Source organism: Bos taurus, chromosome X (genome assembly GCF_002263795.3).
Source record: "Bos taurus isolate L1 Dominette 01449 registration number 42190680 breed Hereford chromosome X, ARS-UCD2.0, whole genome shotgun sequence".
Classification (NCBI taxonomy): Eukaryota; Metazoa; Chordata; class Mammalia; order Artiodactyla; family Bovidae; genus Bos; species Bos taurus.
In genome coordinates, this window is record NC_037357.1 from 18,859,681 (window position 1) to 19,003,316 (window position 143,636).

The 143,636-nt window shown below is 44.5% G+C and overlaps 4 protein-coding genes, 1 long non-coding RNA gene and 1 other non-coding gene across 13 annotated transcripts; 5 read left to right on the forward strand and 1 right to left on the reverse strand.

The window, feature by feature from the left end:
- Positions 1 to 6,094: 6,094 nt before the first annotated feature.
- CT55 (cancer/testis antigen 55) lies at positions 6,095 to 18,832 on the reverse strand. The gene is made up of 5 exons (XM_002699569.5): positions 18,503 to 18,832; positions 15,344 to 15,528; positions 12,734 to 12,878; positions 7,966 to 8,078; positions 6,095 to 6,502 (listed from the first exon to the last, which is right to left on the reverse strand). The coding sequence occupies exons 1-5, from the start codon at positions 18,591 to 18,593 to the stop codon at positions 6,311 to 6,313; spliced, it is 726 nt and encodes a 241-aa protein (XP_002699615.1). The 5' UTR covers positions 18,594 to 18,832; the 3' UTR covers positions 6,095 to 6,310.
- An 11,002-nt stretch (positions 18,833 to 29,834) lies between these two features.
- On the forward strand, positions 29,835 to 33,553 carry LOC100335990 (small integral membrane protein 10-like protein 2A). The gene is made up of 2 exons (XR_003033459.2): positions 29,835 to 30,412; positions 31,968 to 33,553. It is a non-coding gene; the product is annotated as a small integral membrane protein 10-like protein 2A (transcript).
- On the forward strand, positions 30,325 to 89,216 carry ZNF75D (zinc finger protein 75D). 8 transcript variants are annotated; one of them, XM_024987711.2, is made up of 7 exons: positions 77,355 to 77,611; positions 79,069 to 79,307; positions 79,593 to 80,116; positions 81,289 to 81,478; positions 82,185 to 82,276; positions 82,606 to 82,732; positions 88,281 to 89,208. In XM_024987711.2, exons 3-7 carry the CDS (start codon positions 79,670 to 79,672, stop codon positions 88,988 to 88,990), a joined length of 1,566 nt encoding a protein of 521 aa, XP_024843479.1. In that variant the 5' UTR covers positions 77,355 to 77,611; positions 79,069 to 79,307; positions 79,593 to 79,669; the 3' UTR covers positions 88,991 to 89,208.
- Positions 54,904 to 61,064, forward strand: LOC132342124 (zinc finger protein 75D). Its single transcript, XM_059883611.1, has 5 exons — positions 54,904 to 55,419; positions 57,413 to 57,936; positions 59,113 to 59,302; positions 60,004 to 60,095; positions 60,425 to 61,064. The coding sequence occupies exons 2-5, from the start codon at positions 57,490 to 57,492 to the stop codon at positions 60,584 to 60,586; spliced, it is 891 nt and encodes a 296-aa protein (XP_059739594.1). The 5' UTR covers positions 54,904 to 55,419; positions 57,413 to 57,489; the 3' UTR covers positions 60,587 to 61,064.
- Positions 89,217 to 100,639: 11,423 nt separating the features above from the next.
- LOC101907515 (uncharacterized) lies at positions 100,640 to 106,107 on the forward strand. The gene is made up of 3 exons (XR_001495522.3): positions 100,640 to 101,757; positions 102,223 to 102,299; positions 104,734 to 106,107. It is a non-coding gene; the product is annotated as an uncharacterized lncRNA (long non-coding RNA).
- Positions 106,108 to 113,546: 7,439 nt separating this feature from the next.
- LOC132342077 (zinc finger protein 449) lies at positions 113,547 to 130,148 on the forward strand. The gene is made up of 5 exons (XM_059883610.1): positions 113,547 to 113,675; positions 115,283 to 115,487; positions 120,042 to 120,155; positions 120,348 to 120,968; positions 129,909 to 130,148. Exons 2-5 carry the CDS (start codon positions 115,298 to 115,300, stop codon positions 129,956 to 129,958), a joined length of 975 nt encoding a protein of 324 aa, XP_059739593.1. The 5' UTR covers positions 113,547 to 113,675; positions 115,283 to 115,297; the 3' UTR covers positions 129,959 to 130,148.
- Positions 130,149 to 143,636: the final 13,488 nt, after the last annotated feature.

The window sequence follows — 143,636 nt, forward strand, 5'->3', positions numbered from 1 at the left end:
AAAGTGAAACTTGTGGAAAACAGTAAAACTGTGGATATGAGGGAATGGAAGGGGATTAAGAGTGATGGTGTTTAAGTGTACAAACTTATAACAGGTAGTAAATAAGCCATATAGATCTAATGCACAGTATAATGAATACAGACAATAATATTGTACTATAGTTGTATAATGTGATAAAATAGTCACATACATTATAAGTTATAAATGTATATAATCTTAAACTTGAATGATGATACATGTCATATTTATTTAATTAAAATTTTTAAATTGATTTTCAAAAAAGAAAAAAAGGAAAAAAAAATCAAGGGAGGGATAAATGAAACAAGGTGGTCAAATGTTGACAATTATTGAATCTGGGGAACAGATCCAGGAAGCTCGTTAAACTTAACTTTTAAAAATTATGAATGTTTGAATTTTTATAGTGAAAAATTAAAAATTAATTGAAAGCAAGTTAATGAATTAAACAGTAATCATGCAATCACCCAGGCTCTCATTTTATTTTTGGCTGCCACTAGGCCCATAGGACACTGGAGCATTAACTAGACAAGGACAGGGAAAACTGATTCTCCTTTTCTGAGAATCATTTTGAGACTCATAAGGTGTCCATAGACATGTTTCAGGAGAGTCTGAACTCTATGTAATTATACACTAAATTTTATTTGAAATTGTTTCTAGGGAGGTGGTTTATAGGTTTCACTGCATTCTCAAAGTCATTAATGATTCACAAAAGTTTAAGATATACTACATTAGAGAGTTTACAAAGCCTTTTCCAGGTTTAAAATTCTACAAACCTGAAGGGGATGAGAACATGCCACTCTAAATATGCCACTTTGGCATAAGAATTATTGTGTGTGTGTGTGTGTGTGTGTGTGTGTGTGTGCGCGCGCGTGCGCGCGCTCAGGTGTGCCCAATTCTTTGCAACTCCATGAACTGCAGCCCACCAGACTCCTCTGTCCATGGGATTTCCCAGGCAAGAATACTGAAGTGGGTTGCCATTTCCTCCTCCAGGGGATCTTCCCAAAACCTGCATCTCCTGCATTGGCAGGTGGATTCTTTACCACTGAGCCACTTGGGGACCCCAAGAATTATTTTGAGTTTCAGGCAATTGAGAAAAAGCAAATACAGGAAGAGCTCTTTGCCTTTCTCCTATGTGCCTAAAGCAGGACATACTTTTTCCTTTCGAAGGTGTCCCTTCTCCTCTAGTACTAGGAGGGGGAAAACAACCCTTATCACTGGACATGAAACATGGCATTGAGATGAGTCTGCGCACACAGAAAAGAACTCCTTACTGAAATACCCATATAATTTCCCACATATTTACCTTCCTCCAATTTACTGCCCCTAGAAGCCCAACACCGCCCTCCAACTTTCCTTTGTCTAGCCACTTCTTCATAATTTATCTCCTTTTGTTTCCATGGTATATAAACTGTCAAGTCTAACAGCTTCCTGGATTTTTCACTTTCTTTCTGTCAAACCTTTGTGCACATATAATTAAAATAAGTTTGCATGCATTTTCTCCTGTTAATTTTGCTTTTATCAGTTTAATTTCTATATCCCAGTTACAGAACATAAGAGAGTAAAGTTTTTTTCCTCTACCAACCCATATAAGAACAAGAAATGTAATTGTCCTATAAGAAAGACTCCCCGCACAGTGGAAAGGACTCTAGATTTCATGAACAACTCATTTAGAATGCATTTATGTTCTTATCTTTCAATAATGCTTAAGTGCCATCAGATATATTTTAATGAAATCGCAGATACTAGACCAGTTCAATCACTAACAAATGGCAGTATATCAATGTAATTTTCTCTTTTGTAGATGCTTATCAATGTCACCCAAAAGTCTGTATGGTAAAATCTCACCTTTAAAAGTTTTGTTTCCCAAAAGCTCTTAAGAAGTGGGAAGCATTACAGCAATAAAAATCCCCTGGCTAAATAGGAGAGGGAACTATAATGTGTTTAAGTGCCATTATCTTATTGACTGTGAAGAAAAAACATATTCTAGATAAGACCTGAGGTTTCTCTAAGCCAGAAATTGGATCATGAAGGCGGTAGCTTGTCAATGCAGTTCTATTTGCTACTGTATTGTGCTCTTATCCTACCTTTTTTAAAAAGTAAAATACTTTTGCAGGATAACTGAAATATGTTGTATAATGGCTTTATTAAAAAGCCTGGAGCAGTGCAGCCAATAGTAGCAGCCTGGTTTAAATTCAAAGACAAAATTACTATCCAACTGCTCATCATCTAGTGTTATAGTTAATAATCATGCTTTACACCCTGCATAGATTCCTAGTCATCATTTTCCTGTTCTTGTTTTAGTCAAGCCTGATGATGAACCAGTGCAGAGCAGATAGTGTGTGCATGTGTCTGGGTGTATTAGTGAGGGTCACTTATTTCTGTTAAAAGTCTGTATTAGCTATTGCAACAATAATGTCCCAAACTCAGTGGTCTCTATGATAATAAGCATTTATTTGTACATTTACAATTCTGCACATTGCTCATGAGCTAGGGTTTGTCAGTTCTTGCCTAGGGAGCCATGTTGCAGATATGAGTTGTCTGGGTTTGGCTCCAGCTGCAGGCTGGATTCAGATCAGCTGTGTGCTGTCATTCTGGGCCTAGGATGAACTGGGTATGCATTTTGCATGGTGGATCACCAGAACATCAGAGGCACTTACTCACATCACATACTTTCACATCCCATTGACTGTATCAAGTCATTTGGCCAATCCCAAGGCTTTTTAAGTCTTTAAAATGCACCAAAGGACTTCCCTGGTGGTCCAGCGGCTAAAACTCTGCGCTTCTGATGCAGGGGGCCCGTGTTCAATCCCTGGTCAGGGAACTAGATCCCAAGTGCCACAGCTAAGACATGGTGTAGCCAAATATTTTTTTTAAATGCACCAAGCTTTTTTCTGCTTCAAAATCTTTGCATATATCATCCCCTCTACTCAATATGGTCTTCCCTGACACCTAACCTAACATGGTCCCCATCACCACTATTATATCACTTTCAGAGCAGCCTATTTCTTCCTTCCCAGTCCATCATAATTTTTACTTTCATGATTACCTAAGTGATCATATTTACCTTTCACATTAGATCAACAGTGTCATTGACCAAAAAAAGGCTAAGCCACAACCTCTTTTTTTCCCTCAGCTTTGCACTGGGTGTATTGTATCCAGCCTGTTATTTTTAAAAGGCTGGTTGAATGAATTAAGTGAAAACCATTAGACCCCTGCAGGGAGAATTTCCACTTTTCAAATGTACTGAGTTTGCAAGGTTGGTGACAGACAAGCATGATTGATTCCCAGTACTATATATTTGTTAAAAGGCCTCTGTCCTTTTCAAAATCACTTGACTTTTCTGTGCCTATGTTTACTAACGCTGTACTCCCTATCTCTGACTGTGCTTTTGAGGATTAAATGAGATTGTGGATTTAAGCTCCTAGCCCGATGCTGTGAGGATGTATCTGTCAAAATTCATGACCATTTTGCTCTCTTCACCCCACTCCCTGACAGCAGAGCCCCAGTCCCATTCTTATACCAAATGGCCACCATTTTAGAGCATTTGTCATACATTCTGGTTAATGTAGTAGAAATAGTGCTCTTAGATACTATAAGAAAGTAATATGATGTGTGGAACTTGAAACTAATGAACAGTGTCCTAACTGATATTCTGTTTACATGTCTATTTCACATATGTTTCCCTTGAGTCTGAAATAGATGTAATTTTTACAGGCAAAAAAAGGAATTGTAAAGATTATAGAGATGAAATTCTAAGGGTGAATAGCATCAGCAAGAATAATGCAAAAGGAAGCCATGAAGCATGTTTTAAGAGTAATGCATGTCACCTGTGAATGAAGAATTTGCTGGTCCTAGTCACTAGGCATAGAATATAGTGAGTCCAAGGTGTTGCTCCAGAGATGGCAGGTGAAAAGTTGTTTATGACAGTTGAGTTTGAGCTCCAGATAGACTGCAGCAGGTGACTGGTTACACATTTAAGGAATGTAGGCCGCACACCTGGGTGAGAGTAGACATTTGAAATTCAGATTTTAAGTGGCATCTGATACCATCTATAAGTGTGACCACTTGAACATTTGCACTTGGGTCTCAATGCTTATAGGGCTTCAGAACCACTTGAAGAGCTACCTTTATTTTTTTAATATTTATTTATTTACTTATTTTTGGCTGTGCTGGGCTCATTGTTTTCATTGTTGCATGCAGGCTGTCTCTGGTTGTGCCAAGTGAGGGCTACTCTGTAGTTGTGGCACATGGGCTTCTCATTGCAATGGTTTCTCTTGTTGTGGAGCACAGGCTCAAGGGCATGCAGGCCTCAGCAGTTGTGGCACATGGGTTCTAGAGCACAGGCTCGATAGTTGGGGTACATGGGCTTAGTTGTCTCGTGGCACATGGGATATTTCTGAACCAGGGATCAAACCTATGTCCCCTGCATTGGCAGGTGGATTCTTAACCACTGGACTACCAGGGAAGTCCAGAGCTAACTTTAAGATGTAGTGAATGGAGTGAATGTGTCTATGACTGTATCAAAAAGGTGAAATATACAATCTGATTTTTATTTCTGATATGGGGTGTTTTTAAGTGGGGGTGAAAATGTCCTAAAATTAAGATTGTGGCAATGGTTGAATACCACTGCACATATACTACAAACCACTGAATTGTACACTTGAATTGGGTGAATTGTATATTATGTGAATTTCATCTCAGTGAAAGTCGCTCAGTCGTGTCCGACTCTTTGCGACCCCATGAACTATACAGTCCATGCAATTTTCCAGGCCAGAATACTGGAATGGGTGGCCTTTCCCTTCTCCAGGGCATCTTCCTGACCCAGGAATCGAACCGGGGTCTCCTGCATTGCAGGCAGATTCTTTACCAGCTGAGCTACCAAGGAAGCCCTCCATCTCAATAAAACTGATTAAAATAAAAAAGGCACAGTTCAGATTTGGCCCAAGGACTGTAGTTGGCAGCTCAAGATGATTGTCTTATTTTTTTTCCTGTTGCGTGTATCCCCTGAATGAGCTGAAGGGAATCCGCATATCAGCACTTCAGGCTGGGAAGCTCTACCACACAACACTGGAGTGCCAGAAGTGTGTGGTGACAGGTCCCTGTGTTTGCATGGAACTTATTAAAACCCCGTTTCTAATACAAGCCAGACTCATACTTTCTGCTCCCCAGTCCCAGCACCATGATGTTGTTCAGTTAGGGAGACCAGGTGCTGCACTGACGAGGATCAGATGATCAAGGACCCTGTATCCTTGAGGTGGCAAAGACCTCAGAGTTGATATAGCCCTGAAGCAAAATGTCCAACGTAAAGCTCTGCTGGGCCAGCCCTGTGAAAGCGGACAGATTCTGGAATTTGCCAAAAGGATGAAGGAAAAGTATTCTGCTCTCTCCCCTACTCCCACCACTGCACACCAGGTGCTGACACGATTCGCTCACTCCATTGAGGAAATTTGTGAACTGGCAACTAGGATCGAATCACCAACAACCAGATTTACAACAATCCACTGTCACTCTCCAAGAACAGTCTTCTATGCCAACCAAACAGGAGAATTCAGTGGGGAGCTGGCAGAATCCACGGCCCATGCATCTTTCAAGTCCAGTGGTGGACTTTTCTGTAATTCCCACAAAGTATGGTGCTGCTTTGGAATAACCACTTTCCTAGGGATCTGGAGCCGCAGCAGCACCCACTGGCCCCTTTCTATCTGCAGACTTCATAGGTCAGGAAGCCAGGTGGGCATTCACAGGACACAAGTTCCATCAGGGCACAGAATTTTGGCCATTGTGTTCAAGGTTATAACCCTAGCACCTAGGAGTCAATCACTATTGCTGAAGTGGACCAATGGGTGACTATCTAAAATCTAGAAAATATTGACTCCAACTACCCAACCATAAAGTGGGGAATCAACCACTAGATGGTAGTCCCACTGAACCTATAACACAAGCACATGAGTTCTAAAGAAACATTTCTTGGATTAGAAACTCTGAAAGGTGAAAAAAAATCACAGAATGTAGATTAATTTTTAAAAATAAACACATCTACTAAAAATAGGAAATCATGAACATAAATTATTACAAAGGATAAAGATGAAAATGTCTTTAATCAATAATGAAAAATGCTAAACACCCTTCAGAAGATGCATTCCATTTAGCTAGACCACAGAGGATTTTAAAGGTTGTCTTTGAATTAACTGTTGAGGTTTACTAAGCTATTTTTTTTTCCAGAATACATTTAAACCAAGCCGTATATTGCCAAGAGAAGAAAAGATGCACAGGGAATAAAAATGTTGCTTTCTTATTACCCCTTTTTCACTAGAGTCATAGAAATTGCTCTCCAAACATAGCAGGACTGAACACTCTCCACCACAACTGCATCGACCATGTCAGATACTTGAGGTTCGTAGCCATCAGGAACTTTCAGAGATTCCAGGGTGAAAAAGATAGTATCATCTAGCACCCCATTTCTTCCCTGCAGGCTAGTAATGCAGACCTGTAATTACAAATAATGCAAATGTTTATGTAAAAGGCTCGTGTACTTTCACAAGGTCTGTACCTCCTCACTCAGGATATAATCTGTTGTTTAGTTGCTAAGTCCTGTCTGACTCTGCAACTCCATGGACTGCAGCACTCCAGGCTCCTCTGTCCATAGGATTCTCCAGGCAAGAATACTGGAGTGGGTTGCCATTTCCTTCTCCAGGGGAATCTTCCTGACCCAGGGATCAAACCAGTGTCTCCTACATTGGCAGGTGGATTCTTTACCACTGAGTCACCTGGGAAGCCTGGATTTAATCTGTTGCTGCTACTGCTGCTAAGTCGCTTCAGTCGTGTCTGACTCTGTGCGACCCCATAGATGGCAGCCCACCAGGCTCCCCCTGTCCCTGGGATTCTCCAGGCAAGAATACTGGAGTGGGTTGCCATTTCCTTCTCCAATGCATGAAAGTGAAAAGTGAAAGTGAAGTCGCTCAGTCGTATCTGACTCTTAGCGACCCCATGGACTTCAGCCTACCAGGCTTCTCCATCCATGGATTTTCCAGGCAAGAGTACTGGAGTGAGGTGCCATTGCCTTCTCTGGGATTTAATCTGTAGGTCACTCCAAATCAGTGATTCCCACCATGGCTGGCACATTTGAGACACCAGAGTGGAGGGCTTTGTAAAACTACTCATGCTGAGACCCCATCTCACATCAATTCAGTCAGAATCTCTGTGGATTCAAGTCTAGTATTAGAAACCCTGCTCTAAATATAACATACTCTGTCCATTAACCTCCACAGTTATAGCAGTGAGAGTGAAAAGGATTGAGGAAGAAAGGAATGTGGTGGTAAATAGAACATCATTTCCCCCACTTCCTCTGTCACATTTCAAGCTTCATCTGTGAAAAGTGAAAGTGAATGCCGCTTAGTCATGTTCGACTCTTTGCAAACCCATGGACTATATAGTCCATGGAATTCTCCAGGCCAGAGTACTGGAGTGGGTAGCCTTTCCCTTCTCCAGCGGATCTTCCCGACCCAAGGATCGAACCCAGGTCTCCCGCATTGCAGGAGGATTCTTTACCAGCTGAGCCACCAGGGAAACCCTGCAAACTGAATTTCTATTAGTCTCCATGACCCAAACCACACCCAGTGTTTACTGTAAGATCTAGTCCCTTCACCCTTGCCATTCATTCTTCCCCAGCAATTCCCTGAACATGATTTGTTTTCTGTTCTGTTGCTCTCAACATTTTAATATCTCTCATATAAACTGTATAATTTAGATCTTAATTATATATGTCTTCAATATTATTCTTTAATTATTTCCTTTCAGAAGCACCACCTTTTCAATAAAAAAAATAAACTCTTTGGCAAAGAATGTATTTTCTTTTAGGTTTCCCAAGCCAACCAATAGAATCCCAAGCAGCAAATTATCACCACAAACAGGCTAAGTCAAAACAAACAAGGGCAACATCAGATGAATTACCTTGTGCACGTGCTTGTGTCTCAGAGGCTTCACTGAGAGGGCCTTTCTGCTTTGTGTGTCTGGCTGGATGGAAAATACAACTTCTACTCGGTCACCCTGGTAAGGCTCAAAATCTAAAACCACCAGGGAGAGAAATCAAGTTGGAATTATCTCACAATGTTGTCATGTGAAATTTCACAAGTTACTTTGATGCTGGAATACCCTAAAGTAGATTCTATGACAATGAAGTTCCATTTTAAACATTTAAAAACAGGTAACCTGTCTTCCTGTCAGAAAGGACGTTTATAATCTTTTAGGCATTGATTCTCTCTCCTGACTTCAAGTTGTGAGTTGGTGATGGACAGGGAAGCCTGGCGTGCTGCAGTCCACAGGGTCACAAAGAGTCAGACACAACTGAGTGACTGAACTGAACTGATAGCAGAAGAACATATTGCTACAGGAAGAAACAATTTTCTCAAGTGTTTTGGACCAACAATGAACTCTATATAATTTAAATTTTTCAACTGTCAACAAATCTTTACAGATTTTACACAAGTTAAAAGTGAGTCACAGTGCCCAAATGTACCATGGAGCATCTAAAGCCATTATAATTATCGAATGCTGCTACTGAAAGTGAAACTTGATACAACCACTTCAGAAAGCTGGCAATATCTATTAAAGTTAAACATTTCTGTACCCTATGATCCAGCATTTTCTAGTTCCATCATAGCCCTTTCTTCTCCTTGGTTCCATCACAGCTAAATTTTAGAAGGACCAAAGACCACACAAGGGACCTCTTGTCTTCTTTCTCTCCACATTTCCTTTGTGTGGCTTTCTATAATATCCATAGGCTGATAATTCCAGTAACTGGAGCTCTAACCAATTTTGGATTCATATATCCAAATGTTTACTCAAATTATTATGTCTAAAGCTGAGCTCTTGCTAGTCTTCTCATGCACCCAGTTTTGCTCCTTGGTCTTTCCATATCTGAAAAATGGAAACTCTACCCTTACCATTGTTCCAGCAAAACACTTAGGAGTAACTCCTGACTCCACTTTCCTTCACACCAAATGTCCGGTCCATCAGCCAATACTTTCATTTCTAACTTCAAAGTATTTCCAAAATCAAAACAATCCTTACAGCCTTCCTTTCTACCAATCTTAGCCAAGTTTCCATCATCTCTCACCAGGACTATTGCAATAGATTCGTAACTTGTGTTCCCAATTCCATCCCTGTCCCATGTAACCTGTTCTCAGCAGGACAGCCAGAGCGAACACCTTAAAACATAACTCACTTCATATCACATCATTGTTCAAAGTTCATCCCCCCTAAAAAGGCAAAATCCTTAATATGATCTATAAATCCCTGTGTAGCTTACCTCCTTACTCTTCTCTTTAAGGTCTTTATTGAAACTTTACTTTTTCAGTAAAACCATCCCTAATTTTTCAACCCATAGCTCCCTAGATTTATCATTATCCTGAAACTATGATTCAGCAGTTTCAAGCCTAGTCCTAAGAATCTAGCCCTGACAAAGAAAATCACAGGTTCACAAAAAAGACTTGTATAAGAATGTTTTTTAGCAGCTTTATTCATAATAGCCAAAAGCTGACAGAATCCAACATGACCTTCAATAGGAAAATGGAGAAACTGATATATAGAATGTGCTACAGACACATGCCAACAACATAGATGAATCTAAAAATACCCTTCTTAAAAAATAAATAAAAATACCCTTCTGAGTAAAAAAGTATTAAACAAAGAAGTATATATGTCTGATTTCATTATATCTGTAAAATTCTAGACTGGCAAATTAAATATATGGTGGGGAAAAAAAACTCAAAACTGTATTTTGCCTTGGAGATGGGGGTGGGGGGTTGACTGAGGAGAGGCATGAGGGTAATGTTTAAGCACTTGGATTTGTAAAAACCCAAAGACACTCTGAAAAAAAAACTAAAAACAAACGATGAACTTAAGCTGCTGACACAGATATGATGCCTACTCACGATGCTCCAGCCATCCTGCCCACCCTTCTTTTCCGAGGAAATGCCAGCATTTTTCCACATCAGGAATTTTCTCATATTTCTTCCCTGTGAAATATTTTTCCCAGGTGGTTCCTTCGTCTCCCTCAGGTCTCGGCTCATGTGTCACCTCCTCAGAGAGGCCTTCGGTAACCTGCTGTCTATAGTAAAGCTCACCTCACTCTACTCCCAGTTTTACTATCACAATGCCTTCCTCAAGTCCTGGAGAGCAGAAAACAATCTGTATCTCTTTTGGGGGGGAGCTGGGGGAGGTTTACTTGCGTATTGTCTGAGTTCTACCTCTTTCTACCTCATTAGAATTTAAGCATTATGAAAACTGTACCTGGAACAGAGTGAGTTACTCAAGTATCTGTTGAATGAACATAAACAAGGAAAGAACATACATGGACTCAGCATGATGTGGAACAAAACAAAAAAAATCAACACAATTTTTCCTTCTTTTAGATTCCTATTGGAGAAGGCAATGGCGCCCCACTCCAGTACTCTTGCCTAGAGAATCCCATGGACGGAGGAGCCTGGTGGGCTACAGTCCATGGGGTCGCTAAGAGTCAGACACGACTGAGCGACTTCATTTTCACTTTTCACTTTCATGCATTGGAGGAGGAAATGGCAACCCACTCTGGTGTTCTTGCCTGGAGAATCCCAGGGACGGGGGAGCCTAGTGGGCTGCCGTCTATGGGGTCGCACAGAGTCGGACACGACTGAAGCGACTTAGCAGCAGCAGCAGCAGATTCCTATTATGTTTTAAGTTGTAACAAGTTTTTACCATGTTCATTGGGTTTTATAATTAGATTAAAAACAGCTATTCTGACATTTCTAAATAGGACTGGTTAGGTGCTCAAGTCTTCTTTTTCATCTACTCTCTTTCACCCTAGGAAGTCTATTACTTCAATTCACTCGATTTATTTTGCAGCAGTAAATCCCTCCACCTATGCTTTGAGTCCCATCCTCTCTTTACAACCAGGGACTGTGTTTTATCAGTCCTTCCTGCTCTCTTCTTCACTTTCAATTAATCCCTTTGGCATTACCAACATGTTCAAGTGTTTCCCATCTTGAGAAGAGTTCTCCTAGTAAGGGCTGCCATTGGTGGTGACTTCCTATTGACATGGTTTATAGGGACCAAGAGATTGCCTTTGGAACTTAGCAATCCAAGGGGCATCTTATCTTAGCATTAGGTATTTCTGACTAAATGGCTCTTAAGATCCTAGCTGCCACCAGACAATCATTTTTGGGGACTTCTCTTTGGACTTAGGTGCAATATTTTTACTTATATTCATCTTTCAAAATCCAGCCTGGCAAGGGTTGCAGGGGTACAGAGACCAGCTGGGAAAGCACCTCACCCAGGCAGCCTTTCCCAGTTCTCTCCATAGCAGTCAATCATTCTCTCTCCTCTATGCAGTAATGTGTTTTTTTGTTTTTTTTTTTTTTTTTGTAAAAAAAACACATTCTTTTAATGTCAGTCTCTCCCAATTGAACTATCAGCTCTTTGCAGGCGGGGTTTAGTAAAGTCTTAGTTATCTTGGTCTTGCCAATATCTAGCACTCTATCTTGAGTTGAATTAATACATTGAAATAGCATCAACAAACCAACAATTGCTTTAGGCATAAAATAACAAAATGTTATACCTGATAATTAATGGACACACACATACACACACGCTTGGAATGTGTTGGAGATTACTGAGAAGACATAACCACGGTTGACCCACAAACTGGACCTGGGCACTTGGAGGCTCCTCATCTCTTCCATGGTCCTTGGAATGTACGTTCCACCTACCGTTCCCACGTTTCAAGGACACAGCCTTGACAGAGTAAGGTATCACTGAGACCATTTGGGTGGTATTTGTGACTGAACTCTCTCAAACCCTCTGTATAAAGTGTTGACATTCTGGCAGGGGAGGGTATAGATCTACTTGTGCACTCAAAATAAGGCTCATACATTAAACTCCCTTGCTTATTAAACTTGCTCCCTACCCATCTAGAGTGGCCTGCCTCTTTATAGGTCTCTCCTTGTTTTCCATGTACAGGGCCAGTTTGTGAGCCAACAGAAAAGTACAAGGCTACTTCCAAACCTTATTTTAAAGCTTTTGAAGAATAAAAAAAACATTATCCCTGTATACTTGTATTAATAGTATTTTTCAGTTAGATTAGAAATTCAATGCCTATAGGAATGGAAAAATTACACAAATACTAGTGATTACATCTAATAAATGAGAATGCAACAAATGACAGGATGAACTTTTAAAAATATAACGCATCTGTCCCTTGCTGTACATAATTTTCAACTCCAAAAATACACCTCAAGTATTAAAGAGCTTCCACTTGGAGTGAAGGACAATGGAGAAGTAATTAAATCCTCTTACCAATTAGTGTTAACCATGTCACAAATTTGACCCTGGAAATGATGCCTATAACCATCTTCAAATGCAATCTATAAAATTAAAAAATAGGTAAAACCTAAATTTTAAATTTTTAACTTTTTTGGCTGAGCCCCTTTACTGTCCACTTGAAACTATCACAACATTGTTAATCAGCTATACCCCAATATAAAATAAAAAGTTTAATTAATAAAAAAGACAAAGTTGGAGCATTTAAGAAGAGATGATTTACAATGTTTGAAATGTCTTTGTGAAAAGTATCTTGTGTATACATCTGGCATTTCCAAAAATCTCTTTTGCATTGCTTATTAAAGGAACATTTCAGCAATCTAGTAAAAAAAAAAATATATATATATATATATATAAATTGTACCTTTACAAACAACATCTAGAGAGAAGTAAGCTGTGTGATGAATGAACTCAACACCTTCCATCAGAGAGTTCATACAGCCAAGTGAGATTCTAGTACAGGAGTCTGGCAGTTCATCACCATGGCTATTATCACAGAAAGCATCTACCTACGAGAAGAAGAAACATTTACTTCACACATAACAAAAGTTTAAAAATCAGAAACATATGCTTAAATCATTGTTGTTTAAGAAATAGTTTAAATAACTGTAACAAACAGTGGTGAATGTATTTTACGTAGCAAACATCATAGACATGAGATGATAAAATAATGCCTGAGCTTCATATATTTTTAATTTTATGTTTTAGAGCAGTTTAGGAAAATTAAGCATCAGTTCAATTCAGTTCAGTCACTCAGTCGTGAGCTTCTCATATATTCCTTTTCTGCACTCGCAGTTTCCCCTGTTACTAGTATCTTGCATTTGTTCAATCAGTACATTTGTTCGATTGATGAACCAATATTAGTTATATTTAATTAAAGTCCATAGTTTAAATGAGGGTTCACACTTTGTTATACTGTCGTATATCTCTAAAAATGTGTCTGAAAACATTATTTGCACACCAACAAATTAAATGCACTGACCATATTAGATGCAAAAATAAAAGATACTATTCCTGGCTGTACGAATTCATAACCAAAGAGGAGTAAAATGCAAAAATAATGAATTCAAAGCAAGTTATGACAAATAGTAAGAATATGTGCAAAAACTGGCTTTTGGGAATTCCCAGTAAGGAAAGAATTTACGATTCAGAGAATACAGGACAATTTCTTGGAGAAAGTAGGACTTGATCTAGGCTGTGAAAGAAGAGAAAGATTTTACTAGCAAATGAGAACAGGGCTGAGGACAAGGGAGATAGCAAAGGAGGAGAGAAAACACATGGCAAAGTAGTGAATAAGGAGGAAAATCAAGATTTCAGATCATGGCACTTGGTGGGAGAGGGTTATAAAACATGACAAAAAGTTGGGAAAATAAAGGTGGCGGGGGGCATAGCTCTAAAAGACAAGTCAAATTAGGACTTAATTTATCTACAACAGAGAGGCATTCAAAAGTTTTATTATTGAAAATGAAAAGGTCTTTATATTTTTCTTTGCTAATTACACTAATAATACATGTTCATTGTACAAAAAATACAAGGCAGAGAAAAGAAAAAAGCAAAAACCAATTATACATAATCTGTAAACCCAATACCTTTCTAAAGATAAGCATTGACCATATTATACTCTGGTACTCACCCTGTTCCAGATGTTTTTACTATGCATAAATATCTATGCACCATTTGAAGGAAAATTTAATAATGTATATATTACTAATGCACCCTCAAATAATCACAAGTATGTCAACAATTCATAAAAGCACCATGACTAAGGAATAAAAGTTGCCCAGGAGGGCATGAAAGGGGATTTTTGCTTTTTCATCCTAGAGTTAGAATTATTTCTGTATTATTTTATGTGTATATAAAACTTTCCAAATTTAGAGAAAGTTTATATTAAGCATTCAGTTGAGAGCTGCTATCTAAATAATAGAGATACTACTACTACTAATAACAACATATATCTTAACCATTTAAGAAAGAAAGGCACAAAGGAAATTTCAATGTTTTCCATCAACCAAGTTATATAACAAAAATCCATACTTTATAGTGAAACCAAGCGGGACCCTGTGGGCCTTTCCTGGAAACAGACCCTCTGTCCCCCCCTCCCTGCACCCTGCCTCTTGTTTATAGAAAAGCTTTAGCTTCCTAAGCCTTCTCCAACTTCCAAAGAGCAAATTTAATCAGAGAAGTAAGAAAACGCAGAAAGGAAAACCGTCAAGTAAGACAAAATAATTGTTTAGCCATAAAACAAGGCCCTTCAGTTCCTCCACAAGGACTATAGATAATATTCTGAGCCATATCCTTTGAGCTTTTCAGCAGATACTGAAACCCCCAGCAGCCGGCAGAAGTTAATTGCATGCTGACCACCAGCACATAGACCTCAGACCAGTTGGAACCATAAGGTTAACAATGTTGACTTCTGAAATACCACCCAGTTCCTCATCACCAACCAATCAGAAGGATGTCCACGAGCTGATTAGGCACACTGCTCCCCCTCTTCCCTAGCATGAAAGAAACTTGAATTCTACTCTGAATTACAATCGTTCCTTAGGGCATTAGTCTGCCATCTTCTCGGTTTGCTTGCCTTTCAAATAAAGTCAATTTTCCTTGCCCCAACACCTTTTTTCTAGACTTACTGGCCTGTCATGGGATGAGTAGAATGAGCTTGGACTCAGTTACAGTAGGAGACAAAACTGGTTGGAACACATTATATATAAATATATAAATACGTTGACAATGGTTTAAATTATCCTAAAAGCAAAAATATAAATATTTATTTTTAGAGTTTATTTATTTTTTAGAGTTTATTTATTTGTCCACACTGAGTGGCTTTTGGGATCTTAGTTCCCCAACCAGGGATTGAAACTGGACCCCTTGCTGTGGAAGCGCCAAGTCCTAACCACTGCTCAGACAGGTTGACTAAATAGAAACAAGGTTGGAATCCCCCCAGGAAAAGAGACAGTTCCCAAACTTATCTTACTTTGATTGCTTTCAATCCATGAGATGTTTTATTTTCCTCCACAACTGCAGTAACCTTTTGCCCAACTTTCAGAAGCACATTGCCAGTCACAACATCACCGCTGAAGTAGATCAACTCATCGATCAAGCCATAGTTACTACAGAACTTTGTCACGACTCCTTGTACAGTTTTTAACTTGGTGTGACCTAAGAAATGAGTAAAGGTTTCATTATTCTCCAAAGCAAAGACACATTATAATGAAGCCCTACCAGAGGAAGATGGGCTTCCCAGGTGGCTCAGTAGTAAAGAAACTGCCTGCCAATGCAAGAGACGCAGGACGTGCCTGTTCAATCCCTGGGTCGAGATCATCTGGAGAAGGAAAATACAACCTACTCCAGTAGGCTGAAAAATCCCATGGACAGAGGAGACTGGCAGGCTACAGTCCATGGGGTTGCAAAAAGTCAGACATGCCTGAGCATGCATGCATAGGTGATACCAAAAGAAGATATAGCAGAAAATGAATTAAATCTAAAAATAAATTGGGTTAGATTTAAGATACAGATGACAATGAGAGTAGAACATAGTGGTAAAGTGTACAGGATTTGGGAGGCAGATTACTTAAATTGAAATGCTGGTTCCACCATTTATTTCTGTTTGGCACACTGGCTCCATGCTCAAGGCAGTGGGGCTCTGAGGTGAAGAAAGCTGAGTCTGGAGCCTGACCTGATTTCAAATCACACAGCTCTTCCTGCTTACCTAAATCTGTGTAATCTGGGGTTCATTTCTTACCCTCTCTGAATTTGTTTTCATCTGTAAAACCAGGGCAATGACAATGTGAATTCACAAAGGTGAATCTTAAATGGTCTCACCTTACTGGCCAGGGATCTTGGCCTCCCCAATCAATAGAAATTGACTAGACGCCAGACAAAAAATTCAGGCAAGGCTTTATTGGGGCCCTTGATGCAGCGGAGGTGGGTGTGGGGGGGTGGGTAGCTAAGGAAACAAACAGGCGTCTTTACTTCCTCCCTCCCAGAGCCTAGTGGCAAGCAGGCTCCTTATGTGGAGTGAGGGCAGGGGATGTGTCCAGGGGTCAGGCCTAAGAGGTGGCTTAGGTAGTTTGCCCACCCTTCTGGTGATGAGTGCAGAGGGCAAGCACAGTATCCTGCTTTTGCTCCCAACCCCCTGCTTGTGCTCCAGGCTCTTCAAAAACGGCAGTTGGGTGTTATTGGTCTCTTTGTATCTTTTGGGTCTGGAATTTGCCCCAACAGCACATGCATGCAGTTATTTTTAGTCCCAGTTTCTTTGCATTTTGTTGCTCAAGGAGAGGTGTGTACAGGTGCAAACATTGCAGCACTGCAGCAACTTGGGTCCCAGGTTTCAGCCTGTCTCATCACCACAAAAAATGAGATAATTCTATCAGGTGATAGAGGCATTAACTAGCCTTATTGTGTAAACATTTCACAATATATACATACATCAAATCATCACATTTTACACCTTAAACTTACAATTTTATATGCCAATTATATCTCAATAAAGCTGGTGGGAAAAGGTTGTTATAAATATTAATTCACACATACATATCAACTGCTTAGAACTGTGAGTGCCTCCCACCCACCGGTTAGAGCTTATATGTTAATTGCTATCGTGGTATCTACATCTAGACAGTCTAATGTATCAATTATTATTATATAATTTTACTGTAATCAACAACAGCATGAGGAGCAGATCTGGAAATTCTTGAGCAACTCACCAGACAAAGCACATAAAGAGATCTGGGGATTTAAATCTAGCCCAAATGTGCATCTGAATCACTCGGGTTTATTTTATTTTATTTTATTTTTGTGAACAAACACAGCTAGTAAGCCATAATTTGGGATCTGAACCTAGAGGTCAGCCTGCAGAACCCATGCTATGAACCACAATGCCTTAGGTGCTTGACCAAAGACTTGGGTGAACTGACTGGGGAAGGCTAGGGAATACTTTGATTATAATAGGTTATAGAATCACAACCCAAGAAAATCCTGAAAATTTGAAAAAAGAAAAGAAAAGAAAAAAGAAACGGGAGGAGTCACATTTATTATTTTAAATCATAGCACTGAAAAAAGATGAATACAAGAGACAGCTTCCACTCAGGCACATGATAACTTGTCAAAGACTCCTGTGTTGTTCCTTGGGTAAAAAGGAGGGGAATTAATGGATGATGCAGTGTCAGCTAAAAGCTAAGCAGCAGCCTCCCATCGCAAACTTAGCTAAGACTCAGCCACCTCAATGGGGCTCAAACTCCTGCAGAAGCTGCAGGGAGATTCGGGCACCTGGAAGCCGGGGCCCTGCTGAAGGAATAATGCTGCTCAAGAGCCGTCTCTGGCAAACTGCCATGGATTCACTCCCATGGCATGAAGCGCCTGCTGCGGGAGCGCAGAGGTCGGGAAGCGTTTGCAGGGCCTGAAGTCTGGGTGACACTGGCTGGTGTCCGCTCCTCCCTGCCTGTGTCTCTCTGACCCCGCTGTCCAACGGATCGACAACCCTGCGACTTCTCTCGGGGAGATTTTTGAAGATTAAAGCACGTGGATGCCCCTCAGCCCCTGAGCCCAGTGCTTGGCCACAGACAAGCACTCAGTACACAAGAGAATTAATGCAACCAGAGCAGGGCCGCCACTCTCTCAGCAAATCTTTTCATTTTACCGGATTCCCACCAACAAAATGACGCCTTCTCAATGCTCCCCGAGTCACCCCTCAGTGCCAGACTCTGGGGCAAGTTTTTAGGGCACAAAGGTGAGCAAGTTAAACGCGGCCCCTGCCCTCCGACCGGGGACAGATGTATGATTTGTCCACTTGCCTCTAAATACGCGCTTTTGTGAAACCATAGCAGATTCACCCTCAATTCAGGGTGATGCCCTGAATGGAAAGGCAGTCGCAACACATTCGCATAACACAGGCTCAAATTCCAAAGGCGTGTGGGGAAATGCAAGGGTGGGGCACGGCTCCCCAGGGAGCTTCTCAATCAACATATTAACTATAGACTGGGGGCTCCGGGTTGTGTTCAGGGACTCGGACGCCCCTCCCCACATGGAGGCGCTGCCTGGGACACACAGAGCCCCTCTGGGCTCATGCGGCCTAGAACTAGGAGTGGGACGCACCGCTAAGTACTCAAGGGGAAGGAAGGGATGAGGTGAGTACCTTCCAGGAGCCTCTGATGCTGCGCCCTCTCTGCTTCCGACGAGTCCACCTTCCTCCAAAAGGCAAGAGCCCTGGAAATAAACCGGAGCATAGTCCTGTAGTCAGGGCGGCCTGGGCTCCGCGTGACACTGGGCACGAGGCTTGCTTCTGTCTAATCCTCTGCCTCCAAGCCGCACTCTGATCACAGCAGCTGCCCAGAGGCCGCGCCTGCCTCTCTGCACCGCCCAACTTCTAGTAAGGCCCTCACACAGGACTTGGCTGAGGCTGCTCTACCAAGAACTTCACAGTTGCCATCCTCCAGCCAATCTGGGCGTAGCCTGGGAGGAGGGCCCTGAGATGTAGAGAGCTGGTGGGCGGGACTTCGTGGCTCCTCCCATCACAGATGAAGGTGGAAACCTGCAGGCCATGCCGGAAGTCGCTTCCAGTCTAATCCTTTTTTGCATCTCTTAGGGTAGACGAATTCGCCCAAGGGCTTCTGCAGGGAGGGCCTGGTGCCTGTTTTGGAAGATGGCACCGAAACTTGCCCTGAGGATGAAGGCGGGCTTCCAGGTGTGGAGCCCCATCCCTCAGGGCCTGAGTTCTTTTCCTTTGCCTCTAGAACTCCTCTACCCACCCACATCCCAACAGCACCACCTCCTCACCCCTACACACGCTCCACAGAGGGTTCCGTCATCCACTCTAAGCAACAGTTTTCTGTTCAACGTTAAACCAATATCATCGATATTGCGGAAAAGTCAAACTTTTGCATCAGCTTGGGCCTCAAAACACAGAGGAGGGCATGGCAACCCACTCCAGTGTTCTTTGCCTGGGAAAACCCATGGACAGAGGAGCCTGGCAGGCTAGAGTTGATAGGGTCTCAAAGAGTCGGACACGACTGAGCAAAGCTACAAAGCTGCTTGGAAGCTGGAGCCAACAGCTGCTTTATAGCGAAGCACTCATGGTCCTGAGAGACACTTTTAAAGTGTGAGCTGGAGATGACGGTGGCTAAGTGAGGAGAATCAAATGATGTAGCACCATGCAGGGAGTTTGGATTGCATCCCTACTAGTATTTGGCTGAGCAAAGGTTGGGGTGGGGGGGGAAAGGACCATGCAGACATGGTCACATTAAGAATATTAAATGAGGATTTGGGTTGTCTTCGGTAAACCACCAGAGAAGGCAATGGCAATCCACTCTAGTAGTCTTGCCTGGAAAATCTCATGGGCGGAGGAGCCTGGTAGGCTGCAGTCCATGGGGTCTCGAAGAGTCGGACACGACTGAAGCAACTTAGCAGCAGCAGCAGCAGTAAACCACTCACCAAAAAAAAAAAAAAAAAAATCTGTAAAACATCGTGTAGTGTTGCTCAGTCACTCAGTCGTGCCTGACTCTTTGCAACCCTGTGGTTTGTAGCCCACCTCAGAGAAGGCAATGGCACCCCACTCCAGTACTCTTGCCTGGAAAATCCCATGGATGGAGGGGCCTGGTGGGCTACAGTCCATGGGGTCACTAAGAGTCAGACATGACTTAGCGACTTCACTCTCACTTTTCACTTTCATGCATTGGAGAAGGAAATTGCAACCCACTCCGGTGTTCTTGCCTGGAGAATCCCAGGGACGGGGAGCCTGGTGGGCTGCCGTCTATGGGGTCGCACAGTCGGACACGACTGAAGTGACTTAGCAAGAGCAGCAGCAGCAGCAGCAGCATTTAGGGCAAATTCTGAACAGAAGATACAAAGAAACAAAACAAACAAACAAAAAAAACTAAACCCAACTGCCACTTTTGAAGAGCCTGGAGCAAAAGCAGAGTACTGAGCATGCTCCCTGAACACAATAACATCAAGGAGAGGGCAAAACTAAGGCATCCCTCCAGCCAGACTCCTGCACACACCTCTGCTGCTGCTGCTGCTAAGTCGCTTCAGTCGTGTCCGACTCTGTGCGACCCCATAGACGGCAGCCCACCAGGCCCTGCGGTCCCTGGGATTCTCCAGGCGAGAACACTGGAGTGGGTTTCCATTTCCTCCTCCAATGCATGAAAGTGAAAAGTGAAAGTGAAGTCACTCAGTCGTGTCTGACTCTTAGCGACCCCACGAACTGCAGCCTACCAGGCTCCTCTGTCCATGGGATTTTCCAGGCAAGAGTACTCTATCCTCACCCTATATAAGGAACAAGCTTGCCCCACGTCGAGGAGTGAGCAAGCAAGTGAACTTGTTGTTTGTTCTTGCTCCCCGCTACTGCAGCAGGGGGCCCCAATAAAGTCTTGCCTAAATTTCTTGTCTGGCCTCTAGTTAATTTCTATTGATTTGGGAAGGCCAAGAACCTGTAAAATCTGTTGCTTTTCTCAATATCTTTAAAACTCTTACAGGCTGCACCTGACAAGCCTCAGAAATAGCCCCAGACTCTAGAGTCTGGAACAGTGCACAATATCCCCATGTGCAACCTTCCCTGGACAGTGGGCAGCTTAATATCCATGGCATCTAGTGGCTTTCCAGCAGTTCCCTTCCCATTTATCAAGTTGAGGTATTTCCACTCTATTCTCAGTTTTTCAAGTGACTTTATCATGAAAGATTGTGGGATTATGTCAAATGCTTTTTTAATTGAGATAATCATGTGATTTTGGCCTTTATCCTATTAGCATGGTGTACAACATTGATTTTCAAGTTTAACCAACCTTGTGTTCCTGGGATAAATCCTGGGATAAAAAATAAAGTCCTCAGACCTCAGAATGTGACTGAATTTGGAGATAGGGTTTGTAAAGGTGTAATTGGTTAAAAGGAGGTCATTAGGATGACACTGATTCAATATCAGTTCAATATCAAATTCCTCTTATCAACCCTCATAAGAGGAAAATTTGACACAGATTCAGATAGAGGGAAGGCGAGGAAATAAAATAACCATCTATAAGCCAAGGAAAGAGGCCTTAGGAAAAAACCAACCTTGCTGACATCTTGTTCTTGGACTTCTCAGCCTCTAGAATTGTGAGAAAATGAATTTATTTTGTTCAAGCCACCCAGTCTGTGATACTTTGTTACAGCAGTCCTAGAAAACTAATATAGTCATTGCAGACAGTTCTTTTATATGTTACTGGATTGATTTGAGGATTTTTGCCTTTGAATTCATAAAGGACATTGGTCTGTAGTTATGTATTTTTTCTTGTGTTGTTTCCATCTAGTTTTTGTATCACTTAGAATGAGTTTGGAAGTATTCTCTCCTATTCTGTTTTTTTGGAAGAATTTGAGAAGGATTGCTATTCATTCTTCATAAAATAATTGGTAGACTTCAACAGTGAATCAATCTAGACCTGGATGTGTGTGTGTGTGTCTGTGTGAAGTGCTTTACTTACTAATTCAATCTCTTTACTTGTTATAGATTTATTCAGATTTTCTGTTTCTTTCTTATAAGGGTTTTGGGGGGTATGCTTAATTTTTATAACAGCATTATTGAGATATACTGTTGTTGTTAGTCACTCAGTTGTGTCTGACTCTTTGTGACCCCATGGCCCATAGCCTGCCAGGCTCTTTGTCTATGGGATTTCCCAGGTACGAATACTGGAGTGGGTTGCCATTCCCTTCTCCAGGGGATCTTCCCCACCCAGGGATGGAACCCGGGTCTTCCGCACTGCAGGCAGATTCTTTACTGTCTGAGCCACTAGGGAAGCCCCTTATTGAGATGTAATTCACATACCATTGAAAGTCGCTCAGTTGTGTGCAACTCTTTGCGACCCCCATGGACTATACAGTCCATGGAATTCTCCAGGCCAGAGTACTGGAGTGGGTAGCCTTTCCCTTCTCCAGGGGATCTTTCCAACCCAGGGATCGAATCCAGGTCTCCTGCATTGTGAGCAGATTCTTTACCAGCTGAGCCACAAGGGGAGCCCTCATATACTATAGTACTGACCTATTTATACAATTAAATGTCTATTTCTTCTTTGGTTAGTTTTGATCATTTTTGTCTTTCTAGGTCATCTAATTTTTTAGCATACAGTTGTTCATATCATTCTCTTATAGTCCTTTTTATATATAGGGATGTCCTCTCTTTCCTGATTTTAGCAATTTGAGTCTCTTTCATTGGTGGGTCTAACTAAAGGTATATTAATTTCCTGATCATTTCAAAGAACAAACTTTTGATTTCATTTATATTCTCCCTTTCTTCTCTATTGTCAACTTCATTTATTTCTGCTCTGATCTTTGATTTCTTTCCTTCTGCTTGCTTTGGGTTTAGATCACTCTTCTTTTTCTAGTGTCTTATGGTAGAAGGTTAGATTATTGATATGATCTTTGTCCTTACTCTGCAATTTCTAAATTGAGTCTCACTTAATACTCTTTAGCTGCTCTCACAATAAGGCCCAACACCCCACTGCGCCCTTGGCTTGGCAACTTCATCTTGGATCCCTTACACTGGGTCAGCTGTCAGGGTGCCCAGACATACCACAGGTGCTCAGAGACACCAGCATTCTGAAAATCACCTGTGAACATACACTGCCTTGAATTGTTTATTCATTCTTCATTGTTTGTTTGCTGTTTCCCTTTCCTCCAGACACTGAGTATCATTTGTCCATTTTTCTTTGTCCATTGGACTCCCTTTATGGACCCCAGTGGTAATTTATCATGGACTTATTTCTTAATCACTACTACTATTTATTAAGTGCTTACATTTGTCCATTTTTCTGGCGTAAACCCTCATCAATTTTTACAGACTGACTGATAAACTGACCAGTGGACCCATCATGCTATGTGGTAACTGCCTATTCCCTTGGCCATATCCCTCTTATTAGAAGTTCAATGAAGGCAGGACCCTGTCTGCCTTGCTCCCTGAATCAGTAGAGACCAGTTTAAAAGACCAGTTTAAAAGAAAACATTACAGGCATTTCAAGAAGAAAAAAAACCTAATGCTGGAATTAGATGTTGACTAATCTGTTTAAGGTCTGGAGGAGCAAAGGTCAGGGACTGTGGATACCACAAAGAAATTAGCACAGTGCAAGAAACTGTGCCAAACCCATAGAGCTTTCCTGATACCCCAGTGCTGGAGACTGACAGGTAAGGGTGCAATTCAGGAAAGCTGCAGGAACCTCCAACCCTTAAGCCTGCAACTAGTCTGCCACCACCAATATTAGAGAAAGAATGCCTTTCTTCTGGCCTCCACATCTGGCAGCAATGTCTCTCAGAGAGACTGTGATTAGAACCTTGCCTGCAAGTGGTTATGCGCATGAGAATGGGACCAAATGCAAACAAAACCCAGAAGTAATGACTTGCTTGAGTAAAGTGTGTGTGTTCCTATGGATGGGCATGCAACATTTTAGGAATGGCTGATACCTGCCTTTTATATTCTGACTCCCTTTATGGACCCCAATGGTAATTTATCATGGACTTATTTCTTAATCACTACTGCTATTTATTAAGTGCTTATATCACTATGCCATCCAGTCACTCTGCCAAATACTTTCCATTTATATAGTCATTTAATTAATATTTGTTGAATGCTATGAGCCAGACAACTCTTCTGAGCACTTAGAATAAATCAGTGAACAAAGAGACATAAACCTTGATCCTTAGAACTAACCTTCTTGTGGTGGGGGAAGGGTAGATGATAAAAGCGAAAAAAAAAAAAAGTAAAACATGTGGTATGTTGGAAAGTAACAAGTGCCATGGAAAAAAATATATCAAGCAATGAAGTTCTGGAGTGCTGGGGAGGATTGGTGAGTCGTATTTTAGAATAGGGTAGTCAGGGTAAGCTTCATTAGGAAATAATAATTGAGAAAGGGCTTGAAGGAAGTTAGGGAGTTAGGAAGGTAGATATTTGGAGTAAGAACTATCCAGGGTAAAACTTTAAAAGCATAATCTTTAAGATCAAGATAAACACAAGGGAAATTCCTGAGACTAAAGGTTTTAACAAGGTTTATAATGCAACAAAAATCAGTTTTAGGGTTGGAAAGGAAGATACAAAACAATCATTCTTTTTTTTATATATATACTTTACAGATGATAGCATTTTCTACTTAGAAAGCACAAAGAATCAGATATTAATTTCTGGAATTAATAAGAAAATTTAGCAAGGGTGCTAGATGTAAAGTCAATGTAAAAATCAATTTTATTTCTACCAAACAATCCAATAGAAAACTGGATAGAACATATGAAAGAAACAGTTGTTAGAGGAGGAAACCAAATTGCCAATAGACGTTGACAACACACTCAGCTTCATCAGTAACTAGAGAAATGTAGATTAAACTGACAATGACAAGCCAATTCACATGTCTCAGATTGGCACAGATTTTAATTTGGTTATATCAAGAATAGGAAAGAATGTGCTAGTACAACTCTCATCCACTGATGAAAGGCATATCAATACTGTAGACACTTTGGAAAACAAATTGGAATTAGCTGTTAAGTGTTGAGATGCACATACATTTTGACTCTGGATATCACTTCTCAGTGTGTACCATAGAGAAACTCACATATGCATCAGCAGACAAGTAGAAGCATGTTCACATCAGTACCGTTTGTACTAGCAAACACTAGAAATAACCTGTATGTCCATCAATAAGCCCCTAAAACAGTGCCTGGCACATAGCAGCACCCATTAACTCTAGGAAGAGGAGCTTCATAGATACATAAACTATGAATGATTCATAAAATGGCATGTTACTTAGCCTTCTACTCAAAGTGTGGTCCAGGACCTCAGGGTTTATTCTTGCCTTCCTTCTTGCTTACTTGCAACTTCTTTTTCCGACAGTGAAGAACCTGACTTTCAACATCCCGTGTAGGTATTTTTATTTTTACCAGAATGGTGCTTTATTATAGGTCTCATCCTGTTTCTTACTTTTTTTCATTTGCACTGGTCAAGATCTTCCTATGTTGCTGTGTGTACATCTAGTCTCTTACTTCCAACTGCTGCTGCTGCTGCTAAGTCGCTTCAGTCGTGTCTGACTCTGTGCGACCCCATAGACGGCAGCCCATCAGGCTCCCCCGTCCCTGGGATTCTCCAGGCAAGAACACTGGAGTGGGTTTCCATTTCCTCCTCCAATGCATGAAAGTGAAAAGTGAAAATGAAGTCGCTAAGTCGTGTCCGACTCTTAGCGACCCCATGGACTGCAGCCTACCAGGCTCCTCCGTCCATGGGATTTTCCAGGCAAGAGTACTGGAGTGGGGTGCCATACTTCCAACTACAGCATACTATTTCATCATATGTATCTCCCTGTCTTACTGACTTGCATCATTCTTTGCAGAAAAAAATATGTTACCACCAAAAAGAGCTTAAGCAAAGACCTCATCAACAGTCCCTAGGGAGAATCAACCTCAATGCCTTTGCAATTGCTGTTTCCTCAGCCTGGAATGCTCTTCCTCTAGCTTTTCCATGGCTATTTCTTTCCCACAATCCCTTGGATTTCAGCTCAAATGTAATCTTAGAGTTCTTTTCCTTACAGGATTCTATAAAATTGTTCTCTCCTCCTTCTACCATGAAATATCCTATCACATATTCAAATACTGCTCTATTCTCTTGATATTCCTGGTCACTAGCTGCAAAATCTTATTTACTGATTTATTTACAAACGTACTGCCAGTCTCCCTCAACTCAAATATCAGCTTCTTTTTAAATTTTATTCTTACAGTTTTTAATGTTCAGGATTCCATAAAATGCGGAGCTTCCAGAAAATAGGGTTAGTCTCAGGGCTGTCACGTGAAGATCCTTGGGTTGTGTGCTGCATATTTACATCGTATTCTGTTGTGATTGCATAGGCTTCCAGGGAAAACTGCTGGGAGGCCTGGAGATGTGACTCTTGACTGGTCCTTCAGGAGCAACTCTCAGAGTCACATCTCCAAACCTGCCCATCTTGGAAGCTGCCTGCTCTGCCAGTCAGGAAGGTGGGGAGGGGAATCCGCTGAATTTGTTCATTGGAACTTTCATCTCAGGATCTGGAAGCTGTCGCTTGCCACCACCACCATACCTGCCTCTCTCTCAGCTCCCAGGAAGCTAATGGTTGGTCACTGAGAAACTGCTACAGAAAAATCAACATCTCCATGACTACACTTGCCAGCATAAAAAAGAATGTCCATTTCTTGAGGGCAAGGATTCCTTTGGCATTGTTCTCTGCTACGTTTCTAGCACCTAGAACAATTCCTAGCACCTAGAACAATTCCTAGCATTAAAGAATAATTGAATGAAAGAAAGGTAATGTTCTGGGCAATTCCAGATGACCTATAAGGAGGATATGTTTCATAACCAAGGTGAGTCCGACCAAATCAGAATATTTTACTTTCCCACCTGTCCCTTACTCAACAGAATTCATCCCTACTCCTGATAGTGTTAATGTTATACAGCTGGCTGTAAACAGAGAGGTATTTCTCAGAAGATAACGTGGTTCAGTCCTTAACCCTTCCTCATCCTGATTTTGTGATCTGCCCTTAGGGCTCAGGCTATGGCAATAACTTGCAAGTAAAATCACCCAATAACTTGGAGTTTCTGTGATATTGGTGACATTAACTCCTCAGTGTAAGTGAAATGCAGTCTGTAGTAAAATGATGTTTTAAAGCTACAAAAGGTCTTTTGCCAGTAAATATTTTACTAATGTTTACAGAAACAACTCTCTAAACTTACAGTAGCATTGCTTTTAACTTTATTTATTTATTTGGCTGTGTTGGGTCTTAGTTGCAGCATGCAGGATCTTTGTTGCATCATGTGGGATTTTTTGCAGGACACAGTCTCTCTAGTTATGGCACATGGGCTCATTGTTCTGAGGCATGTGGGATCTTAGTTCCCTGACCAAGGATCGAACCTACGTTCCCTGCATTTAAAGGCAGATTCTTAACCACTGGACCGCCAGGGAAGTCTCTCTCCTTCACTTCTGAAGGATGTATTCACAAATATAGAATTTGGGTATACGTTTCTGGGTGGTAAACTGAACCACAGATTAATCGGGGTCCATACCACTTCTTTTAGTGTCCTTGATGCTTCAAGTTTGCCTTTTTTCCCTTGACCATGTAGGTAGGACAATTGTCTAATAAGTGTATATAAATCTGTTGGGTTTCTTAAGAAGTCACATGGATGCCATAGAGATGTTCAAGTGTGCTGAACAGGCATTTTGAGAAAGCCTTAATACTCAGATCAGCCCTCCTTGTGAAACTGGGATGGAGTCGTGGTGACTCTACCTCTTGCAGACAGGTTTTAAAAAGTTATGACTAAAAGGAGACGTGAGGATTTTTCTACTTCTCTAAATAGTCTTGAAAACATGGTCAAGTTTGGGTTGGACTTGGTTTAGAATAAAGATGAAATGAAGCTACAAAGGGGCTTTTAAACACACCAGTAAGAAATGCCATGTATGAGGGCAAATGAAAACCTGAGTGATTTCTGTGCAGTATCCAGGGCAAACAAAGGATTAAGACAAGTGTTTAGAAATCACTATGAGGTATGAAGAAGTTTAGTATGTGCCACCTCAAAATATGCCACTTCGGTTACACTGATTATTTTTAGCTGAAGTCATCTGAAAAAGGAGAAGGTGATGGCACCCCACTCCAGTACTCTTGCCTGGAAAATCCCATGGACGGAGGAGCCTGGTAGGCTGCAGTCCATGGGGTCGCTAAGAGTCAGACACAACTGAGTGACTTCACTTTCACTTTTCACTTTCATGCATTGGAGAGGGAAATGGCAACCCACTCCAGTGTTCTTGCCTGGAGAATCCCAGGGACGGGGGAGCCTGGTGGGCTGCCATCTATGGGGTCGCACAGAGTCGGACACAACTGAAGCAACTTAGCAGCAATAGCAGTATCTGAAAAAACAAATTTTTCTTAAATCCCCTTATTTGCCTAAAGACAGATCTTCTAAAAGGAACTCAATTGTCATAAACCCCCTCCTTGGAAGTTTCAACAACCAGGAAATATTGAGTCTTACCACAGGAGAACTAGAAGTCCCTCAGTCGTGCCCGACTCTTTGTGACCCCACGGACTGTAGCCTTCCAGGCTTCTCCGTCCATGGGATTCTCCAGGCAAGAATACCGGAGTGGGTTGCCATTTCCTTCTCCAGGAGATCTTCCTGACCCAGGGATTGAACCCGGGTCTCCTGCATTGTAAGCAGACCCTTTACTGTCTGAGCCACCAGGGAAGTTAAGGAGAACTAGAAGTCAACACCAAACCCAGACAACTCTGTCTCAAACTATCAAATCTCCCATCTATGCTTCTAAGGAGTCATTCATTTTTCTATAAATCATTTACTGTCTCCTAGACTGCCTACATCCTCCCTCTGCTATCCCTGGCAAAGTGGCATTACAAGATCTCAAATCTCACTGTCTTTCTGGGTGTTTTTTTCTTATGATGCCCATGCTGAAATAATATTAAAAATTAAGAAGTGTATATACATTTTCTGTTAATCTGCATGTTGTCGGTTTTTTGTCATTGACCTATGAAGTGTATATAGCTAAGAGAGTAGAGGGAAAGTCTTTGCTCCCCAACAGGTAAAAGATAAGGACAATGGGGCAATTCAAGAATAGAGAAATACACAGCATCAAGCAAATATACCAGAAAGGGAAAAAAATGTGTGTGTGGATTTGGTGAAACTCTATAGTGCAGAGTTACCGGGGGGGCGGGGGGGGGGGAATTATGAATTAAAGAAAAGTTGGGGCTTCCCTGGTAGCTCAGAATGTAAAGAGTCCACCTGCAAAGCAGGAGACCTGGGTTCCATCCCAGGGTCGGGAAGATCCCCTGGAGAAGGAAATGGCTACCCACTGCAGTATTCTTGCCTGGAGAATTCCTTGGACAGAGGACCGTGGCGGTCTATATACTCCAAGGGGTCGCAAAGATTCGGACATGAATGAGCGACCAACACACACACGCACATAAATACACAGTGGGTTGACTGCCCCTGTTTTCTGCGGAGACAGGGAAGGGGACGGTGTAAAGGGGCAGAGCGCTCCGGGTGGGCTTTGCTTGCAGAATAGCGCTTTCTGCAAAAGGATCCCTGGAGGGCAGCGCCTTCCAAACCTTTCAGGCCCTCCGGCTCTCTTTTTGGGAGTCCAGGAGGAGGCGGGGCTTGTCGGAGGGGCGGATCCCGGGGGGTGGGGCAGAGTCGCTGCAGCAGCTCTGTGGTACCCGGCAAGGGGCGGGGCCATGTTAGGGGTGGAACTGTGCCGGCTGTCGCCAATGTGCGTGCAGGCAAGGGGGCGGAGCTGTCCCTGGACAGCTCAGGCCTGGCCTTGGATGTGGCAGAGGCGGCAGTGGGAGACCACCCCCCGAGGGGAGACCGACGGTAGGGCGCGGCGGAACAGGGCGGGGTGGGACGCGACTGCTGTTGGCCAGCGGCTCCAGGCCTCGCGTCCACCTGTCCGCCAGCTCGTGCTGCGGTCGGTCCGTGGGGCCCGCGCCGGCCCGGGCCCATGGCGGCGTCGGGGGCTCTGTCTGCGGCGGCGGCGGCAGCGGCCCTGTCGGGCGTGGCAGTGCGGCTGGCGCGTTCAACCGCGATCCGCGGCTCGTACGGTGCCTTCTTCAAGGGGCTCAACGCGCACCTTGATCGCCTTCTTCGACCTGGCTTAGCGTCTGCGCATGAACTTCCCCTATTTCTACATCGTGGCCTCGGTGATGCTCAACGTGCGCCTGCAGGTGAGGATCGAGTGAACGCCCGCTACCACCTCCGCCCGGCCGCGACGGCAGGGGCGTCAGCATGAAGGATCACTGGGCCGGGGGCCGCCGGGACGCTCCGGGGGACGAGGAAGGAGCGGATCAGGCCTCTGAGCCCTAGACCTCCGCCGAGGACACAGCCACCGAGCCCTGGCTCTGGCCAGCCACTTCGCGGCCGGTGACGAACTGCACTGAAACTCTCAAAACGGGCCCTTTGCATCGAACTCGAGAAAAGTATCTGAGTGCAGCCGACCTGTTGCCTCACTTTGGCCGAAGGGGGGAGCAGAAGGAAGAAATTCTTCAGTAGGAACATGAATGACTGACCCCGACCGAAAAGGTAGGAGGCCAGAGGTTGGACTTGCGGGCTGGAGGGAGGTGGTGGCCATGACATCTAGATGTCCAGGCTGCTGGGTGGCTTGGGGAGATGAGGAAGGGACCTGAGGAAACCAGCCTGGAAAGCTGCCTGGCCGAGAGCAGGCAAGGCAGGGTGCATGCAGGCCCTCTGGACTCCCTTGTCATATATCCAAGATGGGGATGAGGGGCAGCTGCCTGGGCATCTCCGAGGGTCAGCCCATCACCTCGGCCCACGGCCCCGGTAGTGTCGCCTGAACACAGGGGAATAGAGGGAAATGGCCCTGGAGAGGCCCGGAAAGCTCTGGAAGAGAGCGGATGCTGGCCCCCTTGTCCTCCACCCCTCGAGAGGCAGCCTGGACGGATGGTTGTGTTCTTGGCCCAAGCCCAGGTCTGTCTCTTTCTCAGCCCTTCACAAGACTTCCTCCTGGCGGGTCTCTGGGACTGCTCTCTGCCTGCTCCTGCTGTCTCTCTTGCTCCTCTCCACCCTCCAAAGCTTTGCATCAGGGGACAGGGAAGAGGGAAAGACGTGTTCCTCCCAGCCCTGCCCCATCTCAGCCACGCTCCCTCCACCTCCTATCAGTGCCTTCCTGGTGCTACAGAATGCGCTGCTCCAGTCCTGGACAGCCTCCAGCAGCCCCTGTGTCCCAAAGGATTTGGGAAAGTGGGGGTCTCCTTGAGTGGAGGGCAGCTGTCAGGCTGGGATGGGAGAGCAGATGGAGAAGAGGCTTGTAGGGTAGGCGACAGTTGGGGAGACAGGGATGTCTTTGGGTGAGGAGGCAACTCTCAAGTCCCAATGTTTTTCTTGTAAGAACTGGTGTTATAGAAGGTGAACTGCCCCTTCTGTGGTCAAGAGAATCAAATCCCTGCCTGGGGCACCCCTGCCCCTAGAGTTGCCTGGGGAGCGCCCGAGAGAAGGGACTGACCCCTCGAGGAGAGGCAGGGCCTTCCAGGTGGAGAGCCCAAGGGGAGGGGTGGCCTGGTGATCCAGTACTGGCATGAGGGAGGAAGGATGGTGCTAGAGACACTCTGGTGGAGCTCTGTTCTCCCCACCTGCTGGGCTCTGGGAAGGGAGACATTTGCCCTTGTCACATAGATCAGAAGTGGGGGAGCTGAACCTGCCTCCGGGCCTGAATTCCCCACCTGCCCCCCAGTCTCTGGGAGACCTGGCACAGTGGGATGGGGGAAGGGAGCACAGGCTCCCAAGGGACCTAGAGAGAAAGGCCCGTGGCAGGGAAGGTGGGGTGTATGGCAAGTCACGGGGAAGAACCAGGGGACAGTCTAAGCTGAGATGGTCACAGGAGAGATGAGTCCCAGAACCCCTGGGGAGCAAGGTATTCACACACAGTCAGGCCTTCCCACCCCAACCCAAGCCCCACGCAAGGCTTAACCAGGGGTTCCTTGGTGTTGAGTGGCACAGGCCTGTCAGTTTGGGTAGGAGTGTTGGCTGGCTCCTGGGGCCGAGTGTAATAGGAGGGAAGGGATACAAGTGGGTGGGGTGGAGCTGAGACCCACGCATGACCCCATGTCTCTGTCTCCAGGCTGCCCCTCCTGCTAGGATCACACAGGAGCATCTGCTCTGGATGGGCCTGCAGCGGTCCTGGCTGTGCTGCTGACTGGTGCACCAGGAGCGGCACTGAGGGGAGCCGGGAGAGGCCCTGGCCCTCACCCCCATCCCACATCCACGTCTGCCCCCTCACTGATTGCTTGCGGTCCTGGTCCTCAGTTCCTGGGACTAAGAACCACAGCAGCCTGGTTGCCCCTGGGACACAGGGGCTGAGCCTCACACCATGTGCCCTTCTCAGCCACCCAGGGCCCGGCTGAAGAGCTCTGCCTGCCTCACCCTGAGGCCTGAGGCTGCACCCAGGCTACCACATGCCCCCCGCAGATTCCCACAGATGGAAGGGCGCTGATGGCTTCCTCCCTTGTGCCAAGTTGCCTGGAAACCCCTGGTCCTGGTGGCCCCTCCTCCACCCCAACTGTGTCCCTCCAGGACCACTTCCGGGAGACTGCCAGCCTTTGGACTGCATCCCTGGAGTTCTGAGAGACTGTGACTTGGGCTGCAGGGGAGGAGAGGAGCGGAGGACCAGGGGCCTCCTTGGGGCTGATGCGTAAATGGGCCCTTTTCAAGTTTGGATCTCACCCTCTGGGTGACTGGATCCCCAGCTGCAGCCTCTTCCTGGGCCAGCCTAAGAGGGCCTGAGGAGGGCACTAGGGAGGGTCTTTACTTAATATGTGCATGCCTGTGTGTGAATGTGTGTGTGAGTGTGCATGTTGAGTGCATGTGTGAGTGTGGGATGTGTGTGGGCATGTATGTGCGAGTATGTATGCACATGCATGAGGGCTTGAGTGTGTGAGTGTGTGAGGGGGTGTGTGGATGAGTGTGTGGGTATGAGTACAGATGCATGAATGCACAGATGTTTGTGTGTGAATGTGCGGATGTGAGTGTGTGTGTGTGTGAATACACGTGTCAGTGTGCATTTGTGAATGGGTGTGTGTCTGTGCACAAGTGTGTGATTGCTTGTGCACACACAAGTGACTATGCGCTGCAGAGGGTGCAGAGCTGTTTAGCTGGTGTGCAGTGCAGGACGGGCTCCCTGTCCTTCCCGGGCTCGTGGCTCTGTTGGAGCTGCCTGGGCCCTGGGAGGCTGTTTCCCAAAGTGGATAAAGTATGTTGGAGATTCAGGGGCCCCGGGCTCAGAGACCCCTCGTCACCTGCAGAGAATCCCCGCTCCTTGTGGGGCTCTGGCTGGGGCTGTCCGCCCCCAAAGATGTTGGCCGTGGGAGGGGCGGGGACACGTCCTCAGCACGTGCTCCTGCCACTGCTCTTCTTACCGTTTTGATCTTGAGTCGTTCGCTGCTTCTGCTCTCCCGTCTCTTCCTCATCTCCCGACTGGGCCCCTGCTGCTCTCTTTGCACTTTATTTGCAGTCTGGTTTTCAGGCAGTGGAGCTTACACACAATCACTGACCTGAATAAGACCACTGCTCCTTTTCTGTGTGTGATGAACTCTGCACCAGTCAGCGCAGTCTGGTCAGAGAAATGTTCTTGTTTCCAGTGTTGTCACATCTTGTGTCTGTCTAAGTTAATAAAAAATATTCTTTGAATTGAATAAAATGAAAACTGGAGGCCTCTTGTTTCTGGTGTGGTGCCCCCTTGGAGGAGGGGGGCTGGGGGTGAGCTCACCCTACTCTGGCGGCCAGAAGCTGGGGCAGGGGAGCATCCTGAGGGCTATAAGTGGGTGGGGTCATGGCAGGGATGGTGGCCTGTTCAGAAGATGCTCTGAGACAGGACTTGACTTGGAGCGCTGCTCCCATGATGAGAAGTCAGCAGCACAGGCCTGGCCTAAGATGAAGCGATTGTCCCAGTTTGTCCCATTCACAAACTATTTGAATAACCAGACAGCTAAGCGTTTTCTTTATTTTAAAGCCTGGTGTTAGAAAGCACTTAATTCAGTTGAACCCCAAGGATGGGCTGGGGTAGGTGAGGTGAAATGGACCGTCTGCAGATCACTTTGTGTCACCCGGAGGCCCCTCTGCAGCAGCAGGTGGCAGGGACCCATCGCTTCCCTGGCAGCCAGGTTGGTGCTCGTTTTGAAGAAGATCAACGTTGGGGACCAGAGACCAGCTTCCCTTCCCTCCACCTTAGACTCAAGCTGTCCCATCACAGGGCCCGGGGTGGGGACTCCGAGACTGCTGCAGAGGGAGCGGGGGTGGTGGTCAGAGGCTGTGGGAGGGAGGCCTGCAGAGAAGCACAGCACCCACCTCAGAGGGAGGAAGGTAGGGCCCTCTTCTGCGCACAGAAACAGAAACGTCAGGTCGTGGGGTGGCTGAGACCTGTGCTTAAGCAGAGTCCCACGACAGGACCAAGGCTCTGAGCTACTGGCAGATCTTAAGGCCTGGCCCTGACATTCCCTGAGGGTCCTGTCACCCCACTGGAGGGACTCATTCTCTGCTCCCCATCCTCCCTGTCTGCCTCCTGACTCTGCCCACCCTTAGACCAGGATCCAGCTCAGACCCCACCTCCACACCTGCACTCACCTACCCAGGCAGGGAGGAAGAGCACACAGCCTCCCCAGCCCTTATCTGGGCACCCTCGGCGCCCCCAAGAGATGATTGTCTGCTCTCCCTCCTTAGCCTCAGCCTCTGGTCTCAGCCAGACCTCTCCTGCTGTGTCTTTCCTGCCACCTCCTGCTCTGCTCCTTCACTTCCACCACCCTGAGCTAAGGGCTGACTCAGCATCTGGGCCCAGGCACAGCCTGTGGCTTCTGGTCCAGTGTTCTCGCTGCCTCTGGGTCTCCTTCTTGGCACCCATGATTGTCCTGGGCCTGAGGCTGCTTCTGAGCCTGCACCCTGCACCCCGTCCAGCTCTCAGCTCCCTGCACCCACTTGCCCAGCCCCTCCAGGGAGGCCCATTCCAGCCCTTCTGCTGCCCCCCACACCCAACCAGGCAGGAGGAAGATGCCCAGACAGTGCCTACCCATGAAAGCCAGCACGGTGGGGCTTCCCCTCTGGCCAGAGCGCCTCCTGGGGCCTATGACCGACTTTCCCAACCTCCACAAACAGTAGGCCTCCATGGGCCACAGCTCCCCACCAAGGCACTGGGTATCCCCCCCCCAACCCTGTGCACTCAGAGACAATCTCACTCCCCACTGCCCCACTGACAGTGGCAGAAGCTCCTGATTATCTTGAGGCTGTGTTCCACCTCAGCACTGGGAACCAGGCTGAACCTGGGAGCCTCTGCCTCTTCTGCAGAGCAGTCCCCAAGGCTACCTCAGGCCAGCTTCTCCCTTGCCTGGTCACCAAGCCCTTCTCGAGGCTTCCCTCAGTGGCTGCCATGACAGCCCTCCCTCTCTGTGGCCACCACAGGGTCCATCTGCAGCAACCGCCACTGCTCATCCACCCACAACACCCCTTACCCAGAAATCCGAGGTCTCCTCAGGAATCCCTCCTTCCCCTGCCTCCCACACCCCAATTTATGCCACACATCCCCTGTAGCTCATTAACATTCACCCTGATAATGGGGTCACAGTGGCACCCAGAGGGCCTCAGGGAAGGTGATTCTTCAGAGACCCTCAACCGCTCATTTGGCAAGACATATTTCCTGGGCTCCTCTCCATGCCCGACCCCAAAGTAGGCCCTGAGCACTGAACCCATGGACCAGACAGAGGAGCCCACACAGACCATGTGAGAGCATAATAGGTGCAGGGCTCATGGGAGGGTTCAGTCAGGAGGAATGCGACCCCTCGTGTACCCAGGAAGTAATCTGGGGTGTCGTTGCTACGGCCAGCTCCAGGTCCAAGGTTAACTCAGAGCAGCCTGGCCACCCGGAGCAGCAGAGCCATAGGTGACTTTCCCAGTTCCCAGAGACTGGCAGCCAAAGATTGCATTTTTACATGGTGTAGATTAAAAAGAAATGTCAGGACACATGTGGCAGGAATTCCAATGAATGCCCCAGACACAACTGGAAGGTAATTCCATCGATGTTCTCGAGGCAATTTTTCTGGAAAGTCTTATCGAAAGTTGTTTCCAGGTGAATACCACGGCAGATCGGAGCACTTTTTAAAGCATTTTTTATTCAGATGTTGTGCACATCCTTAACCCAGACCCCGTGGAGTGTTCTCCATCCTGCTTTTCCTACCTCTCTCTACAACAGGGTTTTGCACCCAGGAGTACAGAGGGCAGAGCCCCAGTCCAGGAATGAAAGGCCAGGTGGGTTCCAGCTCCACAGATCACCAGCTCTGGGCATGTGGGCATGGCACCGTGCCTCCCCGCACCCGTTTCCTGGCCTACAGGCACAGTAGTGCAGGCCCCAGGGAAGCAACTTCTCAGTTCTTTTTGATAGTTTGAGACCAGTAGACTATTTTCTCTATGTTTCTGTTTTCTCATTTTCTATGACTTCATGATGATGGCAAATCTCCATGTACATGCCACCTGCGAAATACTGCAGTTTGACCTTGCCTTGCCGGGCGCCTTTTCTGCAAGGTCAAATTTAACAGAAAGCCAGTCTCTGTCACCCTGGGAATCCCAGTCATAGCTAAAGCAGAGGCTCTACAACCTCATCTTGACACCCATTCCTCCCACTCCCTTTCTGTGCCCCAAGACCTCTCTTCTCATCCCCTTAGCATCTATGTCGTTTTTTTTAGAAATGTCTGTTTAGCTTTTCTGCCCATTTTTTTCATTTTCTTATATTGAGTTTCCTGATTTGTTTGTATATTTTGGAAATTAAACCCTTGATAAATTAGGAGTATGGTATTAACGTATACACACTGCTGCTGCTGCTAAGTCACTTCAGTCGTGTCCGACTCTGTGCGACCCCATAGATGGCAGCCCACCAGGCCCTGCCGTCCCTGGGATTCTCTAGGCAAGAACACTGGAGTGGGTTGCCATTTCCTTCTCCAATGCATGACAGTGAAAAGTGAAAGTGAAGTCGCTCAGTCGTGTCCGACTCTTCGTGACCCCATGGACTGCAGCCTACTAGGCTCCTCCGTCCATGGGATTTTCCAGGCAAGAGTACTGGAGTGGGGTGCCATCGCCTTCTCCCATATACACACTACTATATATAAAATAAACAAGGACTTACTGTAAAGCATAGGGAACGATATTCACTATTTTCTAATAACTCAGAAAAATTTTAAAAAGAATATACGTATATAAAACCGAATCACTTTGCTGTGCTCCTAAAACTAACACAATATTGTATATCAGCTGTACTACAATTTAAAAAACAAAGCTGACTGTATATGCATGACTGCTTCTGTCAATGAAGTTCTTGGTCACAAAATACCCACAGGGTTTTCTGATATAGTTCAAGGGATCCACCAGCTCTGGCCAGCCTTGGACTGGAGCATGGAGCCTTCACCAAGTTTTGGCAGAATTTGCTTTCTGTAATGAACAAACCATGAGGACGAGATATACAGGTTTTCAAGTTATAGGAGGTGCAAGATCTTGAGCAAATAAGAATCTATGAACTGACTATGTGCTTCAGATTTCTATGCACACCACAAGATTTGCAAATACATCTGGGATGCAGGGTACCCCCTTAAGTCACCAGGGACTTTTCAGAACACCAGCAGTACTGGAAATTGTCATTACCTCTTATACACCAGGCACGTGGTGCTTGGAGCAGACTTGGGAGGGGAAACTAGCTGGGTTCGAACCCAGACTCTTGAGCGGAGTCACTTTGGCCAGGTCCTTCAGACTCTCTGGGCTTCCCTGGTGGCTGAGTGGTAAAGAATCTGCTTGAAACCCGCTTGAGAGGCGGGTTCGATCCCTGGGTCAGGAAAATCCTCTGGAGAAGGGAATGGCTACCCACTTCAGCATTCTTGCCTGGAGAATTTCAAGGACAGAGGAGCCTGGCGGGCTATGTTCCATGGGGGTCATAAAGGGTAAGACAGGACTGAGCGACTGAGCACATTCAGATTCTCTGTCGTTCACTTCATCTGCGAGATGGTGAGTAATTCCATGGTTCTCTGAGGAACATGTGAACCAGTACACATCAATCACTGAACACTGAGCACGGTGACTGACTCGTGGAAGTGGTCTGTACACAAGACCCCATCTTTGTTAGTGATCAGCTCGATTCAGAGCTGGTCAGAAGAGCTGCTCAGTCTCAGGACATCAAAAGACAAGCTGCTCTTGCTGAAGCTGGGGAGGGGCTGGTGACTAGAGTCCTGCCTCTGGCCTCCACACCAGCAGAGAGCGCCCTTGAGCCACTTCTGTAGTGGACGCTTGCCTGCTACTCAAAGTGTGGTCCAGGGACCAGCTGCATCAGTATCACCTGGGAACTTGTCACTCTGAGGCCTCCACCACAGGCATATTGAATTAGGACTTACACTTTCATAATAACTGGTGATTAGAGTTTGAAAGCACTACTCCCTGATATCTTGAGAGTCGAGAGGTTGACATAAGTAAACTGTATTTTAAATGAACTGAAAAAGGACGTACAGTGACGTACCCAAAACCACAAAACTAATGGGTGGCAGAGCCAAGATTAGCATCCAGGTTTCCTGACTTTCAGCTCAGGCTTTTCTGCACGATTCTGATCAGTTGCACCCTGTGGCAGATTCCCCTCTGGTCCCAGGGGACAAGTTCATGTCTTGTTTCTGCAACCAAGCCCCTGTCATATGTCCTTGCATCTAAATCCATGACTTGTGAGACTTCCTTGGTTATCCAGCAGTTAAGATTTCACCTTCCAGTGCTCCCTTGATGGTTCAGTGGTTGAGAATTATCCTGCCAGTTCACTGCACAAGGCTTCCATCTCTGGTCCAGGAAGATCCCACTTGCCACAGAGCAACGAAGCCAGGTAGCCACAACCGTTGAAGCCTTCTGGCCCTAGAGCCTGTGCTTCGAAACAAGAGAAGCCACGGCAATGAAAAGCCCACGTACTGAAACCAAGAGTAGCCCTGGCTCGCTGTAGCCAGAGAAAAGACCCAGCACAGCCAAAATAAATAACTTAGGAACCGCAATGGCACCCCACACCAGTACTCTTGCCTGGAAAATCCCATGGACGGAGGAGCCTGGTAGGCTGCAGTCCATGGGGTCGCTAAGAGTCGGACACGACTGAGCGACTTCACTTTCACTTTTCACTTTCATGCATTGGTGGAGGAAATGGCAACCCACTCCAGTGTTCTTGCCTGGAGAATCCCAGGGACGGCGGGGCCTGGTGGGCTGCCATCTATGGGGTCGCACAGAGTCGGACACGACTGAAGCGACTTAGCAGCAGCAGCAGGAACCGATTACATTCTTCCGATTTCTGAGTGGAGCATCGCCACCTGCTGGTTGATCCCTTGAACTACATCAGAAAGCCCTAAAGGTGTTGTGTTGCCAAGGCCTTCAGCGACAGGGACAGTCATCCGTGCACAGCCAGTTTTGATAAGGGCAAGATAAGAAAGAGAAGAGAGGCCTTGGGACACACGAAGGGAGTGGGAGGAATATATGTCAACGTGAGTGTGCAGAGCCTCCTATAACTCGAAAACCCAGTGGAGCTGCGCCATCTACTGGTGGATTCTTTGAATTATATCAGAAAACCAGGGGGTGTTGTGTTGGCAATTCACATCACATCAATCAGTGGACACTGAGCACAGTGGCTGACACGCAGAAGCGGTCTATCCATGAGGACCCGTCTTCGTTAGTGATCAGCTTGATTCTGAGCTGGTCAGAAGAGCTGCTTAGTCTCAGGACGTCAAAACGGAGCACCGCGTCAGGGTCAAGGGCATAAACTCTCTATTTAGACACAGCAGCTCTACCACTTAACCAGGGCAGGCCACTCGGCCTTTCTGAGCCGCAGCTTCGTGACTGGTCAAATTGGCGTGGGTAGCACCCACCTGGCGACTGTCGTGGGTCCAGTGTGGCCGCGAGCATGGGTAAGGGCCTGGCTCGTCCTGGGACGGGTTCGGTGGGCGGCAACTTCTGTGTGAACCCGGCTGCGGGGGCGCCCCCACTGCACACCATCTGGAAACAACTCACTCCTTCCGCCTCATCTGTAGCTCCTTCACCCAGTTCTCATCTGCTTGCCCTCAGCTGCACAGAGTGGGTAGCCGAGATCCAAAGGAAGAAAAAAGAAAACAGGAAATGGAAGGGATTCTATTCATCAACCTTCCCTGGATTTAGGAAAGACAAAGCCACCCTGCGACTTTCAGGGTATACTACAGCTGAAACCCCCTCACAGCCTCCCCCTGCTGTCTCTTTGGTGTGCCTGAACCTTTGGCCTCCCACAGCCAAAGGAGCAAGCCAGTTGGTACTACTGCCTCTCCTTCTGCGTTCGGGGAGTGGGGCCGCTGGGAGGGCAACTGAAGGCTGAGAGCTCCGCTAGATTCCTGCCCTCCCTCGGTTCTGCCCTCTGCCTCCACCAATCCCTATCTATGCTTTTCCATCACCTGTGTGCTCCATGGAGCATACGGATTTGCTCAGCCTTTTATGCCACAGAGGACTTAAACCTGCAAAGTCAACCACATTGTTTTCCTCTGGAAGATTTATGGAACTGCAGACTATTATTTTTCACCTGGGGCTTCTGAGGTCCCCAGTTAAAATACATCTGTTCTGGCATCACTTTCCCTCAAGAATACACTCTGCTTTCTAATTCGTGTTGGTATTTTACCCTGACCATTATAGTTCCCACTGTAGTTCTGATTGGCATTCTAGCTTGTAGATCAGTCTCTGGTGAGTATATCTTAATTTTTGACTCTTGCAAAAATGAGTTCATTACCCTGCAATATCAAGAACCAACCCTTAGTGGTAACCAAGCAGATTCTCATCAGAGATCTAGCTGCTTTTGGCACACTCAAGTGTTCATAGCCAACTGTTCCAAGCTGAATTTGTCTTTTCTAAAAACCCAAAATACCCTTCTTTTCTTTTTTGGTTCCCTATCTTGTGTGGTGTCACCACCATCCACTCCAAAATCAGGAGTCGTCTCTTTACTGGCTGTGTCCTTCTCCCTCATGCATCCAGTTAGTAATACTCTACTTCCTGTTGTTTCTTGAATCCATCCCCCATCAGCCTTGCTTCGGTTTAGATACAACTTATGTTGCTGTTGACTCTCTACAAGTTTCCTGTCACTGTCTACCCATTCCCAGGTTTTCAGCCCCACCCCAACCAATGCCAAGTTCACCCTCCTTCTCCTAGATAACATGGTTCATAAATATAGCCATCCCATTCTTCTCTCAATATCTTTCAACAAATCCCAAAGTTTAGGATGAAACTGCATCTCCAGAGCACCTCTGACCCCGTCTCGCTGATGCACATTGTGCACTGTGAGGTTTGTTTTCTTGCTCTCCAGAGACTAATGAGGTAAAAGAGCACTTCATGTGCACCAGGGGCTGCACTTGTAGCTTCTCGCCAAACAGATTGCATTTCACAAACTTCATGACAATGATCAAAACACATGGAAGTTGAAAAATAATACAGAGATACTGCATGTTCTCATCATCTATGAGCAATAAGTATCAACCCATACACAATCAGAATCGATCTCTGCCCCCTTCTCTTTCCTGCTGCTGCTGCTAAGTCACTTCAGTCGTGTCAGACTCTGTGTGACCCCACAGATGGCAGCCCACCAGGCTACCCCATCCCCGGGATTCTCCAGGCAAGAACATTGGAGTGGGTTGCCATTTCCTTCTCCAATGCAGGAAAGTGAAGTCGCTCAGTTGTGCCCGACCCTCAGCGACCCCATGGACTGCAGCCTACCAGGCTCTTCCGCCCATGGGATTTTCCAGGCAAGAGTACTGGAGTGAGGTGCCATTGCCTTCTCCGTCTCTTTCCTACCACCATGCAATTAATTCAAAATCAACCCTATATGAGTATGTGTAGGAAATTGCTTTCAAAGGTGAACTGGAAGGCCTTATGAATAACACTAAATAAGCAATTTTTGGATCTGTTGTATTCCTCCATTTTATTGGCTTGTAAGATAATTCAGACATCCTCGATGCAGGAATAATGTTTTCAGTTTCTAGGTCCATGAACAATACACAGCCTTATAGGAAAAGAAACTTTTGCAGGTGACTCCAGCCAATGCAAGTGAGTGTACTAGGCCATGTGGTGTGCTGTGTGATGGTGCTGTAGGGCATATCAGGTGGCTGTAAGAAGCCTATGCCAAGCCAATAGATGAGAGTCTTCCTGGCATATACTAGAGGAACAGCATGCTCTCTTCATCTTTTCATTGCCTCCCTGATACTAGATGACTAAATGCCCCACTGTGAGATACCAGGTCTCTCAAGCTGCCCTGCGTAACTGGTGATTTCTGAGGCTTAACAATTCATTAAGGAAAGAAAGAGAGTAAGTAAATAAATAGATCCCTATAAGAAATTATCCTTTGGGCCACAACACAAAGGCCACACATACATATTTGAGGACTATAAGAATGTTTAAGGAAATCTCCTGACCCTGCTAAGGTAAGGCAGAATTAGAGTGATTGGTATGCTCCTATGCATGGTCACAGAAGAAGTCAGGAGGTTCTGACACCAAAATCAAAGGAACAAAAGCAAAAAATAAGCAAGCAGGGCTATATTAAACTAAAAGGCCTCTGCCCAGCAAAGGAAACCATCAATGAAATGAAAAGGCAACTATTAAATGGGTCAAAATACTTGCATGTCATGTATCTGATAAGGGGCTAATATCCAAAAAAAAATATGGGAACTTCCCTGGTGGCTCAGATGGTAAAGAATCTGCCTGCAACTCAGGAGATCCAGATTTGACCCCTGGGTAGGGAAGATCACCTGAAGGAAGAAATAGAATATGTAAAAACCTCATACAACTCAAGAGCAGAAAAGTGAATAGTGCCATTAAAACTGGGCAGAGGATCCGAATAGAAATTTTCCCAAAGACATACAGATGACCAGTGTTACTCACTCACTTGTGTCTGACTCTTTGCAGACTCCATGGACTGTAGCTGGCCAGGCTTCTCTGTCCATGGACTTCTCCAGGCAAGAATACTGGAGTGGGTTGCCATTCCCTTCTCCAGCGGATCATCCCATCCTAAGGATCAAACCCAGGTCTCTCACATCGCAGGCAGATTCTTTACTTCTGAGCCACCAGGGAAGCCCAGATGGCCAACAGGTACATTAAAAGATGCTCTCACCACTATTATTCAACATAGTTTTGGAAGTCCTAGCTACAGCAATCAGAGAAGAAAAAGAAATAAAAGGAATCCCGACTGGAAAAGAAGAAGTAAAGCTCTCACTGTTTGCAGATGACATGATACTATACATAGAAAACCTTAAAGATACTATCAGAAAATTACTAGAGATAATCAGTGAATTTAGCAATGTTGCAGGATACAAAATCAATACACAGAAATCACTTGCATCCCTATACACTAACAATGAAAAATCAGGAAAAGAAATTAAGGAATGAATCCTATTCACCATTGCAACAAAAAGAATAAAATATATAGGAATAAACCTACCCAAGGAGACAAAAGAACTGTATCCTGTATACAGAAAATTATAAGACACTGATGAAAGAAATCAAAGATTAAAAAAACAGGTGGAGAGATATTCCATGTTCCTGGGTAGGAAGAATCAATATTGTGAAAATGACTATACTACCAGAAGCAATATACAGATTCAATGTGATCCCTATCGAATTACCAATGGCATTTTTCACAGAACTAGAACAAAAATTTCACAATTCATTTGGAAACACAAAAGACCCCGAATAGCCAAAGTGGTCTTGGGAGAGAAGAATGGAGCTGGAGGAATCACCCTTCCTGACTTCAGATAATACTACAAAGCTACAGTCATCAAGACAGCATGGTACTGGCACAAAAACAGAAATATAGACCAATGGAAAAAGATCCAGAAATAAATTCATGCATCTATCCATACCTTATTTTTGACAAAGCAGGTAAGAATATACAATGGGGCAAAGATAGCCTCTTCAATAAGTGGTGCTGGGAAAACTAGACAGCTACATGTACAGAATGAAATTAGAACACTTCCTAACACCACACACAAAGATAAACTCAAAAAGGATTAAAGACATACATGTAAGACCAGAAACTATAAAACTCTTAGAGGAAAACACAGGCAGAACACTTGATGACATAAATCAAAGCAAGATCCTCTATGATCCACCACCTAGAGTAATAGAAATAAAAACAAGAGTAAACAAATGGGACCTAATTAAACTTAAAAGCTTTGGCACAGCAAAGGAAACTATAAACAAGGTGAAAAGACAACCTTCAGAATGGGAGAAAATAATAGCAAATGAAACAACTGACAGAGGATTAATTTGCAAAATATATAAGCAGCTCATACAACTCAATACCAGAAAAACAAACAACCCAATCAAAAAGTGGGGAGAAGACCTAAACAGACATTTCTCCAAAGACATACAGATGGCTAACAAGTACATGAGAAGATGCTCAACATCACTTAGTATTAGAGAAATGCAAGTCAAAACTACAATGAGATATCACCTCACACTAGTCAGAATGGCCCTCATCAAAAAGTCTACAAACAATAAACGTGGAGAAAAAGGAACCCTCCTGTGCTGTTGGTGGGAATGTAAATTGATACAGCCACTATGGAAGATGGTATGGAGATTACTTAAAAAACCAGGAATAAAACCACCGTATGACCAAGCAATCCCACTCAGAGGCATATACCCTGAGGAAACCAAAATTGAAAAAGACACATGTACTCCACTGTTCATTGCAGCACTATTTACAATAGCTAGAACATGGAAGCAACCTAGATGTCCATTGACAGATGAATGGATAAAGAAGTTGTGGTACATATACACAATGGAATATTACTCAGCCATAAAAGGAATGCATTTGAGTCCGTTCTAATGAGGTGGATGAAACTAGAGCCTATCAGAGTGAAGTAAGTAGAAAGAGAAAAATAAATGTCGTACACTAATGCATATATCAAGAAGGTCAAGGTCAAGAAGCAACAGTTAGAACTGTACATGGAACAATAGACTGGTTCCAAAGCAGGAAAGGAGCGTGTCAAGTCTGTATATTGTCACCCTGCTTATTTAACTTCTATGCAGAATACATCATGAGAAATGCCAGGCTGGATGAAGTACAAGCTGGAATCAAGATTGCCGGGAGAAATCTCAATAACCTCAGATATGCAGATGACACCACCTTTATGGCAGAGAGTGAGGAAGAACTAAAGAGCCTCTTGGTAGAAGTGAAAGAGGAGAAAGAAAAAGCTGGCTTAAAACTCAACATACAGGAAACTAAGCTCATGGCATCTGGTCCCATCACTTCATGGCAAATAGATGGGGAAACAATGGACACAGTGACAGACTTTATTTTCTTGGGCTCCAAAATCACTGCAGATGGTGATTGCAGCCATGAAATTAAAAGACGCTTGCTCCATGGAAGAAAAGCTATGACCAACCTAGACAGCATGTTAAAAATCAGAGACATTACTTTGCCAACAAAGGTCCATCTAGTCAAAGCTATGGTTTTTCCAGTAGTCATGTATGGATGTGAGAGTTGGACTATAAAGAAAGCTGAGTGCTGAAGAATTGATGCTTTTGAACTGTGGTGTTGGAGGAGACTCTTCAGAGTCTCTTGGACTGGAAGGAGATCTAACCAGTCAATCCTAAAGGAATTCAGTCCTGAATATTCATTGACTGATGCTGATGCTGAAACTCCAATACTTTGGCCACCCGATGCAAAGAACTGACTCATTGGAAAACACCCTGATGCTGGGAAAGACTGAAGGCGGGAGGAGAAGGGGATGACAGAGGATGAGATGGTTGGATGGCATCACCGACTCAATGGACATGAATTTGAGTAAACTCCGGGAGTTGGTGATGGACAGGGAAGCCTGGCATGCTGCAGTCCATGGGCTGGGAACCAGTCGGACACGACTGAGTGATTGAACTGAATGCATATACCCAAAATCTAGAACGATGGTAACAAACAATTTATTTGCAGGACAGCAGTGGAGAAACAGACATAGAGAACAGACTAATGGACACAGGGAGAGGGGAGAAGAGGGTGAAATGTATGGAGAGAGTAACATGGAAACTTAAATTACCATATGTAAAATAGATAGGCAGTGGGAATTTGCAGTATGTTTCAGGGAAATCAAACAGGGTCTCTGTTTGAGACCCACAACCTAGAGTAGAGGGATGGGATGGGGAGGGAGATAGGAGGGAGGTTCAAGAAGTAAGGGACATATATATACCTATGGCTGATTCATTTTGAGGTTTGACTGAAAACAAAATTCTGTAAAGCAATTATCTTTTAATTAAAAATAAATAGAAAAAAAAAGATGCACTATGCTGTTAACCATCAGGGAAATGCAAATCAAAATGATAATGTGATATCACATCACACTTGTTAAAATGGCCATTATGAAAAAGAAGAGCTGTAACAAGTATTGACAATAATGTGAAGAAATATGAATCTTCCTACACCTCTGGTGGAAATGTAATTGGTGCAGCCACTATGGAAAACAATATGGATGTTCCTCAGAAACAAACAAACAAAAAAATAGAGCTACCATATGATCCAGCAATTCCACTCCTGGGTACGTATCACAAAAGAAAAAGAAAAATGCTAGCTTGAAAAGATACATGCAAGCCCTTTCCCAAGTGTTTTGGAGGAGACAAACTCAGCTGGCAGAAGCATTTGTAAAATGCTTATGTTTTTCAGTAAGATATGTATGTTGAAAAAGCTCCCACTTGTAGATGTTATTATTTGTGATGACTACAAGCATGATTGATGAAGATATGGCTCTGGGTGTGCATCACACCAGATACCGAGTGGGACTCTGGGCTCCGTAATCTGGACATTGATGAGAGGTGGTGGGTGGCAGGGGGAGGGGTCTCCAGGCCGGAATTGAAGTTCTCCCCTGGTTAAGGTAAGAAAGGTGGTAGGTAATCTGACACCTTCCTATGTGAAGTGATCCTTTTGCCTACCACATGAGAGCCACAATACATGTTCAGATATTGTGGGGTGTTGGGCAGTTCCTGGTAGAGTGAGGCAAAGTTAGGGTGACCAGCACGGTTCTGCAGAACATCAGTGCAGAAGTCACAGGGAACAAAACCGGAACCAGTGAGCATGCAGTTCTGTCTGGGTAAGATGGTAATTGATGTGAATGGTAAGTCTCATAAGGATTTACCCTCTCCCCACTGCAGCCACTGTAATAGCCCCCATACAGATCTTATGATGTCACCAAACTGATGTTGCTCCTACTTGGAATGTTTCCCTTGACGCCGGAGCAAAGAGGAGGCCCATATAATTGCTCTTAGGCACTAAAAAGGCATTCCAACAGGGGTCTTCACCTAGTCCCCAATTGAGCCCCCCTTCTGGTAAGCTTTCACTAGTGGTAAAGAACCCATCTGCCAACGCAGGAGATGTAAGAGACACGGGTTCCATCCCTGGGTCAAGAAGATCCACTGGAAGAGGACATGGCAACCCACTCCAGTATTCTTCCGTGCACCTTTAAAGTTGTTTGCTGCTCAGGATCACATCTTGATTCCTTGGGTGACTCAAAGTTGAAGTGTTTACAGGAAAGAAAATCCTTTTTACACAGATTTTACATAGTTTCTCTTTTTTACTTAGTGTTTCAAACATATTAGACAAAACATAAGTATGGAAGAGATCTGGGCGTTATGGATTTAAATTATAAGTAAACTATAAACGTTTAATTATGCAGAGTTTTATAACGGAAAAACGTTTTAAAACGGGTCAATGTATGCTTAAACCACTAATCATATTAATATGTAATGAAATTTAAGTGAATTACAACCTGTCTTCCTGGAGTCTCTAGTCATTTAAATTTTTTTTTCTTTTCTTTGAAGCATATAAGCCATAGTAGGTTATAAGGAAAACTGAAGAGATCATTATACTTATTTTCATATTCATTCTAAATGGCTAACTGTATAATCTAATTTCTAGTGAAGACAATTATAAGGAATAACTTCGAGCAGATTAATATTAAAGTTCACATGGTTTACAAATCTCACTATTTAAAAAAGAGGAAAAAGAAAATGCCTTTATCTGACCATCCTCACTGGTGAGTGACCCAGCTGAAAGGTAAGCCTGGAATTATCCAGAAGCAACAATGCTCTGACTTTTCTTCCATTGTTGTAAAACATTCGGTTGAAAAGGCCTGACCTTAGGAACACAGCTTTGAAAGGATCATTCTGAAAACGACTCCTTGGTGAAGCAAACATGTTTACTGGTTTTACAATCACAGATAATGCACGGTGTCCTCTCACACTTGAGGGCAGCTTTGCTCTGCAAATAAGGATTAACCTTATCTTCTGAGTGTAATCTTAGTTTGCATGTTAAAATGCGGACAGGCACTCCTTTTTTATTTTCCTCCTTGGCATGTAGATCTCTGGTATCCTTGCCAGAGGAGTTTCTCACACTGATTTTTCACACTAAGGTCAGTTTCATCTCCAGTGTACAACTGAGTTACACATACTTACTTGTCTTCGAGTCTTATAGATAACTTTTGTCCAAATGGCTCTGCTGCTGCTAAGTCGCTTCAGTCGTGTCCGACTCTGTTGGGACCCCATGGACGGCAGCCCACCAGGCTCCTCCGTCCATGGGATTCTCCAGGCAAGAGTACTGGAGTGGGGTGCCATAGCCTTCTCCGCCAAATGGCTCAATGCTTAGGTAAAGGATGAAAATTTGGAGACACTGACAACCTGAGATATCCGGGTTCTTAGCAAGATGCCTTCTCCAAAGAACTATGCTAAGCACTACAGGACGTGTAAGATGAAACAAGAGTCCTGTCCTTCAGGGACGCCTAATACAGTAGCAAAAGCATGGGGTATGACAACAGGAGACCTACAATTGGTCTAAAATCTGCCACCTGTAATCCACGTGACTCTGCGGACGCCGCGTCCTGTATCTGAATTTCTTTATACGTCAAAGCGAAATGTAAACGGAAGGGACACCACGAGGTTCAAACCTAGCTAACAAGAATAACGGAGAAGGCCGTGGCACCCCACTCCAGTACTCTTGCCTGGAAAATCCCATGGACGGCGGAGCCTGGAAGGCTGCAGTCCGTGGGGTCGCTGAGGGTCGGACACGACTGAGCGACTTCACTTTCACTTTTCACTTGCATGCATTGGAGAAGAAAATGGCAACCCACTCCAGTGTTCTTGCCTGGAGACTCCCAGGGACCGGGGGAGCCTGGTGGGCTGCCGTCCATGGGGTCGCACAGAGTCGGACACGACTCAAGCGACTTGGCGGTGGCGGCGGCGGCGGCAGCAGCAGCAGCAGCAACAAGAATAAACAACAATAGTTGGGAAGCACGTGCCTGCAAACCAGAGAAGGATTTTAAAAACATGAGGGACTGCTGCTCCTGATCCAGCGAGGGGTCTGGCCAGGAGGACCAAAAGCCTCCTAACTCGAGTCCCCGGGACAATCCTAGTGATGACTTTCGGAGACGGGGGTCCTAGCCAGGCGAACTGCGCGGTAGAAGAGGCCACCGGCTGTTGGAACGCGATTCGGCAGTAATCTGGACGCAAGACACGCGGCAAGTCGGGGGGGGGCGGGGGGGTCGGAGATCGCGGACGCTCGCAGGAGACAACCTCCTTCGCGTCGCCGCCAGGACTCCCGTGAGCCCGAGACTCGGTGACCTGAACTGTCCTTTTTTTCTGCATCCGGGGCTGACCCCAGGATGGGGCGGACGTGCGGGACGCTTCCTGACTCGCGTGTGCGCGCCTACGCAGGTTTGGGGGGCAGAGGAGGCGGGGGGGGGTGATGGGCGTGGCTATCACGCAGCCACCGGAAGCCGTCCTTTCGTTTCCGGTGGGCGCCCGGCCCACAGCACGAGACCCCAGAATGGCGAGCCGGGGTACGGTCTCGAGGCGCTAGAGGGGTCACGCCGGAGACTGAACTCGCAAGGTCCGCGCGCGCCCGGGGCCTCGCGCCTTCCCGGCACCGCCCCCGGGGGCGCGGGAACCCGCACCTGCCTGCCTCCCCGCGACGGCGTGAGGTGTGATGACTTGATAGCCGAGCCCAGGAAGAGGGAATTGGCGTCCACGGAAGCCAGAGCTGGGTGGAGGTAATCGAGAAGCTGATTTTCCTTGGGGGTTTGGTCAGGAGAGCGCCGAGAAATCCCGAGCCGTACCCTTAGAGATACCTCACGAGCCGGCGGGGGTGGGGGGAAGGGCGGAAGTTAGCCGGGGCGGGCGGCCTTCTCGATGTCGCTGTGGCTTCTTTGCCGGGCGGCGGGCGGGTCTGAGACCCGGCGATACCTGTTCTCGAGGAGGCCGGTACTCAGGCAGGCACCTACAGTCATATCTAACCTCCGGAAGCAAACTTCTGGACACCGTGTGGAAACAAAACCCAGGGTTGCTGCTGAAGTAGACTCCGGGGGCTGCTGGTGCGTGGAGAGCTTTTGGTACTTTGGACCCAGAAGGTGGAGGTGGGCCATAGGGCGGAAAGGCCTACCAGGGCACCCAGCGAAACTTGCCCGTTTCTGCTGGCTTATGCGCATATTACTGGTGAACTTGAAAGTCGCGCAGTTGTGTCCAACTCTTTGCGAATGCAGTCCGTGGAATTCTCCAGGCCAGAACACTGGGGAAACTGTAGCGTTTCCCGTCTCCAGGGGATCTTCCCAACCCAGGGGTCGAACCTAGGTCTCCCACATTGTGGGCGGGTTCTTTACCACCTGAGCCACAAAGGGGAAGTGCCAAGAATACTGGAGTGGGTGGCCTATCCCTTCTGCAGCAATTCTTCCCGGTCTAGGAATCGAACTGGGGTCTCCTGCGTTGCGTTGCAGGCGGATTCTTGACTCAAACTGAACTAGCAGGGAAGCTCCGAGCAAGAGGTCATTTCCGCCTCCAAGACAGTAGTTTGTGCTGACAGAGAAGCGCAGGCAGCGTCCCTGTACCTCTCGAGCCATTTCTTTGAACACCTGTGGCTTCCTTGAAAGAGCCTTGTTGTCGTTTCTCTTGGGTCACCTCTGAGAAAATGAGACTCTCAAGGCCATCGTCAGCCTTGTTTAAAAACCTCTCATGACCCTGAGGAAATACCAAGTCCAGACAAGGGTTACCTTTTCTAGGACCTTTCTTGTTTCCGAACAACCTTTATCGTCCCTGTTTCTCCGTGTGTGTGTGTGTGTGTGTGTGTGTGTGTGTGTGTGTGTGTTTTAAGAGTGTGACGTTTGGATATCTTGGAAACAAAGCCAGCTGTCAGTTTTTCTAGTAAAGTGAGCAGAAATTTTCATACACAGGTAGAAAGGGGCTGCTGCTGCTGCTGCTAAGTCGCTTCAGTCGTGTCCGACTCTGTTGGGACCCCATGGACGGCAGCCCACCAGGCTCCTCCGTCCATGGGATTCTCCAGGCAAGAGTACTGGAGTGGGGTGCCATAGCCTTCTCCGCCAAATGGCTCAATGCTTAGGTAAAGGATGAAAATTTGGAGACACTGACAACCTGAGATATCCGGGTTCTTAGCAAGATGCCTTCTCCAAAGAACTATGCTAAGCACTACAGGACGTGTAAGATGAAACAAGAGTCCTGTCCTTCAGGGACGCCTAATACAGTAGCAAAAGCATGGGGTATGACAACAGGAGACCTACAATTGGTCTAAAATCTGCCACCTGTAATCCACGTGACTCTGCGGACGCCGCGTCCTGTATCTGAATTTCTTTATACGTCAAAGCGAAATGTAAACGGAAGGGACACCACGAGGTTCAAACCTAGCTAACAAGAATAACGGAGAAGGCCGTGGCACCCCACTCCAGTACTCTTGCCTGGAAAATCCCATGGACGGCGGAGCCTGGAAGGCTGCAGTCCGTGGGGTCGCTGAGGGTCGGACACGACTGAGCGACTTCACTTTCACTTTTCACTTGCATGCATTGGAGAAGAAAATGGCAACCCACTCCAGTGTTCTTGCCTGGAGACTCCCAGGGACCGGGGGAGCCTGGTGGGCTGCCATCCATGGGGTCGCACAGAGTCGGACACGACTCAAGCGACTTGGCGGTGGCGGCGGCGGCGGCGGCAGCAGCAGCAGCAGCAACAAGAATAAACAACAATAGTTGGGAAGCACGTGCCTGCAAACCAGAGAAGGATTTTAAAAACATGAGGGACTGCTGCTCCTGATCCAGCGAGGGGTCTGGCCAGGAGGACCAAAAGCCTCCTAACTCGAGTCCCCGGGACAATCCTAGTGATGACTTTCGGAGACGGGGGTCCTAGCCAGGCGAACTGCGCGGTAGAAGAGGCCACCGGCTGTTGGAACGCGATTCGGCAGTAATCTGGACGCAAGACACGCGGCAAGTCGGGGGGGGGGGGGGCGGGGGGGGTCGGAGATCGCGGACGCTCGCAGGAGACAACCTCCTTCGCGTCGCCGCCAGGACTCCCGTGAGCCCGAGACTCGGTGACCTGAACTGTCCTTTTTTTCTGCATCCGGGGCTGACCCCAGGATGGGGCGGACGTGCGGGACGCTTCCTGACTCGCGTGTGCGCGCCTATGCAGGTTTGGGGGGCAGAGGAGGCGGGGGGGGGTGATGGGCGTGGCTATCACGCAGCCACCGGAAGCCGTCCTTTCGTTTCCGGTGGGCGCCCGGCCCACAGCACGAGACCCCAGAATGGCGAGCCGGGGTACGGTCTCGAGGCGCTAGAGGGGTCACGCCGGAGACTGAACTCGCAAGGTCCGCGCGCGCCCGGGGCCTCGCGCCTTCCCGGCACCGCCCCCGGGGGCGCGGGAACCCGCACCTGCCTGCCTCCCCGCGACGGCGTGAGGTGTGATGACTTGATAGCCGAGCCCAGGAAGAGGGAATTGGCGTCCACGGAAGCCAGAGCTGGGTGGAGGTAATCGAGAAGCTGATTTTCCTTGGGGGTTTGGTCAGGAGAGCGCCGAGAAATCCCGAGCCGTACCCTTAGAGATACCTCACGAGCCGGCGGGGGTGGGGGGAAGGGCGGAAGTTAGCCGGGGCGGGCGGCCTTCTCGATGTCGCTGTGGCTTCTTTGCCGGGCGGCGGGCGGGTCTGAGACCCGGCGATACCTGTTCTCGAGGAGGCCGGTACTCAGGCAGGCACCTACAGTCATATCTAACCTCCGGAAGCAAACTTCTGGACACCGTGTGGAAACAAAACCCAGGGTTGCTGCTGAAGTAGACTCCGGGGGCTGCTGGTGCGTGGAGAGCTTTTGGTACTTTGGACCCAGAAGGTGGAGGTGGGCCATAGGGCGGAAAGGCCTACCAGGGCACCCAGCGAAACTTGCCCGTTTCTGCTGGCTTATGCGCATATTACTGGTGAACTTGAAAGTCGCGCAGTTGTGTCCAACTCTTTGCGAATGCAGTCCGTGGAATTCTCCAGGCCAGAACACTGGGGAAACTGTAGCGTTTCCCGTCTCCAGGGGATCTTCCCAACCCAGGGGTCGAACCTAGGTCTCCCACATTGTGGGCGGGTTCTTTACCACCTGAGCCACAAAGGGGAAGTGCCAAGAATACTGGAGTGGGTGGCCTATCCCTTCTGCAGCAATTCTTCCCGGTCTAGGAATCGAACTGGGGTCTCCTGCGTTGCGTTGCAGGCGGATTCTTGACTCAAACTGAACTAGCAGGGAAGCTCCGAGCAAGAGGTCATTTCCGCCTCCAAGACAGTAGTTTGTGCTGACAGAGAAGCGCAGGCAGCGTCCCTGTACCTCTCGAGCCATTTCTTTGAACACCTGTGGCTTCCTTGAAAGAGCCTTGTTGTCGTTTCTCTTGGGTCACCTCTGAGAAAATGAGACTCTCAAGGCCATCGTCAGCCTTGTTTAAAAACCTCTCATGACCCTGAGGAAATACCAAGTCCAGACAAGGGTTACCTTTTCTAGGACCTTTCTTGTTTCCGAACAACCTTTATCGTCCCTGTTTCTCCGTGTGTGTGTGTGTGTGTGTGTGTGTGTGTGTGTGTGTGTGTTTTAAGAGTGTGACGTTTGGATATCTTGGAAACAAAGCCAGCTGTCAGTTTTTCTAGTAAAGTGAGCAGAAATTTTCATACACAGGTAGAAAGGGGCTGCTGCTGCTGCTGCTGCTAAGTCGCTTCAGTCGTGTCCGACTCTGTTGGGACCCCATGGACGGCAGCCCACCAGGCTCCTCCGTCCATGGGATTCTCCAGGCAAGAGTACTGGAGTGGGGTGCCATAGCCTTCTCCGCCAAATGGCTCAATGCTTAGGTAAAGGATGAAAATTTGGAGACACTGACAACCTGAGATATCCGGGTTCTTAGCAAGATGCCTTCTCCAAAGAACTATGCTAAGCACTACAGGACGTGTAAGATGAAACAAGAGTCCTGTCCTTCAGGGACGCCTAATACAGTAGCAAAAGCATGGGGTATGACAACAGGAGACCTACAATTGGTCTAAAATCTGCCACCTGTAATCCACGTGACTCTGCGGACGCCGCGTCCTGTATCTGAATTTCTTTATACGTCAAAGCGAAATGTAAACGGAAGGGACACCACGAGGTTCAAACCTAGCTAACAAGAATAACGGAGAAGGCCGTGGCACCCCACTCCAGTACTCTTGCCTGGAAAATCCCATGGACGGCGGAGCCTGGAAGGCTGCAGTCCGTGGGGTCGCTGAGGGTCGGACACGACTGAGCGACTTCACTTTCACTTTTCACTTGCATGCATTGGAGAAGAAAATGGCAACCCACTCCAGTGTTCTTGCCTGGAGACTCCCAGGGACCGGGGGAGCCTGGTGGGCTGCCGTCCATGGGGTCGCACAGAGTCGGACACGACTCAAGCGACTTGGCGGTGGCGGCGGCGGCGGCGGCGGCAGCAGCAGCAGCAACAAGAATAAACAACAATAGTTGGGAAGCACGTGCCTGCAAACCAGAGAAGGATTTTAAAAACATGAGGGACTGCTGCTCCTGATCCAGCGAGGGGTCTGGCCAGGAGGACCAAAAGCCTCCTAACTCGAGTCCCCGGGACAATCCTAGTGATGACTTTCGGAGACGGGGGTCCTAGCCAGGCGAACTGCGCGGTAGAAAAGGCCACCCCGGCTGTTGGAACGCGATTCGGCAGTAATCTGGACGCAAGACACGCGGCAAGTCGGGGGGGGGGGCGGGGGGCGGGGGGGTCGGAGATCGCGGACGCTCGCAGGAGACAACCTCCTTCGCGTCGCCGCCAGGACTCCCGTGAGCCCGAGACTCGGTGACCTGAACTGTCCTTTTTTTCTGCATCCGGGGCTGACCCCAGGATGGGGCGGACGTGCGGGACGCTTCCTGACTCGCGTGTGCGCGCCTACGCAGGTTTGGGGGGCAGAGGAGGGGGGGGGGGTGATGGGCGTGGCTATCACGCAGCCACCGGAAGCCGTCCTTTCGTTTCCGGTGGGCGCCCGGCCCACAGCACGAGACCCCAGAATGGCGAGCCGGGGTAGGGTCTCGAGGCGCTAGAGGGGTCACGCCGGAGACTGAACTCGCAAGGTCCGCGCGCGCGCCCGGGGCCTCGCGCCTTCCCGGCACCGCCCCCGGGGGCGCGGGAACCCGCACCTGCCTGCCTCCCCGCGACGGCGTGAGGTGTGGTGACTTGATAGCCGAGCCCAGGAAGAGGGAATTGGCGTCCACGGAAGCCAGAGCTGGGTGGAGGTAATCGAGAAGCTGATTTTCCTTGGGGGTTTGGTCAGGAGAGCGCCGAGAAATCCCGAGCCGTACCCTTAGAGATACCTCACGAGCCGGCGGGGGTGGGGGGAAGGGCGGAAGTTAGCCGGGGCGGGCGGCCTTCTCGATGTCGCTGTGGCTTCTTTGCCGGGCGGCGGGCGGGTCTGAGACCCGGCGATACCTGTTCTCGAGGAGGCCGGTACTCAGGCCGGCACCTACAGTCATATCTAACCTCCGGAAGCAAACTTCTGGACACCGTGTGGAAACAAAACCCAGGGTTGCTGCTGAAGTAGACTCCGGGGGCTGCTGGTGCGTGGAGAGCTTTTGGTACTTTGGACCCAGAAGGTGGAGGTGGGCCATAGGGCGGAAAGGCCTACCAGGGCACCCAGCGAAACTTGCCCGTTTCTGCTGGCTTATGCCCATATTACTGGTGAACTTGAAAGTCGCGCAGTTGTGTCCAACTCTTTGCGAATGCAGTCCGTGGAATTCTCCAGGCCAGAACACTGGGGGAAACTGTAGCGTTTCCCGTCTCCAGGGGATCTTCCCAACCCAGGGGTCGAACCTAGGTCTCCCACATTGTGGGCGGGTTCTTTACCACCTGAGCCACAAAGGGGAAGTGCCAAGAATACTGGAGTGGGTGGCCTATCCCTTCTGCAGCAATTCTTCCCGGTCTAGGAATCGAACTGGGGTCTCCTGCGTTGCGTTGCAGGCGGATTCTTCACTCAAACTGAACTAGCAGGGAAGCTCCGAGCAAGAGGTCATTTCCGCCTCCAAGACAGTAGTTTGTGCTGACAGAGAAGCGCAGGCAGCGTCCCTGTACCTCTCGAGCCATTTCTTTGAACACCTGTGGCTTCCTTGAAAGAGCCTTGTTGTCGTTTCTCTTGGGTCACCTCTGAGAAAATGAGACTCTCAAGGCCATCGTCAGCCTTGTTTAAAAACCTCTCATGACCCTGAGGAAATACCAAGTCCAGACAAGGGTTACCTTTTCTAGGACCTTTCTTGTTTCCGAACAACCTTTATCGTCCCTGTTTCTCCGTGTGTGTGTGTGTGTGTGTGTGTGTGTGTGTGTATTTTAAGAGTGTGACGTTTGGATATCTTGGAAACAAAGCCAGCTGTCAGTTTTTCTAGTAAAGTGAGCAGAAATTTTCATACACAGGTAGAAAGGGGCTGCTGCTGCTGTTGCTGCTGCTGCTTCTAAGTCGCTTGAGTGGTGTCCGACTCTGTTGGGACCCCATGGACGGCAGCCCACCAGGCTCCCCCCTCCCTGGGATTCTCCAGGCAAGAGTACTGGAGTGGGGTGCCATTGCCTTCTGTGAACAAGGGGCACAGTGACATTCATATGTGTTCCCAGGAGGTCCCAAAGAAGCAGTGTTAATGGCATCTAATTGCTTAGAGGGGGAAACTAGCTGAAAGGAATAAGGTTACTTTTTCTCTATTTTTTTCTGATCTGGTGTCTCAGTTTCACTTCAAGTATTAATATGATGTGAAAGAGAATCTAGATGTTCTATGGAGCAAAGGAATCATTCTGCATAAAAGGTGAAGGGACAGAGCATTTGTCCCTCATCTCACTGAGGATAAGAAACTGGAATGATCTATTAAAATGTAGAGAAAGTCAAATACCCCCGTTTTTAAAGGTGGGACAGGAAGTGCACAGATTAAGTATTGGATAACATCAAAGCTCCTTTTAGCAAATGCGTGTAAGTTTTTTATTCCTCAACCTTAAAGAAAACGTGATGAACTAACATTTGTCTTTCCAGAGTTGTATATTTGTTTCAAAGTTGGGTAACAGAGGAAAGGTTGAAAACATGTCCTGAGTCTTGAGCCTTCACCAGAGGCAGTTAATTTTAAAGAGGAGGCAGAACGGTTACTTTCTGTTCCTCCTCTTCTGATAACTTTCTGTTCTTCTTCTCTGATAAGTAAGTAAATGTGCGTCATGTGGCTTTCTTCTTGATGTGTACTTTTTTTCCCTCCCCTCTCTCAGTGCCCTTGGGGAGAAGATCCACTCATTGGTTTTGTACCAAAGCTGACAAGGCCTCAGTTATCAGGTGGCCCAGGAGGATGTCACAAATAGAAGAAAAGCTGTTCCCAGAGCAAATAATGATGAGCCCTGTGAAGGCGCCTGCATGCTTGTACCCACATGTGGAGGTTTTACAGGGGACTAAGAGGTCTGTGAAAGAGAGTTCCAATAAGAGTAAGAAATCCAGCCCACAGATGGGCAGTCTTCATCCTGAGAGTGCTCGCCAGCACTTCCGGAGCTTCTGTTACCATGACACACCTGGACCGTATGAGGCTGTCAGCCACCTGCAGGAATTATGCTCTCAGTGGCTGAGGCCAGAGATCCACTCAAAAGAGCAAATCTTGGAGTTGCTGGTGCTGGAGCAGTTCCTGGACGTTCTGCCCAGTCATATCCAGAACTGGGTGCAGAAGTATCATCCACAGAACGTCAAAGAGGCTGTGGCCCTGGTAGACCGCTTTCACAGAGAATGTGGTGGAATAAGCAATGAGGTGAGCAGAAAGATTCTTACATGTACACTGTGAAAGAGGGTGAAAGTGGGGTCAATAATTGGAGAATGAGATGGATTAAGTCACTCTTCTGTTGTTCCTTTAGAATAACTAAGTGCAATCTGAAATCACAGGCTTGCACTGACAGCTTCTCAGGTTGGGGAGTTCCTGAGAGTCTTTTCCTGGCCTTAGAAAAAGAAATGCACTTTGCCCTCTTTAGGGCCAGGGTGAATTGAAGGTGGTGGGCCTGGCCTAGCATGGCCAAGGAGACAGGACTTAGCAGCCAAGAAATAAAAGGCAAGAAAATGCTAGGAAGGGAGGAAAAAACCTCCAAATGCAGGGTTTTAAAGGTCAAAGGCAGGAGAGTGTAGCAGCCAAAGTATAAATCAAACCTTTCTGGGGAGACTGCAAAGAAAGAGAAGAAATGGAAAGAGAAAAGGGGAAAAAGGATCAGAAACAAGATATAAGCTCACAGTAAAATGGAGAAAATCAGAATGCTGAGGCGTGGTGCTCTCTGGGCTGGGAACACACATCGCAGGGCCAGGATAAAAGTGTCTCCGTGGCCTGCCTTCATGCTTTGCCTTGGCTTTGCTGGTGAGTAGGTAACCAGGTCTGCCCTGGGGAGATGGCAGCCTACTTCTCCTTGAGAGCCCTGCCTTGAGGAGCACAAGTGTCTTATACACCTGAAGTGTATGGCGATAAGTTGAATCCAGCTCTTCCCCCATTTTTTCCTCCGCTGCATCCCCTTTGTCCATGAAATTGTTCCCTGGACGTGGGAGGATTGGAAAATCCAACTGACAGAAAACTCTCTTTTATTCATTTTCTTATTCTTTAGAGGAAACTAGAAAATAAAAGTCCACTAAATCAAGGATCTAAGTCTAGAAAGCAAGAGATTGGAGGCAGTGAGAGAACAGGCAGCCTACCCCTACCCTGCTCTTGGCCTGAGCTGTGGCTGTCCAAGGAGGTGTGGAGGCAAGCAAGTCATAGCTTCTCTCATTTTAATCTGATTTTCCCAGATCATGTGTACAGTTCCTTGTGAGAAAATCATGGCGCAATCTCTCTTCATTTTTAAAAATTTCCTTACACACTCCCCAAACCTGGACTCTACTCTTGTTTGTTCTTCCATCACCACCCCAAAACCAAAAGCTCTTTTCTAATGAGGATGGGGGTTATTTTTAGGTCACAACACACCAACTGGGAAATGACACAGTGCTCTTAGGAGGAACAGCAGTGGCCCCAGGCTTTAAGTGGAAGCCAGCAGAGCCCCAACCAATGGGTGTGTTCCAGGGAGAAAGTTCGAATATATACCAGGTACTGCAGGAGCCGCGCTGGAATACTCACAAAGAAAGCCAGCCTGTGGATGAAGGAGGTGAGGAGTTTCATCATCATTATCTTCTCCTGGGAGCTGTGATAGTAATTGGTTCAGGGAGCATTCCATGGGAATTTTCCAGGTGCCCAGTCATGCTTTCAGTTAGGATGACTGTCTAGTGGGAGTACAGTAGGTCCGTGGTGGGTGAAGGTGAAGGCCATTCTGGGGTACAGAAGCATCCAAACCACAGAACCCTGGTATTCACAATGTGGACCTTTCTCTATAGAAATTTGAGAGGGGAGAAGAAGGTAGAGCAAGGACAAGGCGGGGGTTTGGGGTCATCTCACCATTAGAAGTTAGAGGAGAAATTGGGATCAGAAATGGGCTGTCAGTGGCAGAATGGGAAGAGAATTGTACACCAGGAAAAAAGTGATAAAAGAAATCTCCCATGTTTCCCACCAAGGTTTTAATTTTCAAACACCTCTAATGCTTGCCTAGTTCAGTGAACATTTTCTTTAATGAGAGGAAAAGCAGTGGATTTCCTTTCATTTAATGAAAACTGGGAACCAGTTCTATGGAGTGGTGGCTTTTTGGTTCTAATTTATGAGAAGGCCACTTGTGGTGCAGATGTGTGAGCTCGCGTGTGCACACACACACGTGAAGGTGAGCTGTCTTTACTGAGGGAGTCCTAAACTGTAGAAGTTGGTTTGGGGTATTCATAAACAGAAAATATATTCTTTTTTCTGGCTCCTTCCCCACAGCTGTGCCTGCTGAAGAGAGTCCAACCTTTTCTGAGGAGAAAAGCACCCCAAGCTGCAAGTTGGCATCTAAGCTCACCTTGCCTAAGTCCCAGGTGAGCTGTACTTTACAAGCATTTTCAGGCAGCCTGAATGTGGCCTTGTCTGCTTTTCTCTGCTGCCCATGATCCTGCCTTACACAGCAGATGTTCTGAGGCACATTAGCCCCGGGTGTTCCCTAGACAACTAGGATTGGCGCTGTGGGATTGGGCACCTCCCAAGCCGTGTACTGATCTCTTGGGCACCTTTCCTGTTCTCTCACTCCTTTTCCCTTGAATCTTCTCTTAACGTTTTTGGTAACTGGCCTCCCATGTAATTCAGAAATGAGTGATAGGACGGCTTCTGTTGTAGCGAGTACTGAACTACAGCTTACTCTCTTCTCTAGAGTCCATTGACATTTGAAGATGTGGCCTTGTATTTTTCCGAGGAAGAATGGAGAATAATGACCCCTGAACAGAAAACCCTCTACTTTGATGTAATGGGAGAACTCTATGAGGATGTCACCTTTCTAGGTAAAGAGTCTTCCTTTCCTTTGTACAGCAATTGAGCAATCTGTTACATCCTCAGTTCGTGGAAAATGCACACCTGTGAGAGTGTCCCAGTGTCCCAGCAGTGGGTTGGTTCTCAGCTTGATGGTGTGAGGGGAGAGGGAAGGCAGATCCAGATCACCTGGAGAGCTTTTTCCAGATACACATCTTTCTCCTAAGTAGACTGCTTGATCTATCATACTCTTGCCCTACCCTGCAAGCCCACTCTTGCCAGATCTTTTCCATGTCCGTAGAAAGCACAGTTTACCCAGTTGTTCAGGCCCCAAAACTCTCAGTTATCCTTTTTTCCAGTCCTTTGGTTATTCCCTACCCCCCAGCCAATCAGGGAGCAAGTACTCTTAACTCTGTCTTCAAAAGAGCTCCTGAATACAACCATGTCTCAACCTCTTCTGCTCTTACCATCCTGGTCTCCGCCGCCTCATCTCTAACCAGGTCTGCTGGAATACCACAGGACTCCTGTCCCACGACGTTTCCGTGTGTCCTTAGGGTTAGGTCCTAGCTTCCTCATTGCACATTCCAGCCACAGCCACGGTAGAATATAAAGAAGATACTGAGTTTAAGATTCTGCCCATTTAAATGTTTAGAGTAAATAAAAGTATAGAGAGTTATTCACTTTTTCTGAAAATAGTCTGGGAATTTAGGATGGCAGTCCATGAACCTCCAAGTTTATTCTCAGAGTGTATTTCATGCACCCCTAAACTTAAAGTATCTGTTCAACAAGAATAAACAACAATAGTTGGGAAGCACGTGCCTGCAAACCAGAGAAGGATTTTAAAAACATGAGGGACTGCTGCTCCTGATCCAGCGAGGGTCTGGCCAGGAGGACCAAAAGCCTCCTAACTCGAGTCCCGGAAACATCTAGTGATGACTTTCGGAGACGGGGTCTAGCCAGGCGAACTGCGCGGTAGAAAGGCCACCGGCTGTTGGAAACGCGATTCGGAGTAATCTGGACGCAAGACACGCGGCAAGTCGGGGGGGGGGGCGGGGGGCGGGGGTCGGAGATCGGACGCTCCAGGAGACAACCTCCTTCGCTCGCCGCCAGGACTCCCGTGAGCCCGAGACTCGGTGACCTGAACTGTCCTTTTTTTCTGCATCCGGGCTGACCCCAGGATGGGGCGGACGTGCGGACGCTTCCTGACTCGCGTGTGCGCGCCTACGCAGGTTTGGGGTGCAGAGGAGGGGGGGGGGTGATGGGCGTGGCTATCACGCAGCCACCGGAAGCCTCCTTCGTTTCCGTGGGCGCCCGCCCACAGCACGAGACCCAGAATGGCGAGCCGGGGTAGGGTCTCGAGGCGCTAGAGGGGTCACGCGGAGACTGAACTCGCAAGGTCTGCGCGCGCCCGGGGCCTCGCCCTTCCGGCACCGCCCCGCGGGGGCGCGGAACCCGCACCTGCCTGCCTCCCCGCGACGGCGTGAGGTGTGGTGACTTGATAGCCGACCCAGGAAGAGGGAATTGGCGTCCACGCGAAGCCAGAGTGGGTGGAGGTAATCGAGAAGCTGATTTTCTTGGGGTTGGTCAGGAGAGCGCCGAGAAATCCCGAGCCGTACCCTTAGAGATACCTCACGAGCCGGCGGGGGTGGGGGAAGGGCGGAAGTTAGCCGGGGCGGGCGGCCTTCTCGATGTCGCTGTGGCTTCTTTGCCGGCGGCGGGCGGGTCTGAGACCCGGCGATACCTGTTCTCGAGGAGGCCGGTACTCAGGCGGCACCTACAGTCATATCTAACCTCCGGAAGCAAACTTCTGGACCCGTGTGGAAAAAAACCCAGGGTTGCTGCTGAAGTAGACTCGGGGCTGCTGGTGCGTGGAGAGCTTTTGGTACTTTGGACCCGAAGGTGGAGGTGGGCCATAGGCGGAAAGGCCTACCAGGGCACCCAGCGAAACTTGCCCGTTTCTGCTGGCTTATGCCATATTACTGGTGAACTTGAAAGTCGCGCAGTTGTGTCCAACTCTTTGCGAATGCAGTCCGTGGAATTCTCCAGGCCAGAACACTGGGGAAACTGTAGCGTTTCCCGTCTCCAGGGGATCTTCCCAACCCAGGGGTCGAACCTAGGTCTCCCACATTGTGGGCGGGTTCTTTACCACCTGAGCCACAAAGGGGAAGTGCCAAGAATACTGGAGTGGGTGGCCTATCCCTTCTGCAGCATTCTTCCGGTCTAGGAATCGAACTGGGGTCTCCTGCGTTGCGTTGCAGGCGATTCTTGACTCAAACTGAACTAGCAGGGAAGCTCCGAGCAAGAGGTCATTTCCGCCTCCAAGACAGTAGTTTGTGCTGACAGAGAAGCGCAGGCGCGTCCCTGTACTCTCGAGCCATTTCTTTGAACACCTGTGGCTTCCTTGAAAGAGCCTTGTTGTCGTTTCTCTGGGTCACCTCTGAGAAAATGAGACTCTCAACGGCATCGTCAGCCTTGTTTAAAAACCTCTCATGACCCTGAGGAAATACCAAGTCCAGACAAGGTTACCTTTTCTAGACCTTTCTTGTTTCGAACAACCTTTATCGTCCCTGTTTCTCCGTGTGTGTGTGTGTGTGTGTGTGTGTGTGTGTGGTGTTTTTAAGAGTGTGACGTTTGGATATCTTGGAAACAAAGCCAGCTGTCAGTTTTTCTAGTAAAGTGAGCAGAAATTTTCATACACAGGTAGAAAGGGCTGCTGCTGCTGCTGCTGCTCTTAAGTCGCTTCAGTCGTGTCCGACTCTGTTGGGACCCCATGCACGGCAGCCCACACAGGCTCCTCCGCCTCCATGGGATTCTCCAGGCAAGATACTGGAGTGGGGTGCCATTGCCTTCTGGTGAACAAGGGCACAGTGACATTCATATGTGTTCCCAGGAGGTCCCAAAGAGCAGTGTTAATGGCATCTAATTGCTTAGAGGGGGAAACTTGCTGAAAAGGAATAAGGTTACTTTTTCTCTATTTTTTTCTGATCTGGTGTCTCAGTTTCACTTCAAGTATTAATATGATGTGAAAGAGAATCTAGATGTTCTATGGAGCAAAGGAATCATTCTGCATAAAGGTGAAGGGACAGAGCATTTGTTCCCTCATTCTCACTGAGGATAAGAAACTGGAATGATCTATTAAAATGTAGAGAAAGTCAAATACCCCCGTTTTTAAAGGTGGGACAGGAAGTGCAAGATTAAGTATTGGATAACATCAAAGCTCCTTTTAGCAAATGCGTGTAAGTTTTTTATTCCTCAACCTTAAAGAAAACGTGATGAACTAAACATTTGTCTTTCCAGAGTTGTATATTTGTTTCAAAGTTGGTAACAGAGGAAAGGTTGAACATGTCCTGAGTCTTGACCTTCACGCAGTAGGCAGTTATTTTAAAGAGGAGCAGAACGGTTACTTTCTGTTCCTCCTTTTCTGATAACTTTCTGTTCTTCTTCTCTGATAAGTAAGTAAATGTGCGTCATGTGGCTTTCTTCTTGATGTACTTTTTTCCCTCCCTCTCTCAGTGCCCTTGGGGAGAAGATCCACTCATTGGTTTGTACAAAGCTGACAAGGCCTCAGTTATCAGGTGGCCCAGGAGGATGTCACAAATAGAAGAAAAGCTGTTCCCAGAGCAAATAATGATGAGCCCTGTGAAGGCGCCTGCATGCTTGTACCCACATGTGGAGGTTTTACAGGGGACTAAGAGGTCTGTGAAGAAATTCCAATAAGAGTAAGAAATCCGCCCACAGATGGGCAGTCTTCATCCTGAGAGTGCTCGCCAGCACTTCCGGAGCTTCTGTTACCATGACACACCGGACCGTATGAGGCTGTCAGCCACCTGCAGGAATTATGCTCTCAGTGGCTGAGGCCAGAGATCACTCAAAAGAGCAAATTCTTGGAGTTGCTGGTGCTGGGAGCAGTTCCTGGACGTTCTGCCAGTCATATCCAGAACTGGGTGCAGAAGTATCATCCACAGAACGTCAAAGAGGCTGTGGCCCTGGTAGACCGCTTTCACACAGAGAATGTGGTGGAATAAGCAATGAGGTGAGCAGAAAGATTTCTTACATGTACACTGTGAAAGAGGGTGAAAGTGGGGTCAATAATGAGAATGAGATGGATTAAGTCACTTCTTCTGTTGTTCCTTTAGAATAACTAAGTGCAATCTGAAATCACAGGCTTGCACTGACAGCTTCTCAGGTTGGGGATTCCTGAGAGTCTTTTCCTGGCTTAGAAAAGAGAATGCACTTTGCCCTCTTTAGGGCAGGGTGAATTGAAGGTGGTGGCCTGGCTAGCATGGCCAAGGAGACAGAACTTAGCACCAAGAAATAAAAGGCAAGAAAATGCTAGGAAGGAGGAAAAAACCTCCAAATGCAGGTTTTAAAGGTCAAAGGCAGGAGAGTGTAGCAGCCAAAGTATAAATCAAACCTTTCTGGGAGACTGCAAAGAAAGAGAAGAAATGGAAAGAGAAAAGGGAAAAAGGATCAAGAACAAAGATATAAGCTCACAGTAAAATGGAGAAAATCAGAATGCTGAGGCGTGGTGCTTCTGGGCTGGGAACACACATCGCAGGGCCAGGATAAAAGTGTCTCCGTGCCTGCCTTCATGCTTTGCCTTGGCTTTGCTGGTGAGTAGGTAACCAGGTCTGCCCTGGGGAGATGGCAGCCTACTTCTCCTTGAGAGCCCCGCCTTGAGGAGAACAAGTGTCTTATACACCTGAAGTGTATGGCGAAAGTTGAATCCAGCTCTTCCCCATTTTTTCCTCCGCTGCATCCCCTTTCGTCCATGAAATTGTTCCTGGACGTGGAGGATTGGAAAATCCAACTGACAGAAAACTCTCTTTATTCATTTTCTTATTCTTTAGAGGAAACTAGAAAATAAAAGTCCACTAAACAAGGATTAGTCGGACACGACTGAGCGACTTCACTTTCACTTTTCACTTTCATGCATTGGTGGAGGAAATGGCAACCCACTCCAGTGTTCTTGCCTGGAGAATCCCAGGGACGGCGGGGCCTGGTGGGCTGCCATCTATGGGGTCGCACAGAGTCGGACACGACTGAAGCGACTTAGCAGCAGCAGCAGGAACCGATTACATTCTTCCGATTTCTGAGTGGAGCATCGCCACCTGCTGGTTGATCCCTTGAACTACATCAGAAAGCCCTAAAGGTGTTGTGTTGCCAAGGCCTTCAGCGACAGGGACAGTCATCCGTGCACAGCCAGTTTTGATAAGGGCAAGATAAGAAAGAGAAGAGAGGCCTTGGGACACACGAAGGGAGTGGGAGAATATATGTCAACGTGAGTGTGCAGAGCCTCCTATAACTCGAAAACCCAGTGGAGCTGCGCCATCTACTGGTGGATTCTTTGAATTATATCAGAAAACCTGGGGGTGTTGCGTTGGCAATTCACATCACATCAATCAGTGGACACTGAGCACAGTGGCTGACACGCAGAAGCAGTCTATCCATGAGGACCCGTCTTCGTTAGTGATCAGCTTGATTCTGAGCTGGTCAGAAGAGCTGCTTAGTCTCAGGACGTCAAAACGCAGCACTGTGTCAGGGTCAAGGGCATAAACTCTCTATTTAGACACAGCAGCTCTACCACTTAACCAGGGCAGGCCACTCGGCCTTTCTGAGCCGCAGCTTCGTGACTGGTCAAATTGGCGTGGGTAGCACCCACCTGGCGACTGTCATGGGTCCAGTGTGGCCACGAGTATGGGTAAGGGCCTGGCTCATCCTGGGACGGGTTCGGTGGGTGGCAGCTTCTGTGTCAACCCGGCTGCGGGGGCGCCTCCACTGCGCACCATCCGGAAACAACTCACTCCTTCCGCCTCATCTGTAGCTCCTTCACCCAGTTCTCATCTGCTTGCCCTCAGCTGCACAGAGTGGGTAGCCGAGATCCAAAGGAAGAAAAAAGAACACAGGAAATGGAAGGGATTCTATTCATCAACCTTCCCTGGATTTGGGAAAGACAAAGCCACCCTGCGACTTTCAGGGTGTACTACAGCTGAAACCCCCTCACAGCCTCCCCCTGCTGTCTCTTTGGTGTACCTGAAGCTTTGGCCTCCCGCAGCCACAGGAGCAAGCCAGTTGGTACTATTGCCTCTCCTTCTGGGTGCGGGGAGGGGGGCCGCTGGGAGGGCAACTGAAGGCTGAGAGCTCCACTAGATTCCTGCCCTCCCTCGGTTCTGCCCTCTGCCTCCACCAATCCCTATCTATGCTTTTCCATCACCTGTGTGCTCCATGGAGCATACGGATTTGCTCAGCCTTTTATGCCACAGAGGACTTAAACCTGCAAAGTCAACCACATTGTTTTCCTCTGGAAGATTTATGGAACTGCAGACTATTATTTTTCACCTGGGGCTTCTGAGGTCCCCAGTTAAAATACATCTGTTCTGGCATCACTTTCCCTCAAGAATACACTCTGCTTTCTAATTCGTGTTGGTATTTTACCCTGACGATTATAGTTCCCACTGTAGTTCTGATTGGCATTCTAGCTTGTAGATCAGTCTCTGGTGAGTATATCTTAATTTTTGACTCTTGCAAAAATGAGTTCATTACCCTGCAATATCAAGAACCAACCCTTAGTGGTAACCAAGCAGATTCTCATCAGAGATCTAGCTGCTTTTGGCACACTCAAGTGTTCATAGTCAAACTGTTCCAAATTGAATTTGTCTTTTCTAAAAACCCAAAATACCCTTCTTTTCTTTTTCAGTTCCCTATCTTGTGTGGTGTCACCACCATCCACTCCAAAATCAGGAGTCGTCTCTTTACTGGCTGTGTCCTTCTCCCTCATGTATCCAGTAAGTAAGACTCCACTTCCTGTTGTTTCTTGAATCCATCCCCCATTAGCCTTGCTTTGGTTTAGATACAACTTATGTTGCTGTTGACTCTCTACAAGATTCCTGTCACTGTCTACCCATTCCCAGGTTTTCAGCCCCACCCCAACCAATGCCAAGTTCACCCTCCTTCTCCTAGATAATGTGGTTCATAAATATAGCCATCCCATTCTTCTCTCAATATCTTTCAACAAATCCCAAAGTTTAGGATGAAACTGCATCTCCAGAGCACCTCTGACCCCGTCTCACTGAGGCACATTGTGCACTGTGAGGTTTGTTTTCTTGCTCTCCAGAGACTAATGAGCTAAAAGAGCACTTCATGTGCACCAGGGCCTGAACTTGTAGCTTCTCACCAAACAGATTGCATTTCACAAACTTCATGACAATGATCAAAACACATGGAAGTTGAAAAATAATACAGAGATACTGCATGTTCTCATCATCTATGAGCAATAAGTATCAACCCATACACAATCAGAATCGATCTCTGCCCCCTTCTCTTTCCTGCTGCTGCTGCTAAGTCACTTTAGTCCTGTCCGACTCTGTGTGACCCCACAGACGGCAGCCCACCAGGCTCCCCCGTCCCTGGGATTCTCCAGGCAAGAACACTGGAGTGGGTTGCCATTTCCTTCTCCAATGCAGGAAAGTGAAAAGTGAAAGTGAAGTCGCTCAGTTGTGCCCGACCCTCAGCGACCCCATGGACTGCAGCCCACCAGGCTCCCCTGACCATGGGATTTTCCAGGCAAGAACACTGGAGTGGGGTTCCATTGCCTTCTCTGTCTCTTTCCTACCACCATGCAATTAATTCAAAATCAACCCTATATGAGTATGTGCAGGAAATTGCTTTCAAAGGTGAACTGGAAGGCCTTATGAATAACACTAAATAAGCAATTTTTGGATCTGTTGTATTCCTCCATTTTATTGGCTTGTAAGATAATTGAGACATCCCCGATGCAGGAATAATGTTTTCAGTTTCTAGGTCCATGAACAATACACAGCCTTATAGGAAAAGAAACTTTTGCAGGTGACTCCAGCCAATGCAAGTGAGTGTACTAGGCCATGTGGTGTGCTGTGTGATGGTGCTGTAGGGCATATCAGGTGGCTGTAAGAAGCCTATGTCAAGCCAATAGATGAGAGTCTTCCTGGCACATACTAGAGGAACCGCATGCTCTCTTCATCTTTTCCTTGCCTCCCTGATACTAGATGACTAAATGCCCCACTGTGAGATACCAGATCTCTCAAACTGCCCTGCGTAACTGGTGATTTCTGAGGCTTAACAATTCATTAAGGAAAGAAAGAGAGTAGGTAAATAAATAGATCCCTATGAGAAATTATCCTTTGGGCCACAACACAAAGGCCACACATACATATTTGAGGACTATAAGAATGTTTAAGGAAATCTCCTGACCCTGCTAAGGTAAGGCAGAATTAGAGTGATTGGTATGCTCCTATGCATGGTCACAGAAGAAGTCAGGAGGTTCTGACACCAAAATCAAAGGAACAAAAGCAAAAAATAAGCAAGCAGGGCTATATTAAACTAAAAGGCCTCTGCCCAGCAAAGGAAACCATCAATGAAATGAAAAGGCAACTATTAAATGGGTCAAAATACTTGCATGTCATATATCTGATAAGGGGCTAATATCCAAAAAAAATATGGGAACTTCCCTGGTGGCTCAGATGGTAAAGAATCTGCCTGCAACTCAGGAGACCCAGGTTTTACCCCTGGGTAGGGAAGATCACCTGAAGGAAGAAATAGAATATGTAAAAACCTCATACAACTCAAGAGCAGAAAAGTGAATAGTGCCATTAAAACTGGGCAGAGGATCCGAATAGAAATTTTCCCAAAGACATACAGATGACCAGTGTTACTCACTCACTTGTGTCTGACTCTTTGCAGGCTCCATGGACTGTAGCTGGCCAGGCTTCTCTGTCCATGGACTTCTCCAGGCAAGAATACTGGAGTGGGTTGCTATTCCCTTCTCCAGCGAATCTTCCCAACCTAAGGATCAAACCCAGGTCTCTCACATCGCAGGCAGATTCTTTACTTCTGAGCTACCAGGGAAGCCCAGATGGCCAACAGGTACATTAAAAGATGCTCTCACCACTATTATTCAACATAGTTTTGGAAGTGCTAGCTACAGCAATCAGAGAAGAAAAAGAAATAAAAGGAATCCAGACTGGAAAAGAAGTAAAGCTCTCACTGTGTGCAGATGACATGATACTATACATAGAAAACCCTAAAGATACTATCAGAAAATTACTAGAGATAATCCGTGAATTTAGCAATGTTGCAGGATACAAAATCAATACACAGAAATCACTTGCATCCCTATACACTAACAATGAAAAAGCAGGAAAAGAAATTAAGGAATCAATCCTATTGACCATTGCAACAAAAAGAATAAAATATATAGGAATAAACCTACCCAAGGAGACAAAAGAACTGTATCCTGTATACAGAAAATTACAAGACACTGATGAAAGAAATCAAAGATTAAAACAACAGGTGGAGAGATATTCCATGTTCCTGGGTAGGAAGAATCAATATTGTGAAAATGACTATACTACCAGAAGCAATATACAGATTCAATGTGATCCCTATCGAATTACCAATGGCATTTTTCACAGAACTAGAACAAAAACTTCACAATTCATTTGGAAACACAAAAGACCCCGAATAGCCAAAGCAGTCTTGAGAAAGAAGAATGGAGCTGGAGGAATCACCCTTCCTGACTTCAGATAATACTACAAAGCTACAGTCATCAAGACAGCATGGTACTGGCACAAAAACAGAAATATAGACCAATGGAAAAAGATCCAGAAATAAATTCATGCGTCTATCCATACTTTATTTTTGACAAAGCAGGTAAGAATATACAATGGGGCAAAGATAGCCTCTTCAACAAGTGGTGCTGGGAAAACTAGACAGCTACATGTACAGAATGAAATTAGAACACTTCCTAACACCACACACAAAGATAAACTCAAAAAGGATTAAAGACATACATGTAAGACCAGAAACTATAAAACTCTTAGAGGAAAACATAGGCAGAACAATTGATGACATAAATCAAAGCAAGATCCTCTATGATCCACCTCCTAGAGTAATAGAAATAAAAACAAGAGTAAACAAGTGGGACTTAATTAAACTTAAAAGCTTTTGCACAGCAAAGGAAACTATAAACAAGGTGAAAAGACAACCCTCAGAATGGGAGAAAATAATAGCAAATGAAACAATTGACAGAGGATTAATTTGCAAAATATATAAGCAGCTCATACAACTCAATACCAGAAAAACAAACAACCCAATCAAAAAGTGGGGAGAAGACCTAAACAGACATTTCTCCAAAGACATACAGATGGCTAACAAGTACATGAGAAGATGCTCAACATCCCTTAGTATTAGAGAAATGCAAGTCAAAACTACAATGAGATATCACCTCACACCAGTCAGAATGGCCCTCATCAAAAAGTCTACAAACAATAAACGTGGAGAAAAAGGAACCCTCCTGTGCTGTTGGTGGGAATGTAAATTGATACAGCCACTATGGAAGATGGTATGGAGATTACTTAAAAAACCAGGAATAAAACCACCGTATGACCCAGCAATCCCACTCAGAGGCATATACCCTGAGGAAACCAAAATTGAAAAAGACAGGCCGCCCCGTGCCCGCCCCTCTTCCCCTCCCCAGGCGCCGAGGCCCGGCCCCGCGGCGCTCCCCTCCCTTGCCAGCCCCCCCCCCCCCCCCCCGGCCCCGGCCCTGCCCCCAGCCCGGGAGCCACCGCTTCCCTGGCGGGCGGGCAGGGGGACGTGGGGACCGCCGGGCGCGGCCGTGCGGCGTAGCGGGATGCGGGTGGGTGGCGAGTGTGCCCAGGGGCGCGCGCGAGTGCCCGCCTGCCTGGAGACCGAGGTGCGGGCGTGGAGGGCGGCGGAGGCTCTGGTGTGTGTGTGTGTGTTTGGGGTTTATCACCGTGCTGGAGCACCTAGAAGTGCGGCCACGTGGATTTAGGTATTCGCGTCCACCTCAGAGCCTGCTCCCTCTGAAGTCTTCTGTATTCTTCTAACAACCCTAGAAATTCTTCAACCCGGAGCTGTGTACTCAACAGGCAGATGGCTCAGCCTGTGTATGTTGTCTAAGTGTCTGGAATGTACACCTGGTTCCTCTCCACTGGCATCCACAATTTAAGAAAGTAAATAGATGCTTTCAAGGAGGAACATGGGCACACCAGGATCCGGAGCTACTGTAGACATTTCCGTCTATTTTGGGGTTCTGTTTGATATGAGAAACTGTGATTGCTCAGATGTCTTCCTTGGAAAGACCCTTCATTAAAAGAAAGACTCCAGCACCAGATGTCTGCTATTAAATTTCAACTAATCAGTCCTAACTCGACTCTGCCACTGACTCTCTTCATGGGTGAAAATTAGTATCTAATTTTTGGTAGCTCACTGAGCAGTTTTTGGCAAAGTAACCACTCAAGCCATGCTTCCATTTGCCTGCTATTGTCCTGGTGGAATGTTTCTCCAGTCTCACTGATGTGTTCATTAATGTCAGTGTTCACGTTCAATGGTGGTGATTGGAGAAGACAGGGAACAAGAACCAGGAAGAAGAAGAGGCACTGACAGTGATGGCCCCACTCATAGAAGCAGTAGAATAATGCTGCAGTTTACTAGCTGGGGTTAGTAATGTCCTCATTTTCCCTCTCACTCTGAATCTTTGCCCTGGATAAGGGGGAGTTGAATTTAGCTTTAAGAAGGGATTAGTAAGAAGAGAATGTGAATGTTGGTTTGACAGGTGGGGCGGGGGAGGCCACTAAAGCCCAGGGGCCAACAGCCACGCTAGCACTTGCTTTTCCTCCATGTTCAAAACCCAGCACTAGTAGGTTTCCATTCTAAAAAAATTTATAACAAAAAGTAAGCCATTTGAGTGTGAATGTTACTAACAACGTGGTGGTGAGGATATTTGGCTTAGAATTTTATCTTTTTTTAAAAGCTGAGGCTGTGTTTAAAATTTCATTGGTGATTTCCCTTTATTTACACATTAGAATTACTGAGAATTTTTAATAAAACTACAAACGACAGAAAGCTAACCTGAAAAAAAAAAAAGAAAAAGACACATGTACTCCACTGTTCATTGCAGCACTATTTACAATAGCTAGAACATGGAAGCAACCTAGATGTCCATTGACAGATGAATGGATAAAGAAGTTGTGGTACATATACACAATGGAATATTACTCAGCCATAAAAGGAATGCATTTGAGTCCGTTCTAATGAGGTGGATGAAACTAGAACCTATCAGAGTGAAGTAAATAGAAAGAGAAAAATAAAGGTCGTACACTAATGCATATATCAAGAAGGTCAAGGTCAAGAAGCAACAGTTAGAACTGTACATGGAACAATAGACTGGTTCCAAAGCAGGAAAGGAGCGTGTCAAGGCTGTATATCGTCACCCTGCTTATTTAACTTCTATGCAGAGCACATCATGAGAAATGCCAGGCTGGATGAAGCACAAGCTGGAGTCAAGATTGCCGGGAGAAATCTCAATAACCTCAGATATGCAGATGACACCACCTTTATGGTGGAAAGCGAGGAAGAACTAAAGAGCCTCTTGGTAAAAGTTAAAGAGGAGGAAGAAAAAGCTGGCTTAAAACTCAACATTCAGGAAACTAAGCTCATGGCATCTGGTCCCATCACTTAATGGCAAATAGATGGGGAAATAATGGACACAGCGACAGACGTTATTTTCTTGGGCTCCAAAATCACTGCAGATGGTGATTGCAGCCATGAAATTAAAACATGCTTGTTCCTTGGAAGAAAAGCTATGACCAACCTAGACAGCATGTTAAAAAGCAGAGACATTTCTTTGCCAACAAAGGTCCATCTAGTCAAAGTTATGGTTTTTCCAGTAGTCGTGTATGGATGTGAGAGTTGGACTATAAAGAAAGCTGAGCACTGAAGAATTGATGCTTTTGAACTGTGGTGTTGGAGGAGACTCTTCAGAGTCTCTTGGACTGGAAGGAGATCTAACCAGTCACTCCTAAAGGAAGTCAGTCATGAATATTCATTGACTGATGCTGATGCTGAAACTCCAATACTTTGGCCACCCGATGCAAAGAACTGACTCATTGGAAAACACCCTGATGCTGGGAAAGACTGAAGGCGGGAGGAGAAGGGGATGACAGAGGATGAGATGGTTGGATGGCATCACCGACTCAGTGGACATGAATTTGAGTAAACTCCGGGAGTTGGTGATGGACAGGGAAGCCTGGCATGCTGCAGTCCATGGGATGGCAAACAGTCGGACACGACTGAGCGACTGAACTGAATGCATATACCCGAAATCTAGAACGATGGTAACAAAGAATTTATTTGCAGGACAGCAGTGGAGAAACAGACATAGAGAACAGACTAATGGACACAGGGAGAGGGGAGAAGAGGGTGAAATGTATGTAGAGAGTAACATGGAAACTTAAATTACCATATGTAAAATAGATAGGCAATGGGAATTTGCTGTATGTTTCAGGGAAATCAAACAGGGTCTCTGTTTGAGACCCACAACCTAGAGTAGACGGATGGGATGGGAAGGAAGATAGGAGGGAGGTTCAAGAAGTAAGGGACATATATATACCTATGGCTGATTCATTTTGAGGTTTGACTGAAAACAACAAAATTCTGGAAAGCAATTATCTTTTAATTAAAAAATAAATAGAAAAAAAAGATGCACTATGCTCTTAACCATCAGGGAAATGCAAATCAAAATGATAATGTGATATCACATCACACTTGTTAGAATGGCCATTATGAAAAAGAAGAGCTGTAACAAGTATTGACAAAAATGTGAAGAAATATGAATCTTCCTACACCACTGGTGGAAATGTAATTGGTGCAGCCACTATGGAAAACAATATGGATGTTCCTCAGAAACAAACAAACAAAAAAATAGAGCTACCATATGATCCAGCAATTCCACTCCTGGGTACGTATCACAAAAGAAAAAGAAAAATGCTAGCTTGAAAAGATACATGCAAGCCCTTTCCCAAGTGTTTTGGAGGAGACAAACCCAGCTGGCAGAAGCATTTGTAAAATGCTTACGTTTTTCAGTAAGATATGTATGTTGAAAAAGCTCCCACTTGTAGATGTTATTATTTGTGATGACTACAAGCGTGATCGATGAACATATGGCTCTGGGTGTGCATCACACCAGGTACCGAGTGGGACTCTGGGCTCTGTAATCTGGGCATTGATGAGAGGTGGTGGGTGGCAGGGGGAGGGGTCTCCAGGCCGGAATTGAAGTTCTCCCCTGGTTAAGGTAAGAAAGGTGGTAGGTAATCTGACACCTTCCTATGTGAAGTGATCCTTTTGCCTACTACATGAGAGCCACAATACATGTTCAGATATTGTGGGGGTGTTGGGCAGTTCCTGGTAGAGTGAGGCAAAGTTAGGGTGACCAGCACGGTACTGCAGAACATCAGTGCAGAAGTCACAGGGAACAAAACCGGAACCAGTGAGCATGCAGTTCTGTCTGGGTAAGATGGTAATTGATGTGAATGGTAAGTCTCATAAGGATGTACCCTCTCCCCACTGCAGCCACTGTTATAGCCCCCATACAGATCTTATGATGTCACCAAACTGATGTTGCTCCTACTTGGAATGTTTCCCTTGACGCCGGAGCAAAGAGGAGGCCCATATAATTGCTCTTAGGCACTAAAAAGGCATTCCAACAGGGGTCTTCACCTAGTCTCCAATTCAGCCCCTCTTCTGGTAAGCTTTCACTAGTGGTAAAGAACCCATCTGCCAATGCAGGAGATGTAAGAGACACGGGTTCCATCCCTGGGTCAAGAAGATCCCCTGGAAGAGGACATGGTAACCCGCTCCAGTATTCTTCCGTCCACCTATAAAGTTGTTTGCTGCTCAGGATCTCATCTTGATTCCTTGGGTGACTCAAAGTTGAAGTGTTTAGAGGAAAGAAAATCCTTTTTACACAGATTTTACATAGTTTCTCTTTTTTACTTAGTGTTTCAAACATATTAGACAAAACATAAGTATGGAAGGGATCTGGGCGTTATGGATTTAAATTATAAGTAAACTATAAACCTTTAATTATGCAGAGTTTTATAATGGAAAAATGTTTTAAAACGGGTCAATGTATGCTTAAACCACTAATCGTATTAATAATATGTAATGAAATTTAAGTGAATTACAACCTGTCTTCCTGGAGTCTCTAGTCATTTAAACTTTTTTTTTCTTTTCTTTGAAGCATATAAGCCATAGTAGGTTATAAGGAAAACTGAAGAGATCATTATACTTATTTCCACATTCATTCTAAATGGCTAACTGTATAATCTAATTTCTATTGAAGACAATTATAAGGAATAACTTTGAGCAGATTAATATTAAATTTCACATGGTTTACAAATCCCACTATTTAAAAAAGAGGAAAAAGAAAATGCCTTTATCTGACCATCCTCACTGGTTAGTGACCCAGCTGAAAGGTAAGCCTGGGAATTATCCAGAAGCAACAATGCTCTGACTTTTCTTCTATTGTCATAAAACATTCGGTTGAAAATGCCTGACCTCAGGAACACAGCTTTGAAAGAATCATTCTGAAAACGACTCCCTGGTGAAGCAAACATGTTTACTAGTTTTACATCACAGATAATGCACGGTGTCCTCTCACACTTTTGGGCAGCTTTGCTCTATAAATAAGGATTAACCTTATCTTCTGAGTGTAATCTTAGTTTGCATGTGAAAAGGCGGACAGGCACTCCTTGTTTATTTTCCTCCTTGGCATGTAGATCTCTGGTATCCTTGCCAGAGGAGTTTCTCACACTGATTTTTCACACTGACGTCAGTTTCATCTTCACTGTACCACTGAGCTACACATACTTTCTCCTCTTCGATTCCTATAGATAACTTTTGTCCAAATGGCTCTGCTGCTGCTAAGTCGCTTCAGTCGTGTCTGACTCTGTGCGACCCCATAGACGGCAGCCCAATAGGCTCCCCCGTTCCTGGGATTCTCCAGGCAAGAATACTGGAGTGGGTTGCCATTTCCTTCTCCAGTGCGTGAAAGTGAAAAGTGAAAGTGAAGTCGCTCAGTCGTGTCCGACTCTTAGCGACGCAATGGACTGCAGCCTACCAGGCTCCTCCATCCATGGGATTTTCCAGGCAAGAGTACTGGAGTGGGGTGCCATTGCCTTCTCCACCAAATGGCTCAATACTGGGTAAACAATGAAAATTTGGAGACACTGACAACCTGAGATATCCGGGTTCTTAGAAAGATGCCTTCTCCAAAGAACTATTCTAAGCACTACAGGACGTGTAAGATGAAACAAGAGTCCTGTCTTTCAGGGATGCATAATATAGTAGCAAAAGCATGGGGTATGACAACAGGAGACCTACATTGGTCTAAAATCTGCCACCTGTAATCCACGTGACTGTGCGGACGCCCCGTCCTGTATCTGAATTTCTTTATATGTCAAAGAGAAATATAAATGGGACACCATGAGGTTAAAACCTATCTAATAAGAATAAACAATAATAGTTGGGAAGCACGTGCCTGCAAACCAGAAAAGGATTTTTAAAATATCAGGGACTGCTGCTCCTGATCCAGCGAGGGGTCTGGCCAGGAGGACCAAAAGCCTCTTAACTCGAGTCCGGGACAATTCTAGTGATGACTTTCGGAGATAGGGGTCCTAACCAGGCGAATTTCCCGGTAGAAAAAGCCACCGGCTGTTGGAACGTGATTCTGTAACAATCTGGACGCAAGACACGCGGCAAGTCGGAGGGTCTGAGATCGGGGACGCTCGCAGAAGACAGCCTCCTTCGCGGCGCCGCTAGGACTCCCGTGAGCCCGAGACACGCTGACCTGAACTGTCTGCATCCGGGGCTGACCCCAGGATGGGGCGGACCTGCGGGACACTTCCGGACTCGCGCGGGCGCGAACACACAGGTCTGGGGAGGGCGGTGATGGGCGTGGATATCACGCAGCCACCGGAAGCCATCCTCTCTTTTCCGGTCGGCGCCCGGCCCACAGCACGAGACCCCGAAATGGCGAGCCGGGGTACGGTCTCCAGACGTTAGAGGGGTCGCGCCGGGGACTGAACTTCGAAGGTCCGTGCGCTCCCGGGGCCTCGCGCCTTCCCAGCACCGCCCCCGGGGGCGCAGGAACCCGGACCTCCCTGCCTCCCCACGACGGCGTGAGGTGTGGTGACATCATAGCCGAGCCCAGGAAGAGGGAAGTGGCGTCCACGGAAGTCAGAGCTGGGTGGAGGTAATCAGGAAGCTGATTTTCCTTGGGGGTTTGGTCAGGAGACCCTCGAGAAATAACGAGCCATACCCTTTGAGATACCTCACGAGCCAGCTGGGTTGCGGTGAGCGGGGGTGGGGGGAAGGGCGGAAGTTAGCCGGGGCTCGGCCTTTTCGTTTTCGCTGTGGCTTCTTTGCCGGGCGGCGGGCGGGTCTGAGACCCGGCGATACCTCTTCTCGAGGAGGCCGGTACTCAGGCAGGCACCTACAGTCATACCTAACCTCCGGAAGCAAACTTTTGTACACTGTGTGGAGACAAACCCAGGGTTGCTGCTGAAGTAGACTCAGAGGCTGCTGGTGTGTGGAGAGCTTTTGGTACTTTGGACCCAGAAGGTGTAGGTGGGCCACAGGGCGGAAAGGCCTACCAGTGCACCCAGCGAAACTTGCCCGTTTCTGCTGGCTTATGAGCATATTATGGTGAATTTGAAAGTCGCTCAGTTGCGTCCAACTCTTTTCGAATACAGTCCATGGAATTCTCCAGGCCAGAATACTGGAGTGGATAGCGTTTCCCGTCTCCAGGGGATCTTCCCAACCCAGGGGTCGAACCTAGGTCTCCCACATTGTGGGCAGATTCTTTACCACCTGAGCCACAAGGGAAGTTCAAGAATACTGGAGTGGGTAGCCTATCCCTTCTCCAGCAGATCTTCCCGGCCTAGGAATCCAACTGGGGTCTCCTGCATTGCAGGCGGATTCTTTACTAAAACTGAGCTATCAGGGAAGCTCCGAGAAAGATGTCATTTCAGCCTCCAAGACATTAGTTTCTGCTGACAGAGAAATGCAGGAAGTGTCCCTGTACTTCTCGACCTAGATAGGCATCAAGAACCAACCATTTCTTAGAATACCTGTGGGTTCCTTGAAAGAGCTTTGTTGTTGTTTCTCTTGGGTCCCCTCTGAGAAAATCAGACTCTCAAGGCCATCGTCAGCCTTGCTTAAAAATCTCTATGACCCTGAGGAAATGTCAAGTCAAGACAAGGGTTACCTTTTCTAGGACCTTTCTTGTTTCCGAAGAACCTTAATTGTCACTGTTTCTCCGTTTGTTTGTATGTTTTTTTTAAAGAGTGTGACGTTTGGATATCTTGTAAACAAAGCCAGCTGTCAGTTTTTCTGGTAAAGTGAGCAGAAATTTTCATACATAGGTAGAAAGGGGCTGCTGCTGCTAAGTCGCTTCAGTCGTGTCCAACTCTGTGCGACCCCATAGATGGCAACCCACCAAGCTCCCCACTCCCTGGGATTCTCCAGGCAAGAGTACTGGAGTGGGGTGCCTTTGCCTTCTCTGAAAAAGGGGTACAGTGACATTCATATGTGTTCCCAGGAGGTGCCAAAGAAGCAGTGTTAATGCCATCTAATAGGTTAGTGGGGCAAACTTGCTGAAAGGAATAAGGTTACTTTTTCTCTAATTTTTTTCTGATCTGGGTGTCTCAGTTTCCCTTCCAGTATTAATATGATGGAAAAGAGAATCTAGATGTTCCATGAAGCAAAGGAATCAGTCTGCATAAGAAGATGAAGGGACAGAGCAGTTGTCCCTCATCTCACTGAGGATAAGAAACTGGAATGATCTATTAAAATGTAGAGAAAGTCAAATACCCCTGTTTATAAAGGTGGGACAGGAAGTGCACAGATTAAGTATTGGATAACATCAAAGCTCCTTTTAGCAAATGCATGTAAGTTTTTTATTCCTCAACCTTAAAGAAAAAGTGATGAACTAACATTTGTCTTTCCAGAGTTGTATATTTGTTTCAAAGTTGGGTAACAGAGGAAAGGTTGAAAACATGTCCTGAGTCTTGAGCCTTCACGAGTGGCAGTTAATTTTAAAGAGGAGGCAGAACGGTTACTTTCTGTTCCTCCTTTTCTGATAACTTTCTGTTCTTCTTCTCTGATAAGTAAGTAAATGTGCGTCATGTGGCTTTCTTCTTGACGTGTACTTTTTTTTCCCTCCCCTCTCTCAGTGCCCTTGGGGAGAAGATCCACTCATTGGTTTTGTACCAAAGCTGACAAGGCCTCAGTTATCAGGTGGCCCAGGAGGATGTCACAAGTAGGAGAAAAGCTGTTCCCAGAGCAAATAATGATGAGCCCTGTGAAGGCGCCTGCATGCTTGTACCCACATGTGGAGGTTTTACAGGGGACTAAGAGGTCTGTGAAAGAGAGTTCCAATAAGAGTAAGAAATCCAGCCCACAGATGGGCAGTCTTCATCCTGAGAGTGCTCGCCAGCACTTCCGGAGATTCTGTTACCATGACACACCTGGACCGTATGAGGCTGTCAGCCAACTGCAGGAATTATGCTCTCAGTGGCTGAGGCCAGAGATCCACTCAAAAGAGCAAATCTTGGAATTGCTGGTGCTGGAGCAGTTCCTGGACGTTCTGCCCAGTCATATCCAGAACTGGGTGCAGAAGTATCAGCCACAGAACGTCAAAGAGGCTGTGGCCCTGGTAGACCGCTTTCAGAGAGAATCTGGTGGAATAAGCAATGAGGTGAGCAGAAAGATTCCTTACATGTACACTGTGAAAGAGGGTGAAAGTGGGGTCAATAATTGGAGAATGAGATGGATTAAGTCACTCTTCTGTTGTTCCTTTAGAATAACTAAGTGCAATCTGAAATCACAGGCTTGCAGTGACAGCTTCCAGGTTGGGGAGTTCCTGAGAGTCTTTTCCTGGCCTTAGAAAAAGAAATGCATTTTGCCCTCTTTAGGGCCAGGGTGAATTGAAGGTGGTGGGCCTGGCCTAGCATGGCCAAGGAGACAGGACTTAGCAGCCAAGAAATAAAAGGCAAGAAAATGCTAGGAAGGGAGAAAAAAACCTCCGAATGCAGGATTTTAAGGCTCAAAGGCAGGAGTGGGTAGCAGCCAAAGTATAAATCAAACCTTTCTGGGGAGACTGCAAAGAAAGAGAAGAAATGGAAGGAGAAAAGGGAAACAAGGATCAGAAAGAAGAAAAAAGCTAACAGTAAAATGGAGAAAATCTGAATGCTGAGGTGTGGTGCTCTCTGGGCTGGGAACACACATCTCAGGGCCAGGAGAAAAGTGTCTCCGTGGCCTGCCTTCATGCTTTGCCTTGGCTTTGCTGGTGAGTGGGTAACCAGGTCTGCCCTGGGGAGATGGCAGCCTACTTCTCCTTGAGAGCCCCGCCTTGAGGAGCACAAGTGTCTTATACACCTGAAGTGTATGGCGGAAAGTTGAATCCAGCTCTTCCTCCATTTTTTCCTCCGCTGCATCCCCTTTCTCCATGAAATTGTTCCTGGACGTGGGAGGATTGGAAAATCCAACTGACAGAAAACTCTCTTTTATTCATTTTGTGGTTCTTTAGAGGAAACTAGAAAATAAAAGTCCACTAAAGCAAGGATCCAAGTCTAGAAAGCAAGAGATTGGAGGCAGTGAGAGAACAGGCAGCCTACCACTACCCTGCTCTTGGCCTGAGCTGTGGCTGTCCAAGGAGGTGTGGAGGCAAGCAAGTCATAGCTTCTCTCATTTTAATCTGATTTTCCCAGATCATGTGTACAGTTCCTTGTGAGAAAATCATGGCGCAATATCTCTTCATTTTTAAAAATTTCCTTACACGCTCCCCAAACCTGGACTCTACTCTTGTTTGTTCTTCCATCACCACCCCAAAAACAAAGCTCTTTTCTAATGAGGATGGGTTATTTTTAGGTCACAGCCCATGAACTGGGAAATGACACAGCGCTCTTGGGAGGAACAGCAGTGGCCCCAGGCTTTAAGTGGAAGCCAGCAGAGCCCCAACCAATGGGTGTGTTCCAGGAAGAATGTTCGAACATATACCAGGTACTGCAGGAGCTGGGCTGGAATACTCACAAAGAAAGCCAGCCTGTGGATGAAGGAGGTGAGGAGTTTCATCATAATTATCTTCTCCTGGGAGCTGTGATAGTAATTGGTTCAGGGAGCATTCCATGGGAATTTTCCAGGTGCCCAGTCATGCTTTCAGTTAGGATGACTGTCTAGTGGGAGTACAGTAGGTCCGTGGTGGGTGAAGGTGAAGGCCATTCTGGGGTACAGAAGCATCCAAACCACAGAACCCTGGTATTCACAATGTGGACCTTTCTCTATAGAAATTTGGGAGGGGAGAAGAAGGTAGAGCAGGGACAAGGCCGGGAGGTGGGGTGGGGTCATCTCACCATTAGAAGTTAGAGGAGAAATTGGGATCAGAAGTGGGCTGTCAGTGGCAGAATGGGAAGAGAATTGTACACCAGGAAAAAAGTGATAAAAGAAATCTCCCATGTTTCCCACCAAGGTTTTAATTTTCAAACACCTCTAATGCTTGCCTAGCTCAGTGAACATTTTCTTTAATGAGAGGAAAAGCAGTGGATTTCCTTTCATTTAATGAAAACTGGGAACCAGTTCTATGGAGTGGTGGCTTTTTGGTTCTAATTTATGAGAAGGCCACTTGTGGTGCACATGTGTGAGCTTGCGTGTGCACACACACATGTGAAGGTGAGCTGTCTTTACTGAGGGAGTCCTAAACTGTAGAAGTTGGTTTGGGGTATTCATAAACAGAAAATATATATTTTTTTCTGGCTTCTTCCCCACAGCTGTGCCTGCTGAAGAGAGTCAAACTTTTTCTAAACAGAAAATCACCCCAAGCTGGAACATGGCATCTGAGCTCACCTGGCCTCAGTCCCTGGTGAGCTGTACTTTACAAGTATTTTCAGGCAGCCTGAATGTGGCCTTGTCTGCTTTTCTCTGCTGCCCATGATCCTGCCTTACACAACAGATTCTCTGAGGCACATTAGCCCCGGGTGTTCCCTAGGCAACTAGGATTGGCACTGTGGGATTGGGCACCTCCCAAGCTGTGTACTGATCTCTTGGGCACCTTTCCTGTCATCTCACTCCTTTTCCCTTGAATCTTCTCTTAACTTTTTTGGTAACTGGCCTCCCATGTAATTCAGAAATGAGTGATAGGACGGCTTCTGTTGTAGCGAGTACTGAACTACAACTTACTCTCTTCTCTAGAGTCCATTGACATTTGAAGATGTGGCCTTGTATTTTTCCGAGGAAGAATGGAAAATAATGACCCCTGATGAGAAGACCCTCTACCTTGATGTAATGCAGGATGTCTATGAGGATGTCGCCTCTGTAGGTAAAGAGTCTTCCTTTCCTTTGTACAGCAATTGAGCAATCTGTTACATCCTCAGGTCATGGAAAATGCACACCTGTGAGTGTCCCAGTGTCCCAGCAGTGGGTTGGTTCTCAGCTTGATGGTGTGAGGGAGAGGGAAGGCAGATCCAGATCACCTGGAGAGCTTTTTACAAATACACCTCTTTCTCCTAAGTAGACTGCTTGATCTATCATACTCTTGCCCTACCCTGCAAGCCCACTCTTGCCAGATCTTTTCCATGTCCGTAGAAAGCACAGTTTACCCAGTTTTTCAGGCCCCAAAACTCTAAGTTATCCTTTTTTCCAGTCCTTTTGTTATACCCTACCCCCCAGCCAATCAGGAAGCAAGTACTCTTAACTCTGTCTTCAAAATAGGTCCTGAATACAACCATGTCTCAACCTCTTCTGCTCTTACCATCCTGGTCTCCGCCGCCTCATCTCTAACCAGGTCTGCTGGAATACCACAGGACTCCTGTCCCACGACGTTTCCATGTGTCCTTAGGGTTAGTTCCTAGCTTCCTCATTGCACATCCAGCCACGGTAGAATATAAAGAAGATACTGAGTTTAAGATTCTGCCCATTTAAATGTTTGGAATAAATAAAAGTATAAAGAGTTATTCACTTTTTCTGAAAATAGTCTGGAATTTAGATGGCAGTCCATGACCTCCAAGTTTTATTCTCAGAGCGTTATCATTGCACCCTAAACTTAAAGTGATCTGTTTAGCACAAGGGCAAGAACCATAGACCCAACGTCCCTAAGAGTTCCAGGACATTCTTGGAGAGTCTCTTTGAGGTAAACGTACATATAGGAAGAGGAGAAAATTCCTTAATAGGAGCCTTTATAAAGGCTTAACAATTTTAAGATTTTGTTCCTCTATATTTTTAAAAATTAACCTCTTTATTGACTGACTTGTAGATTCACATGCATATTTAAAATGTAACACAAAGAACCCATATACACTTGACCCATTTTCCTCAGTGATAACTTTTGCAAACGTACATGACGTCACAACCAGGATAATAAAGTGGGTACAGTCCACTGACCTTATTCATATTTTCATTTTTCTTGTATTCATTGGTGGGTGTGTATGTATTTAGTTATATAAGATTTGATCACGTGGAGGTTTGTATATTCACCACCCCAATGCAGATCCATTACCACAAGGATCCTTCCTGTTGCCCTTTTATCAATACAACAACACACCCTTCCCTCCCACACCCTACCTCGTCACCAACCTGTGCCAACCACTGATCTGCTTACAGTTTTTAAAAATTTTGTCCTTTCAAAAATACAGCTTTGGGAGATTAACTTTTCTCCTTCACAATAATTCCCTGGAAATTCATCTAAGTTATTGTGTTTATCAGTAGTTCATTCATTTTTACTGCTGAGAAGTGTTCTGTAATATTGATAAACCATTGAAAGATATTTTTGCTGTCTTCAGTCTGGGGCTATTGTGAATAAAGCTGCCATGAACATTCCTGTACAGAATTTTGTGTAGAGATGGTAAGTTTGCGTTTCTCTGGGATAGAGAGTGAAAGAGTGAAATTGCCGTTTCATATGGTAATCAGATGTTGAATGCTAAACTGGTTTTCAGAGTGGCTGCATCATTTGACCTTCCTAGCCAGCAATGGATGCGATCGTTTCTCCACATTCTTGCCATTGTTTAATAGTATTACCACTTAAATTTTTTTTTGGCTTTCTGTTAAGTATGTAATGTTATCTCATTGTGGCTTGGACTTGCATTTCGCTAATAGCTGATGATGATGTAGTTTTTCATGTGCTTATTTGCCATCTTTATATTATCTTCAGTGAAATGGCCTTTGCCATGGTTTTCATTTGGTTGTTTTTTAACTGTTGAATTTTGAGAGTTCTTGTATAGATTGTAGTGCTTTCTAGCGTATATGGTTTGCAAGTAGTTTCCCCAAGTCTGTATATTTTTCTTTTTATCCTCTTCCCATGGGTTTCCACAGAGTAAGTTTTTTATTTTGATGCCCAGTTTTTCACTTTTCTTTTTACCGATTGTATCTTTGCTATCAGGGCTAGCCATGGATCCCTAAAATTTTCTAAGTTTTTCCTAAAAGTTTTTTAAGTTTGCATTTAAGTCTGTGATTCATATTGAGTAGATTCTATATAAGATACGAAATTTAGATTGAAGCTCATTTGTGTTTTTGCTTGTGTAGGTCCAGTTGCTTCAGCCTTGTTTATTGAAAAAGCCTTCCTCCATTGAATTGCTTTTGCACTTTGGTCAAAATCAGTTGGGCATACTTGTGTATCTGTTTTGTTCCATCGAGTTATGTGTCTATCCCTCTGCCAATATTGCACTGTCTTGATTACTGTAGCTATACAATATAGAAAGCCCAAATCAAATAGAGTCTTTCTTCCCACTTTATTCTTTTGTCAAGTTAAATTTTATTTTAAGCTATGCTAGGGCCTGTGCCTTTACATGTAAAGTTTAGAATACGCTTATCTATAAGAAACTTTTTTGGAATTTTGCTAGAAATAACATTAAACTATATGTGAGTTTGAGGAGGAATGATCTCTTTACTGTGTTGATTTTTCCAAACAATGAACACAGTATGTTTTGCAAGTTTTTTTGATTTCTTTCATCATTTAAAAAATGTTATCTACTTATCTATTTTGGCTACACTGGGTCTTTACTGTGGTGTGCAGGCTTCCCTAGTTAGAGCTCGTGGGCTCTCTCTAGTTTCAGGGTGCTAGCTTCATTGCCTTGGGGAATGTGGGATTTTAGTTCCCCAACCAGGGATCAGACCTGAGTCCCCTGCATTGGAAGGTGGATTCTTAACCACTGGACCACCAGGGAAGTCCCATCACCAGCTTTTTGATAGAGAAAAAAATTTATTTTATCTATGTTTTTGTTGGAGTATAGTTGTTCATCTACTTTTTATAATTTTCAGTGTGCAGATCCTCTACATGTTTGCCAAGTATATGCAGGAGCATTTAATTTTCATTGGCATAACTGTAAATGGTATTATTTTAAATTTTTGTTAAAACAAATGTTCAGTGTTTTTACATAGGTCTGCCTATAATTTTATGTTTTCTTCTTTTATCCTGTGACCCTACTGAACTTGCTCATGAGTTCTAAGAAGGTTTTTTTTGGTAAATTTCTTGCGGTTTTTATACATAGTCACATGATCTACAGTGCTTTTTTATTTCTTTCTTTATTTGTTGCCTTGTTGCAGTAGGTCCAACTTCTGGTACAATGTTGAATACGAATGGTGAGAGCAAACATCCTGGCCTTCTTCCCAATTTTATCATGGAAACGTTATGTCTTTCACCTTTACATATGATGTTAGTGCAGGGTTTTTATTGATACTTTATCAGGTTGATAATAATTCCTAACTTTCCTAGGGTTTTATTTATTTATTTTTGGCTGTGCTGGGTCTTCATTGCAGCACTCGGGATCTCTTTAGTTGAAGTGTGTGAACACTTAGTTGTGGCATACAAATTCTTCGTTGCGTCCTTTCGGTATCTAGTTCCCTGACCAGGAATTGAACCTGGGCCGCTTGTATTGGGAATGTGGAGTCTTAGCCACTAGTCCACCAGGGAAGTCCCTCTTGAGTTTTTTTATCGTTAATGGATGTAGGGTTTGTCAAATACTTTTCTGTGTCAGTCAATGGGATTATGATCTTTCAAAGCTTGTTGATATATGGTGGGTTATGTTGGTTGATTTCAAATATGGAAATCCTACTTGATCACAGTATATAATGCTTACATACTGTTACATTCAGCTTGCCAATATTTTGTTGAGGATTTTCGTGTTGAAGTTCATGGGAGATGTTAGTCTGTAGTTTTCCTTCTGAGTACTGTCTTTGTGTGATTTTGTTATCAGGGTAATTACTGGCCTTATGAAATGATTTGGGTAATAGTTCTTGTTTTCTGGAAGAGATGATATAAAAGTGGTGTTAATTGTATAGATACTTTGTAGAATGCTCCAGTAACACTATATGAATCTGGAGATGTCTGTTTTGGCAGCTTTTTAATTATGAATTCAAGTTTTAATTTTCAGACTGCTGTTCAGATTATCTATTTCACACTGGTTGAATTCTGGTACTTTGTAGATTTTGAGAAATTTACCCATTTTCCCCTAACTTTTAACATTTGTGAACATAAGTTGCTGATAGTATTCCCTTATTATCTCTTTAATTGCTGCAGAACGTGTAGTGATAGACCCAGTTCCTTCCTGATATGGATGGTTTGCATCTTCTTTCATTTTTGCCTAAGTTAATACAGGTTTATCAGTTCCTTTAATTTTTTGAGGAGCAAGTTTTTTGTTTAATTTCTGCTGTGATCTTTATTATTCCTTCAATTTTTATTTTCCTTTTTTTCTAGTTTCTTGAGGTAGAAACGTAGATTATTTATTTGAGAGCTTTCCTCTTTTCTGTTGTGTGCCTTTAGGGCTATACATTTTCCTCTGAGCATTCCTATAGCTGCATTCCACATATTTTGATTATATTATATAATTTCATTTTCATTTAAGTATGTATTTTTAAATTTCCCTTGAGACTTTCTCTTTGAATCATGGATTATTTAGAAGTATATTTCCATTTGTTCCCATATATTTAAAATTTTTCTGTTGCCTTTCTGGTTTTGATTACCAATCTGATTCCATTTTCGTCAGATTGCCTTTTCACACTCAAGTTGTGTTTTTTTGTTTTTTTTTTTTTTTTTGGTTCTACGTGTGCCGTGTGATTTATTTTTTTGTATCCTGATCATTTTGTCTATTATGTTAGGAGAGTCTGAGTCCTATTTAAATATTTTAATGGGCAGTCACTCTGTTTTAGTTTAGCATGTAAGTTCTTTTCTACTTTGTGGAATATGTGTCTAGTGACAGCTTAATTTTCAGAGCCTTTATGGTATTATTTTGGTCTCCTCGATTTATGTGGTGCTGCTGGGATTCCCATGTGCTCCTGCTCATGCTGCCCGAGAGTGAGGAATGAGGAAAATCTTTACTTAGGCTAGAGTGTCTCTCAGTGGGAATCTCTGACCCGTAGGGATGAAGAGGCTTCCTGGGGCCGGCTGCTAGTGGCTGGTTAGCTAGGTCCATCTTGCTAGTTCTGCATGACAAATCTGATGTCTCCGATTGGAGTTCTGATGTTGTCAGACGGTTTCCCGTTTCCGATTGCGGATGGACTGAGCCTATTCAGGTAGCCTTCTGTTGCTCAGTTGAGATTTGGAAAACACGAGATCTGGGTTGCCTACATTTTTGGATGTGGGGATGTAAGATACCTACTGTGTTACTCTTCTAGTCCTGGAGTCCCAAACCATTTTGCCTTCCTCTTACCACTTTATAGAATTCTCTGTTCATTGTATCTTGCATTCTTGAACGGATTTGTAGTTGTGCCCAGAAAGGAAGACCAGGGAAAAATGGGTCTGTGCCATTTTGTCCAGATTGGACCAAAAATCCCTTGTTCTGTATTTTTAAAAAGCTGTCAGTATTGATTTTTCTTCCATGCCTACAGTTTTCTTGTTCTGGGAAACAGATGGTTGATTCTTCTGTTTATTCCAACAGGGTTAAAGCTCAAAAATGACACTGGAAATGACCCACCTGTATCTCTTCCTACATTAGAGATACAACCATCAGGATGCGAAGTATTAAGAAAGGCCACAATGAAAGATGCTGAGACAACAATGGGCGATGTAAATCATGGTGGTACATGCAGGGTATGGAAACGACCTCGTGCTTTTCCAGGAAGGAAAAGAAAGAAACTTAAAACTTGTAAACAAGAGCTTCCAAAACCTGTTGATGTTCATGGGAAAGGCTGTGAGGGAGAGAAACCTTTTAAATGTCAGGAATGTGGAAAAAGCTTCAGAGTTAGCTCTGACCTTATTAAACATCAGAGGGTTCATACCGAAGAGAGACCCTATAAATGTGAACAATGTGATAAGCAGTTTAGATGGAGTTCAGATCTTAATAAGCACTTAATGGCACACCAAGGAATTAAACCATATAGATGCTCATGGTGTGGAAAAAGCTTTAGTCATAACACAAATCTACACACACACCTAAGAATTCACACTGGAGAGAAGCCCTTTAAATGTTATGAATGTGGGAAAAGATTCATTCAGAACTCCCACCTTATTAAACACCAGAGAACCCACACAGGTGAGCAGCCTTATACCTGTAGCATATGCAACAGAAATTTTAGCAGGCGTTCAAGCCTTCTTAGACACCAGAAACTCCACAAGAGAAGGGAATCATGTCCAGTGTCTCCAGTCTGAGGAAAGTCACCATTTAGAGCTAGATCCTGGATGTGATGAGAGTGCATAATGTTGAGATGGCCAGTAATAGTGTTTTTAGGAGGGGCACATGGGATGTTTCACAAAAAGGAATCTAAACTCTCTGTTTTATGCTTGTATCTTTTAGCTTTGTATTTTCAGTGCCTACCAGCAATACCTGGAAAATTCTTTATAAATAAAAGAGTGGAATCATTCTTTTATATCTGAAGTTACCTGTTTGTATCTGTCTGCTTACTCAGCCTCCCCATCCTCCATGATCTAAATTCTTCAGGTATCAAATACTCAGTAAATATATGATGGTGAGGAATCCTACTCCTATTCTTTCTCATGAGAGATGGATCATAAGAGTATACAGTTTCTCTGAAGGGAGCTCAGAATGAATTACTAAGTTTGAGGCAGTATCTGTGGCTATCACCCTATCTACATGAACTACCTAAGCCCAGGGTTCAGAGAACTGTATCCTGAAACAGGAAGAGAAGTTTCAGTGTTTGCCTTGGGAGAAGTACCCCCATTCTAGTTGCCTCTCCCCTGAGCACCCACTACTGCAGTGTTTTCTGTCAAGGAATTCTAGCATTAAGCAAAGGCCTAGGGGCCTTGGAAGCACTTGGTACCTTTCTTCCTGCTGAGCCTTCGACACTTAGGTATTTAGACTGAAATGATGAAGGAGGCAGCCTGGGCTCTCATCTGAGTACTTATCTCTGTAGAAGGCATAGGGCATGTGAGTGGCCTTTTTTTTTTAAAACTTTCATTATATGGACTAGAAGACTTTCACGTTGATGCCACCCTGCTCCAGGACCTAACAGGAGGCCAACTTGTATGGCTGTTCAGGCATTGCTTCATATGTATGGATGCTTTGCAGGAAGATCTGGAGATTTTGCAAACTGATTTATTCAGAATGGTAAGGAGAGCCCTGTGGCCTCATGGTCTTGTAGACTCAGTGAACATTGGATGCTAGGAGGGAATGTGCAGTCAGAGCAGGGTAAGGCCTGTGACTTAAAAGTGAAAGCCAGGTCAGACAGAAACTGGTTTGTTCATGTTGGGATTTTAGTTCCCGGACCAGGGATCAAACCTGTGCCCCCTGCAGTAGAAGCATGGAGTCCTAACCACTGGACAGCCAGGAGAATCCATGTGTAGCATTTAGAAAGAACAGATGGACTCAAAAATTGAAGGAAGTATTGTGCAGATGGAGCCAGTAGTTATTGCCCATTCACCAAAGTTCCTGAGAACAGGTTGGCAAAGGGGCACTCCATCTTCCCAAAGCTGCTGTCCCCACTCACAACACTTGTAGCTTCAGAGTTCTGCAAGTTCTCATCTATACTGACATTCCCAGGAGAGGTTAAAAACAGGAAACATGGGTCTTCTTTTAGAGATTTTTTTTTTAATTGGAGGAAAATTGCTTTACAATGTTATATTGGTTTCAGCTGTACAACAATGCAAATCAGCCATACGTATACATATTTCACCTCCCTCTTGAGCTTCCATCCCCTCCCCAATCCCTCCCCTCTAGGTCATCACAGAGCACCCGCCTGTGATGCTATACAGCATCACGGATGCTATACAGAACAGCAACTTCTCACCTGCTATAGAGATCGAGTTTTTTTTTTTTTTTTTAAGGCATAAATGGCAGGAAGACCTTTTAGATGTAAAGAGAAACAGGAAAAGTATTGGGAATGCCTGGTTCCAAGTTCAGATACTCCACTGCTCCGGGAAGAAAGGACATTCTTGTAGTGAAACAGAATGTAGAAGTTGGGTCTCCTGGCTGACTCATTAGTACCTGTTCTTCCCTTTCAACCCTCTGCCATGGCCTCACAGGGCCCCCTTCCCCATGCATCTTGACCACTCATATCAGCCCTCACCATCTCAGAAGTGGGCACTAAGGGAAGAAATGGCAGGATGAAATGAAGGAGAGAGATTCTGCTTCATACTCACTAGCCACCTCCCTGGCATGTGGCTAAAGAGGCAAGAACTCCGATGCTTTTCTGAGGACAATGGAGACATCATACAAAATCCAGGGGACTGGAGATGCAGGCTGGATATTCATTCAGGGGACAAAATGGAGAGGCCACTTAAGATCCCACAGGCAGAGATGGCACTGAAGAGACGAAAGATGACCAGAGCCAGGGGTGAGGGCTGTGGGCTCCTCTCTTCCCACCACTGTGCTCCGACTCACAGCAAGTGAGGGATATCAGGGAAAAGATGGGCTGAGAATGGAGCCAGGAGAGCAGCAGGCAGTGGTCTTTTGCCCTCCAATCTCTGTGATGCCTGAGGTTGGGAGTCAAGGGCTCAGGGAGCAGAGTGCCACTGCCCACTGTGACCAAGGTACCACCACCTGTCCTCACATGCAGGCCAGTTCATGCAAGACATGTCTCTTCAACTTCTGCCCAGAAAACAGTGACGTGGCTGCTACCAAAGAGCCTGTGGGGCGTCCTTTCCAGCCCTTCTCCCATCCCAGCAGCCTCTTCCTCCATCACTGCCTTGCTCCCTTGGCCATGGCCATGCCCGCTTCAGCCACCACCAATTGTGAGTGTAAACTGTCCCTCTGTCCCCAGGGGAATGGGCACAGTGACTGAGAATGGGCAGGGAGAAAAGAAAAATGAAATTATGGTCTTGTCGTTGTCAGATTCAAATGCTCTCTTTGCTACCTCTTCCCTCTAGTTTTTGAAAAACATGAGATGTTAGGTTGTTGGTCATCATCTGTTGGGGTGGGATGGAGGGAAGCTACTCCTAATAGGGAGGGGATTCCCTACAAAATCCTGTCCCAGGCTGAGTGGCCAGACATAGTGGCTGTGAAGGCCGTCCATTCCTGTCACTGTCTTTGCCTTCTTCCCTCCCTCTGTGCCACCTGCTCCTTCCTACCGTCATAGGCCAGGCGAGGGATGTAGCTGTGGACAAAGTGAAGGGGAGGGAGGGCCATCCTACTGAGGATCAACAGTCATGAGCACGTGAGGAGGAGTGGTGGTGAGCACCTGTCACCTCTTGATCTTCCAGACCACCTGGGGGAAGGAGGGAGGGAGAAGGCCAGGCCAGCTCTGGGAAGCAGTTCTGCTCCAGGGTTGGCATTTCAGGTGAAGTAGAGAGAAAGACAAAGAAGGAAATGGCAACCCACTCCAGTGTTCTTGCCTGGAGAATCCCAGGGATGAGGGAGCCTGGTGGGCTGCTGTCTATGGGGTTTGCACAGAGTCGGACACGACTGAAGTGACTTAGCAGCAGCAGCAGAGAGAAAGAGCCAGGAAACGCCAAGAGAGGTTTCCCTCATCCATCCTTAGGCTCTGATGTGTGACCGGGGGTGACAGGAAAGAACTGACTCCAACCTCTGGGCTGCAGACACCTCAGAGGAACTTGAGTTTGGTGACAGATCTCATGGCTGAGAGTGTTCTCTTTTCAGGTAGTGCCCATATATCTGCCATCCCCAGGCCTCCCTTGGGGAGGCCCTTAGCTTCCCTAATGGGTGTTATTGTGGGTTTTCTTCTTAACCTTATGCCCCACTCACTGAAGTGTCAGCACCGTATTTTTTGGGCATTCCCCATGCTGGAGCCAGTGCAGGTTCTCACATAAAGTTGAGGTGGTACAGGCACAAGCTGTCTGCTCATTGTGTGTGTGTATGTGAAAAGTAAACCTAAAGGGAAACATCTAATCCCTTAGAAGACTGAAAAATAGCCATCTTAACTCTGTCTATTGTTTGCTTTTAAGAAATAGGGAGTTTGGGATGGACATGTACACACTGCTGTATTTAAAATGGATAACCAACTGTAGAGCACAGGGAACTCTACTCAATGTTGTGTGGCAGCCTGGATGGCAGGGAAGTTTGGGGGAGAATAGATACATGTGTATACATATGGCTGAATCCCTGGGCTATGCACCTGGAACTATACCCCAAAACAAAAGTTAAAAAAAGGCCTTTCTTAAAACAGGTAAGCAGGTATGTGAGCTGAGAGAAATGTAACAGCAGGGGGCAGTCTATGTGGCTCATATTCTGCTTTGTCCAGCCCTTACTCCCACAGATCCTGACAGCGGGTGAAAGCTTTCTGAAAATTCACAAGGGAAAAAATTCTCAGGTCTTCAGGCTCGGTGGACACAGGCCTACCCAGGCCCAGGCTCCTAATGGTCCTTGTACAAAGACTCGCCCCTCCCTTGCCAAAGCCTTTCTGCCCATTGTGCTGGCCAGGGCCCCTCTGGGAGCTGGCATCCCCACGGGATAGATCAGCACGAAAACAATATATCTTCCCATCAGTGGTCTTTGACAAGTCTGGGAAGCAAGGCTTCCTTATCTGTGGTCCATGGATGAGTTCAAAGGACTTTCAAAATTCTGAGTATGTGGGCATTTCTCTGAGAAGCTATGTGGTAACTTGTTGGGGTTATTGAAAGTCTTTGTGACCCCTGAGCCTTTAGGCACAATTACTGCTGCAGTTACTTAAAGCTGTGTCCCTGACTCCTCAAGTCTTGTAGTGCATTAGGGCTGACGGGCCCTTGGAAAAGCTAGGGAGACCAATCCCTGGTTTTACAGAATAGGAAACTGGAGCTTAGATGGTTTCCTTTCCAGGGTTTTGAGACAGAGGGGGGATTGGAATAGAATCTCCCAAGACCCAAGCCTTGAGACTAAGGTCCCTCTCTCCACACATCACAGTACCTTCACCCTGGCAGTGGCATCTCAGGAAGTGTCATCACTTTCAAAAGGTGATCGCTTGGCTATCTCCCATGGGACTAGGAATTTGTTTTTAGCGATGGTCTGTTTTGTTGTAGCCACCCAGGTGGCTCAGTGGTAAAGAATCTGCCTGCCAATGAAGGAGACATAAGAGACACAGGTTCGATCCCTGGGTCAGGAAGATCCCCTGAAGGGGGGCATGGCAACCCACTCCAGTATTATTGCTTGGGAAATCCCATGGACAAAGGAGCCTGGTGGGATAAAACCCATGGGGTTGCAAAGACTCGGACACAGCTCAGTGACTAAACAGCAACAATATCCTTGCACAGGCAGGTCCAAAATCCTCTGATAAAGGAGAGCACTCTCCAGAAGTTGGGGGTGCTGCAGTTCCCTAGCCCCTGCCAGTCAGCAGAAGCCTGGGTGCTCGAGGCCCAGAGAGGCCTCTTAGAGATGCTTTCTGAGGAGCTACCTCTGATGAGTCCTTTAGTCCAACAGGCTTCAAACCAAGGTTCACTTATGCCTGGGGGGCACCCAAAGACTGCCCAAGGGAGACTGGAGCACAGATAGTTTTAAAGGAATCTATTTCTGGGGCCTCCCTGGTGGTCCAGTGGTCAAGACTCTGCACTCCTAATGCAGGGGGTGAAGATTCGATATCTGAATAGGGAACTAAGAGTTCGCCTATTGCGACCAAAAATAAATATATAAAATAATCTATTTCCAAATCCTTAGTTTCATATCTTTTTCTTCCTAACACTGATCTGGGGAGACCCAAAGGACGGTATTCCGCTCCCACCTTCCCTTCTCCTCAAGCCTGCCACCACCCTCCCCTGCCCTGACCTCACCATGGCACCCCACCCCAGAGTGAAAAGTGTTTGAGGAGCCAAATAAGCCTCTTTATTAGTGCTGTTGGAATCTTGGTGAAGAAATCACCTGCCCCAAGGTCATGAAGATATTTTCCCATGTTTTCATTTACAAGTTCAATTATTTTATTTAATTCAATGGATAATTATCTAGCCAAAAAAAGAATGAAATATTGACACATGTATAATATGCTGCTGCTGCTGCTAAGTCAGTTCAGTTGTGTCCGACTCTGTGCGACCCCAGAGACGGCAGCCCACCAGGCTCCTCCGTCCATGGGATTTTCCAGGCAAGAGTACTAGAGTGGGGTGCCATTGCCTTCTCCGATGTATAATATGAATGAACTTCAAAAACCAATATGCTAAATAAGTCAGGCACCAAAGGTCACATATGATTCCACTTACTTGAAGTACCCAGTAGAGGTAAACCCATAGAGACAGAAAGCAGATAAATTTTCCAGAGGCTGAGGAGGCTGGAGTTTGGGTTGATGAGAGTGTTTTCAAAGTTGACAGATGTCATGGATGGACAGCATAGTGAATGTACTAAGTGCTACTAAACTGTAGCATTTTTTGAGGTCCACTTTTTGAGGTCCATCAGTGTTGTAGCATGTGTCAGTTCTTCATTTCTTTTTATAGCTGGATTAGATTCCATTGAATAGATAGGCATAGTTTGTATCCATTCTTTCACTGAAGGGCATTAGGGGTATTTTGATCTTTTGGCTATTGGGAATAGTACCATATGAAGATTCATGTACACGTATTTGTTTGGATGCCTCTTTTCAAAATAGGGATTCCCTAGTGGCTCAGATGGTAAAGAATCAGGTTGCAATGAAGGAGACCCGGGTTTGATCCCTGGGTCTGGAAAACCCCCTCGAGAAAGGAATGGCTACCCACTCCAATATTCTTGCCTGGAGAATCCCACAGACAGAGGAGGCTGGCAGGCTCCTCAAAATAATTGAAAATACCAATTCTTTTAGGTATATACCTAAGAATAGAATTTCTTGGCCACATGGTAGTTGTATGTTTAACTTTCTGAGCAAACTCCAAATAGTTTTCCACAGCATATGCACCATTTTATATTCTCACCATCCAAGTACAAGGGTTCCAATTTCTCCACATCTTCACCAAGTCTTGTTAATGTCCATTTACTTTTCATTATAGCCATTCTTGTGGATGTGAGGTTGTACATATCATTGTGGTTTTGATTAGATTTCCCCAATGACTAATAATTGAGCATCTTTTCATGTGCTTGTTGGCCATATGTATATATTCTTTGAAGAAATGTCTGTTTAAGCCCTTTGCCAATTTTTAATTGAGTTGTTTGTCTTTTTGCAGTTTGTTATTTATACATTCTGTTTATTATTTATATATTCTGTTATCTATTATTATATGTAATAGTTACTTTTATATATTCTATATATAATAAATAATAGTTATTTATATATTCTGGATGCTTGAACCTTATCCTATATGTCATTTGCAAATATTTTCTCCCATTCTGGGGAAATGCATCACTTTCTTGCACAAAAGTTTTTACTTTCATGAAGTCCTATTTTTTTCTTTAATTGCTTATAATTTTGGTGCTATATCTAAAAACCATTGTCAAACACAAGGTCATGAAGATTTGACTTATGTTTTCCTCAGAACTTTTATGTTTTAGCTCTAGCATTTAGGTCTTTGATCCATTTCGAGTTAATTTTTGGTTGTATTGTAAGGTAGGGGTCCAACTTCAGACTTTTTCATGTGGATATACAATTGTCCCAACACTATTTTTTGAAGAGCCTACTTTTCCTCATCGAATGATTCTGACACCCTTGTCAAGAATCATTTGACAGTAGATGTATGGGCTTGTTTCTGAACTCTCAATTTTATTTCATTTGTCTATATGTCTGTCTTTATGCCAGTACCATACTGATTTGATTACTATAGCTTTATGACAAATTTTGAAAAAATCAGAAAGTGGGGGTCCTCCAATATTGTTCCTCCTTTTCCATGTTGCTTTGATTATCGGCATGTCTTGCAATTCCATAGGAATTTTAGGGTTGGCTTTTCTGTTTCTGCAAAAAGGGCTGTTGAAATTTTGATAGAGATCATATTGAGTTTATAGATTGCTTTGTGTAGTATTGTCATTCTATCAATAAATCTTTCAATCCATGAACACAAATAGTTTGCATAATCAAAGAAGGAATTACTTTGATGATTAAGGTCTGTTTAAAAATGCAGATTTTAAGTAGATAAATATCAGGTAGATCGGGGTGGGCCATATTCCAGGCCTTGTGAAATCCACTATAAGACCAATTGTAAAGAAGGCAGAGAAGAAAAAGGTAATAGGTAAGAAACTTCTAATTGCATGTTAATTAATTGATCATATGTAATATTTACTATGCCTGGAAAGCATCTCCAAAAGGTATATCCTCTAATGACTGAACGGTACTGATTTCGTTAGTGCTTTCCTTTGCAACAACATCTCTCCAATATGAAATAAGCTTGTTCTAAAATTTTAAGTTATAACTAATATTTTAAGAAATATTAGACTCGATTATACTTACCAAAGGAACACTAATATTTTCCTTTGTGTTAAATATGCATTTAGACTTTTACTTAAAAAGAAATTAATGTGATCAAACTGATTAATTCCAGTCATCATTGTTGGGTCACACCTAGTACCACAGTCTCTGAAACTTTTGCTTCTGTCTTCCCTTTCATTGCACGGTTGCTAGTCAATGTACTCAGTTGAATTTGGGGGCAGACCATTAGGAGGCTTCACAAAAGCTGTAAAAGTTCCTTTCCTCAGGTGGCCCTGGCATTCTAGGAGCTCTGGGTCTGCATAATGGCTCATTCTGATAACTGTGTGTGAGGATGATCCCAGGGCAAGGTACACTTATGTCCTTGTACATTTAACTTATAATTTGCACATGACTGTACACAACTGGCAGGAAATTACAGACACAGAGGGTCAGCATTTCCACATATTTTGGTGAGGCGGGGGCGGAAATTCAATCCACAACACCCTGTTTTAATTCGTATTGGACTGTATTAACTATTTTATGTGGGATTGAAGATTCAGGTTCTTCCATTTCATAGAGCCAATTGTGTCAAAGACTTTATTTTTCATTAAATCAGAGCATATTTTAGGGTAATGGGCTATGGGGGAATTTATGCAAGGCAACAGTTCTGATGGTTACAGTGGGGCATAGTTTTTGTCCTCTATTTTTGTGTTTGGTAACTCTCTCCTAAGAGTATAATAGGTTCCCTTTTAAAATTTAGTGAAGACTCCCAGATATGACTGTGTTTCCTAAGCCTGGTGCTGATTAAGGCTATGAAGCTTTGCCAATTGGTGCATATGAACAGATCCTAAAGTTAATTTAGAACCTATATTGTAAGGGTACAAAAGCCAATTCAGTTCAGTTCAGTCACTCAGTCATGTCAGCACGCCAGGCCTCCCTGTCCATCACCAACTCCCAGAGTTCACTCAAACTCATGTCCATCGAGTCGGTCATGCCATCCAGCCATCTTATCCTCTGTCGTCCCCTTCTCCTGCCCCCAATCCCTCCCAGCATCAGACTCTTTTCCAATAAGTCAACTCTTTGCATGAGGTGGCCAAAGTATTGGAGTTTCAGCTTTAGCATCAGTCCTTACAATGAACACCCAGGACTGATCTCCTTTAGGATGGACTGGTTGGACCTCCTTGCAGTCCAAGGGACTCTCAAGAGTCTTCTCCAACACCACAGTTCAAAAGCATCAATTCTTCAGCGCTCAGCTTTCTTCACAGTCCAACTCTCACATCCATACATGACCACTGGAAAAACCATAGCCTTGACTAGACAAACCTTTGTTGGCAAAGTAATGTCTCTGCTTTTGAATATGCTATCTAGTTTGGTCATAATTTTCCTTCCAAGGAGTAAGCGTCTTTTAATTTCATGGCTGGAATCACCATCTGCAGTGATTTTGGAGGCCCCAAAAATAAAGTCTGACTCTGTTTCCACTGTTTCCCCATCTATTTCCCATGAAGTGATGGGACCAGATGCCATAATCTTCGTTTTCTGAATGTTGATCTTTAAGCCAACTTTTTCACTCTCCTGTTTCACTTTCATCAAGAGGCTCTTTAGTTCCTTCGTTTTCTGCCATAAGGGTGGTATCATCTGCATATCTGAGGTTATTGATATTTCTCCCAGCAATCTTGATTCCAACTTGTGCTTCTTCCAGCCCAGCGTTTCTCGTGAACAAAAACCAATTAGTATAATTTAATCTTTCGTTGAATAAAAATTCTTTTAGTAAATTTTAGATTTCAAATTGGATAAAACTATGGACCTCTATTTTAATTTTTTGTCCTCCTCACCATCCAATATTTTGTTTTTTGAATAGTTACTAGATACTTCCAGGGTCCACTCTATCCTGATCAACCCCAAATTTGGTTTAGATATCAAGACTGATGATGCCACATATGCATTAAAGCACTAGTGAGGCAATGGCACCCCACTCCAGTACTCTTGCCTGGCAAATCCCACGGACAGAAGAGCTTGGAAGGCTGCAGTCCATGGCGTCGCTGAGGGTCAGACATGACTGAGCGACTTCACTTTCACTTTTCACTTGCATGCATTGGAGAAGGAAATGGCAACCCACTCCAGTGTTCTTGCCTGGAGAATCCCAGGGACGGGGGAGCCTGGTGGGCTGCCGTCTATGGGGTTGCACAGAGTCGAACACGACTGAAGCGACTTAGCAGCAGCAGCAACAACAGGATTACTACTCATGTATTGAGGCTTTCTCAAGAGAACGGGGCAGCCTCCGTAGGCAGATCTGAAAATGGCTTGAGTGAACATGGAAAGAAAATTGACTTTGGGGCTTTATTGGGCCTAGGAGATGGAGCTGGAGTGAGGGATTTTGCTACCACTGGATGAGGCTGGCATGGTTTGAGCTTCTGGCTTGCATCAAAGGAGGGAATATGTGTCCCAAATCTTCTTTAAGATGATATGGTCCATATATACAATGGAATACTACTCAGCAATAAAAAATAATGAAATAATGCCATTTACAGCAATATGGATGGACCTAGAGATTGTCATACTGAGTGAAGTAAGTCAGAAAGAGAAAGACAAATATTGTATATTGCTTGTATGCAGAATATTAAAAAAATGATACAAAGGAACTTATTTACAAAACAGAAACAGACTCACAGACTTAAAGAATGAATTTATGCTTACAAAGGGGGAAGGATAGGGGAGAGATAGACTAAAAGTTTTGGATGGACATGTAAACACTGCTATATTTAAAATAGATAACCAACAAGGACCTACTGTATAGCACAGGAAACTGTTCAATGTTATGTTACAACCTAAATGGGGAAAGAATTTGAAAAAGAATTGATATGTATTTAAAAAAGTTGTAATAAGAGGGAGGAATTGGGAAATATATTCCACAATGAATGCATAATCCATGTACACAAAATGCTAAATAATAACTAATAAAAAATAGACATAAAAAAGGAGGGAATACTCAGGTGCTCTTATCAGCTTGCCCACACATGTAGGAAGAAGGGGAAGGAGTAGTAGCAGGGCTTGAAATCTGTCAGCAAACATTAACACTGAAGTGATATCCTTTACTATCAACATTTTCTTGACGAACTCTGGGATGGGAGCAATTATGACCTTCACTTTACAGATGAAGAAATGTGGCTTAAATTGAATCCTCAATGTGAAGGGATTTGAACATACATTTATTTTATATCAATCAGTGCTTTTGTCTTTGATACAAGGTAAAGTGGGGGAGCATTTGCACTAACAAGTTGATTTCCAAAGCAAGTGAGCAGAGTGTTATTATGTCTGGATTCCTGTAAATTAATGAAAAATGTTGTACTAATTATTTACAGTATACAATTACCCTTTAAATTTCAGGATGTTACTGCTGGTATATGAATCCTTATTCCATTTGGACACAAAGCTCACCTTTACATCAGTGCCTTGCACTACATTAATGAAAATGTCCTGGCCTGAGGGCACATGTTCCTCTCTGCCACCAGCAACGCTGTAGACATAGACCATAGTTGGTGTGTCTGTAGGCTACGGAACTTCATGGTCTTGTGCCTGACTTGGGGCAATGACTCCTTAATCAGGGATTAATGAGCACCATTAGTAACACCAGCAGCAGTGCTTCTGGTCTAGATGCCCAGACTGGCTCGTGTCTAGGTCACAGACAGACCTCAGGATCCTCAGCCCCAGTGAGAACTGGAATTGAGCTCATGCATGGCTGTAAGAGTAGTTGTCCTAGCTCTCTGGGACTATGGCCCATGCTGAGTTATTCCAGCAATGCTTCTCAAAGATGCTAGCAGAACTTTCAGGAATACAAATGGAATGTTGTCTTTTGAGAGAATACAAGTAACTGCATAACCAAGGACTTGACCATCAGCATGACACTGAGACCAGCTTGAGACTCAGGAGCCCTGCCCCTTCTGATACTGTGAGGAGCATGAACTTTGCCTTGCGCCAAGACCTCTTCTTTGGAAATGCGATAAAGAGGAGGGGAACAGTGTCACTGGGGAGGTGAACTTTGAAGGGACTCAATATACAGTATATCCAACTAAGGCTGCATCAGATCATTGTGGCTGAGATGACCACGAAGATGAATGCTAAGGTCATCCGAGCACTCCCTGTGTGCTAGACACTGTTCTGAGCACTTCAGCAGTATCATCTCATTCAATCCTCACAACTCTAAAGGAAGTGTTGTTGTCCTCTTACCTTTACAGGGGGGGAACGTATGGATCAGAGAGTTTAAAGGACGTGTCCAAGGTCCCACAGAACTGGCACTGGAAATTAAACAGCCTGCCTCCTGAGCTTGTACTCTTAACACTACGATGCAGCAACATTTTCCTAATGTGGGCAAATGGTAGTCACTTAACTTTTATCCAGCAGGGCTGGGGTTCATCAAGCCAATTCATTTTGTGATGGCAGCTAAAGATGCTACATTAGCTAAATGTATCTGAATGTTTTACCACGGAGGTTATACTGAGAGGCCACATTTTTCACAGGAGTAACCATTGGTCTGGAAGGGAGAGCAAAAAAGGGGAAGAAAATGACTTTTCCCCTTCTTCCACTACCTTTCTCTAAGTCGCAGGGCCTGATTGGTTAGGCACCAAGAGGAGTCATGGTGACTCACAATGGCTCAGAACACTCTGGTCACGTGCAATGGTAAGATCTGACCATGGCTGCCACCACCTGAGTTTCTCTGTGTTCAGGCCTGAATACACTGAGTTAGAGGTGCTGGAAGACAGGGCAGACCATCACCTATGTTTGAGTACCTTCTGTGTATCTGTTCCCTGGACATTCAGTTCTCTTGTCTTAGGCTCTTTCTTTTTATTTATTTTTTTAAATATTTATGTGGTTGTGTCTGGCCTTAGTTAAAGCAGGCGGGCTCTTCATTGCAGCTCACAGGCTTCTCTAGCTGTGGTGGGTGGGCTTCTCTCTAGTTGTAGCCTGTGGGTTCCAGAGTGCGTTTGCTCAGTAGTTGCGGCATGTGGGTTTAGTTACCCCGCAGTATGTAGGATCTTAATTCCATGACCAGGGATCAAATCCCTGTCCCCTACATTGAAAGGCAGATTCTTAACCACTGGACGGCCAGGGAAGTCCTGGCTCTTCCTTGACTTGAGCAAAATCTCTCTGTTAAAACTTCTCCCATGGGAGGATACAAAAAGTATCCTAACTATGTTCATTGCATTTCAACAGGTCTGCTGGGTAATGTCAGCAATTGTGGTATCAAGATCCAATCATCCAGTGAAAGCTTCAAGGCAATTCAATTCAAGGTAGGATTCTCTACACTTCCTTGATCTCATTGCCAGCCTTGGCAATGAATCTCAAATTGCTGCTTTTTGTTAAATACCAATTCACATAAATGGGATGTTCAATTGTAGAAATATAGTTGTGAGTGGTCAGACTTCTCACGCCATATTACCTTGTGAGTCTCTGATATAGAAAAACTATATAGTTAATGTTAAAAGTATGTGACCCATGGGGATATCGTCTCAAAGTAGGACATAGATTTCTACAGGATGTTTTTATTAACAGTGAAGACTGGGCTTTGTGTTTTTTACAGTGCTACTGTTTAAGGAACTAAAATGACTATTATGAGGAAATGTGACTTGGCCCCACACTGGCTGCCCTGCTCAGTCTCACATGACAACTGAGAAAACCGAGATATGGATGCCTGGACGAGGGACCCAGGCCATGTGCCCCCTTCCTTGAGTGGCAGGGAAGGCTCGGCCATCCGGGTTTCCTCTCGCTCATGTAGGACCATGTAAAGGCACTAGGATACTGTTTTCAATGTTCAGAACAAATAGAGGGATGGGAATTGTTTCCTCGTCTTCCACAAGGATCAAGAGAAGGCAAACTGAACGGGTAGAAGGCTGGGGCCCTTATGCCAAACAAATTGGGTTCACTTCCTGGTTCTGCCACATACCAGCTGTATGACCTTGGGCCAATTACATGCTTTTCCTGTACCTCAGTGCCCTCTTCTGGGTAAGTGGGCATGACAATGGACCCACCAAAGCTGTTATGACATTACATGAGCCAGAGTATGTTAAGCCCTTTGGAGAAGTGCCTAGCAGACAGACACCCTGAGCAGAGGTCTGCTGCTGCTGTTCTTATCAGGAATGTATTCCTCATAAAATGGAAGCCTGAGACTGGAGAATGCATATCATCACCTTCTCTTTCTCTCCTGAATGAGAACCTCTTAAAGCCACAGACTGGTAGAGAGTCTTCCCTGGCAAAGTCTGTGCCCTTGCCTTGAACTCTAGTTACAGGCTGGTTCACTGTTTGTTTGGGGTTTTGATATCTTTCTTCTGAGCCCCAGTGCTCTTTTCTTGGAGAAAAGAGGCTGAATCTGGGTCAACCTGCCTTGAGGTTTGCACCTCTCTGTGTCTCAAATGTATGCTTCTAGGAATCTTTTTCTATTTAAATAGTTTTATAGAATTGACTCACGTTTTTAGACTCTTGTTGTAGAAAATACAAGAATTACATCTACAGAGATCAACTAATAATCCATCTCTCCACCCCTTTTCTGTATTCCCCCATCTTACACTCCTACCCCAGAAGAACCGCCATTTGCTTGCTGTAAACATTTCTGATTTTATTCTTTGCATTTACTTTTATCAATAGAGATGACTCTGAAGAAATACAAATGTGATACTAAGACACATATTGTTTTTCAAGTTTCTTTCTTCAACTATCATTTCTTGGATATTATTTCCAGGTCAATACATAGAGGACCCCTTCACCATTTTCAATAGCTGCATTTTATATCATATTATTGATATACTATAATTTATTTACATAAGGAAATTAGAAAAATTGCCTTTGTCTTAAGTGGGTGTCTCTTTGGAATAACAAGTCATTCACCCAGATATTTTATAAAAACTATTGGATATAAGTTAAATACATAAAAGAAGATATGTGCTCCAACAATAAAATATGAAATAGCAGAAATGATGTGTCCATTTCACATTGACTACAAAACGCACATGAATATCATTTTTAAAACTAGAGAGAAATGTGCTTGAAGATTTTTGTTTTCTGTTTTAAGACTAAAAAGACCATTTCTTGCATGACAGGAAAATTAATTACTGCCATCCTATCAGTTCTTCCCAAAATACATCTTTGAATTCAGTGCAAGCACAGTCATGAACCTCAACAGGATTTTGCCATGAAATGAACAGATTGTTCAATCAAATAAAAGAGCATCAATGTGAAAGCTTCCTAGGTGTCTCAGTGGTAAAGAATCCTCTTGCACATTTGATCCCTGAGTCAGGAAGATCCCCTGGAGGAGGAAATGGCAACCCACCCCAGTATTCTTGCCTGGAGAATCCCATGGACAGAGGAGCCTGGCGGACTACAGTCCATGGGGTCACAAAGAGTTAACATAACTGAGCAACTAAACAACATGTGGAAACAGCCATGATTGTGAGCTGTTTCAAGATGTGAAAATCTATACTATAGATTTAGCGACTAAAACAAGAATCAAAAATATGTCAATGGAACAGAACAGAGATTCTCAACACAGACTCATGTATATGACAGCATGAAGGAAATGATAAGGTTGACATTTCAAATTATACTATGCCCCAAAGCAATATCTTATGACCACTTGCTGAAAGCAAGTGTGTGTGGTGGGGAGGTGGCAGGGGTGTGGGGCAAGAAGTCCCTCAGTCCACTGGATTAAGTGGGTTTCCTCATCTTTTTCAGGCCCTCTCAGCTGTGCTCTCTTCTGAAAGCTGTCTGTGGAATCAACCAGTCATGGATAAAAGAACCTCTAAAGTCAGTCCTAACACACCCATACCAATCATCAGAAGGCTGGCAGATAAATACCTAAAACCCACCCTGGCTTCCAAAAACATAATGAGTTTTGTACTTGGTAGGCAACTGGGGAGGCACAGAAATTATCTGGATTTGTCCAAATGGCTGTGGATGCCGACACAAGCTGCACCAGGGTGGAGTTGGCCATTGCCAAAAAGTCATATAACCTACCTGCTTATGCCTGTCCATAATCTTGGAAAATGCAAAAAAAAAGTAAAATAACAAAATCCTCCCTTGTTTCACTGGCTAAAATGAAAGATGCCTGTCAGTCCTTCTAGTTTGATATGTTTTTATGTTGATATAATTTTCCTGAGTTACACTGGAGAGGAAATTCTATTCATTATAACAGTCTTTGCAGGGGCTCTCAGACACAGTGGAGATGGTGAGATCACACTTCCTATCAGATTTCTTTCAGCTTTAATCTGAAAAAAAATCAAGGGAATAGTTGGATAGTTCTAGGTCACTCAGGGACCCAAGACTCCTGTCCCCTAGGAAAGACATTCACTGCCATTCACTGCCAAGGAAGAGCACTGCTTCTCAGCTGGGCCTGAAACTGCCCTCCCCACTCCCCCAAGACCCACTCTGCTGCTGGGAGGCACCAGCAAAAGGAATCAGGCCACGAAGAGCCCAGGCCCAGGAAATACTCCCCAGCCCCACTGGTCCGTGCCTCTTGCCTCCAGAAGCTCCCCACATAGCAAGCATTCCTGTCTCTGGAGGCAGCAGGGGGAATCCTTTCCCTTACCTAGAATCCCAAGGTGGCCTGGCCTGGGAAAACTGCTTCCATTTCCCAGGCAGCATCCCCAGGAACTCAAGGAAGCCCCAGTAGCCTGCAATAAACCAAGCAAGGCAAAGGCCCCATGAAGGCTCAGAAAATCACGCTGTCCACACAACCACAGCCCAGGACCTGCTCTCCAAACCCAAACAGGGAGACTACCTACTACACTACCAAGCTTCCACAGAATCCAGTGTCTCCTAACATGACACCAAAAGTCCAAGACACAATGGAAAATTACCCTTCATACAAAGAAGCAGGAGATTCACAACTTGAATGACAAAAGACAACCAAGTGACACTAACTCCAAAATGAATTAGGTATCAGAATCATCTGACTGTGATTTTAAGCAACAACCATAAAAATAATTTAACAAACAATTAAATGTTCATACCAGCTTATTTGGGGCTTCCCAGGTGGTGCTAGTGGTAAAGAACCTGTCTGCCAATGCAGGAGACATAAAAGACGAGGGTTTGATCCCTGGGTTGGGAAGATCCCCTGGAGAAGGGCATAACAACCCACTCTAGTATTCTTGCCTGGAGAATCCCCATGGACAGAGGAGCTTGGTGGGCTACAGTCCATGGGGTCACAGAGTTGGACACGAATGAAGTAACTTAGCACACACACACGTACCAGCTTGTTTGTAATAGCCAAAAGCTGGAAATCACCCCCAGGTCCTTCAGTGGGTGAGTGGTTCAACAAACTGTGATACATACATATCATAGCATGCTACTCAGCAATAAAAAGGAACAGATATTGTTACACAGAAGGATTTAGATAAATCTCTGGAGAATTACGGTGAATGGGGAAAAAGCCATCTCAAAAGGTTACAAACTATGATTCAATTTATAAAACATTCTTAAAATGACAAACTTCTAGAAAAGAGTGGTTGCCAGAGGTGAGGGGTTTGGGAGTGGGTAGGAGACGGGTGGATGGGAAGGACAAGATGAGGGTGAGTCTATGAAAGAAAAGCAGGAGGGCCCTTGCAGTGATGAACTAATTGTTCTGTATCCCGACTGTATTCATGTCAATATTCTGGGTGTACCTTGCACTGCAGTTTTGCAAGGTATTACCACTAGGGCTTCCAGGTGGCTCAGATGGTAAAGAATCTGCCTGCAATGTGGGAGACCTGGGTTCAATCCCTGGGTTGGGAATATCCCCTGGAGGAGGAAATGGCTACCCACTCCAGTAGTCTTGCCTGGAGAATCCCATGGACAGAGGAGGCTGGCAGGTTACAGTCCACTAGGCTGCAAAGAGTTTGACATGACTGAGTGATTTTCACTTCACACCACTAGGGAAATGAGGGAAAGGGGAAAGAGACACCTCTATTTCTTTCAACTGCCTGTCAATCTACAGTAACATCAAAATGAAAAGTTTAATTTAAAAGAGGGACTCGAAGACATGCTCCTCCCTTCCAGAAAGACCCCAAACCACCATTTCTGAGGTCTTTCACTCCACACTCACTCCACCTTGACTTCAGAAACTCTCTCTTGTTAGCAGCCATGCTCCATCCTGCCCGTCAGTGAGGCCATTCCCCAGCCCTGACTGCTGACCTTAATACAACACCTAACAACTTCCTTTGTTTGTTTGTTGGGGGGAGGGCGGGGTCTCGAGATGTTGCCCAGGCTGGAGGGCAGTGGCTACTCACAGGCACAGTGTGGTACTGATCAGCAGGGCAATTTTGACCTGCTCCATTTCAGACCCGGGCTGCTTCACCCTTCCATAGGCCACCTGGTGGTCCCCTGCTGCTGGGATGTTCCTTGTGGACGATCACAGAGTGCCCTGGATCCCAGAAGTCCTGAGCTCAAGAGGATCTCCTGTGTCAGCCTCAGGAGCAGCAGGGTGTGCCATAAGCAGAAATCGCACCAGGCCTGCTCAGTTTTAAGCATCAACTATGTGATCCAAATGTACACGCTGCTGCTGCTGCTAAGTCACTTCAGTCGTGTCCGACTCTGTGAGACCCCAGAGATGGCAGCCCACCAGGCTCCCCCGTCCCTGGGATTCTCCAGGCAAGAACACTGGAGTGGGTTGCCATTTCCTTTCTCCAATGTACACACTGGTCTCCCTTAAATCCTCAAAATCCCAGATGCCATTTTACCAAAGGGAATTGAGGCCCAAAGAGGAAAGTGATTTGCCCCAAGTCACGTTGCCACTGAGCAACAGGCAGAGCCAGGATCCAAACCCCTCTGATCCAAGATGACACTGACTATTTGCAGCAGTGACCTGCCTCCCTGTGAAGACAGGCACTCTACACTGTTCCTCTGTGTGCTTGGTTGGGGGTGAATCTGGAGGATGAAAGTTCCAGACTACACTACAAAGTCACTTGCCCATGTCGTTCTACTCAGGAGACTGTTGAGGGGAAGTAAGACATTGTGATGTCCCAGTCAGGGCTACCGAAGCCCACATAAAACATCTCTTTCTTGGTCACCTCTTCCCTCATTCTCGAAAGCTCTGTCTGCATGCATTTTAAAAGAGTCACAGCTTCTTGGCAAGTTTATCAGATGGTGCAGAAGCTGCATGTACACCCTGCTGTGGGTCTCCTGGGACAGGATGGTCAGGAACTGCTCCATCACCAGCAGCTTCAGGACTTGCTCCATGCTCTTCTCCCAGCCAAAGGCACACATCCATGGCAAAGCTCAAGGAGCTGCCTGAGTGATTCCAGGGACCAGCAGCAGAATCCACAGAAGCGCAGATGAGAGGCCCTGGAGCTGGGCCTCCTTTGGCTCTAGCTGCAGAAACTACTCTGGTTTCACAATGAGGTTTCAGCACAAAGTGGTTTCACCACTTTTTGCTCTTGGGAGTTGGGGTCAAACGCAGACTATCTTGGCCTGCAAACCATCCAAAACAGCTGGTGAAGGCACCTGGCGCCCCATGCAACAATACACAAAATCTGCAGGAGTCAGCGTATCCCTGGTGCCAAGTCCCAGTCCATGAGCCCAACTCCAGCTCAGACAGAGCTGTTTGAAGTGCTTTGGCCTCTGTGGGTTCGGGATGGTGGGGTGCCTGCCTCGTCTAGCTTCCACCAGCGCCTCTGGGAGGCACAGTTGCTGGCAGCTCTTTCCTCTCTGTCTTGGACCAACACCAAAGTTTGGCGTCCAAGATACACACACACACACACACACACACACACACACATACACACACATCCCTAGCCCAGGTCAAATGTGAGGACACACACACAAACTTGCTCGGGCCAAATGTGAGGACTACATCTTCCGGATGACATCATTGCCTCTGGCCTGGCCAAAACACCGCTGACCACCCAGAAGTGAAAATTTGATTCCGGAGGCGGGAACAGCGAATGACCAATTGGAAGACAAGAGGAGGGGCCATGTTGGCGACCTAAAGATCCAAGAGCTCTCTGGTGGCGGCCGAAATCAGAGAGGCGTATCAGTCCTGAATATTCATTGGAAAGACTGATGCTGAAGTTGAAAACTCCAATACTTTGGCCACCTGATGCGAAGAACTGACTCATTTGAAAAGACTGGGAAAGATTGAAGGCGGGAGGAAAAGGGGACGACAGAGGATGAGATGGTTGGATGGCATCACCGACTCAATGCACATGAGTTTGAGTAAACTCCGGCAGTTGGTGATGGACAGGGAGGCCTGGCGTGCTACAGTCCATGGGGTCGCAGAGTCCGGACACGACTGAGCGACTGAACAGAACTGAATTGAGCTTCGTCAAATCCTAGTTCTTTAAGAGGACAATACAAAGATAGCTCAAGGGCACTATGATGCGGAAGGGAAAGATCAGGGTCATTATCCCCAGGAAAGCTTATTAAAATGCGAATCCTCCAGCTCACGCGAGATCCAATGCGTACGGGTGTCGGGGGAGAGCCCAGAAAGCTGAATTTTTAACAGGTCCTCACAAGAAATTCTTCCTAAAAAGAGGTTTGAAAAACATTGATCCAGTCATAACAGATTTCAGGAAGTCCCCAGCCGCTCCAGTTACTCTAGGGCTGATGGGAGAGAAGCCAGCGCTAGGATCTAGAACAGCGGCATGCCCCACCCAATCCCCAGGAATTTACAGGCGTTTAAGACCGGAAATGGGATCGCTTCCAAAAGCGGCCTCAGGACCGAGGGAGGCCAAGGAAAATCCCAGGCCTCTCCCGCGTCAGCATCCTTAGAGACTGAGATCGCTGGGCGAGTGTTGTGGAGCCTGCCGGGAGTTGTAGTCCGCAGCGCGGCCGCGCGCCTGCGCCATAGGCAGCTGGACCCGGTGAGCCTGGGAGAGCCGCGGGCGCTGAGGCGGTGAGTCCCGGAGCGGCCAGAGGGCGTGGCCGTCCCTGGGGCGCGGGCGCGGGGAGCCGGGCTCCCATCTCGCTCGGTCTGAGCTAACCCGCCGTCTCCAGTCCCGATCGGGCGGCGGGCGTGGGAAGGAGCGACAGGCGGAGGGCCCATGTCCGGCCCGCGTCCCCGCCGCCGTCCCCTGCGACCCGCCGGGCCTTCGCGGGCTTCTCCCGGGCGGGGAGCGCAACATCCTCCCGGGGAGCACGCTGCGGCCGCGCCGCACCGCGGGTACCCGATTTTCAAACCTGCATTTTAGCTTGTCCCCCGATCCTTTTCCCGAGTGCCCTCTCTTTACACCCTTATTCATCCATGGGCCTTGTGGGCCCGGGTTCGCTCTGGCGGGTTTGGGGAGGAGCCATCCGCCCCGGGATGGAGTGAAGTTTTTCTCCGGAGGGGCCGACGCGGGGGAAACCCGGAGGGTCAGTTCCCTGGTCGACGTGGTGTAAGGTTTGGGACCGTCGAGGGAGGGCTGCCCGGTTGCGAGGCTGGAGCACGTTCAAGGCACGTCCCTGGATGCTCCCCAGAGACATTTAGGTGCCTTGGCAGGGTGGAGGTTAAACAGAAGCTTCCTAGGAAATGACCTTTCCTGAGCACTTCCTCTGTGCCACGGATGCTGCTGTTCCCTGCAGTGGGCTCTGCCGAGGGAACTTCTAGGAAAGAGGTGCTGTGATTATCTCATGTTAACGACAGAAGCCCTGGGTGTCAGCATCACACGGCTAGCAGGTTATCACTAGATGGGTCTGACACCAAAACCCAGACTACCATCAAGATAAAGGTGAGATGGGGACTGTGTCCATTTGGGATGATTGGCTGGAATCATGAGTATTTTTCCTTGTCCCACTCCAAGAAGGAGGACAGGTACATGAGGTGTCCCCAAAAATACAGGCAAAGAAGAGCCACAGTGCCCGGGTGGGTACTAGGGTTGACATCTGTGGAGACATGGATGTGAGGGCCTCTGTGACCTCAGAGATTTCACTGAGAACGTTTGGATGTTTTTAGACTTTAGCATTCGGAGAAGGCAATGGCAACCCACTCCAGTACTCTTGCCTGGCAAATCCATGGACAGAGGAGCCTGGTAGGCTGTAGTCCATGGGGTCGCTGAGGGTTGGACATTACTGAGTGACTTCACTTTCACTTTTCACTTTCATGCATTGGAGAATGAAATGGCAACCCACTCCAGTGTTCTTGCCTGGAGAATCCCAGGGACGGGGGAGTCTGGTGGGCTGCCGTCTCGGGTCGCACAGAGTCGGACACGACTGAAGCGACTTAGCAGCAGCAGCAGCAGACTTTAGCATTGCAGTAGCAGGTCGATTCCAAACTCCTCGCCACTCCCCTCTGGCATTTACCATGTGACTTGGAGCAAGTTATTCAGTCCTCCTCATCCTTACCTCAGTCTCTCACCTGTGTTCAGGACACGGTACTAGAGCCCACTTCCTGATGTTGAGTAAGGGCTAAATGAACCAATATAGGTGGGAGGCGTAGAACAGTTCCTGGCACAAGGCGTGAGAAATGTCCTTGGTTATTAATGCAGACCTGATTCCTGCTGGCCTGCCCTGTTGCCATCTATTTTTCTCATGAGAAAGTCACTTAGAATGCTGTTTCAGGGTGAGGGTCATGGTGATGTTGGCTGAACTACAGGTGACCCCTAGCGGGGAGGAATAAGGGATTGGTGGTTTACTGTCTTTGCAAGGCATAAGTCTAGCTAAGATCCCCATGGTTGAAGATGACTAAAGGCTCCTCAAAGGTAGATAAACTTTTAGGGTTCTTCACCATTGTAAATATTGCTTGCCATTTCTTCTGTGGCCTAGCTGTATTCAAAATCACAAGACAGTGGGACTTAGGTTGGAAGTGGGTTCAGAAGCCACTAAATCTGTAGGGGTTCGTTTAAGGGAAGGGTTTCTTTGCTTTAGGTCCATGGAATCCTAGAGCAGAGCTGTCCAATAGAACTTTCTGCAGAGATGTCTCTCCTTTTCTAAAAAATTTTATTGGGGTATAGTTGATTTACATTGTTGTGTTAGTTTTCAGGTGTACAGCAAAATGGATCAGTTCTACATATATTCACTCTTTTTTAGAGTCTTTCCCCCATATAGGCATTACAGAGTATTGAGTAGAGTTCCCTATACAGTAGGTACTTATTAGTTATCTGTTCTGTATATAGTGTGTGTATGTCAATCTCAATGTTCCAATTTATCCCTCCCCCTTACCCCTCATAACCATAAGTTTACTTTCTACATCTGTAACTTTTTGTTTGTTGATAAGTCCATTTGTATCATTTTTTAAGATTCTGCACATTTGATATCATATGATATTTGTCCTTTCTGTGTCTGACTTACTTCACTCAGTATGACAATCTGCAAATCCATACATATTGCTGCAAATGGCAATATTTCATCTTTTTATGGCTAAGTAATATTCCATTGCATATATGTACCACACAGAGATGTCACTGAGCACTTGAAATGTGGCTAGTATGAATGAGAAAATTGAATTTTTAGTGTAATTAATTTAAACATCCATGTAGGCCTGCTTTTTCTATTGAAAGTGAAAGTGTGAAAGTCACTCAGTCGTGTCCAGCTGTTTGCAACCCCATGGATTATACAGTCCATGGAATTCTCCAGGAAAGAATACTGGAGTGGGTAACCTTTCCCTTCTCCAGGGGATCTTCTCAACCCAGGGATAGAACCCAGTCTCCCACATTGGCAGGCAGATTCTTTACCAGCTGAGCCACAAGGGAAGCCCAAGAATACTGGAGTGGGTAGCCTATCCTTTCTCCATTGGGATCTTCCTGACACAGGAATTGAACCGGGGTCTCCTGCATTGCAAGCAGATTCTTTACCAACTGAGCTATCAGGAAGCCCACTTTTTCTGTTGAGGTGTGGTTAATTTACAATGTTGTGTTATAGGATATTACAAGATATTGAGTATAGTTCCCTGTGCTATACAGTAAGTCCTTGTTGTTTACCTACTTTATATATAGTAATGTATATATGTTAATCCCAGACTCCTAATTTATCTCTCCCCCCAACTCACATGGGACTATTGAATACCAGATTGGAGAGTATATTTCTAGAGAATCATAGATGGTCTTGAAGATTTTATAGCCTTATTGAAATTAAATGCAGAATTTCACGTGATGTGTATTTTTCTAGAAGAGAGTTTATGGCTTTCATCAGATTCTCAATCCCTTCCCGCCCAAGATTGATTTGCTTCCTTAGGGCTTTGGAGAAAAGTAAGCAAGTTAAGGGAGGTAAATCTGCCCCCTGGTAACCACTTCTGTTTCTCTTTTCTCATTTTGTCCCGACCTCAGCGTATACATAGGTGGCTCCACCACGGAGGATAACAGAAGTAAAGAAATTTGAAATCTGCCACTTCAAGTTCCATATAAATTGCACATTCTGGAAGAGGGCAATGGCTGTGGCCCCTGGGTTGTGCAATCCAGGCCTCCTTGAAATCAGGGCTCGGTGTTTCAAGAGTATGATACTGACTGTGAGGTCTTCCGCCAGCGCTTCCGGCAGTTCCAGTACAAAGAAGCAGCTGGGCCTCATGAAGCTTTCAACAAACTCTGGGAGCTCTTGCTGTCAATGGCTGAAGCCAAAGATGCGTTCCTAAGGAGCAAAATCTTGGAGCTGCTGGTATTGGAGCAATTCCTAACGATTCTCCCCACAGAGATAGAGACTTGGGTGAGGGAACATTGCCCAAGAGAAACAGAGAAAGAGTTGTGTCACTGATAGAAGACTTACAGAGAGAACTTGAGATACCAGAGCAGCAGGTGAGAAAAGAGGTTGGGATCTTGGTAATTAGACCCAAAGAAGTAACAAGGCAGCTGGGACTGGATCAGACTTCTGACTGGTACCACGGATTTCCCTGCTGGAGCTTTCCAATTTTTCCTTCTACTGGAATCAGCATAGGTTCCAGACAGTCTCAACTATTAAACCCAACTCCACTTCTATAACAAATATTTGGTAATGTCCCCTTTACTATCCTAAAATGAAATTTATGAATAATATAAATTACATATACAAATTAGGGAAAAAATCAATATAATAAGTGCCCTGTGGGCCAAATATTACACAAAGCCTATTTTTTATACAACCACGAAATAGTCATAGTTATTACCTTTTTGAAGGATGGTTAAAAAAAGAAGAGAAACAAACCAGTACTGCAGTACTACCCACAAAGCCTAAAATATTTACTGTCTCTTGACAAGTAAATATTGCCAACCCTGAGTTGAGTAGTCTAGAAGGAATATAAAGGAAAAGGATTGTGATTTCTTATGAACTAATAAGCATTTCATTGTGCATGGTATTTGGGCTGACTGTACCAAAACTTTATGGAATTGTCATTTGCTTGAATCTATGCCATAGATACACTGGGGATATGACAGCCAGGAACTTCGAGTGATATGGTACACTCAGATATTAACGAGTGGTGTTTGCTGCTGGTCATATGATTTCTCAAAGTGACAAACAACTCTGGTCAATTGGAAAATAGTGTATAGTCTTTCTTGATTGCCAAAGTAATGCTTTTCTAGAAAATCTAAGTCATGCTAAAATATGCAAAAATATTTTGTGTTTATATAACCAACAGGGTGAGATCCTTGACAGGTTCTTTTTACCCAGTGAGTGTTTGAGGGAACGTTGCTAAATGGTTTGGAAGTGGAACAATTCTTCCTTGTGAATTATATAGAATCCCATCTCTGGCTTAGAACATTCTGATAGCCATCACCTACCATCCTAGGCAAAATGCCCATAGAGGTGGTGGCATTAGTCCTCTGTTCAACACCATCGAGTGAAACCATAGCTGAGCAGAGGCAGAATCTTTGGAGAAAGGCAGGAAGTACTTGTGGGTGGGCATTAGGGGCACTCCAGCAGGGGATGTCGATGGGGCTCTGTAGTTAGCCTGCCTGAGCAGGAGTCATCCAAGGTTCCTGGTCCCCTAGGATAGGATGAATTTATGGTTTCCCTTTCTCTGTCTTTCTGGTTTAGCTTAGCATATAGGATTTAATCTTTGTATGGTCTAATCATGCACCACCCCAGCACAGTACCCAGCACAGTGGCTCTTAAGCACTTTGTAATGTGGCTGTTCCAAAGTGAAATATGCTGTAAGTGTAACATACACAGCACATTCTGAAAAACTTATATGAAACAAGAGTAGGTGAAATATCTCACTAACAATTGTTTATACTGATTACATTCTGAAATTATGATAATTTAGATACATTGGGTTAAATACTGTATGTTGTTAAGATTAATTTTATTTCCTTTTTTGTTTCATATGGCCTCTGGTAAATTTAAAAGGACATGGGTAGCTTGCATTATATTGCTACTGGGCAGGGCTGCTCTGGACTTTTAGTGATGGTTCTGGCATTTCCTCCAGCTCGATAGGCAAGAAATGCTCTTGGAAGAACTGGCACCAGTGGGAATGGCACACATACCACCAAACATCCACCTGGAGTCACCCCCACTCCAAGTAATGGGACCTGCCCCAGAAGTCCCAGTGGCAGAGGCATGGATCCCACAAGCCGGGCCACAGGAGCTGAGCTTCAGTGCTGCTGGGGAAGGCCAGCCCTTTCTCGACCCTGGTAAGGCAAGGGTTTGCTTTCCTTTCTTTGGTTTCTGTTTTGAGAGCTCAAGAGCTCTCTAGGGTTGGGGAATGCCTGATGGAAATGGGCCACTCTGATCAAGAGTAGAAGGAGGAAATATCTCTCTGGGAATAGCTGGTCACAAAGCACCTTAGATCGAGTGGGATTGAAAATCCCTTAAGCTAATGACCCTGCTCAGGAAGCCTATTTTTCTCTTTTCAATTTTGTTTTTATCATGATAAAATACAACCTAAGATTTACAACCTCAACCATTTTTATGTGTACAGGTCAGAGGTATTAAATACATTTGTAATTTTGTGGAGCTATTCCAACATCCATCTCCGTAACTTTTTATCTTGTAAAATTGAAACTCTATACCCATTTATACAACTTCTCATTTCTACATTCCACACCCTGCCCCCCACCCCATCACCAGCTCCTGGTTACCACCATTCAACTTTCTGTTTTAATGAATTTGACTACTCTGTGTACCTCATGTAAAATAATGCAGTGCTTGTCTTTTCGTGACTGGCTTATTTCACTTAGCACAATGTGCTCAGGGTTCATTCATGTTGTAGCATATATCAGAATTTCCATCCCTTTAAAGGCTGAATAATAATCCCTTGTATGTATATATCACATTTAGCGTATCCATTTTCCATAAATGTGTACTTGGGTTGCTTCTATATTTTCAGTTCAGTTCAGTCGCTCAGTCGTGTCTGACTCTTTGCGACTTCATGGACTGCAGCACACCAGGCTTCCTGTCCTTCACCATCTTTCAGAACTTGCTCAAACTCATGTCCATTGAGTCAGTGATGCCATCCAACCATCTCATTCTCTTTTGCTCCCTTCTTCTCCTGCCTTCAATCTTTTCCAGTATCAGGGTTTTTCTAATGAGTCAGCTCTTCACATCAGGTGGCCAAAGTATTGGAGCATCAGCTTCAGCATCAGTCTTTCCAATGAATAGTCAGGATTGATTTCCTTTAGGAGTGACTGGTTTGATCTCTTTGCAGTCCAAGGGACTCTCAAGAGTCTTCTACACCACAGTTCAAAATCATCAGTTCTTTGGTGCTCAGCTTTCTTTATGGTCCAACTCTCACATCCATACATGACTCCTGAAAAAACCATAGCTCTGACTATATGGGCCTTTGTTGGCAAAGTAATGTCTGCTTTTTAAGATGCTGTCTAGGTTTGTCATAGCTTTTCTTCCAAGGAGCACGTGTCTTTTAATTTCATGGCTGTAGTCACTAGACAATGGGAACTCAGGTCAGAAGGGTGGGGGACAGGTCAAGGGGAATGGTTAGTGGCCTCCACTGACATGGGCTTTGAGCATAGGTTGGGGAATACAAACTGGTGATAGTGTCAGAAGCAGGGCTCTGAGAGTCCAGGAGGAGGAGACTGACTGCACCAGAGGCATAAGGATCTGTGTGTTATGCAAGATAATGGAGGTGGGTAGGGGTGGAGTTGCTATATAATTAAAAATTGCATGAAGTTAACATTCAGGAAGAAGCTCAAGTTTGAGCGCACATTTCCTGTCTGCATCCAGGGTATGGTGTAAGGTGTAAAGTTAGGTTATTGAGATTTTTCTTCCTTTTTAATATAGGCATTCAAAGCTATAAATTTCCCTCTAACTAAGCACTGGTTTTACCTCCCAAAGTTTTCATTTTCATTTACCTCAGAGTATTTCTAATTTCCCTTTTGATTTCTTCTTTGACTGATGGGTTACTTAGGAATGTGTTGTTCAATTTCTTTATATTTGTGACATTCCCAATTTTCTTTCTGTTACTTATTTATAATGTCATTTTAGTGGGGGAATGTACTTTGTAATTGTGATCCTTTAACATTTTTGAACATTTGTTTTATGGTATAGCATCTCGACTGTCCTGTAGAATTTTCTCTGAACCTAAGAAGCATGTATATTCTGGTGTTGTTCGCTGTGGAGTGTTATCTGTAAATGTCTGTGATGTTTAGCTGGTCTCTGGTATTTTTAAGTCTTTTATTGTTGATATTCTGCCTAAATTTTCTATCTAGTAGTGCAAAGAGGTGTTGAAGTCCACAACTATTGTTATCAATTGTCTATTTCTTTTTACATTTTTTTCTTCATATATTTTTCACTGTGTTATTTAAGTGCACATATGTTTATAATTGTTACATCTTCCTAGTGGATTGATCCTGTTATCATTATGAAGTGATTCTCTTGTTCTACTATCTATTTTGTCTGATATTAATATAGTCATTCTGGCTGTCTTATGGTTGCTTGCTGCTTGCATGACATATCTTCTTCTGTTCGTTTACATTCAGTCTGTTTGTATCTTTGAATCTGAAGTGTGTTTCCTTGGACAGCATATAGTTGGATTTTTAAAAATCCAGTCTGATGATCTCTGCCTTTTGATTGAGTTGTTTAATTCATACCATTTAATCTTATCTTTGATATGGTTGGATTTATATCTGCTATTTTAGTTTTCATTTTTGGATAGGTCTCATATCTTTTTTGTCCCTCTATCTGTCATCTACTGCTTTCTTTGACACCAAGTAAATATTTTAAATGTAACATTTTACTGACTTTAATGAATTTTCACAATTTTTAAAGTTATTTCCTTAGTGGTTACTCTAGAGTTAACATGTACATCTTGACTTATAATCAGCTTCAGATTTATATTGACTTAATGTCAGTGAGATGTAGAAATATTTCTCGTATGTAACTCTATTCCATTTTACCCCTTCTGGGGGTATTAAAAATAGATGTTTCTTAATTTTCTAGACTTTAAATGTTTCTTGTGTTATTTTTAAGAATTTTCACCAGTTAAACTGGGAAATAGGTCTAAGAGCTCCTCATGGTATCATACTAGAAGTCTGTCTCCCTTCCTACATTTAGGTTATACGTCAGTATTTCACATGTAGGCCTTTGCTACTCTCTCTGCTTATTTCAAGTTTCAGTTTGCTTCCATTTTTAATACATAATGGCAGCTTTCCTTTGACCTGTGACCTCCAGTGTATTTGATCTTGGTCTCATTGCCCTGTCATCCTATTCTTAGCTTTGAAACCCAAACAAAAACAATATAGTGAATTTAAACAGAATTTTATATGAAGCACATATTTGTTTCTTAATCTTAAAAGATCTTTTTTCCCATGAAAATATAAAATAAGATATTTTAGTCCACTTCCTATGTTTTGATATAATGGTTAAAATTCATCAAATTAACCTGCTAATATTATGTTAATGGTGCTAATATTTAAACATCATGCTGCATTTCTGTCTAAAATGAGCTACTTCCAACCCACACTTGATGATGGACCAGTTAACTTGGGCAGAGCAGAGAAGGCAAGGAAGGGATATGGAGAGAGACTGTGAGCCAGAGAGGCTCTCAGTAAGGAGAAGGTAATAGGGCACAGTGAGGGGGGCACTGAATGGAGAAATTTCTTTGGTTGTTCTTAGCCTGACAGTGTGGAGAAGGCAATGGCAGTCCATTCCAGTACTCTTGCCTGGAGAATCCCATGGACGGAGGAGCCTGGTAGGCTGCAGTCCATGGGGTTGCTAAGAGTCAGACATGACTGAGCAACTTCACTTTCACTTTTCACTTTCCTGCATTGGAGAAGGAAATGGCAACCCACGCTGGCAACCCACTCCAGGCAAGAACACTCAGTGTTCTTGCCTGGAGAATCCCAGGGACGGGGGAGCCTGGTGGGCTGCCGTCTCTGGGGTCGCACAGAGTCGGACATGACTGAAGCGACTTAGCAGCAGCAGCCTGACCGTGAGAAACACTCTTTAATGGTTACTTGGGGTAATTTCAGGAGAATCAGTCCACTTCCAGATTTCAGCTGAAGCAAACAGAAACTGCTTTTCTGGTTGTCAGCCCAGTCAATTTCCATTATAATTTGGAAATCTCAATTGAAATTATTCCAATAAGCAGTTGCATAACTTCTGGCTTTACCTCTCTTCATGTAGTACTCAATATCAGCATCTCTCAGTTTCAATGCCAACTTTATGAAGATTTATTTCATATTTTGGCTCTAACCTAGGGTCTTCCCTGGTGGCTCAGTTGGTAAAGAGTCTGCCCACAGTGTGGGAGACCTAGGTTCAATCCCTGGGTTGAGAAGATCTCCTGGAGAAGGAAATGGCAACCCACTTCAGTATTCTTGCCTGGAGAAGTCCATGGACAGAAGAGCCTGTTGGGCTACTGTCCATGGGGTCACAAAGGGTCAGACACAACTGAGTGACTAACACTTTCACTTCACTTTCTTGGCTCTAACCTAAATAAATCTATTATGAAAATAGATAAAGTAGCAATTTAGTGTATTGATTTCAGCGCAGAATTGATTCACTCCCTTCCATAGGTTAGAGGAAGAGTGCCTTAAGTTGAACACAAAGGTTGTTCTCTCATTTTTTGCTCTTATCTTTTAAAAAAAAGACTCTTGCAAGAGATTCCAGGTGATGTAATAGTAATTGAGGAGGAAGTGAATATTAAGCAGCCACATGTCCAAGATATCAGGCTGAACTCTGTAAAAACCTTTGATGACCCAAATTATTATGCTTCTCATCTTTCTTCTGGCAAGGATACCCAATACCAAAACTTGACGTGAGCTTTCCATTGGAGCATAGAGAAGAGGCATGGGTGAAGGAACTGCAAGATTCCAAAGAAATTAAGCAATTACTTGATTCCAAGTTAGGTAAGTAATTGTTCATTGATACCACACAAGAAAGAAAAGAAAAAAATCAACCTTGATCAGGGTAAAGAGTTTTGGATTCTACTAAGGAACATCTCTTATTTCTATGAATGGTTTAATATAAACTCTTCATTTTCCCTCATGTTCTTTTCCATGTGGGACATGGTGAGATCTGTATTCTGTTTCTTCTCTCAGGTTTTGAGATTGGAATAGAAAATGAAGAAGATACTTCAGAAAAACAGAAAAAACTGGAGAATATGTATCCATTTATTGTTACTTTAGAGGGGAATGCTCTTCATGGCCCCATTTTGCAAAAAGACTATGTACAGCTAGAAAATCAATGGGAAACCCCTCCAGAGGATTTACAGGGAGATTTAACAAAACTTGTAGAGCATCAGAACCCCTCAGCAGGAGAGAAACCTGAGAGCTCCAACTTGGAAGAACCTCTCAACCCAAGACCCCATAAGAAGAAGAGTCCGGGTGACAAACCTCACCGATGTTCTCAGTGTGGGAAATGTTTTGCTCGAAAGTCACAACTTACAGGGCACCAGAGAATTCATTCAGGAGAGGAACCTCATAAGTGCCCTGAATGTGGAAAGAGATTCCTCCGTAGTTCAGACCTTTACAGACACCAACGACTTCACACAGGGGAGAGACCCTATGAATGCACTGTGTGTAAAAAGCGATTCACTCGGCGGTCACACCTTATAGGGCACCAGAGAACCCATTCCGAAGAAGAAACATATAAATGTCTTGAGTGTGGGAAAAGCTTTTGTCATGGATCAAGTCTTAAAAGACATCTGAAAACTCATTCGGGTGAGAAACCTCATAGATGTCATAATTGTGGGAAGAGTTTTAGTAGGCTGACAGCTCTTACTTTGCACCAGAGAACACACACTGAAGAGAGACCTTTTAAATGTAATTATTGTGGGAAAAGCTTTAGACAGAGACCAAGCCTTGTTATTCATTTAAGAATTCATACAGGGGAGAAGCCATACAAGTGTAGTCATTGTTCTAAAAGCTTCAGACAGAGAGCAGGCCTTATTATGCACCAAGTCACTCACTTTAGAGGACTTCTTTAAGGATTGTTAAAGGAAATGAATCCTATAGAGATTGATAACTAACCCCAAAACAAAATCTTAAACATGCAGCAGCCTGTTTGTCTTGGAAGAATTCTTTTGTTTGAGCTTGTAAGAAAAGAAAAGCTTTTTTTTCTACTTTAAAAACCCATCTTCCAAGTTATATGAATTCTAGAGTATCTACCTACTCTTGCAGTTTTCATAGATTTGATTTATTCTGTCTCTGCAACTCATTTTTTATTACATTGACAAATTTTGTGAACCAAGCCAACCGTATCGTAAATGTCAGCATAAAAATAATGGCAATCCTTTTCAGGGTAGGGTCAACATAATGGATTATCATATTTATCTGGCATATCTATTACAGTATTACCATAATTATTCTGCTGTCATTATTAAAGGTGATTATATTAGTTTAAAACTTTATATGTGTCCCAGGTGGCAACAAAGGGGACAGTGTATTTTACGAAATAATAAAAATATGTTAGGAACACGTGGATGAAGAGGATTTCGTTTGCCTGCTATGAACTGGGTTCTTTCCATTGAAAATTTTGTTTTTGAAGAAATTAGAATTTTAATCTTTACTTTTGAATTTTGCAAAGTTGACTAATCTGCTTAGTTGGCAGTCTGGGGTGATGCTGCTCAGAGCTGAGTATTGGTTTGATGATTTATTTTGTTCCCAGGATAAGTCAACTCTTTGTGGAAGAACCCATTTGCCAGTTGAAGTCATACAAGTAGACTCTAATTTAATTTACACTGACTGAGGAACCAGTATCCATTGCTTTTCACTCTCCTTTGCTATTCAACTGTGTGTCTCTCAGTGCTTTCAAATTTTATCCATTCTTTAATTCAGTGTCTCCCTAAGTGTGTGTCATAGAACACCTATTTCTGTAAGATAGTTTGCAAATAAGTTTGGGAATCCCTTCCTGCTGTTTCTGCTTTGTAGATTCACAGTGCACTTCAGCCTATGAGGATTCTGAGAGGTCCTCTCATGAAGGTGGAAAAAGTACCTCTTTTGGCTCACTGTTTTGCAATCCTGTTTGACCCCAGAACCCGTTTCCATGTATACCCAATAATAACCCACAGAGCTCTTATTCTGCAAATAGTCTTGGAACACACTGCCTTTAACACATGTTTCTATAGCTATCTGTATAGCCTGATTGTTCTCAAGCCTAGCTATTTCCAGTTGCTTCAAGCGTGTTATGAAAGTCTTTACACTTATTTTTTTTTTTATGTAACATACACACATCATTTAAGGAGGATCAGTAATTCAGATATTTATGCATTGCTCAGTGATTTGTAACCTCTTTGAATTTTACTTATAATCACGCACACATTGCTACTTATATAAATGTTCTCATATACTAGTGGTTATGACTCAAGTTCCTATAGCAAAGGAAGAACTCTCTTTGTCAGTTAAAGCTGTTAATACATGAAAATATTCGTTCAGCCTAGTTCCTTGTTAAAAAATACAAGCAATAGGACATTCAAGTATTTTCCTTTGTGAGGATACCAGTCATCCTTTCCTTAAACTAGAATTAGGGAAAGTATATTTTTTTCTATTCCATTAAAGTTCTTGCAACTGATATTTAATACAAGCATTGTGGGGGTATGTACTATGTGCCTAACTAGTCCTGTTCTAGGCTTAATGGAAACTATTAAAAATTAATTCATAAAGAGTTTATAATATCTTTAGTTAAACAAGAGTTGGGAAACAAATGGCGAGCAGTGCAAGAGAGTTTGTAGTTAAGTGTCAGTTCATACCAAGTACTAGAGCCAGGATGTGTCCTTCATTGTTGTCATCCAGGTCCCAGTATGATGCTGCTATAAGTTTGTGGATAAAATTGAGATCCCAGTAGCAATAAACATGGAATAGGGGAGGAGTCTGAATGTAGAGGTAAATAATACTGAATGTAATGCCTTCTCTTTTCTCTCTTGTGGAATTGCATTCAAACCAGGACAGTGCCTTAGAATGGATGAGCCCAACTGCTCTGTATCTATGCAATATTTTAATAAAGTGAAAACGTATGTGCTCTTCCTGCTTTGATCACATTAACTAATTGTTTGAACTTAGAGATGCTTCCCTGAGCAGTGGCAACAAGCACCACAATGGACTCCTGCCCCGACTTCAGTTGGAATCTTTATTCTCTGCAACCATGGGTTTATGTATCCATTTTAGCATTTAATGCAATCAATTTTAGCTAGTAGAGTTAGTTGTGGTCATAAAAGGAGCTTTATCATCTACATCATGAACACACATGGCTGGATTTTATAGGGTAGAGAACATCTATTCTTTATCTCTTTGTCATAGTATTCTGTGTATAATAAGCACTAATAAATATTTGTGGCATCGGATCAAGGATTATATGAAGTAGTTCTTAGAAACATGTCATAGTTAGAACATGGTATGGATGTGCCTAATTATACTTCTGAGCATTTCAAATAGGGCAAAACATAGTACCCACCTCGTAAGTACTATGAAGATGAAATATATTTTGTTCAGGCCCTGCACAGTGTACACTTGCAATAAATATCCAGCATATTGTATCTTAAGTATTTGTTGTTTAATGATAAAAGCATTTTAAGGCTATGAATTTTCCTTTAAATATGACTTTGGTCACATTCCATACATTTTATATATAATGCTTGTATTAGCCAGGATTCTCCAGAGAAATAGGGAGGATGGATAGATGGAAATGTATGCATAAAATTTGTATATGCATAATATATATTTTTATATATAATTAGATTGATTATAGAAATTCACCCATATAGTTACGAAGCTTAAGTCCCATAATCTGCTGTCTGCAAGCAGATGAAAAAGGAAAGCTGGTGGTGTAATCCAGTCCAGGTATGAAGATGTAAGAACCAAGGGAGCCAATGGTTTATCTCTCAGTCCAAAGCCAAAAGCCTGAGAATGGAGATGCAGGGGAGGCAAGGCAAGGGGAGCTGCAGGTGTAGGTCCCTGAGTCTGAAAGCCAGAAAAGCAGGAGCTCCAGTGTTCAAGGGCAGGAAAAGATGGACATTCCAGCTGAAGAGGGAATTTGCCCTTCCTCTGCCTTTTTGTTCTATTCAGCCCCTCAACAGATTGGATGATGCCTACACATATCAATGAAGGTGGAACTCAGTTCACTGAATGAGTGCAAATCTTTTCTGAAAATACTCACAGACATGCCCAGGAATCATGTTGTACCAGCAATCTGGGCATCCTTTAGTTCAGCCAAATTGCACATAAAATTAACCATCACCATGTTATTATTGATGATTTCAAAGTTATCACAGTTTTCATTATAATTTCTCTTTGACCCAAGAACTGTACAGCATTGCCATTTTCCTCTTAATTTTTGGTTTTCCTGCACTGTGATTAGAAAATGAGGTTCACTTTATTTCTACTTTTAAAGTTCATTTAGGTTTTTTTAAAGGCACATTTAATAAAATTTGCAAAGTGTCCTTAGACCCTAGAGAATCCGGATTCTCCTCATTCTTTTCTAGTCTTCTGTAACAAATATGGAACAGATGAGAAGACAACTCGTCTCCTAGTCTTTCCTCAGGATTAATAATCAGTTTACTGAATCCCCTAATTCTGGAATTTTAACTACTGGTATCGAGGAGTGATGTATAAGTTAGTCTCTATCTAGCCTTTTCCAGATTGCATTGTCAGACAGGACTTCTCAGAGGTCTAGCATGACCTAAGTTCACATTTTTTAAGGATTAACAGGTATTAAAGTATTACATATCCTTCGTCTGAGTGAGTGAAATCCATTACAATCCCCAACATGATACAAAAACAATATTTTATCTCCAAGGAGTACCTGGAAACCTGATTTATATATTAGAGAACCACTTTACATTCAAAAGATATATAACTCCTGAGTCACTGAAGAATTCCCTTAGAAGTTGATTACAAATAAACAATGTTAGTAGTCTGCGTGGATTGTATGCAACAACTTCCTGCTGCACTGAGAGTTTTCTTTCAACATGATGATGATGAGTCTGTCCATGGTCTTCTCTCTCTTGCATACTCCTACTGCTATCGTCACCTTTCAATGTGGCCTTCATTTTGAAGTGCTTAGTACTAAAAGGAGTGTTATCAAACTCAGGTTTGGCTGCTCATCGCTCAAAAAGTCAATATTTGAGAGACAAGTGTTGGTTGGAAAGGAAAAGTTGCTTTCATCAGGAAACCAGCTACCCAGAGTGAGGGTGGATTCATACTCCAAAATCAACTCCAGATTCAGCTTGGACATGAAAACTTTTAAAGGGATAAAGGGGAAACAATCTCGGTTAATCATCAGGGTAGGGGGACTGGATTCTGTCTTTTTTCTGTTGTGTGCGGATCTGCTGATTCATGCTCTTCCTTTGAATGCTATCTTGCCCACATGGTCCATCTGCAAATTTGCGAAGGGGGATACTAGGGGTAGAAAGTCAGTCATTCCTCAACTATTTAATTCTTCATTCTTACTCCTTATAATCCGGGAAGGGACTCACCAAATTAGGGAAGGCATTGTGTACATTCAGTAGAGCATAAGTCAGGAGTTAGGTTAAATGTTACCCAGTGATCTCATTTTTCTAATTAAGTTCTGCGGGGTGACAGAAAAGGGGCAAAAGAGCTGCTTACAAGAAGACTGTGCAGGATGGATAATATTCTGTACTTCACACCACACTTTATAGCCCTTAAACTTCTTGCTTCTTCACACTCCCTTTGAAAATAGCATTGTAAATTATCTATGCTTCAATTAAAAAAAAAGGAAGCATGAAGATGACCACTGGATTAAGCTTACATTTTAGCATATATATGGCCACAAGATGATGAATGCTGATAGAAGGCAATTATTCATTTCTCTGACTCCTACATAAACTGACCCAGAATGGATGCTTCTAGAGACTTCAAAAGCATGAAATAGAGAAACTACACCACCCTTCTTCATGCAACTTCAAGCTTATCCTTCAATTCCAGCTACAGAAGAACTAAATAAGTTAAACTCTTTGTGTCGTGTCTGCAGCATGAATATGACAACTTCAAAGGAGTATACTGCAGTATGAGACTAGATTCCCACTGCAATAAGGTCAAGTTTCAGTGTAAGACAACCAGCATGATGCTGCCAGCTGGAAAATGTAAGTTCAGTGTCCTAAACAACAGGCTAACAAGAAGAGTGATGGCTCCTGGAATACAGTCACTGGTCAATGTGGACAGTAAACATGACGTTGACCACTTGTGTAAGGATAATGTTCAGTGTGAGACAAAAAGCATGCTGAAATAAGGTTACTGAAATAAGGTTAAGATTCAATGTGAAATAACCAACATGACAGTGAAAACTAGGATCAGGTGAAGGTTCAGTGTAATGTAATGAGCATGAAGATGGCTACTGGAATGATTTCTAGGTTCATTGTGGGGCTATGAACAAGAGGGTGACTGCTGGAGAAGTGTAAGATTCAGTGTGTGACAAGCAGGCAAATGTCAGCAATAAGCTGTGACTTCAAATATGATCACGAATGCTGGAATAATCAATCCATCTATAGAGATGGAGATAGAAGTATTAATAGTACTTATAGGATGTTTGAGAAGATTAAATGAGATAGATGAAAAAAGCTGAGCACAGATCTTGGTCCTAGTAAGCTTTAAGTCATCATTTTCTTAGGATCATCACCTCCACCCCCACCAATAGCACCATCACAGTGGTTAGTGCCAGCAAACTGGTGCCTCTTTCAAAATGACTGTTGCCGCCTGTGTTCCTCTATTGGCTGGATTTAACAAGAACCCTTCTTTTAGGAAAGTAGACACACAGTTACATTGTTTTCAGTGGCTAATGACTCCCATCTGTGGACAGAATTTAGGCTCCAGAGAAACAACACAGTCCCTGGGAGGACTGAAGATGGCATTCAGGTTGGGAAGGAGAGGCATGAAGTTTCCAACGGGGTGAGAGTAGGGTAAGGTACATTTTCCCTATCTGTAATTTTTTTTTCCAATTAAGGCCTCTCCCTCCACCTGCAATGCAGGAGACCCCAGTTCGATTCCTGGGTTTGGAAGATCCCCTGGAGAAGGGAAAGGCTACCCACTCCAGTATTCTTGGGCTTCCCTGGTGACTCAGGTGGTAAAGAATCTACTTGTAACGTGGGAGACCTGGGTTCGATCCCTGGGTAGGGAAGATCCCTGGAAACGGGAACGGCTACCCACTCCAGTATTCTGGCCTGGATAGACTAGGACTAATAGTCATGGACTATTCCATGGGGTCGCAAAGAGTCAGATACAACTCAGTGACTTTCACTTTCACTTTCTGTTGTTCACACATACACAAATCCTGACTTTACAAGGATCCTGAGAGAGGCAGACACTCAGCAGCCAACAGTTAAAACGATAAATTGGGTCTGTTGTGTACACAGTACATTTAGACAAGGAAAAAAGCTACGGTCTGAGTGGGAGGCTGCACAGAGTCCTTTGTGCAGTATGAATAGTCCTGCTTCTCTCACTACTCCTTTCCCACCGTGCTTCCAGCTGACATGTCTTACCTGTCTCCTTTAGTGAAGTTGTTGCCCAGACATCAGTCACTGTCATCAGATGGAGAAGAATACAAGCCAGGTTGGACTGGAAGGAAAGCTCCAGCAGAAGCTCACAGCTCTGCTCTTTGGAAATCTAGCAGTTCCCAGGCTAGTCTGTGCCACTTTATACAATAGTACAGCAGAGACAACTAGACCTTCTTCTTTGTCTAGTCAGGGAGTTAGGAAAACCTAACAAGAAATACACTAAAATGCTAACAGTGGGTGTAATTCTAGGTGGATGGATTTTTTGGTGATTTGAAATGTCATTAATACACTTCCGAAATCTCTAGACCTTTCACATAAGCACATATTTCATCTATAGTTAGACAAGTGGTTTCAAAAAGAATAAAAATTGAACACATCCAGCCTTTTTGTATGTTCTGCTTTTTCAAGTACTAGCAAAATTGCATTCTACATAGATAATCCATAGAGTTGAAGTCAATGGCTTTGCCCCAAATTGGCAAAAATCTTCACCTGATCTTCAACTAATTAATCACTGCCTGGAAAAGAAGTAACTTTTATATAGAAAGAGAAAGAGTAGAGACCTTTCTGGCACTGCCAGGTAACAGGCACCCTCTGGCCTGCACAGAGTTCACACCCGACGTGACTCACAGGTGCAGATGTGAAGCCATGTCAGCCTCTACATGAGGTATCTGAGTGGACCAAGAAGCAGAATGTTGCTCCCAGCAAGGAACAGTCCTGGAGTCCTGGGGCTGTCCTCTTTGCTTCCACAGGCAGGACTAAGAGACATGTGTATTTCCAAAGAGAATCCCATGTAATCTCTTGAGGAATTTGCTGTTCTGGGAAAGAAAAACAGATGAAAGGAATGACATAAATAGGTCCAGGAAAGCTTGGAAGGAAGTGGGGAGAGGGATAGAGGGATGGGAAGACAACAGCGAGGAAAGAAATGGCTTAAACAGCCCAGCAATGTTCTGCTCCAAAATAAGCATAATGGTGTACTAAATGCGCCTTGAGCATCTTCCTGTGTGCTGAGCACTTACAAAGATATTATCACACTTGATCCTCATGGACATCATGATGGCAAAGTATGGTTCCCATCTGTGGCGTGTAGGAAACTGCAGGCTTGAAGATTAGATTTAGTGAGAGTGAGCCAAAGGTCCTTCTATTACCAAAAACTTGGGGGGTCTGGCTGCTCGCTGCTCAAAAACCAATAAAAAGGACATGGTGGGTAGAAAGGGAAGTTGCTTACTTTGGATGCTATCAATGGGAGGTGGGAGGTGGGGAGATAGGCGAGTGGGGGAGGTGGGAGTGGGGGAGGGGTGGATATCTGTTGTCCCAAAGGCCGACTTTCCCCTACTGACAACGCACTGGGCAAGAGCTTTTATAGATGGATAGAGGGAGCTACATGCAGAAACAGCACAGTCAGCTCTGATGATCATCTTGAAATTGGCCGTTGCAGTGGTCTGACCAGCATCATCTTGAATTGTTTTTAAGTATAATTAATCTTTAGTTCCATGGCTTCGCCAGGATGACTCTAGTGGTGAAGAACCCGACCTGACAATGCAGGAGATGTAAAAGATGCTGGTTCGATCCCTGGGTGGGGGAAGATCCCTGGAGAAGGGATGAGTTCTCACTCCAGTATTTCTTGCCTGAGAATCCCATGGACAGAGGAAGCCTGGTGGGCTACAGTCCATAGTGTCACAAAGAGTTGGACTACGACTGAATGACTTAGCACACAATCTTCAGTTCCTGGTCGATTTGTTCCCATTTCCTTGAGGCCAGTTCTCAGACCTGTGGCAGCTTGTTATGACCCATGGAGGCAGGGTGCGGCAAACCACTCCAGTATTCTTGCCTGGAGAATCCATGGACAGAGGAGCCTGGCGGGCTACAGTCCCATAGTGTCGCAAAGAGTCGGACATGACTGAAGGGACTTTGCACGCAACATGCTGTGGCTACAGTATGGTCATCATGTAGTTAATTTCTTCCACCTCCTGGGAGTTCCAGTAGCTACAAGACAGTTCACAGGATATGGCTCAGAATATTATCTATAGCCCTTGAGAAGGAACTAAAAATCCTTGACTTTGCTTACTGACAAACTGCTATTTGCTCTGTCCTGTTTGACTGTTTTTCTTTGCTTCTGTATTTTCTCACCTCTCTGATTAAACTTATTCTTTGGCTAAAGTTGTTTCACAGACAAAAGGCAGGTGGAATACATGGGGAGAAGGACCATAGGGTACTGCTCTGTTTCATTTCCGACTCAGATAATGGAGACTCATGGATGGACATGGTTTGTGATCTCAACAATGTCTGCAAAGCAAGAATGGACAACAGTGTATCAGAGGTAAAGATGTAGAGTAATACTGATGTATATATTACTTTGATTGTTGGTCTGTGCCTTCAGGACTCCAACCACATGCCTACCACACCATTGCAGGGGGAGACTTGCAGAGCACGGTCCCCCACTCCCCACTAGGTGCATGGTTCCCATCTTCCCCCTTTTCTATGGATAGCACTGATTTTAAATAACATTTAGGCAGGTCTCTGGTGATCCAGTGGTTAAGACTTTGCCTTCCAATGCAGGAGATGTGGATTCGATCCCCAGTCAGAGAGCTAAGATTTCACATGCCTTGCAGCCAAAAATCCCAAACATAAAACAGAAGCAATATTGTAACAAATTCAAAAAAGTCTTTAAAAATTAAAAAAAGACTATGGTCCACATCAAAAAATTCTTTTTTTGTTAATCGATTAATTTAATTGGATTTTAAATTTAATTAATTTTAATTGCTTTACAATATGGTGGTTTTTGCATACATCGACATGAATCAGTCACATGTACAGATGTGTACCCCATCCTGAACCCCCTTCCCTCCTCCCTTCCCATCCCATCCCTCTGGGCCATCCCACAGCACTGGCTTGGAGTGCCCGGCTTCATGCAGTGAACTTGCACTGGTCATCCATTTTACATATGGTAATATACATTTTTCAATGCTATGCTCTCAAAGCATCTCACCCTTGCCTTCTTCCATAGTCCCAAAAGTCTGTTCTTTACATCTGTGTCCCTCTCGAAGCTGCCCTGCATATGGGATCATCGTTACCGTCTTTCTAAATTCCAATTATGCATCAATATATTGTATTAGTGTTTCTCTCTCTGACTTCTCTCTTTATAATAGGCTCCAGTTTGATCCACCTCATTAGAACTGACTCAAATGCATTCTTTTTTATAGCTGAGTAATATTCCGTTGTGTATATGGACCAAAATTTTCTTATCCATTCATCTGCCAATGGACATCTAAATTGCTCCCATGGTCCGAGCTATTGTAAACAGTGCTGCAATGAACATTGGGGAACATGTGTCTCTTTCAATTCTGGTTTCCTTGGTGTGTATGCCCAGCAGTGGGATTGCTGGGTCATATGGCAGTCCTATTTTCCAGTTTTTAAAGAATCTCCACACTGTTCTCCATAGTGGCTGTACCAGTTTGCATTCCCACCAACAGTGTAAGAGGGTTACACTTTCTCCACACCCTCTCCAGCATTTATTGTTTGTAAATTTTTTGATGGCAGCCATTCTGACCAGTGTGATATGGTACCTCAGTGTGGTTTTGATTTGCATTTCTCTGATAATGAGTGAGGTAGAGCATCTTTTTTCATGTGTTATTAGCCATCTGTATGTCTTCTTTGGAGAAATGTCTGTTTAGTTCTTTGGCCCACTTTTTGATTGGGATGTTCGTTTTCTGGTATTGAGCTGCATGAGCTGCTTGTATATTTTGGAGATTAATTCTTTGTCAGTTGTTTCATTTGCTATTATTTTCTCCCATTCTGAAGGTTGCCTTTTCATCTTTCTTATAGTTTCCTTCATTGTGCAAAAGCTTTTAAGTTTGATTAGATCCCATTGGTTTATTTTTGTTTTTATTTCCATTACTCTGGGAGGTGGACCATAGAGGATTATGCTGTGATTTATGTCAGAAAGTGTCCTGCCTATGTTTCCTCTAAGAGTTTATAGTTTCTGGTCTTACATTTAGATATTTAATCCATTTTGAGTTTATTATTTATTTAATTTTTTTTTAAAGTTAGTGCTTTTTTATTGTCGTAAAAAGCACACAATATATGAAACCATCCTCTTAACAAAACTTTTTTCTTTGTTTTTTAATTTATTTATTTTTAAAATTTCTTTATTTTTTAATTGAAAGATAATTGCTTTATAGAATTTTGTTTTCTGTCATACCTCAACATGAATCAGCCATAGGTATATATATACGCCCTCCGTTTTGAACCTCCCTCCCATCTCCCTCCCCATCCCACCCCTCTAGGTTTATACAGAGTCCCTGTTTCAGTTTCCTGAGCCATACAGCAAATTCCCATTGGGTATCTATTTTACATATGGTAATGTAAGTTTCCACGTTACTCTCTCCATACACATCACCTTCTCCTCTCCTCTCCCCATGTCCATAAGTCTATTACACATGTATCCCATTGTTCATTGCAGCACTATTTGCAATAGCCAGAACATAGAAGCAATGTAGATGTCCATCGACAGATGAATAGATAAAGAAGTTGTGGTACATATACACAGTGGAATATTACTCAGCCATAAAAAGGAACACATTTGAGTCAGTTCTGATAAGGTGGATGAACCTAGAACCTATTATACAGGGTGAAGTGATTCAGAAAGAGAAAGATAAATATTGTATTCTAACACACATATATGGAATCTAGAAAAATGGTTCTGAAGAATTTATTTACGGGGCTGCAGTGGAAAAACAGACATAGAGAATAGACTTATGGACGTGGGGGGAGGGGAGGAGAGGGTGAGATGAATGGAAAGAGTAACATGGAAACTTACCTTACCATGTGTAAAATAGATAGTCAACGGGAATTTGCTGTATGGCTCAGGAAACTCAAACAGGGGCTCTGTATCAACCTAGAGGGATGGAATGGGGACGGAGATGGGAGGGAGGTTCAAAATGGATGAGATATATGTATACCTATGGCTGATTCATGTTGAGGTTTGACAGAAAACAACAAAATTTTTAAAAAATGCATTTTAGTCAGTTCTAATGAGGTGGATGAACCTAGAGCCTATTATACAGAGTGAAGTAAGTCAGTAAGAGAAATATAAATATCATATACTAATGCATATATGCAGAATATAGAAAAAATGATACTTAAGAATTTATTTGCAGGGCAGCAATGGAGAAACAGACATTTTGAGTTTATTTTTGTGTATGGTGTTAGAAAGTGTTTTAGTTTCATTCTTTTACACTTGATTGACCAGTTCTCCCAGTATCACTTATTAAAGAGATTATCTTTCTCCATTGTATATTTTTGCCTCCTTTGTCAAAGATAAGGTGTCCATTAGATATGTGGATTTATCTCTGTGCTTTCTATTTTGTTCCATTGATCTATATTTCTGACTTTGTCCCAGTACCATACTGTCTTGATGACTGTGGCTTTCTGGCATAGTCTGAAGTGAGGAAGGTTGATTTATCCAGTTCCATTCTTCTTTCTCAAGATTGCCTTTGGTTATTCGAGGTTTTATCTGTTACCATACAAATTGTGAAATTATTTGTTCCAGTTCTGTAAAAAATATCATTGGTAGCTTGATAGGGATTGTGTTGAATCTATAGATTCCTTTGGGGGTACTCATTTTCACTATATGGATTATTCCAATCCACAAACATAGTATGTTTGTCCATCTATTTGTGTCATCTTTGATTTTTTCACCAGTGTTTTATAATTTTCTATATATAGGTCTTTTGTTTCTTTACGTAAATTTATTCCTAAGTATTTTATTCTTTTTGTTGCACTGGTGAATGGGATTATTTCCTTAATTTCTCTTTCTGTTTTTTCCTTTGCTAGTGTATAGGAATGCAAGGAATTTCTGTGTATTAATTTTATATCCTGCAACTTTACTATATTCATTGATTAGCTCCAGTAATTTTCTGATGGTGTCTTTAGAGTTTTCAATGTAGAGGATCATGTCATCTGCAAGCGGTGAGAGTTTTACTTCTTCTTTTCCAATCTGGATTCCTTTTATTTCTTTTTTTAAATTTTATTTTATTTTTAAACTTTACAATATTGTATTAGTTTTGCCAAATATCGAAATGAATCCGCCACAGGTATACCTGTGTTCCCCATCCTGAACCCTCCTCCCTCCTCCCTCCCCATACCCTCCCTCTGGGTTGTCCCAGTGCACCAGCCCCAAGCATCCAGTATCGTGCATCGAACCTGGACTGGCGACTCGTTTCATACATGATATTATACATGTTTCAATGCCAGTCTCCCAAATCTCCTTTTATTTCTTTTTCTTCTCTGATTGCTGTGGCTAGGACTTCTAAAACTATGTTGAATAGTAGTGGTGAGAGTGGGTACCCTTGTCTTATTCCTGATTTTAGAGGAAATGCTTTCAATCTTTCACCATTGAGGATAATGTTTGCTGTGGGTTTGTCATATATGGCTTTTATTATGTTGAGTTATGTTCCTTCTATGCCTGCTTTCTGGAGAGTTTTTATCATAAATGGGTGTTAAATTTTGTCAAAGGCTTTCTTGGCAACTATTGAGATAATCATATGGTTTTCTCTTTCAATTTGTTAATATGGTGTATCACATTGATTGATTTGTAAATATTGAAGAACACTTGCATTCCTGGGATAAAACCCGCTTGGTCATGATGTATGATCTTTTTATTATGTTGTTGGATTCTGTTTGCTAGAATTTTGTTGAGAATTTTTGCATCTATGTTCATCAGTGATATTGTCCTGTGGTTTTATTTTCTGTGGCATCTTTGTCTGGTTTTGGTATTAGGGTGATGGTGGCCTCATAGAATGAGTTTGGCAGTTTACCTTCCTCTGCAATTTTCTGGAAGAGTTTGAGTAGGATAGGTGTTAGCGCTTCTCTAAATTTTTGATAGAATTCACCTGTGAAGCTGTCTGTTCCTGGGCTTTTGTTTGTTGAAGATTTTTTATTACAGTTCTGATTTCTGTGCTCGTGATGGGTCTGTTAAGATTTTCTATTTCTTCCTGATTCAGTTTTTAAAGGTTATACTTTCCTAAGAATTCCATTTTTTCCAAGTTGTCCATTTTACTGGCATATAATTGTTAATGGTAGTCTCTTATGATCTTTTGTATTTCTCTGTTGTCTGTTGTGATTTCTCCATTTTCATTTCTAATTTTATTGATTTGATTCTTCTCCCTTTTTTTCTTGATGAGTCTGTTTGTCTATTTTATCTATCTTCTTAAATAACCAGCTTTTAGTTTTGTTGATTTTTGCTATAGTCTCCTTCATTTCTTTTTCATTTATTTCTGCTCTTATTTATGATTTCTTTCCGTTTACTAGCTTTGGGGTCTTTCTTTTCTTCTTTTTCTAGTTGCTTTACATGTAAAGTTAGGTTGTTTATTCGATGTTTCTCTTCATTCTTGAGGTAGGTGTGTATTGCTATGAACCTCCCTCTTAGCACTGCTTTTACTGAATCCCATAGGTTTTGGATTGTTGAGTTTTCATTTTCATTTGTTTCTGTGTATATTTTGATTTCCTTTTTGATTTCTTCTGTGATCTGTTGGTTATTCTGAAGTGTGTTGTTTAGCCTCCATATGTTTGTATTTTTAATAGTTTTTTTTCCCCTGTAGTTGACATCTAATCTTACTGCACTGTGATCAGAAAAGATGCTTGAAATGATTTCAATTTTTTAAAATTTACCAAAGCTAGATTTGTGGCCCAATATGTAATCTATCCTGGAGAATGTTCCGTGTGCACTTGAGAAAAAGGTGAAATCCATTGTTTTGGGGTTAAGTGCCCTGTAGATATCAATTAGGTCTAACTGGTCCATTGAATCATTTAAAGCTAATGTTTCCTGGCTAATTTTCTGTTTGGTTGATCTATCCATAGGTGTGAGGGGGGTATTAAAATCTCTTACTGTTATTGTGTTACTGTTAATTTCCCCTTTCATACTTATTACCATTTGTCTTACATGTTGAGGTACTCCTATGTTGGCTGCATATGTGTTTATAATTGTTATATCTAATTCTTGGATTGATCCCTTGATCATTATGTTATGTCCCTCTTTGTCTCTTATCATGGTCTTTATTTCAAAGTCTGTGTTATCTGATATGAGTATTGCTACTCCTGCTTTCTTTTGGTCTCCATTTGCATGAAATATCCTTTTCCAGCTCCTCACTTTCAGCATGTATGTGTCCCTAGGTTTGAGGTGGGTCTCTTGTAGACAGCATATATAGGGGTCTTGTTTTTGTATCCTTTCGGCCAGTCTTTGTCTTTTGGTTGGTGCATTTAACCATTTACATTTAAGGTAATTATTGAAAAATATGATCCAATTACCATTTACTTTGTTGTTTTGGGTTCGATCTTGTAAACCTTTTCTGTGTTTCCTGTCTAGAGAAGATCCTTTAGCATTTGTTGAAGAGCTGGTTTGTTGGTACTAAATTCTCAGGTTTTGCTTGTCTGTAAAGCCTTTGATGAAAAAGCAATAATACACAGAAGAACTGTACAAAAAAGATCTTCATGACCGAGATAATCATGATGGTGTGATCACTCACCTAGAGCCAGACATCCTGGAATGTGAAGTCAAGTGGGCCTTAGAAAGCATCACTACAAACAAAGCTAGTGGAGGTGATGGAATTCCAGTTGAGCTATTTCAAATCCTGAAAGATGATGCTGTGAAAGTGCTGGCACTCAATATGCCAGCAAATTTGGAAAACTCAGCAGTGGCCACAGGACTGGAAAAGGTCAGTTTTCATTCCAATCCCAAAGAAAGGCAATGCCAAAGAATGCTCAAACTACCGCACAATTGCACTCATCTCACATGCTAGTAAAGTAATGCTCAAAATTCTCCAAGCCAGGTTTCAGCAATACGTGAACCGTGAACTTCCAGATGTTCAAGCTGGTTTTAGAAAAGGCAGAGGAACCAGAGATCAAATTGCCAACATCCACTGGATCATGGAAAAAGCAAGAGAGTTCCAGAAAAACATCTATTTCTGCTTTATTGACTATGCCAAAGCCTTTTACTGTGTGGATCACAATAAACTGTGGAAAAATTCTGAAAGAGATGAGAATACCAGAGCACCTAACCTGCCTCTTGAGAAATCTGTATGGAGGTCAGGAAGCAACAGTTAGAACTGGACATGGAACAACAGACTGGTTCCAAATAGGAAAAGGAGTACGTCAGGGCTATACATTGTCACCATGCTTATTTAACTTCTATGCAGAGTACATCATGAGAAATATTGGGCTGGATGAAGCACAAGCTGGAAACAAGATTGCTGGCAGAAATATCAATAACTTCAGATATGCAGATGACACCACCCTTATGGCAGAAAGTGAAGAGGAACTAAAGAGCTTCTTGATGAAAGTGAAAGTGGAGAGTGAAAAAGTTGGCTTAAAGCTCAACATTCAGAAAATGAAGATCATGGCATCTGGTCCCATCACTTCATGGGAAATAGATGGAGAAACAGTGGAAACAGTGTCAGACTTTATTTTTTGGGGCTCCAAAATCACTGCAGATGATGACTGCAGCAATGAAATAAAGACACTTACTCCTTGGAAGGAAGGTTATGACCAACCTAGATAGCATATTAAAAAGCAGAGACATTACTTTGCCAACAAAGTTCCATCTAGTTAAGGCTATGGGTTTTCCAGTAGTCATGTATGGATGTGAGAGTTGGACTGTAAAGAAAGCTGAGCACTGAAGAATTGATGCTTTTGAACTGTGGTGTTGGAGAAGACTCTTGAGAGTCCCTTGAATTGTAAGAAGATCCAACCAGTCCGTCCTAAAGGAAATCAGTCCTGAATGTTTATTGGAAGGATAGATGTTGAAGCTGAGACTCCAATCCTTTGGCCACCTGATGTGAAGAGCTGACTCGTTTGAAAAGACCCTGAAGCTGGGAAAGATTGAAGGTGAGAGAAGAAGGGGATGACAGAGGATGAGATGGTTGGATGGCATCACGAAGTCAATGGACATGAGTTTGAGTAAACTCCGGGAGTTGGTGATGGACAGGGAGGCCTGACGTGCTGCAGTCCATGGGGTCACAAAGAGTCAGACATGACTGAGCAACTGAACTGAACTGAAAGCTTTTGATTTATCCTTCATATCTGAACAAGACCCTTGCTGGGTAGAGTAATCTTGGTTGTAGGTTTTTCTCCTTCATCGCTTTATGTCCTGCTGTTCCCTTCTGGCCTGAAGTGTTTCTATTGAAAGATCAACTATTATACTTATAGGGATTCCCTCATGTGTTATTTTTTGCTTTTACCTTGCTGCTTTTAATATTTGCTCTTTGTGTTTGATCTTTGTTAGTGTGATTAATATGTGATGTGTCTTGTGGTATTTTGCCTTGGGTTTCTCCTGTTTGGGACTCTCTGGGTTTCTGGACTTGGGTGGCTATTTCCTTCACCATTTTAGGAAAGTTTTCAACTATTATCTCCTCAAGTATTTTCTCATGCCCTTTCTTTTTTTCTTCTTCTTCTGGGACACCTATGATTCAAAAATTGGGGTATTTAACGTTGTCCCAGAGGCCTCTGAGGTTGTCTTCATTTTTTTTCATTCCTTTTTCTTTTTTCCTCTCTTTTTCATTTCTTTCCACCATTCTATTTCCACCTCACTTACCCTCTCTTCTGCCTCAGTTATTCTACTGTTGGTTCCCTACAGAGTGTTATTAATCTCAGTTATTGCATTGTTCATTATTGAATGGCTCTTCTTTATTTTTTCTAGGTCCTTGTTAAACATTTATTGCATTGTCTCAATCCTTGTCTCTAGTCTATTTATCTGTAACTCCATTTTGTTTTCAAGATTTTGGACAATCTGTACTATCATTATTCTGAATTCTTTTTCAGGTAGATTCCATATCTCCTCCTCGTTTGTTTGGTTTGGTGGGTTTTTATCATGTTATTTCACTTGCTGAATATTTCTCTGCCTTTTCATTTTGTTTAGATTGCTGTGTTTGGGGTGCCCTTTTTGCAGGCTGGAAGTTCGTGGTCCCTCTTAATTGTGGAGTCTGCTCCCTGTGGGTAGGGTTGGACCAGTGGCTTTTCAAGGTTTCCTGGTTGGGGGAACTTCTGTCTGTGTTCTGGTGAGTGGAGTTGGATCTCTTCTCTCTGGAATGCAATGAAGTGTCCAGTAGTGAGTTTGGGGGTGTCTATGGGTTTGGTATGTTTTGGGTCATGTTCCTGTTCTGCTGGAGAATTAACCTGGTGTGTCTTGCACTGGAACTTGTTGGCTCTTGAGTGGGGCTTCGTTGCAGTGTAGGTATGGAGACTTTTCGGTGAGCTCTTGTTTATTAATGTTCCCTGGAGTCAGTTCTCTGACATTCTAAAGTTCTGGAGTTGGGCCTCCTGCCTCTGGGTTTTGGTCCTCCTCTTACAGTGGCCTCCAGACTTCTCTATCCATACAGCACAGAAGATAAAACCCCTAGGTTAATGGTGAAACAACTCTCCACAGCCAGGAATACCCAGAGAGATTCACAGAGTTATATAGAGAAGAGAAGAGGGAGGAGGGAGATAGAAGTGATCATGAGGAGAAAAGGGAGAATCAAAAGTGGAGAGAGCAATCAAGCCAGTAATCATATCCCTAAGTGAAAATGGATACTGAAGATTAGATTCTTTTTTTTTTTTAACTTTACATTATTGTATTAGTTTTACCAAATATCGAAATGAATCCGCCACAGGTATACCTGTGTTCCCCATCATGAACCCTCCTCCCTCCTCCCTCCCCATACCCTCCCTCTGGGTCGTCCCAGTGCACCAGCCCCAAGCATCCAGTATCGTGCATCGAACCTGGACTGGCGACTCGTTTCATACATGATATTATACATGTTTCAATGCCATTCTCCCAAATCTCCCCACCCTCTCCCTCTCCCACAGAGTCCATAAGACTGATCTATACATCAGTGTCTCTTTTGCTGTCTCGTACACAGGGTTATTGTTACCCTCTTTCTAAATTCCATATATATGCGTTAGTATACTGTATTGGTGTTTTTCTTTCTGGCTTACTTCACTCTGTATAATAGGTTCCAGTTTCATCCATCTCATTAGAACTGATTCAAATGTATTCTTTTTAATGGCTGAGTAATACTCCATTGTGTATATGTACCACAGCTTTCTTATCCATTCATCTGCTGATGGGCATCTAGATAAGATTAGATTCTTAAAGGTACAAAATTGATAACAAATATCAAAAAGCAAAGTTTAAAAACCTAGAATAGAAGTTAGACTCTCAAAAACACAATATAAAAAATACAAAACAAAATCAATCACAAAAAATGAAAAATACATATGGAATTGATTTTAAAAAATAGGTTTTTTTTAAAAAAGAAGGGAGACATACAGATGGCTAACAAACACATGAAAAGATGCTCAACATCACTCATTATCAGAGAAATTCAAATCAAAACCACTATGAGGTACCATTTCACACCAGTCAAAATGGCTGCGATCCAAAAGTCTACAAATAATAAACGATGGAGAGGGTGTGGAGAAAAGGGAACCCTCTTACACTGTTGGTGGGAATGCAAACTAGTACAGCCACTGTGGACAACAGTGTGGAGATTCCTTAAAAAACTGGAAATAGAACTGCCTTATGATCCAGCAATCCCACTGCTGGGCATACACACTGAGGAAACCAGAAGGGCAAGAGACATGTGTACCCCAATGCTCATTGCAGCACTGTTTATAATAGCCAGGACATGGAAGCAACCTAGATGTCCATCAGCAGATGAATGGATAAGACAGCTGTGGTACATATACACAATGGAGTATTACTCAGCCATTAAAAAGAATACATTTGAATCAGTTCTAATGAGGTGGATGAAACTGGAGCCTATTATACAGAGTGAAGTAAGCCAGAAGGAAAAACACCAATACAGTATACTAACACATATATATGGAATTTAGAAAGAGGGTAACAATAATCCTGTGTACGAGACAGCAAAAGAGACACTGATGTATAGAACAGTCTTATGGACTCTGTGGGAGAGGGAGAGGGTGGGAAGATTTGGGAGAATGGCATTGAAACATGTAAAATATCATGTATGAAACGAGATGCCAGTCCAGGTTCGATGCACGATACTGGATGCTTGGGGCTAGTGCACTGGGATGACCCAGAGGGATGGTATGGGGAGGGAGGAGGGAGGAGGGTTCAAGATGGGGAACACATGTATACCTGTTGTTGATTCATTTTGATATTTGGCAAAACTAATACAATTATGTAAAGTTTAAAAATAAAATAAAATTTAAAAAAAAAGAAAGTTAAAAGAGAAATAACCAAAATTTTTAAAAATCAAAAAATGATCATAGTAAAAATATATCTAGGCATTTCTCTGGACCTTTTGTGGGCAGTGTGGGGTCAGTTCAGTGTCAGTTCAGTTCAGTTCAGTTGCTCAGTCATGTCCGACTCTTTGCGACCCCATGAATCGCAGTACGCCAGGCCTCCCTGTCCATCACCAACTCCCGGAGTTCACTCAGACTCATGTCCATCGAGTCAGTGCTGCCATCCAGCCATCTCATCCTCTGTCGTCCCCTTCTCCTCCTGACCCCAATCCCTCCCAGCATCAGAGTCTTTTCCAATGAGTCAACTCTTCACATGAGGTGGCCAAAGTACTGGAGTTTCAGCTTTAGCATCATTCCTTCCAAAGAAATCCCAGGGCTGATCTCCTTCAGAATGGACTGGTTGGATCTCCTTGCAGTCCAAGGGACTCTCAAGAGTCTTCTCCAACACCACAGTTCAAAAGCATCAATTCTTCGGCGCTCAGCCTTCTTCACAGTCCAACTCTCACATCCATACATGACCACAGAAAAAACCATAGCCTTGACTAGATGAACTTTTGTTGGCAAAGTAATGTCTCTGCTTTTGAATACACTATCTAGGTTGGTCATAACTTTCCTTCCAAGGAGTAAGTGTCTTTTAATTTCATGGCTGCAGTCACCATCTGCAGTGATTTTGGAGCCCCCAAAAATAAAGTCTAAGCCTGTTTCCACTGTTTCCCCATCTATTTCCCACGAAGTGATGGGACCAGATGCCATGATCTTCGTTTTCTGAAGGTTGAGCTTTAAGCCAACTTTTTCACTCTCCTCTTTCACTTTCATCAAGAGGCTTTTTAGTTCCTCTTCACTTTCTGCCATCTAAGAGTGGTGTCATCTGCATATCTGAGGTTATTGATATTTCTCCCGGCAATCTTGATTCCAGCTTGTGCTTCTTCCAGTCAGTGCTTCTCATGATGTACTCTGCATATAAGTTAAATAAGCAGGGTGACAATATACAGCCTTGACGTACTCCTTTTCCTATTTGGAACCAGTCAGATAACCCCTTATTCTGGCTTGTATATCTGGCATATATATCTTATATATATTCTGGCTCATCTCTGGCTTGAGACCTTGTTTTCAAGGTCTATAGGTGCCTCTCAAGTGCACAGTCTCAACATTAACTGCAGGGTTTTAATCTGTTGCACCTGTCACTTCCATAGTAGTTCCCCCTTCTTTGTTTATTTTGGCTTCCTCTGTTTGCAAGTCTCTTCCATGTCTAATTTCTGCCCTGATACAAGGGGGCGAAGGTGGCCACTTATTTAGGCTCACTTGTTTAGTTGTGTTGTGGGGAGGGAAGGGCACTGCAAACAAATACCACTGGCATGTGTGGGGAGTGCTTGCAGTGGAGGGACCACACTGGGTTTGCCACAGCCCAAGGCGGCGTGTCCTTCCTGGGTCCACCCTGCTCAGGCTCCAGGGTGCTCTGCAAGGGCATTGTCCCAAGTGGGCCCTGCATTTTGTGTACTTCCCAGGTCTAAGCCACTCAGGTTCTAGGGTGCTCTGCAGGGGCACAGACCCAGATGGGCTGTGGGTTTTGTGCCTTTCCCAGGTCTGAGCAACTCAGGTAACTGGGCGCTTGGTGAGTGCACTGTCCCAGGTGGGCCATGCATCTTGTGCACCGCACCGGTCCTGGCCACTTGGTTTTCTAGGTGCACTGTGACAGCCTCAGGTGTGCTACGTATCTCCTCTGGGGAGCTGATCTCAGGCCGTGACACTCCTGGCAGATGTGAACTGTCCAGTATCCCAGGAAGACATGATTAGCAACTGGGAGCCTGCTCACAGTTTGATAGAAGATGCAGTTTCTGGGGCCAAGATTGCAGCAGCCCCTTGCCTTCCGGCTCTGGCTGTGGCACAGCTGCCTCTCTGGCACTGGGGAGGGAGGGCCCTAAATGGCAGCTGGCTTGCTCTCATTTGGTATTCGCTCAATCCTTTGTTCTGTGAGCACACCAGGGGTCATCGTGTGGCATTAGAGCCTTTCACAGGAAAGGTTTATTTCTTTGTTTTCATCTCTCTAGCAATCCCACGGTTTAGGTTGCTATCTCACATTGGCTTCCTCAGATTGTCCTCAGGGCATTCAGGCCCGGTCCTTACGGTAAGGACCGATGATGCAGCCTGTACCTCCCAGTCCAGCCCCCACCTGCTGCTGGTGGAAGAGAGTGTCTGTGCCGCTTCTCCATCTCTGCTTGTAGTTGTGGTGAGGTGCATATTCTGTAGGGCATCCCCCGCCCCGTCCTGTTATGTTGCCCGCTGAGATCCCCAAATTCCCCACAAACACACCTATGAAAGGGTTTTCTACAGTGTGGAAACTTCTCCTTCACGACTCCCTTTCCAGGACGGGTCTCTGTCCCTAAATCTTTTGTCTGTTTTCATCTTATATATTTTGTCCTACCTCCTTTTGAATACATTGGGCTGCTTTTCTGGGTGCCTGGTGTCCTCTGCCAGTGTTCAGAAATTATTTTGTGGAAGTTGCTCAACATTCAAATGATCTTTTGATGAATTTGGGGGTGAGAAAGTGGTCTCCCTATCCTTTTCCTCCACCATCTTAGGACCACCCACTTTCTCTTTCTCATCTTGCCCATATCAAAACTGTCTGTGCTGGATGGCTGTTCCT

Bases quoted from the DNA above. Each gene is read 5' to 3' on its own strand.
- CT55 (XM_002699569.5), bottom strand. From the start codon at position 18,593: ATGCTCCGGTTTATTTCCAGGGCTCTTGCCTTTTGGAGGAAGGTGGAC. The intron at 8,079-12,733 runs GTACAATTTATA...TGGTGGTTTTAG, and splicing joins TCTAGATGTTGTTTGTAAAG to ATTTTGAGCCTTACCAGGGT. The intron at 6,503-7,965 runs GTAATTCATCTG...TTGTAATTACAG, and splicing joins GACACAAGCACGTGCACAAG to GTCTGCATTACTAGCCTGCA.
- LOC132342124 (XM_059883611.1), top strand. From the start codon at position 57,490: ATGTCACAAATAGAAGAAAAGCTGTTCCCAGAGCAAATAATGATGAGC. The intron at 57,937-59,112 runs GTGAGCAGAAAG...GGTTATTTTTAG, and splicing joins GTGGTGGAATAAGCAATGAG to GTCACAACACACCAACTGGG. The intron at 59,303-60,003 runs GTGAGGAGTTTC...CCTTCCCCACAG, and splicing joins CCAGCCTGTGGATGAAGGAG to CTGTGCCTGCTGAAGAGAGT.
- ZNF75D (XM_059883246.1), top strand. The intron at 80,117-81,288 runs GTGAGCAGAAAG...GGTTATTTTTAG, and splicing joins CTGGTGGAATAAGCAATGAG to GTCACAGCCCATGAACTGGG. The intron at 81,479-82,184 runs GTGAGGAGTTTC...TCTTCCCCACAG, and splicing joins CCAGCCTGTGGATGAAGGAG to CTGTGCCTGCTGAAGAGAGT.
- LOC132342077 (XM_059883610.1), top strand. From the start codon at position 115,298: ATGCTCTTGGAAGAACTGGCACCAGTGGGAATGGCACACATACCACCA. The intron at 115,488-120,041 runs GTAAGGCAAGGG...TCTTCTGGCAAG, and splicing joins CCAGCCCTTTCTCGACCCTG to GATACCCAATACCAAAACTT. The intron at 120,969-129,908 runs GTGAGAAACCTC...CTTTGGCTAAAG, and splicing joins ACATCTGAAAACTCATTCGG to TTGTTTCACAGACAAAAGGC.